The 144,179-nt window shown below is 39.3% G+C and overlaps 1 protein-coding gene across 4 annotated transcripts; it reads left to right on the top strand.

Annotated features, from left to right (window-relative positions):
• Nucleotides 1-23,904: 23,904 nt before the first annotated feature.
• On the top strand, nucleotides 23,905-135,114 carry PTPN13 (protein tyrosine phosphatase non-receptor type 13). 4 transcript variants are annotated; one of them, XM_058838413.1, is made up of 48 exons: nucleotides 23,905-24,040; nucleotides 49,172-49,291; nucleotides 56,880-57,049; nucleotides 60,750-60,815; nucleotides 63,416-63,601; nucleotides 66,497-66,590; nucleotides 78,053-78,616; nucleotides 88,160-88,255; nucleotides 89,905-90,004; nucleotides 96,321-96,540; nucleotides 97,488-97,562; nucleotides 97,677-97,851; nucleotides 98,054-98,207; nucleotides 98,341-98,479; nucleotides 98,910-99,062; nucleotides 100,404-100,586; nucleotides 101,566-101,728; nucleotides 104,904-105,327; nucleotides 105,491-105,588; nucleotides 107,430-107,483; nucleotides 108,781-108,873; nucleotides 110,188-110,295; nucleotides 111,024-111,155; nucleotides 111,396-111,862; nucleotides 112,861-112,989; nucleotides 114,741-114,834; nucleotides 115,612-115,697; nucleotides 116,223-116,385; nucleotides 117,308-117,522; nucleotides 117,604-117,702; nucleotides 119,369-119,730; nucleotides 119,928-120,102; nucleotides 121,415-121,573; nucleotides 121,805-121,976; nucleotides 122,078-122,288; nucleotides 123,355-123,425; nucleotides 123,859-123,920; nucleotides 124,590-124,746; nucleotides 125,073-125,249; nucleotides 126,259-126,341; nucleotides 127,549-127,604; nucleotides 128,689-128,792; nucleotides 129,881-130,029; nucleotides 130,619-130,709; nucleotides 131,405-131,742; nucleotides 132,266-132,481; nucleotides 133,217-133,279; nucleotides 134,268-135,114. In XM_058838413.1, the coding sequence occupies exons 2-48, from the start codon at nucleotides 49,177-49,179 to the stop codon at nucleotides 134,346-134,348; spliced, it is 7,542 nt and encodes a 2,513-aa protein (XP_058694396.1). In that variant the 5' UTR covers nucleotides 23,905-24,040; nucleotides 49,172-49,176; the 3' UTR covers nucleotides 134,349-135,114. The 4 variants fall into 4 exon arrangements, with proteins under 4 accessions (XP_058694396.1, XP_058694395.1, XP_058694393.1 ...); XM_058838412.1 differs by having other exon boundaries at nucleotides 112,861-113,004; nucleotides 126,262-126,341; XM_058838410.1 differs by having other exon boundaries at nucleotides 112,861-113,004.
• The last annotated feature ends 9,065 nt before the right edge of the window (nucleotides 135,115-144,179 follow it).

Genomic DNA, 144,179 nt, shown 5'->3' with positions numbered 1-144,179 from the left:
TGAAGTAGCAAAAATCAAGCAGGAATAGCATCCTTTGTTTTGCTTTGTGCCAGGAATTAGGTGCTGTCAGCTGATACCTTACAATAGCACATGTGCTCTTGAATAAAGGATCGTAGTGATGATGTTCTGAGGCTGTTTTAAGGGAAACCACTTTTTTCTGATTCTAGAAGTTTTGATACTGTCCTCTTACAGTCTGTTCCCCTTTATTCCAAGATTTTGTTCACCTTGATAATGATAGGCACTTTCCTTAATTTTGCCACTGATCTTTTAAACCTACTTCTGCTTAACATGTTACTAAAAATAGTTCTTTGGCAACATTTTTGACTTAATTCTCTGAGGTTTGCAGTTGTAAGCATTATTGCCACCACTGCAGAAGTGAAGGAAATTGGGAAGCCAAAGATCTATGACAGATGTTCCAAGGTATTTAGGCACCATAGGAGCAATCAGTGAGCCTGCGCCAGAAGTGGCGTAATTTACATCATCCTGAATGGAAGCTGGACACCTTGGCATTTCTGAAAATATACCTAAGAGCCTCTTGGTATCCTAAGTGCCTCAATACCCAAGGAAATTTTGTCTCAAGTGGCTCACCTAAGTCATGTATATAGGCATCAGCAGGGTGAGGAAAATGGCAGGAGCATTATCTGTCAGTGACTGCTCAGAGCACTAGCTGCATTGAGATGGTAGAAAGTTGCTGCAAAACATCCCTGTGGTTTTTTCCAGATGTAGAACTTTGGGATAGTATGAGGACAAAAAAAAAAAAAAAAAAAAGGAAATCAGAACAGCTCTTAAAAGACTCTCCCTCAATTTTCTTTCTCACTGCTGAGTTTAAACAAGGAGGAGGCATTGATTTATTACAAGTTGATGCAAGGTTATGTATGTTTTCAATCTAAAATATTTTTGAAAACAGTCTTCAGATACTTACTTGGTAGCTGCAATAGTATTTTGTGAGTTTTGACTATATTCCATTACAATATATTTTCAGAGAGTTCAGATATTTGAGTTGTTCACTGTGATTTATGGGAATTGTATTGTGGTTGATGTTCCCCCCTCCAATCTGGAATTCCATGGCACAAGTAGATCCATGACTCATAGCAAGTCTGCATTACATAAAACAGACTTAAACTGGAGTGCAAGTATGGTAGTGTGTCAAAAAAAAACCTCCAAAAAACCCAAACAACAAAACCACAGAAAGCCTGATCAGGTTTTCTAAGCCCCAACGCACTGATGGTTTTCCTCTGGAAATCACCAGTTCCTGCACAGCTTTGGCCTCCAATGAGTGACATGAGACAGATGATCATGTCACTATGTCACTCCTCCAAATTTATAAACAATTTGATTCATATATATTCCTTTTTCTTCATATATATTGCTTTACTTTCTAATTCTGGGATAACAATACAGAAGAAATTAGATCTCTTGTGGTGCCTTTAGGGAATTTCTCAAAGTAGTACTACTTAACTGATTTGGATTGTATTCTAAATTTGCCAGTGAGCACCAGTGATTTCTTTTCCAACAATTTATTTTCTCATGAAAAACATGCTAATAGTAACTTTTAGAACTGCCTGAGAGGGCCACTTTTAGAAAATGTCCCAAATTTTTTTATTAAAAGAGTGCTTTGAATGCTGGAATTATTTTAAAATAGAATTTGAATATTTTAATCCAAAATAATTTCTAGAAACCAATGTTAGCTTATATATATTGCAAGCTTCACAGTAGTTCAAAGGATCAAAAACCATTTCAGTTTCAGATCTATTTATTTCCATTCAGATCTATTTATATTTCTTGCTTCATTCTTATTGATAGTTTAAATTTTTTTGTGAGTTCAAACATGCAAAAACAAACAAACAAACAAGAAAGGCATTTTGCAGCAAACACTGTGCTTCCAGGGAGAGCAATATGAAAGAAAACCTACAGGGACCAATTAGTTTTCTTTTAAAAGTCTGAGCTAGTGGTACAATTTATGTTTAGTCTTTTCTTTTTCTTTGCTTCTATATGTGTGTGTAGGAAAGAGAGGGTGTACAAATGGATTTTTAGAACCTCTGTTCCACTCGTGCTTGATCCAAGTTCCCAGTGTGGATAAAGAGAGGAATTGTAACATAATCACACATCTTCAAGAATCTGATGGCTGTGCTTATTTGAACTTCCACCACTTTACAAAGGACACAGTTAACTAATTGCAAGCTCAAGGTGATCTTTTTCACACAAACACACACACACACACACAAGAAAATCATTGTGCAGTAGGTTTGAACATTATATGAATATGTAATTGTCTTAATTAGTAAGATGCTTGAGGTATGCAGGGGAATGGTGAATGTGTCATCTTCACCAATGAGCTGGAAAACCGACCTGTCCAGTGGAATTTAGTGGAATCTGCTTAGTATATTAGGAACTTGCCAGTGTGGCCTGACTTTTCTTTCATTTTTGTTGTTGGTTTGGGTTTTTTAATCAACTATTGATTGCAAGAAGTGAAATGTTTAACTTAATGCATGTTCAGGCTCGTTGGCCTATGGCAAGCTTGAGTTTTAAAGAGGGTTTGATTCGACAAAAGAATGTTGAAAAACTTCAACTGAGGCTAATGGTGCCTTTTTACCTGAGAGGGAAAAGCTGAAAAGCACATATTGAAGGAAGACACAGTCAGTTTGGGAAATAAATGTATCCTTACCATGCTTATCATTTCAGACAGGTCTCTTTTGCTAATTTTCACTGAACAGGGCCATTCTTGTCTTCTGGAAAGCAAGATATTTATAATGTAAATAGTTGTACGGATTTATTTTTTCCTTCCTCTGTAACTAATATGTAATAATCCAACATGCTATTTCTGTTAAAAGTTTTACAATAAGGCTGCTGTTTGCCTAAATATGGTTGACCTCTGACCTTCTCCTGAGTCGGTCAGGGGCTGATAAAGGAGGGTGCTGGGAGTTTCAGTGTACATATAGAATCATGTATATTTAGTAAATTGGGTAAGTGGGACTTATGGCCAGTATACATTAAACCACAACAGTAACAAAGCTCCAGATCTTAACTAGCAAAAACAACTGTTCACCTTGCCATGTCCATCCTGTAATAAGATCTAAGTTGCACCTGCCTGTAGTTCTGCATGATCAGACTTCAAAGTATAACTAACAAGATCTGTAATGTATCAGTGTTGATAAACGTAGATGTAAACAAGAAAAAAAAAAAAAAGAAAAAGGAAAAAAAAAAAAGGAAAAATAAAAGAAAAATTAAATAACTTGACCAACAAAAGAAAACCAACAACAGCAACAGCTCAGTATCAAGACTGGAAGATGAGACATGTCTGATTTTGTTGCACAGTTATAACTGAAAAGAACAACCGGTGTCAGTCAGCATAAATGGACTACAGTAAGACATTTGTTAAGGAACCAACATTATTTCCATACTGTTTTGTTCTTACCCTGTTTACTTGGAGCATCTGTTGTTCCCTGTGTATGGCACAGGGGAGAACAGGGCCTCAGTGATCAGTGTTTTATGGGTCAATGTCGCATTAATGATTTCCGATTTCTGTTTGTTTAGCAATTACTGAACGAAGATGGGACTCTCATGTTCTCCCATGTGTCAAAAGGAATCCTGTCAGAGCTTCCTCATGAGGATACTCTTCTCGCTGCTGTCTTGACTCCTGTCTGTTGAATGACTTTGCAGTGCTCCCAGGAAAGAGCACAACGCATCAGAGACTGTGACCAAGGGTTCCATTGCAGGCACATTGTGCGTTGTACCTTCACAGGGGCTCAAAGTCACTCAGGGACAGGACTCAATTGAAAAATGGTATCTACTCTATGCATGACGCCTATATTACACCTTTATGACCTTATAGTGGTAAAGCTGATGATCTTTACAGATGTGGATTTGGACCATCTTTTTTTTTTTGGAGGAAAACTGTCCTTATCCCACAAACCACTTGCTCCTATCCAGAGCAGCTAAATGGAAGTTAAAGAGGTGCAAGGGCCTTCTTGGGACCGTGCCCATGGGTGAATTTCATGCTGTTTGAATGTGATCTTGCCAAAAAGCCTGTATGTCTAGCAGGGGAGACTGTGACTGTCCTATAAGGAGTGTTTGTGTTGTTTACTTTAAAACAAGCTTTGCTAATTAAAATAGTGTATTCCGGAGTCTATTTGAATGGCATGAAGGGTATCAATGAAGAAGGTAGAAAGAATGCTCCTGCAGTGCTCCTGGCTTCTTGTTTCTTTTCCTTTAGCCCTTTCTAGGGGATACAGATAAAGCAGTAAACACATGGATGTTGCCAGGATTACTCAATTCAGTGCTGCTTTGGGTGGGCTTTATTTAAGATGCATCTACAGCACTGCAGAAATGTAAACTATCTTAAGACATATGAGACTCAGACATTTTGTCTTTGAGTAGCTTTGGAGTCTATTCCTCTGGCTGACTGCCTAAAAATATTGGAGGGGGTGGGGAAAAAGTCATTCTGACATGAATGTTCAGAATGAAGAAAATCTGCCAAGTAAAACCTAGTCCCTCTCCCAGCTCTTCCCCCATTAAAAAATGTAAAAACCAAAATCAAGCCAAGAACAACAAACCCAGAAGAAAAACAAACAAAACCCCAATCTCCAAACCCCCATACCAATTGCAGAGTTATTATTTGGAAACTGATTTTTCACAGATTTGAACATACTTCACTCTAGATGAAAAAAAGAAGGAATAGGAGAGAGATGCTATCATTTGGAAAACACTGCTGATTTTTCAAATCTTGCACAAGATAGCTATGTCTGTAACATTTCCAAGCAAGTCAAACCATACTACACAGAGGACATTTTTATATTTGGATTTATCATATATAGAGATGAAAATTAAAATCCCAAACAGCTTTTTGCCAAAACAATTTGAAGGCAGGAGCTGCAGAAAAGGATGAATTAGAGCATCTTGTAAGAACAGTAAGGAAAGCTTATAGCTGCTGGTACTTGAATGTTGTTTCAAGCCTACTATGCACAGTAGTACTCTTGTTTTGACTTGCTATTCTTCTCCCACTTCATATGTGCAGAGATTGGCCAAGCTACACCATCTAATAGAAACCTCTGATTTGCAGTGGCTGGGGAATTTTGGCTTTGTGATTCTTGCTGCAAAATGGGAGGGACCCATTTCATATAAGGACCAGCTTTTTTATTTTTACTGGGTACCTTTTGAAACAATTGCAGGGTCATCTTTTTTTGAGAGGTTGGCCCTTTTCAGGAGTCACAGCTTTCATGGCCACATTTCAGGATTTATACATCACGGATATGAAGCTGTAGCTGTGATTTATTCCCCACGAGCCCGTGGGCTGGCCTGATGCCCCGCGTGCCGCACTGAGGCCTGCGGCACATCGATGGAATCGCCTGTGTGGAAGGAGATCAAAGTGTTTCTGTAAATGCCTCTCTCCCTCTCTCTGCTTGAGGCAAACCATGGGGATGAAGGTCAGTGACCAGCCTGATGGATATTTGCCACAGTGCTGTGAGGTGCCTTTGGGTGGGCTGAGACCAGCCCACAGAGCCCTGATGGTAAGTGGAGCCGTGTGATCTGCGCCTGGCACTGCCGTCCCGGTTTGATGGCAGAGGTACAGCTCTGCTTCTCCCGTGGAACCCTCTGCTGAAGGCTGCTCAGTGTGTCATTGCTTCTATGTGCTTAGAAAGCAATGATTCTCCATCCACTGCTCCATGGCTGGGACTCCCTTCAAGTATGTACAGAGACTTCTGCTGCTTTTCAACATGCCCTTCTGTTAACAGCACAGCTCAGAGCCTGAGTAGCAAAACTACTCAGACTCCAAGAAAACATGATTTCCTGTACAATGGAAGAAGCCAGGGAGAAAGGTTAACTGATAAATTAATTCCAATTTCCTAAAGTATTTGTCTTATTTTGAAATTGATTGCTGGGAAGAAATGGTGTTTGTCTCCTGATGCTTCCATATGTTCTGCCCCATGCCAGGAGCACTTATATACAAAATAGGAATTAGGCTCCTGGATAAAATAGCTCTCTTTCTGAATATGTCTATTTAATGGATAGACTGGGGCTTTTGTAAAATAAGTCCCATTATGGGGAATGGTTGATTGTTGCTGTCTGGAAGATTTTAGCCCTATTTGCATCATAAGCCTGGTACTAATAATGGGGGCATTTAACATTCCTCCAGGCTAAATTTAAAATGTGTGAAGTTATTCCTTATTCTATTCCACTCCACATCTACCAGTTGAAAATAAGGGAAGTTGTTTTTGATACTTACAAACCCATGAGGAAGAAATTACGAAGAAGTAGCTGATGCAAAAAAATACTCTATTTTCCAGAACAGTTAATGGCTCAAGGTGTAGACAAGGTAAAAACCTGTACAAAGACCACTTTCTGCTGTTAATGCCAACCAGGTAATGACATGTCTGATGTTACAAGATTAAGCTGATAGTAATTAACAAATTGATGACAGATCCTATCAAAATGTCCTTGAATCTTGATTTGCCATCAACAAATGTTCAGAAAGATTACCTCTGTAATTTTTTGCCTTGGAAGATACACTTATATCTATGCTTTCATGGGTTTGTCCTCAGCATTCTCTAGACTATATCCCTGCTCTTGGAATAATCTTATCTTTTCAGTTCAATTGCACCGTCTTAGAAGGAAAAGGATATGTTTTAAGTGTACCATCAGAATGCTTAATCACAGCTGGTAAAAATGTTCATTTTTTGGTTTTCTTCTTTTTTTTTCTTTTTTTTAATATGAATAATTATCCAAAGTGCCCTAATAGTGAAAATCCTGGAGTTATCTCACCACAGGATGCTGTTAAATGTGCCTACCCCATATCTGTTTTCCAGGGAGCAGTTTGCCTTTCAGGGAAAGATTTGTGGATATGGGTATTCAGGGGGAATGGAGACTCTTTCTTGATGTCAGCCTCAATTCAGACTTAGCAGGGCTTGAGCACAGATGAATTCAGAGTATGGGCAAAAGCTCTCTTCAGTAAAATTGGAAGTACTGTAGGGTCCAGCATGTCACTGAGTGGACTAAAGGATGATGGTCTGGTTTTAAAATCAAAAAGCATTATGAGAAATTGTCCAGGAATCAAACTTAATGTCTGAATACCCCTGATTTCAAGAGTTACAAGCAGTCAGAATACTGTCCAAATTAGTTTTCAAAAGCCTGATGCCATGCAACAGATCAGAAAGTACACCTATGTTCTCAAAGCAGGAATACTCTGAGGATTTTAGTGCATGGCTTTCTGGAATGCCAGTTAGTTGGAGGATTACTATCATTATCTACATAAAGGAAAACACTAATTTTTAGCAAAGTGCAGAGCTCCCATGCTTTTCATCAGAAAGGAGAAAAGTAACACTGCAACAATACCATGCTGCTGACTGCAGGTGGGTCAGTGGGACGATGCTGGCCAGGTTTCAGCACAGCTGTACTCATCAATTTTAGCTTTCTGACATTTTGTCACAAGCATAAGAGAGGGTTAATGGACACAACAAATTACAGTATGCATGGCTAAAATAATTGACCTGCCAACATTGTCATATGATTTCTGAAATACATGAAGGCTGTTTTAATTTCCCTTCATGGCCATAATTATGAGCATGAACAAACTGACAGGACTGCCAAGTTGTCCATCACATCCAGTGCTGGATTTCTAAGCAGTTTTGCACACACACATGTGCTGCAAAAAATTTACTACCACTGTTGTGTGACACGAAATCCAGCAGGACTGTGACTGTACGTCAAGTTTGCACTGTGTTGCAACCAATTCACAGGAGCATCCAGCAACTGGGGAGGGGTAAAAAAATTTAAAAATCAGAATGTGCAGTGTTAATGAAGGAAGACAACCAGCTTGGTTGTCCCAGCATCTGCTCTGTGTTAGATCATATCCCTCATCTCAGGTTAATGTTGCACTCCTCTTGCTCCTTAGAATGTGGTATTGCAGAGCTATAGCAACAGAGCAGCCTTGCAATTTTTCTTCCCTCGGCTGGTGTGACACAGACACAGCTCCCTTCAGCGAGGAGGACGCACGGTACAGGTGAACAGTGACACCTAAAGGCACAAATGTGCTCAAGGCTCCAGCAAGGGCAACTTCACCGAGCTCTTCAGCCTATAAATCATCTGCTTGTTGGATTTCTTCTCCAGCCAGACAGACCCCGGACAGTTCATCATGTATTTAATGGTTCAGATTTACGGGCAACACGTAATTCTACTTTTTCAGTAAGTTTTTGTTATTTTTTCTTCCCTTTCCAATAGTGTTTCTGTAGAGTTGAGTGTAAAGAGTTCCCTCTAGCAGAGGGGATAACAAGAAAGATGGTCAAGTGAGCAGAACTGAGTGGCAGAAGAGAGTGGTGCTAAACCAGTTGGGGGTGTGTGTAGATTTAGCCACCCTCAGTCTCTTCAAAACTGTTTAGAGTCCTGAAAATAAGAGGCCAAAAACAATTCAGACAACTTCCTTTTATGCATTTTTAACTCTCTGGTCTGTGACCAACTAGACAGTACATAGTGAAAATTTCTTCCAACAGAGCATGCAAAGCTACTTCCAAAGAGACAACTTATGGTAGGATATTCCTCTTCCCTTTAGATAGCTCAGCCATCAGACAGCAGGGCAGTGGGACAACACTACCGTTTTGGGAAATTCCTTTGTGTTATTTTCAAATCTATTCTCTTATTTGTTTTCTCTTTTGTTTTTATGTCCTCTTTAGCACAAAGGCATTCTCTGGGCAATTTGTGCCAGTGCCTCATCACCCCCACAGTAAAGAATTTCTTCCCAATATCTAATCTAAACCTGTTCTTTTTCAGTTAAAAGCCATTCCTCCTTATCCTATCACTGTAGTACCTTGTAAAAAGTCCCTCTCCAGCTCTTTTGTAGGCCTCATTAGGTGCTGGAAGGGGCTCTAAATTCTCCCCAGAGCCTTCTCTTCTCCAGGCTGAGCAACCCCAGCTCCCTCAGCCTGTCTCCATAGGAGGGGTGCTCCTGCCCTCTGATCACCTTCACAGCCTCTCCTGGACTCACTCCAACATGTTCTGTGCTGAGGATTCCCAAGCTGGATGCAGCACTCCAGGTGGGGTCCCACCAGTACCACTAAACTATAGAGATTAACCTTATCCTAATACTAATTTATTATTTATTATTCCTTACCTCTGTAACAGCTTCTTTAGCAGTGGAAACAGCCAATGACCACTAGTAATAGGCTAAACTTTCATTTAGATCTGTACAATTACACATTTTTAAAAACCACACATCTTGCCAAGTGATACAGCTTTTAATCTTCTGTTTTATGCTCTAGTGCATTTATTTATTAGTGGGTACTCCCTCAGCTCAGGAAATGAGTTCTCTTAAAGATAATAGCATTCAGTAATTATCACATCTCTCATTTCACCATGTCAGAGAAGCTATTTGAAATGATGACCACATGCAAATTCCTGCTACACTGCCTGTAAGTGTACTACGAGTTAAGGAAAAAAAAGGTTACAGCAACAATATTGCAATTTTGCTGTGAGGAGCTAATGATTTGCACTAACTAGTGAAGTCCATGCAAGAAATTCATATTGTCATTGATTTGATGTTTGAGGTGGTCTAGAATTAATATGCAAGGAGCAGATACTTAACACAGTAAATGCACACAAGAGAACTCTCTTTTTTTCTTCACAGAAGAGCATTAAGAGGAATAACAGTCAGAGTAATTACCACATAGCCATTAACTGAAAAAGTACAATTAATTTGACAAGCTAAATGAAAAATATTTCCTTACCAAATTTTTTGTATAACAGAATCCAGCAAGGCCTGTCTCAGGCAGTGAGTTTCTGTCAGGTGTTTCTTTAAGCAGGAATTACCTCTTATCTGTGCTATGTGTGTGTGAGTTAGTTGTATCACAGTGCTTAGTATGTACAAAGGCAAGCTAGAAAAGAAAATTACATTGTATGTAGGCAGCAGCTCATTACAAGTAGTGTGGTGTTTGGAGGAAATATCCCTGGAAACATTTTGGCACAATAGCTTTTTTTTTTCCTTACAACACAACACTGAAATAAGGGTGTAGATTTGCCCCCAGGTGACTGCAATGCAGAGGGTATTTTATGTTCTCTTTCTTCCACTCTTTTTAACTGCTGAGGAGCACGATTGTCTCAGTAGTACTAACAACCTAATCTACCACAGTGGCACTTTTTTTGCAATAATCAACCCAAATGAACTGATACACTCCAGAACTGATGAGCAGCTGGTTGAAACAGCTCTGACACTACAGGCAATTTGGTTGCTGATGGTTCAGCATTTTGAACTGATGAATAAATACCTGACAGCCACGCTGGTTTCGGTCATTGCTCTTTTAGGAAATACCAACTTTAATGAGCATAATGGAACAAAACAACACCTGCTAATGGGAAACAGTCTCCCTGTAGGCAAATGGTTGTTAATAACACCGAATCAGAACTTCACCTTCAGCCCAGGTCAGAAGTTGGTTAAACACCACACGTGGTTTTGGAGCTTTAGGCTTTTGTAACCATGTGTAAGATTGCCCCCAAAACACCTACACACAGGAATGCACATCAGGGTAGGGAAAAATGGAGAGCTGGGAGTGGCTGACACATTGTCCCACTGTGTCACAAGTGTGATAGTTTTGCACTGCAGAGAGACAGGGGATTCCCCACCATTCCTCTCCATGCCAGGAGGAGTTCTCTGATTCTCTGTGGTGCTCTGAGAACGATTGCTGGTTTGGGGGTTGTGGCCTTTGATGCCAAGTAATTTGACTTGTAGGTTTTGTTTCAGTTGGCACATAATATTTTCTCTGAGGTTCAGTAGTGGGAACTGGAATGTTTATCGTCACACAGGCTAAGAATTAGTCCTTGGTTTGCCTGTGGGAGGCCTCTTCTAATAAACTCACATGGTTCTGACCTACCCATTCAGAGAGTTCCAAAATTAAAAGACTAAGGCAGGCAGCTCTTAAGGCTGGGAAAGAAAATTACTATTCTTCAACTGAGCAGGACTTAAAATAGCAATTAAAAGGGCTAATGTGACAGTGAAAAAGTATGGGAGGTGTATCCTATAAAGTACCTTTAAAGTTTAACTCTTTCCTTCCATGTTCTTGACACACTAAAATAGTGTCTTGCCCTTTCAGGACAAAATGTTGTTGGAGCAGCATTCACTAGTGAGATACATTACAATCTCCTCCTCATCTCAGTCATGGATACCAAAGCAGAATAGGGCTAAAATCTCAGTAAGAAAGGGAAATTCAGGTATTTGCTGCAGTAATTTCTGCACCTCAGACCATATGTGTACATTCTCCTTCACTAACACCACTCACACAGGACCCCTTCTTCAACATAAAAAACTCCTCCTTTACTGTCTAAAAGGAGATTTGGCTGAACAAGGTCAGAATCAAGGTCAAGCCTTATATAGAGATGAAGGCTGAGAAAGAAACTCCTTATCTGGTGAGACTTCAGTGTAATTATTTTCTGTAACTAAATAAATAGCAGTCCAAATGTTTTTGGCTCATTTTTCTTTTTTACTGATAGATTTTTTTCTGCTGTGAGGAGTTAAATGCAGTTTATCCAGAGCAGTATGGTGCAAGAGCCTGACAGCTCCATCTTTTTCCTCTGCTCTCTGCAATCCAACCACCACCAGATTTTCAGAAAAGTATAATAATTTCAGGAAATTACTTACATGTGTCTTCCATCCTGAACCAATTTTATTTTTTTTAGAAGGAAGAACAGAAAAGAGGCTCGAGATGTTAAAATTTCTCTGTATGAATAACTCTGTATGTGACTTAAAATAAAAGCAAGTCTTTGAAATCATAGTGTGGACCTTCATGCACTTGCATCTCTCAAGACCTGATTATTAAGAGTATCTTTACAACCAAATGAAGTGCAGCCAGATTTGACCATTGCCCTCTGGAAAACAGTGAAGCAAATAAAAAATACTTTCTCTTCCAATGTAGATATACTGGATATAGTCAATTTCTGCGCTAAAGGAATACTCTAGCTTCTGGTAGTAAACATTTGACATGATACCATATTTTCAGCCGCTTCCTTTACAAAATAATTGAAGATTGAATAATATACTGAAGAAGAAGTCAATTTACTGCCAGGGTTAACTCTGGTTTATTTTCAAATACTTTGATATTGAGGAATTGTATAAAAATGTTGCCTATACTTACTCCAATGCTTTGATTATAACTGGGGTTTTTTAAGTACTGAAATCCATCTGCAACCACAACTCATTTTGTCTTTCATCCAGACATTCTTCATAAATAGTTTTTATACAAAGCTGTGACTTTATTCAATGAGAGATTTAAATAGAATGGGAATAGAAAAGTACTCTAAGTTAAAAAAAAAATGTTATTTTTATATTTTATCTTGCTCATTTGTTTTCTTGTAATTTTGGTTAGGATACTAGATAAAAATGCCTATCATTTCCAACAGTTGGCTGAAGTTTCAACACCCCTAGGATATTAAACCAGGTTTTATTGAGGGTAATCTGTAACTCATTCTGTATTGGCATTTGATTATTACAAAATTATTGGTGCAAACAGCACAACTTTGAGGTTTACATTACATACAGGTTTACATTACATTACATTACATTTGCATAATGGCTCTGTTATCCACAGCATGCTGTTTTTCCCCTCTTCTCTTAGTTAGAAGTGCTGCAAATCAGAACAGACCATCTGTGAGTATTATCTTAAACAAGTTGCAAATTCAGTCTCCGACTGAATTTGGAGCTAACTTCCCAAGATGGCTACAGCTCCACTTAAATCATGTGCAGGAAATCAATCACCTCCCTCTTCCCTACCTGTTTTTATCAGAAATAAGAGATTGTTGAAGGGGTTGCAAATAACAACATTAAGATGTAGTTTTGCTATGCTGATAATGCAAATAAATTTTTTATTATCCTGTACATAGTCTGAAATAAATTTGCCTGGACCTCCCCACATTTAAGAATCTGTAAAGTCAGATATCAACTCATTAGAAATTATAAAAAGCTAGCTTGCATGCCTACAGAATGGAGAAACAGAGGTAAGGGATTTGTTATTAACTCATTTATGGATGCTAAAGCACGTAGGACCTAGCAAGAGACTGCAGGTAAATTTAACTACAATGAAAGCAAAAGAAAGTATAGAGGAAATACATCCATGAAAATATTTTTTATGAATAGTACTGGAATTTCAGTCACACCCATCTGTTTATTTAAACATCATTACAGGACCATGGGATTATTGCAGAAAGCTGCCTGTTCTGGAGTTGGAAGGAGACCAAGGTTTTGGTCACAGAATTCATGTTAACGGTGTGCTACCTATGCCAAGAAAGTGCAGCTTCACTGCAAGTACTTGAAGCAGATTATATAGAATATAAAACAGGCCTGACACCCAGTCATGCAGACAGCAAGATATTAGCCTGAAAGATTAAGTAGCATGCTAATTTTAAATGCATTTGTGGGACTACCTGCTTTTGTTCATTATTTGCTTTATAAATGAAAAAGATGGACAGGGTGAAAAGGGAGCTGCTTTGTTACCTTCAGACCAGAACAGATGCACATCAGATGCTGCAGTCCTTTGTGTAAAGAAATATATTACAGTCTGCAGCATTACCAAGACAAAATGAACAAAATCAGCAGAGTTTCAGATTTCTTTTTTTGAATATTTATCTACTTAATGCATCTGTGGAACAGACAGGTTTGCAGTAAAGCATGTTTCTGAGGCAGAAAAGGGTATCTGCAGTGTTAAGCCAGTTACAACTGGGCAAGTACCTTAAGACACCTGGTTTTGGATTACTGTTTTGCTAGCATTCCATAATAGAAAGCTTTCCAGCAGTGTCATAAAAAATATCCTCTGAGCCCTTTCTTGGGTAATAATTACACAACTACACAGCCACTGATAACAAGGACCTCAGTCTGAGTTTTAGCAGACATAGTTAATCAGTGCAGCTCCATTGCCTTCAGTGTATTTGTGGCAGTATCAGTAAATTAACTTACTTGGAATATCTCCTTTCAGAGAAAATCCACATTGAATTCCACTTTCTAAAACAGAACAATTCTTATTATGTTTCCTATGCTTCATACCATATTTGAACATCAGAAGTATTAGATATAAAGACAAATGACACTGGCATTGGAGTAGATTAATGCACTTCAAACAAAAAAAAAACAAAACAAATAAACAAACCTGCTTTAAAATTATATTTTCTCTGTATAAAGTAAAGTGGATGCTGCACCATTCATGAAAGCAACTCCCAGCCCAGGAAGGATAGAAAAGAGATGGAAAATGATGAGCCAGTGGATGGAAATATACAGAATGTTTCAAGTTAAAAGATGAAACAAGTCTGTGAGAATTACAAACCTGTGAGCAGCAAGCATTACTCGGGCAAAGAAATGGCAAAAAAGGCAACCAAGAGTGAAGTCATCTCATCTGCACTCCTGGAGAAAAGGTGTGGACAAGCCACAGAACTCTAAGCTCCCTGGATCTGGGAATGTTTAGGTTCCAGGAGCAGATCACATGGGTAATGCATGTGGGGCACAACTAGGAGTCCTTTATCTCCAGTGAAGTCTCCTGCACCATATCGATTTACACCAGGGAAGGAGGCTGAGGTTCAGGGATGTAACAGGAAACCCCTGCTGCAGGTTGGAGTGAGTTGAGAGGAAGTTAATGTGTACAACTCAAATGACTGCTGATTTGCTGTGGCTCGTGTATTTAGTGTTTAACATCCCCATACAGGTTGCTTTGTTTTTTAATTTTTGCTTGAGAAAGAGAAAGGATAACTCTTAACCAGAAAGGATTTGAGAATTTAAAAATACTTGCCCATGGAGTGATATTTTGAAAGTGATTCGTTTTATGCCTTTTCCAAACTATCAGAGAGCATCATAGACTACTCTGGTCCTCCTTGGTTTTCTTCTGGTAAGTACCTCTCTTCTCAGGAACATTTTATGCATAGTGACACTCAAAGGGTGTCACTATGGCCCAACAAGCAAGAAAATCTTGTTTTTTCTTCCTTGCCATCTACATGTACTTTTACCTCCCAAATTTGGGTTGCCTGTTCATGGAAGAGCAACCACTGCATTTGGCTTGGGTTTGCAGTCACTCGGTCTGCTGGAATAATGTCAAGGACTGAATAATCAAAGTACATGGACTCATGTTTATTTACACAGCTGATCAGACCACTTTAAAAATAATTTCACAGTTTACATGCAGAGAAGTCTTAAATCAGAGGGCAGACTTGTCTGGCTAAACACTTCAGAAACTTTTGAGCTAATGTAGCTCCAGTTCACAGCCTTGTTCCACTACCCAGGTAAATTTGTTGAATATTGTGACACTGACCAGCCTACTGTCAAAAAGAAGACCTTTGATTCATATTAAAATTCAGTAACGTCATGTCAGCTTCTCTTTAGAATAAAGAAAAATGACAATACTGGAATCTGTCAGGCTTTCACAGAGAAAGTACATTGCTCATATTGGAATAAGACAGTCATACCAGTAAGGAGTGTAAATCTTAAAGACTATTTTCAAAAATACTAATACTTTTCTCCAGGAACAGACAAATTTTGCAGATTTTCAGCAATCTTCAGAGAAAATAATTTTTAATAAGTTACGCTTTCACTCCCACTATTATACAGCTTAAAAAATATTTTTTTTTTCCTCTGGTGATTTCATACTTAACATATTCCCACAGTTATCTAGCAATGATAATTTCACTAAGATTAAAATAAGAAATGAAAAATATATTTATTCATATTTTGTTTCCTGAATGTGCAGAACATATGGCTAAGTTTGCTTGTTTAAATCTCTGCCTGAGACAATGGGTCTATTTAAAAGTTGTAGAGGAAACAATTGATGGCAGAGAGCTTCCTGTAATAGAAGAGAGATCTCTCCCCAGTCACATTCAGCTTAGGGTTTGATTCAGTAGTACAGGTTAACCCTCCTATATTAAGGTTCCTTTTAAACAGACTCATACAAACCAAGTAAATTAGAGATAGATTTGGCCACACTGAATTTGGATGCACTCCCCTGAATTTTTTTGTTTTGTTTTGTTTTTGTTTTTGTTTTTGTTTTTGTTTTTTTTTTCTCTTAGTCTGCTGTTCTTGAAGTTGTCTGGGTACATTTCTATTTTTATGGACTTTTGGTATGTGAGGGTCAGAAAAAGTGCTGTGGACAAGCATATGCCTGTATTTTTCTCTGTAAATAATGGCAGTTTCCCAATTCTGACCTCAGGTAGACTGACTATGGTATGTATCACAGGGGACTAAGTGTTATTTGTAGTTGTTCAATAGTACAGTCCAAGTAATAAAAGCACTCTGTTAATGACAACTCCCTTTTTTTTCCCTCAATCTTGAATTGGTAATGTGGTTATGATTTGCTGTCATGGCATGCTGCTTGATATCCCTTCAACCTATTTTGCATTCATGGTAAGTGTGCCTTCCCTAGAGCACTATTATTTTCTCTTTCCATGCAGTGGGATAAATTACATTGGGATGTGGACAATGCAGTCAAATCCTAGCTCAAGAAACAGAAAAAAAAAAAAAAATCCATGTTTCTCGCTTAAATGGAAATTAAACACTTTTAAAATCTTCTTTTATTTTAGAGTTAGATGATTCTTCAGTGGTGATAAAAGACAGAGAATGTCTCACGGGTGGCTGTGTTTTCTCATCACTCAAATACCATGTCACAGATTGTCCTGTCCAGATACAGAGCAAGCACTGGAATTCACAGACTTTCCTCTTGCCAGCTGTACTCTTTCTGTCCCTGTTCACTGATGGCATGGAGTCCTGGGGCTAACTTTGAAAAAAAAGGTGTTGGAAGTGCTTGTGGATTTAATGATGCTACAAAGAGACAGGTACCACACGCTGTTGCTTCGGTTCACCCTGCATTTCTTCTGTTAATGGATTCAGCCAAAATTGTGTGGATCTGATCATGCCTGATTGTAATTGACATAATAAGATGCATTCCCTGAGTGTAAAGTAGCTGGACTGTAATTAGCCATGTGATAGGTAAGGATATGGGGTACATTTTGTGCTTGGGTTCTTAAGCTGCCAAGCAGAAACAATGAGATACAGTTTCTTTGATTTTTAGGTGGCTCGTGTACATTAGGTAGTGTCGAGCCAAGGAGTGGCAATCTCGGAACAGCGGAAGTTAATCAAAAGATCACAACATTCTTATGCTCTGACTGCATTTGTACACACTAAATTTGCTTGCAAATGTAGCCTGAAATGCTCCTTGTGTGCAATGCCCTGTAATTTCTAAACTTGCTGAGTAAAGATTTTATTTAAAAGCATAAACTAGTGGTTCCACCATAGGGAAGTATTTTACAAAGAAGCCCTTTGAAATTTAAATAAGACAGTCTTCCACCAAACAATCTCCACAGTTGCAGGGAGGAAAGGGCATATTTTAAATTACAAAAACCAAAACACAAGGACTCGCTATGGAAGGTAGTAAAGTGAAAATAGATTATTAACTACTGCTATATGTAGCCAGAGGAAAACCTTTCAGAAGAGCAAGAGACTGATTCCTTCTGACTATTAGCTCTTCAGGAGGATAAGTGTGGGACTGGGAGTAACAACTTTACACTAAATCAGTACTTTGCACCAAGTTTCCTGCATAACCCTGGATATATCAAGCCATGCCTCAGCTTTTCCTTCTTTGAAATGTGGATAATTTTACCCTTCCATGTGTTGTGAGATTTAGCAAATCCCATATAGCCACTTGCTTTGAAAGCCACAAGAGGCAGGAGTTACAGATGCCAAAATATTATCAGGCACACATAAAAATATATAATTAGGATTGTAAAGGTAGATTTGAAAATTAAGCTATTCATTAACACTTCACCCCAATTGTCAAGTGTTTCCTTCACAGGGATTAAACGATGACCTGTCTCTGAGAAGTAAGAAACTTTTCCAAGGGTGTGTTTCTGTTACAAATTGTTTCCTGTCTCTGCTTGTTCTAAAAGTAATTTATGGCCAGGGGATACTAAAGAAATTTCTCTTTGGGGTTAATAACACTTACAAAATCTGTTTATGTTTCAAGTTGTGGAAATACATAGTACAAAAGCATCAGGAGGAAGACTGTCCATCACAGTGATCCACCTGCTTTACATTTCAAAAATACTTTCCAGTTAACAAAGCAGTAAAACATTACTAAGAGAAGCAGTGTGACACAACTAAATGGAAGTTGAAAAGAATTGTCCAAGAAGTATTATATATAAATATGTTAATTTTAAATCACCAAATTGTGAAATTTTCACAAGATATTCACATGCCATTCTCACAGAAGTCAGCTAGAGTGGCTGGCCTATGTAATACTGGAGATAAAATTTACCAGGATAAAGGGTTTCCCTCACTCTGTGGGAGGAGTTCTTCAAAAGTAAGCATCTCTTTCTTTTTAAATGACATTTGATTTAAAATCCATGAGAGCAAAACTAATTGATAATGAATTGCAACAAATTGTAAAATTACCATGAAAGCCTGGTGTTAATAAGCAATTAAGAAAGCAAGGTAAAATCCTGAACAAATGCAAAAGCACATACTTACTATTGCTTATTATTCCAATAAAATTAAAGCAATCCACTTCAGTGGGTGCAACTGTTTGGAAAGGTCATCTTCTAGGGCAGAACTCAGTCCCTTCAGTATGACAAAATAGCTTTTTACCTAGTCAAACTAAACTTAACATCAGATATCCCAGCACACAGCTTTTAAAAGCACAGTTTTGTACAATAACATTAAACAAGTATATTAAAATAATCCTTATTACTACATAGGACTCAAGACAGCTTTTTGGTCAAATTAGTTCACAGATTTTTATGACAAATGTGAATAGAAATGTAAATTACAAGGGTTTATAGAATAAGTATGTGTCACAGTGATTGTCACCTACAGTCAGATTATGGTCACTGTAACTTCAATGGAAAACTGGACTAATTCCACAAATTTCAATATAATTACTCTGGAATAATTCTGGTGGAACTCTTGTGGAGAATGATACCCTTAAGTGATTTACAGACAGGCAGAAGAGATTTTTATGACTATGAAAATAGATTCAAGCACTGTTGAAGTGAGTACAGTAATTCTATGTAATTAGACATATTTTCTTATTTTTGTTTTCTTCTCATTTTTTGATAGCTCCTTTAGTAGTTTATACAGGGATTCTACTTCTTAAGTTCTATGTTTCTGTTGTTACGTTCTCCTGGAGTCTATCTTCAAACATTTTTTTTGCTGGTTTTCCAAAGCATTTAGTGACTCAACAAACATGTTTGCATCAGTATATCTTATTATTATCTCTCTGTCTATAGATATTTTAACCTTTACTGAAATATTTCACTTGTAATGTCAGACATTTCTTTATGTACCTTTGGCTGCTATTAGGAAATGCAAGGACCCTGGTATTGCTTCTGAAAAGATGGCACTGGGAACATAAAAAAAACACAAAGGAAATATTGAGCACAATTTTCAGGACCCAAGAGTTTGTTCCACTGTTGCTATAACCAGTGCCCCTGAGGGAATGCTATCCACAACAGAAACTGAGAAGAAAGTCTTACAGATGGCAACAATCAGTGCTAAAAAAGTTAGGAAAAAGTAGGTTGGATTATGTTAATTTGAATTGCTAACTTTTACTGGGTTTACTACCTTTTAATGAAAAACACTGCAATTATTACGTTCAGTTCCCATCCCTTCCAGTTAGGTTTAAGATCACCCATCTGAATAGGCACATATTTGCTAGTCAAAAATAGCAAAATCATGCAATCCTTCAAGATGAATACAAACAACTTAGTTTACAGTCACTTCTATCACCTTAGCAAAGTGGGATTTGACCAAGAAGAAATTATCCATGTGAGGAGCCTGAGGAATTCCAACAGCTTGGGAAGGGTAATAAACCAGTGCACACGTTGTAAATGCTGCAACCATGTATTGGGTTATTTGCCTGCCGACATCCACCTACTGAAACTACCATCGTGCAACTTCGTTTGCTTGAAACCAAAACCAAAAATAACAGATGACCCCCAAATCACAGAATCACCACTAGATAAGCAGCATTTCTAGTTGACCTGAAGAAGATCGTGGTCAAATGTAAAGCTGTCATTTGTACAAGTCAGCTCCTTCTCTGTTTGAGGGAGCTGTGAAGCTCTCAGTGTGTTCAGCAGAAGTTGTGCTATCACTTGCACACAGGGTAATGCTAAGTTGCACAGCAGCAAGAGGAATGAATTGACTGAAGACAAACACAATGCTTGTAGATGCTGGAAAGCTACAAGAAAAGAATATTGAAAATCCTCAGTGCCTGGTCTTTACAATTTGGTCAGCAGAGAGTCATCAATTATAGAATTATAGAAATGATAGAAACACTACAATTTTGGAAAAAAAAATAAATCTTTTTTCTCTGTCCCCCTGGCAACTTGTCTAGACTTTGGTCTGTCCCTCCGTACAATCTAGCTACTGTTGATGTGAGAGCCTTTTCTTCCAAGCAGGCTGCAGTCTGGGACAGCCTTTGTGTATTTCTCAGCCTTGGTGACCCTTCATCTCATTTCACATCTCAAATGAGAACAAGTCTTTTTCTCCTATTCTCCCTATACATTTTAATGTCTCTCTTCCGCTGCTCTGATTTAACTCTTTGCTCTAATATTCCTAAACAAAACCTTCATTAAGATAGACTCCAAAGTTAAATGCAGAAAGGACCAGTTTGAACAAGCAGTTTCTGTCTGGGCAAGATTGTTCTCTACTGTATATTTACTACTATTTCAAGCAGTCTGGTTTTAGGTATCTAGAGTTAATTATCTCCTGTAAATTAGATTTTCTTAAAGATTATTCTCAAGAGCTGCAAGTCTTGATGTAAGAACTACTTTCCTTGTAAACTTCCTTTTTTTTACTTTATTTTTCTTTTTTTTTACAAGGTACCAATAGTCCCAAATATATCTCAGACCTCTTTTTTTGCAACTGTACTGATATAGGGTCAACAAGAGCACTACAGACTTCATTGACATTAGCCTACAAATGGATTTCATTGCAGATGGGGACTGAAAATACTTCCTCCCACTGGCACTGAGCCTCATCAAATGTTTGTAGGCAGTGTTTTCCCTATCCCTTGATTGTCATTTAGCCAAAGAACATAGAATGGCCAGTAGTTCTAAAGGGATCTGTGAATCAAGCTGCCAAAGTTCAGATACCACTTGTTCTTCACTTTTTGAAAATAAGGTCCCCACTTGTGCACCAAAACTGGGAAACACCCAAAATTAATTGTCGCTTTTGAAAATCCCAGACAGTCACCATCCTGTCTTAATATTTCCCAGAGATTTAATCTTTGTGGTAGCTGTTTTCCTTTGCTGGTTCTTTCTGAGCCATTCATGTAATTTTCATAGGATCTTTTATATAATATAAGGACAACACCTAACACAGACAAACAGAAAGTGCTTTGTGGGCCAAGTGTGTGAATTACTGTAAAATGCACCTATGTTGGGTTTTTTTCTTTTTTTTTTATGATTTTCCTTAGTCACAAAGTGTGAGTTATCAGACTTAGTCTTCCTCTAAACTGCAGGACACACAATTTTTGGTTTTCAGTTGCTCATACTCTTGAGCTTAAGGGATAGTTCTGTCCAGTTTATGTACAGGTTTTGTCCTAATACACAGTCAAGGTGTGGCCAGACATGCATCCCAAACTAGGAACTTGGATCTTGAATCTTCCATTTTAGGCATAGATAGAGACTGAACCTTTTATTAAGGAAGTTTCAACATGAACAGTAGAACAGTAGATAATATAAATTGGCTTCTTTTTTTTTTTTCCTTAGAAAAAAACGTTGCCGTACATTAAACATAAGCTATAAGTAAATGATGCAAGATTTTGATGGTGGAGTAATTAGAGAACCTTTATTTGCCAGACAATCTCTTTAAAGGAAAATTTAATGTTTGCAGCTCTGGTTAGCATGGAAACTTTCTCTGAACAGCTTTTTTCCTTAAAAAGTCACACTCAGGAATCTTTTTACTGCTGGAATGTCAATCTTTGCAGTAAATGTGTTGTGTTCACAACAAATCCAGAAGCACTACACTGACAAAAGCCATTTCATTTTTCCACGGTGGAGGCACTCCAAGGCATCAGTCTTTGTGCACAACATTCTATGTCTTTCTTTTAGTCAGTGATGTAAGAAGTTTCTAAAGTTATGGCAATGTTTTCCATGTATTTGCATCCCTGTAAAATGCACAGTAGGTGAAGATGGCAATTATATTTTTCATTGATCCTAAGCTCCAAGTTTCCTTGTTGAAGATGTTTAATTAAAAATATAATCAAATAGTCTAATGAGATAATTGTTAAGGCATTCACATACATTTATGAGGCCAAGGAAAATGCTGTCCCAAACAGAGGCTCATTAGGAGAATGAAAAACAAGGAACTAAATCTTCTTTTGAGGAAAGTAAATTACAATCAAATTTACAGTCCTTTAAGAGTGGTGGCTCTCTGGGGAGACTTCTATACTCAGAGCCATATTCAGGTACAAGTACACAATATTGCCTGGTTATGTAGGATGAGTTTTAACACATCCCCAAGTCCCGCTTCACTCATTCTGTTTCCTTGAATTAATAATGTACCTTTGCAAAAAAATCATAGTCTTACAAAGAATTCTTTCTGTGGCCTATCTTCAAATAGAGTGAAGAAAAAATATATAGTGTCATGGGTTAGGTCCACTATGAATTGATCTGAAGCGTGGAAGCAGAGTTTTAGGATTAAATCTATTACATATCATTAGCACCTATAAAAAGTTCTCTTTCAGTGAGACAGTAACCTGTAGAAAAAGGAGGTGCCATAGAATGTATAAAACGTGCAGGGACAAAATTAACTCCTTTTGAAAATGTGGATAGCAATATAGTCAGTTCACCTTAAAATGTAAGTAGATAGTTATCAACTCAAAGAACTTGTATTACAAGAAAATTATATTTAAATTACATAACTAACAACCTCTCAGATTACTGTAACCTCTTACTATGTAAATCAGTTTTACTACTCATCTTTATTTTTGTTATGACTTACACAAAGTCCCTGACACTATTAGTTACGGCAGACTGACTTTTTTTCTGAGTCCTTAATACTTTAGTTTATACAAAGCAATTGGTATTTCACTAGGAAACAGTTACAGTCAAACATTTTTATTTACTCTAAAGCAACTGTATTCACAATTTTCTAATTTATTTATTTTTCAAACAGAAATTACCCTTCTAGACCATAATTCTGAAATTTCATTTTTGCACAGCATGAATTTGGGACCACACTTCTGGTGGCATTATTCTCTGCCTCTAAAAGTGCTGTTTTGTGACTATATTCTTCCACAGTCTGTCTCCGCAAAGGAGGGATCTACTACCAAAACTCCAGAGGAACCCACCGGGGGAGCTTCAACACCACTGTACAAGTGGGGAGTGGATTCCCACCGTGGATTTCACATTGGAAGTGTAAAAAGAAGTCTTAATTAAAAAAAAAAAAAAAAAAAAAAGGGCAAAAAAGGGCAACTTTTCACCTCATCAACCGGACATTTCCCTCACCGAGTTTGTCTAACAGCTATGAGCAAACAGCTATGAACAATCGGCCGTGTTCGAAAGCTTTGCCATTAAGGCTTTTGTTCAAGTTTTCGGACCAAGACTTCCAGCTGAAGAGCCAAGGTCTGTGAGCAGCCAGATCATCCCGAGAAAAAGAAAATGGGAAAAAAAAAAAAAAGAAACTAAAACCAAACAAAACCGAAGAAACGCCTTTGGGGCCAAGAACAAGGCTGAAGTTCGCCCCCAGGAGAGCCAATTCCCGAGCCAATCCCCAAGCTGTGGCGCTCCGGCCGGACCCTGAGGGCGGGAAGGGGCCGGGGCCGGGCGGGCGCGGAGGGAGCGGGCGGGGCCGGGCGTGTGTCAGCATCTTCCCCGCCGCCCCGGGGCCGGGAGGGAGAGACAGCGAGAGAGAGAGAGAAGGGAGAGGAGAGAGAGCGGGTGGGAGGGTAGGAAGGCGCGGCGGTCGGGGGCGGTGGGCGGTGCGCGGCCGCCTCCCCGCGCTGCTGGCGGCCCTGAGGGGCAGCGACCGGAGCGGAGCGGAGCGGGCAGCGGGAGCGCCGGGCCGGCGGGGCCGGGCGGCCGCGGTGCGTACCCGCAGGTATGGGGGAACAGTGGCGGCTGCGGGCGGCCGTGCACGGCGGGAGGGAGGGAATGCGGAGGGAGGGAGGGAGCTGCGGGGCGGGGAGCACCACCGCTCCCGCCCTCTCCGTGCCGGGTCTGGCGGCTGGCGAGGAGGCGATGCTGCTCCGCGCTCCCAGCGCAGCCCTGCGCGGCCGCTCCGGGCGGAGCTCGGCGCTGCTCAGCTCCATCGCCGCCCTGCCAGCGCGGACAGCGGCTCCAGAGCGGCGGTAGGTGCGCGGCTCCCGCTCCGAGCGGGGCAGCGATCCCGGCGGCGGCCTCCGCCGAGCGGGGCTTTCCGGGGGGATGGGGCTGTCCCGGAGGGATGGCCGCCGGTGGGCGTGTGAGCGCCTGGCTTCGCTTCTCGGATCGCGGCGGGGCCGGCGGCGGGCTGGGGGAGAGATGAGGAAAGGCCGCCCGCAGCGGCGGGGGATTTTGGTTCTCCCACCGGGACTTGCAGCCCGCTCCCGTGGGGTCGGGCCGGGCGCTCGGCAGCAGCGGGACACGCTCTGCCGGCCGAGAAGGGCTTGGGTTTGCCTGCGCCAGCCAAACAAAGCAGCCCCCGCAGCCCTCGGACTTGTTAACAGAGAGGAAACTTTTTCCTCATTAACGTTTTTGGAGGAGCAGAAATGAAGGATAAATCTGTTGGCCGGTGATGAGAAATAGCGTAGGTTTCATTGGCTTTTTATCTCCTAGCAATCGACACCTCCGCAGACCGCAGGATAATCTCTCTCATATTCTAGATTGTGTCATTCTCTTTAAATTGCATGTTTAAAACAACAAAGGCAGTGACTTCATAGGGAACCGCCAGGAGCTGTTCTGTACCCCTCCTGTTTACTGGGGAAACATTTGGGAACCGGTTTGGTTTTGTAGGTAGGATCAGAAGTAAATGTAGGACATGGAAACTGTAAGGTTGGTTGCAGGTAATCTGTGTCTAGCCATCTTATTAAGGTGTGAGTTTTGGAGAAGGGAATATGAAAGTCTTTGCATGTGGAACTAGCTGGGGCAGTAACCGTGATCAGTTCCTGAAACCTTTTCAGGGAAGAGGACGTGTTTTGTGAAACTGTGCAGCGAAACTGGGTCAGAATACACAGACATTTTCCTGAGGGTTGAACCTCATGTGAGAAAGCTGTCATTGAATATATATATTCCGAGGTGTCATGACTCCCAGGTCATTCGTTGGGGCTCAGGTTGGTGAAATGATGACATTCAGCACCCATTCCAGAGCGGCACTGCTGTCGACGTTCACATTAAGCATCAGACATCTGTCTGGACGTTGCCCATTCAAGTCTGTCTTTGGATGGCCAGAAATAGGTTCTAAAGACATTTCTGCAAGAGTTAGCATCAGCCACGGTAGAGGTACAAATGAGAAAACAAACAATTTTTGTCTTGTGCAAGAAATACTGATGAGGAAAGATCTAGTCAAAGGATCTTCTGGTAGTGCAGTTACAACAGAAATTGCTACCACTCCTAGTGCTATCCATCGAACATATCTGTTCAGTTTTCACATGCAGCAGATGTGTTTCACTTGGAGAGTCTTTTTTTTTTTTTATGCCAACAAGTATGTCTTTCCATGAACAGTTCTAGAATTTAAGCAGTAATTTAAGGAAAGAAGGGAATGACAGGGAGAGAAAAATACACAGTTTAACTTTTAAAGATACTTTATTACTCATTTTTAAGCTAACAACCTTGTTCGGTGAATGGAAAGGCACATAATGTATTGTATTGTATTGATTTTTTTTCCTAATCAGAGTATGGGCTTGTTTGTTTTTTTTAAGTTTGGGTGCAGTAAAATGAAACACTTTTGAATATATTGGATATGAAATGAGACAGGCTGTATCACAGGATGTTGTTCTAACAGTTCAACTAAAAAAAAAAAAACAACAAAACAACTCTTGATTCCAAGACTGTTGTTGAGTGGAATTGAAGGCTGTGAGAACCACAGGCTCCAGGACATTTGAGTGGATGGAAGAGCAAGGAGGTATCTATGTGAAAATGTTGGACAGAATGTTAAAGCATAAGTGAGTACACTGAGTGTATTTTCACCAGGTTAACAGAGCCTGGTGAAAGGATGTGACCCAATACTCTATTTACAGCTTCACAGGCATTTGAAAGTAAAAATGGACAGTGTGGATGAGTGGTAAATAACCACTGTGACTGGTCATCCTGAGCCTGTGATAACTTGTGCATAGCAATGTAAATTGTGCGTACCATTGTCATTTTCAATGCCTTGAAGGGAAGTAGTGAAGAAGCCTAGGAAAGGGAGGAGATTGCATTCCTGGGAAGCTACCAGGGCACAAATGTTACCTGTTCTGGTGGCAGGAAATTGTAGTGTCTTTTTTTTTTTTTTTTCCCCTTTATGGTGGGATTTTTTCAGCCACATGACTCATACAGACTATCACAGAGAGGGTCTGAAAGTAAAAATGCAATCTTTTTGCTGTTCACTTTCTAAAGAGCACAGCAGGGCAAATATCTTTATTTTTATGTGTGGAACAGAAATTATTTGGCACCTAGCTATTTTTCTCCCAACCAAATGCAGGTATGAACAATAATAATTAGTGGTTGTATGGTACAATAAATCTTCAAAGTACCTTCAAATCTTAATCAGCAAACCTTAATAGCATGCTATTCCTGTAAGGGAGGTAAGTAATTAGATAAAATGAGACTGGGCAGACTCTTAAATGGAGTTTATTGTTGAAGTGCCTGTCAGTTTCACAGAGTTCTTTATCACTGAGGTCTCTGAATGCTGCTGTTCTTAAATAGCTTCAAATATTTGTATGTTGAAATACACGACATTATGGCCCAGAGGGCCTTGTTAATATTGACATTCTCTTGTTCAAAGTTCTTCACAGTGAAGGAGACCTTGCACTCAAAAGCCTCTGTAGTGGTTGCTCCAGAGCACCTGTGAAGACTTATTAACCTGAACAAGAGTAAGGTCAGCTTTTTAAGGGGAACGATTTTCTTCAGAAGAGCTTTTTACTTGCGTCACAAACCTAGAACCTTTAGTCCACTGATGATAAAACTCAAAGTGATTTTGCCAGATCAGTAGATTGTTAAGCTTAAGAACATTAAGTATTGCTGCATTTTTGGAAGAAGTGTTGGTTATCAGCTCAACAGTCTGTCACTTTTTTTCCTCTGCTTACAGAAAAAATTGGCTGGAATTTTACTGTTTCAAAGTGAGCTAGTCAGTGAGATGAAAAGATTGAAAAGCAAGTCTTGATGTAGGGTGTCATGGTGCAAAAAATATTTGTAAGCAGTTGCCCCAAGCTGTCGCTTACCATGGGACACGCGTGGATGGAAAGCTGTGAATACCAGGGTAAGTTAATGTTGTGTGTCGCCAGTTAACTATTAATGAAATCTGTGCATCTGTAAAGAAGGGTGGAACTTCTGAAAGAAATGTTTCCCAGCCCCACCTCCTCCTGAAGTACAGAGAAGGAAGCTGGCATTTACAGATGGGAAGGGCACAAGACGACTCTTTGGTGCCGTTTTTATTTCATCTGGGCTTCTCTTTCTCCTCTGCCACTTAAATACCTGGTGAGGAACCAGGCATATTCTTTGTGCATCATTATCTGTTAAAATGCTTTCATAAAAGGCAATTTGTGGAGTAGGTTTTCTTGGGACAATGATATGCCCTGTGAATTTGAAATCCAATTGGTTGGGATAGAGATCTGCTCCAGTTGTGACACTCTGTAGAAAGAATAACAGACGTGGGAAGGCTTTGTTCTCAGGGTTTCATCTGTCCTTTATCTTTAATGTGTAAATTCAATATGCCACAGAAATGTCTGCAAGTAATATGTCAAAAATTAAAGGAGGCCTTTATTTTTGATTGCTGGTATTTATAGGGAATACTGTAGTTTTGCAGGATGTTGAGTATTATTAAGGTCTTACAGGTGGTAGGGTAATTAATGTCAGGTTTAGGACTAGGTGCTGTGTTAGCTCCTGGTTCCTGCTTCAAACAATTGGTCATTAAATTAGGTGAAATGAGGCACTTGGTAAAGAGAGGAAAGCTTCATCTCCTGTTTTGAAATTGAAGCTCAGGGAGAGGAACTGACTGACCTAAAAATGATGAAAATTTAAGTGCTCAAGTTGGGAACTGAACACAAACCTCTTCATGAACTAATCTGAGGCTGTCAAAAACATCATATTTTTTTAGTAGACTTTGAGACTGTTAATTTCTGTATGCTTCTGCCTTGTCAGAGGAAGGACATGGTTTTCTGGGGTTTCATGGTTTCTTTGTTCAGCTCTGGCTAAATTTTTTTGTGTGTGTGTTTCTTGGAGGTTGTCTTCCTAAAGAGCATTCATCTGCATCTGTGGGAGGAAATACGGGCGGGAACATTCTATAGAGCTGGCTGAAATTTTTGAAAGTGAATCTGAAAATGGCTTTCATGTGGTGTTGACATCTTCTCTGAGTATTTGTATGATGTGTAAGTACTTGGCTTTAGGCATGTGCATAGAGTTACATTGGAAATGGTGGATCTGAAGTCTGGCTTATTTATAAAAGTAGAAAAGAGCTGGAAGTTTTTATGGGGGACTTTTCTTGAGCAGCCCTGTTGCAGGTGACATATATTTGTGCTGTAAGCTTGAAACTGATGCTGAGCTTCTTAGGAAACACTCTTTTCTCAAGCAAAAGAACTTAAAAGAGGCCTTTTCCTTGAAAGCCAGTTTAGTTTGTTGAGGGGAGAAGGCAGTTAGAGCGTACAAATTTGTAATTTTTTGGTGTGCTTTTCATCATAATGAAAGCTGGATAAATCAGTGGAAATACACAGGTTCTTGTGTGTTTCATATCCAGTTTCACAACCGCTGTTAAAGCTTTTTTTGGCTACATCTGTATGTGTATATAGATGCAACTGATGTTCTCTAGCAGGCAGATGACATCTTAATGTAATCTTACAGGCACACTCCAGGATATCATCGTGTGTTGGAATCTTAGCACCATACTGTGTGCTGTATGAAACTGACAATAAATACTAGCTCATTGCAGTAGCGCAGTTTTGCCAATGTTGTTGAAATTGTTACAAATTTTGTTCACTTAAGTGCTGTTTCAGAATTGGCATTGAAAAGCATAAATATTTGCTAAAGTAAATAATTTTTTTGTGGTAGAATTGCATGCTTGGAGATGGAAGCTTCTTGGAGTCTCGTGTCCATTCTATAGTCTGTCTTTATTTTAATTCACATAACAGCCAGTGTTCTGCTTATGTAGTGGGTAGGCCCTCAAAACCTGTTAGAGAAAAAACCCAAGGAACTGAGTGCAAAGGTTTTCTAAGTTATTGCTGAGTACAGACAGAACACGGTTTGTGTCATAATCTCTAGGGCTGTAGACACTCTCATTAGCAGCTCCTTGTTTGCACAGGGGAATTGGTTCCCAGAGATTAATTCTATGTTTCAGATGAGGATTTTTCCCTTTTTTAATATTAATTTCTTCAGCATCTCAATAGCATGTGCATATTGCATTGTGGTTTTTTCCAGTTTTCAGGTAACCATGAATGGCTACATGGAGAGCATAAAAACCCACCCTAATAAACCTGTGATGCACATGGTTCCAGGGCTTTCTTAGGGTCACCAGGGAAAGGTAATGGGACTCATAAAACCATGTCTGTTTTACCCTGTAGAACATTGCTGTTGAAATATTAACTACAAAATTTGAAACTTGTAAGCAACCTTATTTGGTTTTGAATGTGTTCCATCTTTCTTGGTGGGACTGTTGACTTTTTTCTGCTAACCACTTCTATATATTGTTATTTTAAAAGATGAAATGGACTGAAGAGAAAGCTAAATTAAAGTCTGAGACTTCAGCTGTTAGAAATAGTTGTGCTTCCTGGCAAAGTCATGGCCAGTTTAAATGATGATAGATTTGGACTTAGATATTGCCTTAAGCAATAGAGGGGTGAAAAAATGAAGCATATGGATGTTTAACCATGTCATACATAAATAGCCTAACTTTTCTACCTAGTTTCCTCATCAGGGTATCAGTGCTCTAAAATATCTTGCTGATTTTCCTTCTCTTACCACAAGTCATCAAGGGGCCAGCATTATGTTATTACTGATTTTACCCATTTCTCTTGTCACAGAATTTAGTGTTTCAACAGAAAAGTTAGAGAAGGGAAGTGGAGCAGAAGTTTTGCCTTTTAGTACATTTACTGTAAAATCAGTAGGTGGAAAATCCCCTCCTAGTGCTTAGGATTATGACCAGTGGAATAATAGTTCTCTTTTCACAAGTCAGTGCAAAAGCTGTATTTGCCTTCAATGAATTAACTTGAGAGTTTAAATCCCATGCAAGCAAATGGCTGGTAGGATGGTCCAAGTGCTGCTTTTATGCTTTGATTTTTAATGTCAGTGAGGAACAACACACGTATTGCTTCGAGAGACAGCTCCTGTAGTATGTGTCACTGACTGGACAATTGTGTGGTTAGGTTTATGTGGAGCTATCCTTCCAGCAGCCTAATTAAAGACTGTGTGTAACTTCCTTAAATGGGATGCTTCAACAGGTGATAAGTATTGGTTTCTCCTTCAGAAGATTTGTTAGGTATTTCTTTCAAGTGCCTTAGTAAGTTTCAACTATTTTTCAGTGATTGAGGAGGTGCATTTTCTGTTTGTTCTTCTGCAGCCAGTTTGCTTTCAACTTCTGTAAGTCTCGAACATTTAGGAAATGAGTACTGCCTGTATGCATGTATTATGCAGAGATTTATTTGTTAATAAGCTCCCTGTGCACTTTTGGGTAAAGGATTTATCTTGGGTAGGTTTCTTGGAGGAAGAAGGAGATTCTGTCCAGCCTTCACAGACTCTGTTTTAGAGTTTTCATGTATCTTCAATCATCTTTTCTGTTCTTAGACCAGTGCCTTGCACCTAAAGGGCTTTCCCCTTAACTATTAGAGACAGAGCTTCAGAAACACTTGCACAAACCTTCAGCTTATTAATTAGTGTTAGAAAACTCTACTGAATGTGGCAGCAAACAATAATTGCACATCTAATAAATACGCTGAAATATTAAAAAAAAATAAATGCTCTGGTCCAGGGAAAACTTAAATTTTGATTATATTTTTCCATAAAATTAACTTTGACATTTATGGTTGGCATCTGAATTGATACACCCTGAAGAATGATGAGGCTTTCCCTACTAACTTCACTGGAAATTTGAGTGGGATGAAAGTGGAATGCAAATGCTATTGACATCCTTATTGATACATAACATTGCAGTAGACAATGCAGTATATGTCTGTATGTCCATAAATTAACAGTGCTCTGTACAAGAATAGCATTTGTGGCCTGTCAAATGGCTTGTATCTGAAAAAGGAAGATATTATTTTAGAAGATAGCAAGAATACCTGTACAGCACCTGGAAAATTTTGACCTGGAAGGTCTAGCTTGTGAAAACTCTTAGAAAACAATTATTGTTTTGAGGAGCACACAGTCAAAAGGAACAAAAGGAAGGTGGGGTAAAGAAGGGGGGGGAGAAAGAAAGGGTTGGGCTTATTCAAGATGTGCTGGGACACCTTCAGATCCCTCTAGTTCAGGTTTATGGGCTTTGCAAGACTGTCCTTATCTCATGTGCTGGTGGTGGAGACTTCTGTGAGCTGAGGTTTCTTCCTCGTAAAGATTGGGATGAGTTTTCAGACTTTCATAGCTGCAAGTCCTTTTAGGTTCCCAGCTTAGTGGTTATGTTTAAGGTCTTCAAGGGTTAATAATTATCTGATTTCTATCTTGTGGGTTTTTATTTGTTTGTTTTCTTGGTTTTTTGTAGGTTTTTTAGAGCTTTTTATCCTCTTACCCCTTCTTATTTGTAAGGTTGTTCAGAATCTGAAAACCAGAAGTTTGTCTAGGAAGTCTTATTATAGTGATCTATCTAATAATATTTGCAAGAAATACATACTCTAGGTTTTTAAGGAACCCCAAAACTTTAGACTTAGATTTCCTGAAAGGGGTTTCTTCTGATGCTATAATCTGACAATGCTTAGCAAAACAAGCTAATAGTAAAGAACCTTAAATTTTGAACAGCTCCTTTTTCCAGTGCGTCCTGTCATTGAATCCCTTGAATGACCTTAATAAAGAATTTAAAGATTATCTGATTATAAAAGATTTGCTAGCTGGCAGTGCTGAAAGTTTGTTTCATCAGAAACATTTATCGAGTGGCTTTGCAGTTTGGATATCACATGTGTGGAACAGCCGAAGGAACAGCCAAATCAGCCTGGAGCTTTAAGCACATGGGCTAAAATGTAGAACTGAATTACTGAAATAGCTGTGTAAAGCTCCTTTATGTTAATTTAAAGTGTGGGTGCTCACCATGATTGGCACAAGACTTGGTTGTTTCAGAAGTGTGATGCATTATAAAAATTGTCTTTTTTTAATTACTCTTGTTTTTAGAGGTTTTCTGATACCATCGTATCATGTTAGTTTGTTTCAATCTATTGGAAAACAGTTTTGGTAAGAATAATTCTTCTGTTTTTCCTTGATCTCTGATCCAGTTCTATCTTCTGTGTATTTGAGGAATATGGTGTGTAAAGGAAGAAAACTTAAGGCCTGTTTTTTGTTGTTTTGTCACAATAATACACAAAATACTACACAATAATACACAAAATAATACACAAAAAAATGATACACAAAAAATACTAAGGAAAATCCTAAAAGTGGTTTTATAATAATTTTGAAATTTTATATCCATGCAGTTCCTTAGGGAGAGAAAATATTTAGTATGCTGGAAAATTGATTGCTTTTGTTGGAAGAAACCATATTCTGTTATTTTTGGTAGCTGCAAACATTTACTGGTATTTAGTAAAAGTCAGGCAACTTTGAGGCATAGCTGGGTCCTTCAAGACCTTTAGCATGTTCTTTTCTAGTGAAATTTGAGAAGTTGCTGTCTTACAGCAAACAACAGAAAATACTCTTTGTGAACTGCTTAATTGCAGCTGTGTTACTGGAACAAAATGTCATGTGGAGTGAAAGTGTAAATGTGCTCAGAAGGGGATTAGAGAAGTTAGCAGAACAGAGACCATCAGTGACTATTAGATTTGACTGTGCAGCTTGAGCTCAGGAACTCAGTAAACTGGTGATTGCCAGGAAAGGGGGTTGGAGAGCTGGCCTGATCCAGTTAGTACTTCTTGTATTAAACATTGCTTAAGTTTCTGAACCCACAGAAATGGGAAGCTCTTCCAAATTGAGAACTTCTTTAAACCCTTTAAAAAAAAAAAAAAAAAAAAAAAAAAAAAAAAAAAAAGAAAAATGCCCAAAAGCTTAATAAGCTTAATAAGAAATCTTTTGTGATCTGCCTCTGAAGCTCATGTGTGTCCACACTGGCTTGCCTTGATGTTCAGAGAAGAACAGCTGTCTGGTTCCAGCTGCAATTCCTTCCTGGCTTTTTCATCCTTTGTGTCATGGAATCTGTATTGCCTTTGTTCAGATTGTTAAGGAGGGATTAAATGGCGGATGGTCAAGTTATCAGGGGAATTAATTTTCATGCATATCTCTAGAGTAAAAAGGAAGAGAGGAGAAAAAGACAGGAACACTTTGGTGATATCACAGTTAAGGTTGTAGTTTTAGTTGTTAAATAGGAAAGTGAAAATATACTACTAGGTAAAATGGTAAAACACATATGTAAACTGTCATTTTAAATGGCATCACATGAAAAGTACAACAAAAAACAATTTGTGTAGATATAAATAATTGGATTCCTTTTACAGATAAGAAACATATTATTTAAGAAGGGAAGGACATTCTGTATAATAAGAGCCGTTCTTTTTGTTCTTGCTTCCCTCAGCATGAGATTCTTGTGCTCTGTTGATCCTAATACGTGTGCTGTGTGTGCTCTTTGGCCTTGCACAGAATAGTTGAAAAGAACATTTTTAAATACAAAGGCCTTATTTTTGTGATATTGTCAGACACTGAAGGAATTTCTGTCTTCAACTACTCAGTATTAGTGAGCAGAATTTAAGTTGAATTTAACGTGGTATGTGGAAAATTCCCTGGTGCTTGCCTAGTGCAGAATACAGTTTGCAATGTTATAGAAAATATTTTTGTGCTTCACATTAACTGAACCCTTTGATATACACATTAATTATTGCTAATTCTGTCCCACCCATTGATTTTGCTTTGAGAATACTAAAGAGCTGAAGATCACAGAATTTAACTTTTCACCGTAACATGAACTGCTGGTTGGGAAGTCTGCTGCTGATGCAAAGTCTGTTTGTTCTGCTTCCCTCTTCAGTGGTTTTGGAGAAATGGAAGAGAAACTATTACCTGTCTAGACTTTAATAAGTTTTTTATATATATATATATATATATATTTACTTTTTGTGTAGTGAACATTAATTTCAAGGCTTATGATGTATTTTCAGTGATAGGCTATAATAGTTAGTTAAAAAGAACCTAGCAACAAACAACACAATGTTTGTGCCAAAAAGTAATATGCATCTAAAGAGAGCAACTTTTTACAATAGCTTTTTACAATAGTTTTGGAAGAACCTTGAGGTATGAAGTCTTCCAGCTCCTTTCAAAGATTTCAGATTTTGCTGTGTGAAAAAAGCTCTACTGACACCAGCAGGTGCCTGGCTATATAGAGCAACTGTAAATTGTGTGTGATTTCTGAGTCCAGAAACTTTGGGTTTCCTTCACCTTCCTTTTTTCCCCATTCCCATCTGCCAATAGGAGAAACTGGGGTTTTTTATTACCTGTTTGTAGACTGATGGTGTAAAATCAAGGATGAAGTTTTACAACAGCTTCTATACAAGTAATTACTGTAAAAGATCCCTAGAAAATAGGAGAAGTCACTCATCAGTATGGTAGAGAGCAAAAGCTAGGTTAATACCAGCTGTCTTCAGTTAAATTTTTTGCCAAAGCTCAAAATTTTAATCTGTACCTTTTAAAATGCAGGCTATGAATGGTTCTATAGATTTATTTTCCCCTGAATAACTGTGTTAATATTCAGTGTCTAGGTACATGGATGAAAAAGGGTCAGTAGTGTAAAACCAAGCAATAAAGCAATTTTTTGGTGAAAAAGTACTTTTCTTCTGGAGTTGATCAATGATGATCCACTGAATCCCTTAATTTTGCCAGCAAGGCTTGGTATCTATAATGATTTTTTAATTTATTTTTCCTTGTGTGAAAGTTTCTAATGTTCCTCACTGCTTCTTTGCAAGCTGGGTATTTCTTCCTCGGCTAAAACAGCCCATGTGTGCTTTAGTGCAGGCACACACTGTTCCTCTCTCTCAGCTCTCTGAAGTCTTGGTTCCAGCTTTTGTGCACAGTGAGGAATCTATGGATAACTTCCCACTGTGGACAAAGACAATACATTTTCCTGTCTCTAAGGTTTCTATCCGTAAAATTTTGTTCCTCCCCTTATTTTTTTTTTCCTCCTTGCCTCTTTACATTAATACGAAATTGGGTATTTCTGTAAGTGGTGAACACTTGGTGCTTCTCACTGATTGCTGCTACTACTTTTTCTCAGGTTAAGAGCGTATGCAACTTGAGGTAAACCAGTACAACTGGTCCAGTTTGATAAACTCATTCAAATTCAGTATTTTGCAAGCAAAGTTTATGGGAGGATGTTTTGAAACTATTGGTAAAACATTTGAAAGTTTTGAAATCTGTTTCAGACTACTCTCCAAGTGGTGTTTTTTAAGTGCTACATTTATGAATTTTCTATTATCAATGAATAACCTCCAAAGTCTTTAGTTAGCAATGAAAGATAGAAATGGGACTTGAAGAGGTTCAGCCCATGTTTTCATTCACACATTTGTGAATTTTTTTTCCTGAAGGCTGAATTATTGAATTAACGTTAATGCTGTTTGTATACTGAAAATGTAAATAATACTTTTCAAATTACATACCCATTTTCTTAAGTTTGCAAGAAAAAAATTGAAATACTAAATTCAGGACTGGAAGAAAATTTGGATTGTTGTCAAAGTTCTAGACGTACATGGAAAGGATGAAAGTTATGTTGTATGCAGCCTAGATTATATAAGACTTGAGCTCTAATGTTTTGAAGGGAAGTTTGTTTTTGTTTGTTTTTGTTTAGTATCAGGTGTTTCTGTTTATTTTAGGTGATGGTAGTTAGTGTTTTCTTGGGTCTTCATGCAGTAACAGTTACAGAGTTAAGCTGTCATACACAGTATCATCAAATTGATTGTGAAGGCAGCAAAATTTGGTGCATTCTGTAACTGGCCTAGCTCCCTTTGGTCCAGTTGTGTGAATAAAAGATTCAAGTGCTGTTATATTATGCTTCTATTTTCCTTTCACATAATCCCTCACTGGTCAGTGGCTTCAGAGATTAATGTGACCTTCTGCTTGGTTCTGTTCCAATACAGCAAATATAATTTGTACATGGGCAGTACCTGTGTATGTCCTCAGACTGACAAGATTTCCATTACTGTTGGTAGGAATGTTCTTCAAATAAAAGGAAAGAAGGATGATGCTGTAAATCACTTCCCTCTCAGTTTCTAGTCTTCTAGAGAAAAAGTTTCTGCTAGTTTGTCTTTGTTATGCAGCCCAAGGGTGTAATATGGCTTTTTGTCCATCTAATATGAATGCTTATCATCCAGACAAAGCAAAACTTCCCAGAACTCTGGAGTTTCTTTGGTGATAGCAGGCTTGGTATTATGTCATGGGAGGAGGTGCTGCTGTCTTGTTTTTCCTGATTTTTTTTGGCAATGCCATCTTCTGTAGCTTGTTCTGTCCTGTAATCTCTCCAAGTACCAAAACCTTGCGGGGTGCAGATAGTGATCAGATGGAGTTCTTTGTCCATTCCAGTGTGTGAAGATAAATCAAATCTGTTACATCACTGACTATCTATTTCTCTTTGCTGTAGATCAGGCAGTCTGTTTTGTGTGGAAGGTCTGCTGAGGAGTTGTAGAAATCACTCAGGTTTTTCATGCTGCTGTCAAATGATACTGAAGCTAATGTTCTTTCTGGTGAGGGTCTTTCTTTACACTCCAAATCACATTCACTTTCTTGGCTCAGAAACCATAAGCTTGGTAAGCATTTGGAGCTGGCAGAGATAACAAGTAGACGAATCTCTTGTGAAAGAGAAATGCCAAGTTTTCCCACCTAACAGGAAAAGGACTAATAATCACGCCACCTTTGAGGGCAGTTAAGCCATGGAGAATATCGTGGCTGTAGGACTGAATAAATCATGCGTAACCGCTGAATTTAAGATGAATCATAAATTGGGTGTGTGTTAGAAATTTGTTCAAGGGGCAGTATAGTCAATTTAACAATTGTTCAGTTGTAAACACATACTGAATCATGCAGTATATAATTATATATTTTTCAGAAGCAGAGTGGCAGGCCGAGGGACTCAAGTTAACTGGTCAGGTTCTGATTAATTCGTATGATTTTGGCACAAAGCCATATGTGCTGTGTCAACTCATGTTTTGAAGGAAGATCATGATTTCCTAACCATAGGCATTCCAAGTCTTCAAGTGGCTTTGTCTACTAATTAATCTGGAGCTAAAACCTCCTAATTGCAGGATTTAAACTAGACGGTATAAGCTGCTCGGAAAGGTTTTGGCCTCCATAAAGAGCTCATTTTAAAAGCAAGCTTCCATGACCAAAAATCTTCATGTTTTACATGGAATCTTTGAACTGATGGCTGTCTCCAGACATGCTGCTAAATAGCTGTCATACAGACCATACTGTTCTCAATACTTGGTGTATACCACATATATAGAGTTGAATGGGTGAAAAATAGGTAAATTTTGATGTACACTATCAGTTGCAGGAAATGGATCAGCTATGGATAGTTGGATAAAGAAAATCTGCCTTTAAAATCCAATTTTTCTTCAGTATTTGGCAGATGGTGGTGGGCAATATTTAAAGACCCTTCTAATAATAGATTTAACAGAGAAGTCCAGGGAAAAGTCTTGGAAAATACTGAAATATGAAAGCACCTGCAGCAGATAATTCAGAATTTAGGGAAATCCTATAATGAACCCATAGGGAAGAATATCTTTCATGTAAAGCTTGTCTTCCATTTTCTGGGTGGTGGGTCTGTTTCCCAGCATGGTAGAATGCACAGCGTATTTTCTGCTTGTTCTCAGATTTCTAAGTGTTCTGCAAATTGGTTACTGGTTGGGAGTTTATATACAGAGAGTAAGCACAGATTTAGTCTTAAATTCACTTCTGCATGCCTGAGTATGGAAGGAAGTGGAGGGAGAAGGGATCTGCAATCTGAGAGGACAAATGATCAGAAACAGTTTCTGTGGGACGAGCAGGTGTTAGGGAGAAGAGATCTCCATATTTGCACTGTGTGCATTTAACTCAGAGCTCTGGTATCTTCTATGTTGTGGTTTAGCCGAATACTGTATCATATAGGGCATGTTGGACCCTATTGGTAGATCACCTAAATGATGTTACATAGACAGATTCTCAGTTACTAGGGGAAAAATGGAGATGTAGTCTGTTCAAGGACAATATCCTGCTCAGCATCACTTCATGAAAGGGAAATATCTTTCCTATCACTTGAAGAGAAATTAAGTCCTTTCAAGAAATAGCAGTTGAATAGGTTATTTTTTTCTCTGGAAAATTAGTTGCTTATGGAAGAAAGGAAGTGCTGTGAAGTCTCTTATGAGGACAGGGGATTTTAAAGATGATGACTGCTTTTGAAGTTTTTTGCAGGAATTGGTTCTACCCTGTAAGACTTGCTGGTGCTACACTTACACCCTCTGTGTGTAGAGTGAAGAGCTGGTTTCTGGACAGATGGAGGTCTCTTATTAGAGTTGCAGCCCATCTGCCAGTATCAAATCTGTTTTTCCAAATGCTTACAGAATCTTATTTAAATCTGTCTTGGCCAAAACCTTTAATAGGCTTTAGGGACCCTCTAACAAGGCTTTCAGGTAGTTCATATTGACTTCTCAAAATAGATCAGTGCTCCTGCCCATTTGTAACTCTCTTTGTCCTTCAGGGCTTTTCTTTTGTCCTTCAAGAGAAACTTAAAAGTGAAATTTTTGGTCTGTATGGAGTATATGCATACACCCATGCATTTTATAAAGGCAGTGGGTAACACATGCATATGTGGGGACATGCATGCTCTTCCTCAGCATGAGTGGGCACTGTAAGAAGCACAGCATTCCTGAAGGCTGACAGGCATAAAGTGCAGAGAGCCAGGTATGTAATGGCACCCACCAGTGCTTCTCATTTCCTTAGGATCAGCTTGCCTTCATTTGAGGCAGTGTGGACAAGTCAAATCCAGCCATGTTCCCACCCCTGCCATTCCCCCAGAGTGTTCATGTTTCCTGATGAGGCATCAGGGTATTGTCAGTTGTGCTTCTCAATTGCAAGTGTATGAAGTTGCTTTATAAGATTAGTCACTGATTCCCCCTGCTTAAATCTTTGTAAAGGTTTTCACACCAATAGGAGGATAATATATCACAGACATTTTAAATTGTATTTTCATGCATGTAAAAAGTATAAATCTTGCACATTTACCATGTCTGAGTAGAGAGGCTATCTACCTGAGAGCAAAATTACCTTTTTCTTCTGTCACAGAAGAGTGAAGAAAATTCATTATTCATTGAATAAGACTTGATATTTGCTGTTGTGCTTGAATTAGCATTAATTTCAATTTACAGGAAAGTAGAGCAAGAATCTCTCAGCTTATGCTGTGGTCCTAGAGACATAGATTTTTTTGTGTGTTCTTGACAGCTGAAATGTAGACCTCTGTTCCGTCTTGTCTGTTTTTCAGACTAGAAATTCAGACTTTCACAATAATAATTAGTCATCACTTGTGTGAATAATAGCTTTACTCCCAGACAGGTGAGTTCACAGATAAGAGATCCATGGTGTCATCTATCTACAGACCTTGTAATGTTCTGTTTTTTATGCTATATCTCCTTCTTTTTTCTTCTCAGAAATGAACATAAGAAATCATAACTGTCTGAGAAGACAACACACTCTGCTGCAACTCCTGGGTGTCTGTGGTGTTGCCTGTGTTGTAGAGCATATGTAATTGCTTAAGGAAATCTAAATTTTCCAGGAGTTGGGGATACTACTTTTTTGAACATCAAAGACTGAAGACTTGGTGCATAATAGACCCTCCAGATGATCTTTCTCTATCAGTAATTATTTGGACTCATCAACTATTTTCACTCAAGTCACAGAAAAAAACATGTGTGAGGATGTACTTCAGCTTAGGGCATTGGGTAAGAAAGCCATTGGAGTATTTGTAAGAACCAGGTAGCTTCAGAGGATGGTGGCTGGGTAGTAATTTTTAAATTGGTTGGATTTATTTTTTTATTTTTTTATTTTGTTATTTAATTTTCATAGCAAAACCCACACAAACATGCAAGTGCAGTTTAGTAGAAATATGGTAAGTGGGGTGATCCATGTGGGAATTTGTTAGCTCTCAAATTAAATGTGTGCTTAAACAAAAGAATCCTGGTGTTGTAGCAGTGCAGCTTCTTTACCTGTACACATACATATATGTATGTATGTACTTGAGGTAAAGCACTGCTGGAGGAATCAGATGCAGGTAGACGTCATTCACGCTTGATTCTGTTATTCAGCCAGTTTTATCTCCATTATCAAATATTATTTCCTTTCCAGGCAGGACATGAGGTAGTGTGAGCTGTACTCTGAATACCAAGAATTTTTCTGGTTGAGTACACAAGTCAGCAGCTATCTTTCCTCTCATGAGTGTGTAAGGATGCTGCTTTCAAATGAAGAACTCAAACCTTATTTCTGAATCCAGTGCATTTTTCACAAGTACCATACGTGAAGTTATTTTTAACTGTGGAAAAACTGCTTTATAGTTTAGTTTATAGTTTAGTATAGTAGTATATATAGTATATAGTATAGTATATAGTATAGTATATAGTATAGTATATTATATAGTATATTAATATAGTATAGATACACCATAGTGGTATATCATTTATGCTAATTTCTTTTTCCAAAATGTCTGATAGTCAAATATATTTAGGCTGATGAAGATTGTTTTGCTCAGAGCCACCTTTCTCCCATGATAGGAAGGAATCTCAAAACCCAAGTGAACCGTGCAGTTTACTCACCTTAACAGCCTAAAAAGCCATTTGTGGAAGGACTGGACGTGAATATATAGGATTAAAGTCAGGCTTTGAAATAACATATGGTAAGGTCAGTCTTTCTACTTTTTAAGAGTGTGTTGACTTCTATGTAATTTACAAATATATTGTAAACCTAGCACTTTTCTTTATGACTAAGGTTGGTGGGTACTAATGATTCCCTTCTACCCCCCAGTATCGTAGCACATTAACTTACTGTTTTTGTACCTATCTGAAGGACTTTCAAGTGCCACGTGTAAGAAAATAGAGAACTCTTAGACACTTGGCTTAGTTTTTTGATGATCCTGTTGTGCTGCCTTCGTGACACTGATTATTACATTACTGCAAGGGGAATGCCTTACCATTCTCTGTTACTGAGACTGAAAGGATTCTGACAGAATCAGAGCCCTTTGGTAATAGAGAATTTGTCTGATGTAGTAAAAGTTATCAGTTCATTACCATGGGGAGGCCTTAAGCTAAGCTTTTAAAAATCTACTCTTAAGTAAGTTGATCCATTAGTGAAACCTATTGGTAGATTCGCCGAATTTCTAGTCTGTGGCAATTTATATCTTGGTGTTAAATATTTGAGCATTACTCTTCTCAAACATTGGGAACTGATTATGAATAATATTATAAAATAATTATAATGTACTGAATGAAAAAGCAGTTACTGTACTAAGTACTTATCACTGCTTCCTTTACTTGCTCACCAGAGCCCCAGTGTTTTATTTGTAGATAGCTTTAGAATGTCACAGATGGTGAGAAGCAGTACTTACTGACTTAGAATAATGCTTTCTAGTGGCTCCATGACATTTAAATCAGGTGCCTGCTACTATTTCTGCTCCCCTGACAAAAGCTTTCATTCCCTCTTCAGCTGTGCTGAGAGCTGTGAGTGAGTAAGGACAGACTTCAGTCATGACCTTTTCACAGTATGTGAGGAATGCTTGGCTCTCGAATGCAACAATGGAATAACTGCTGGACTAAAGCTGAAGGTGCCATTCTTAGTGCCTTTTGTCTGATAGACAGCACTGCATCCTGCAGTAAGATGCATTTTTGCTTCTGGTTATTTCAGGTCATTAGAAGGATTTAATTTGTTATGTGTGTATGAGGGTGTTACTGTTTAAAAAGTGTCACTATTGCCAAGCTGCTTTGTAGTCCTGAAATTTCTTTTTCTTTTTCTTTTTTTTTCTTTTTTTTTTAAAGCTTGCCTTAGTCACAGGTCTTCTGCTCCTACTTAGCAATTAAAATGAAAGTTGCAAGTATGAGAAATGCATCAGGAGACGTGCCCTCTCCGAGGTGGAGCAGATCAACAGCAAAATAAGGGAGTTGCCCAAGAATCTTACACTGACAATTAAACAAAGAGAGGGATACAAGAGTCATGCTACGATTTATGTGGATTAAGCTTACTTTGTAGTGATAATTATATACTCTTCTGAATAAAATTTTAATATCAAATGTGAAACCCTCATGTATAAAAAAGCATTCTGCAGTTGCCTAGAAAACATGACTTTCATGATCATTATATACAATTTGGACTGGCTTTACTAGTTTGCCTAACACAAAGCTTCAGATAAACAAGTTTATCTGGTTCTGGTGATGGAGACAGAACAGCAAAGGAGGGAGTCAACACTAACCCTTGCTTGTCTTCCATTGTGTGTTCAGGCCAATACCAGAAGCTGATTTCTTTCCACCTTCCAGGAAAGCAAGCAAGCACTTTTTGAACAAAATAAACATTGCTTGTCCTGGAGGTGCGAGCCAAGATTCTCAGTGTGTCACATTCTTCTGTCTTCCAGATATGGGAATATAATACTGATCTAAGGCTTTGGGAGGAGAAATGCTAACATCTCATCTGTTCATCTGTGTATGCTCAAATAAAAGGCCAAGATTTATACTTCTGGGAGTGTTTTCATATTGTGTTTTCTTACAAATTTGAGCTAGTTTCTGTTCCTTACTTAGGAGGTCTGAGCTCAAGCAGCAAGCTATCAGTTTGAAGAAGAAATGCAGTTTCAAAGAAATTTTCTTGGTATAGGATTTGCCCAGGAGCATGAAATTTTTGTTTTGCTGACATTTCATCTTGTGTGCCTATGGGGGAGAAAGAGGAGAACATGGAAGGAAAACATGTGAGTGGAAGAAGCTAATCCATTCCATAACAGGAGGAGGGGAGAAACACTTGGATGGTAACACTAATCTCTGCTGACCTCTCTAAAATGAAAGAGAAAGAATAGTGCTAAGGTTATATTGGGTAATAAGGTTGAATGAAAAACATCGTGAAATTGTGGGGTTTTTTTCCCAAATATTTTGGTTCACCTGATTTCTGGCAGCTTTTTAAATATTTTTAAAAAGGGGGGGAAAGTGGTGGTTGTATCCTGTGGGGCTGTGTTCCCCCCTCTTTGTATCTATAGGAGACATGAAAAAAGTGGATGTGACACAAGGGTTTGTTTCCTTATCCTTCAAGACAATAATTGAGAATAATGTGCAGTAATTAACTCGAGAGCAGGGACTCTAAAAGAAAAAAAAATTCTTTAAGCACAGTGACTTGATTAGCTTGTGTATTTGACTTGATTGCATGCTTGACTATTTGCAAATAATGCCTTATTTTCTGGATAGTCTATGCAAATTGGACCTGCGGCTATAGGAAAACCACATTTTATGTGTGGATTTTGAAAATAAGGTTTCAAAGACTACTGAAGTGCCAAGCTTTCTAAATTGGCTCCAGGGTTCTGCACTTCAACCCAGTTTCAGCAACAGTATTTATTATTGGGGATAAACTAATTGGTATACACAGTCAGATCTTGTTTGGGGGTGTAAGATGTGGGCCAATGTAAATAAATAGGATGGATGCCAGGATTCTGAAATTACAGGGCCTGGTAATGGCTTATGGTGCTCAAGTTCTGAAATGGGAGAGAGCAGACTTTCCAAACTGTCCAGGTCTAGCCCCAGTTCAGTGTCACTGAGACTTGTGCTTGTCGAGTGCTTTTAGAAAGCACTTCATGCTCAGTGAGTGCTGAATGAAAGTGTCAGTGTTTTATTTTCAGGCAGCCAGTCATGGCATAAGAAAGGTGAATTTTAAGAGGTTCTCTTGCATAGAATTGCCTTGTTAAATGTACTTCTGATTCCAGGCATTTATATCTCCAGAGGAGGGGCCAAGAAGGGGCTATTGGCTCATCTGCTAAGAGAAAAGTCTCCTCAGAGACTCTCCTCCTGCCACCTTTTGCTTAAGTGTCCTTGTGGAGCAAGGGGGAAATATTGCTCATATTCAGGACAGTTAAGGTCAGCTAACTGTTTTACATGGGACAAATAAGTTGGGTTCTTTCTCCACAGAAAGTATTTTGTACTTATATACAGCCTTCTAGTTCTCTCTTCGTTTTAAATTTTGTCAAAGCATAAAAATTAATATCAGAGTATTTTATGTGATATCGAGAAATTCTAACAGTGTATTCTAGATGTTTTTCACTGTTTCTCACACATCTAAAAACACCTGCAGAGTTTATGCCTAGTGCAGCTGCCTTTCATGTTTCTTGGCACCATATTCCTGTGAAATATCAAGTGTGAGGTAGTGCAGGCATTTCAGTTAGCTGATGTTAAAGCACAGTTTTTGACTAAAAGTTTTTGTTCTGAAGTTACAGCATCGGGGAAAAAATGTTGGTGCACAAGGTAAGGAAAAAAGCAAGGGATGTGTTACTAAAACCAAAACACCAAGTTGTCAGGCATTAGTTAAGTTGAAGCAATTTAGCCTTTTGACTTTTAGTCTGTTTTTAGGAACTTTTTGACAAAAATTACTGTATTACAGTCTTTAATAATCACAGTTACAGCAATAGCATCTTAATATTTTGGCTGGTGACAGTTCAATAAAATTTGGAAAGAATAGGCCTTTAAAATTTTCTGAATTCTTCGTTGCTGTTGTAGACCTTCAATTTAAAATTTAAAATGTGTGAGGAAAAATGGTGGTGGTTGGGGGAAATGAGAATTCTGAGCATTTAACTTCTGCTTACATAAGCAATTAAAAAGTGGGGTGGTGTGAAGACTTTGTAAGTGGTAGGGAGAAAAGTATATACTTACAAACAGCCATTTTGACAGAATTACTCAGTGTGAAGGGCTGCTCCTGTTGTGCTTTCTGTCTTTCTTGGGACAGCAAGTGGAAGGCTGCCTTGTGGCATTGGCAATGTCTGGATCTTCCATAGATGGTATGCTTTTAACGTGGGCTGCTGGGACTTTAAAATGAGGCTTTTTAAAGCCAGGAGGTCACTGAGCTTGTTTTCGGGCAAGAGACAGAGCCCCATCCCACTCACGGGGGAGTGTATGAGCTGTCTGTCTAGAGGGAGGAGCTGGCAGCTGGTCCTCATGAGGTAGACAGGCTCTTTTCAAAACCTGTCTGAGATATGGGAGAGGCCTCTGGCTTAGGCAATATTTTTCCCTGTGATTGTGCTGCCTGCATGGCTTAGGGCTGAATGGTGCCGAGAAATTGCACTCAGAGCTTGTTAATACAAATGATTTACACCTGAATTTACTCTTTTGTCCTGGAGCATAAAAGCTGCCTCCATACAATGCAACTCCCTTCCTGTGGAAATAGTATTCCTGTGTGGTCTGAGAGTAAATTCTGCCTCAGAACAAGAAATCTGTCAGGTTCATGTCTGTGCACCTCCAGTGCTAACTATTTTAATTTGTCCTGCCTTCCTACTCTGTGTTGTGCTCTCTGCTGTGCAAATCTCCCTGTTTGGATGTGCTGTGGCTGTGATCTCGTGTGAGTTTTGGGTGTGTGGGCAGTCCATGCCCTAGGAGTTCGTGTGGAGTATGTACCACCTAACCGTGAGACTTGCCTACCCCTCATACTAAGATGCCATCATACCTCTGTCCCGAGAAAAGGGGAGTGAACTTGTCCTTGGAAGGTCCACCTTTCAATGTTCTTTACTCTGTCCATCCTTATTAGAAAGAGTGAAAGGAACAGGGCACAGGATTCCAGATCTTGCTTTCCTTACATAAAGAGGAGACGGGGAGAAGGTTTGTTGCAGAGAAATGGCTTGACATGAGCTGACTGAGAGTCCATGGAGGACTTTACCAGTGCATCTAGATTTCTTTGTTGGTCAGCCTGGGACACTGAAAAACACAGGTAATCATGCCAGGAGCATGATTTTGATATGATATTCTCCAAAAACTTTAAATATTTTTCTCTTATAAAAATTCCTCAATATAGTCCTTATGTTGCAATTTATCATGATGTTTGGGTATTGCATAGAACCAAAAGCGCTTGTATGTATCGAGCATTTAGGTTTCTGTATTCACAAAGGACTACACACTATTTAGGGTTCCCAGAATCTAAGGAGACAGTGAATTTGGATGAACTGTGTACTACAAATATCTTCTTGTGAAAAAACATCTGAGACAAACAAAACTGGTGGGGGAGAAATATGTATTGAGCCAGGCACTTCCACTGTCAGCTCCAAATCGGTGCCTGGCTGATAAGAGGTGGGCTGTACAGGTGGAGAAACCTGGCCTTGCATTTTCCTGCAAAGAGCTTCATCCCAGCTTCCCGCAGTCAGTTCCTTGGTGCCAGAGGACCATTTTGTGGGAGGTTCTTTAATCCTCATAACCAGCATGTTGGTCTGCTGAGACAGACAAGCACTGCAGCTTAAAGATAATTTTTAGGAAGAAAAGTTACGGAGAAAGTTACCAGAAAGTTTCTGAAACAGATCTGCTTCAATGAGAATCCCACTCAAATCCCAGCCTGTGGCCTTTTGCATGTGGCTGTGGTTGTAATGACTGGTTTTGTGATGGATTTTGCTTGGGCTTTCAGAATCAGTTTGAAATAGTTTGGTTTTGTTGTGTTGTGTGTTTGATTTTTATTTGTGAAGCTCCTGCTATCGGTAAAATTCAAGCAGATCTTGTTGCTTGCCTTGCTACAGCTGAAGTGGCTGGGTGTGTACATTCATACTGCTTCTTACTGTGATCAAGAAACTGTTTGCTGTAGGATTCTTTTACTGTGGATGTAATGTGTTTGGGAGTTTCAGCAGACACGCTTATGGTCTCTGTTGTGTTGTTAAATAGGGAATTGGCTTATAGCTGCCACAGAGCAGTCCACACTATTCAATCACAGCTGAAAGGATGCAGCATTTTGCAGAATGGGGAAAAGGGGAGTGGAGCAGAGAAGGATTTGGGGTGAGGGAGAGGGGATTGTTGTTCTTATGCTTGGCATTCTCCTTTAGAATATTTATCACAGGAAGTTTTCATTTGCAGTTCATGTATTTTCAGTCCCTAGGAGAAGATGAGATCTTTTAATCTGAATTATCCAGATAACTTGATTCTAGATGTACCTACTGAAATTTGAGACAGTGGCATAAAATCACAGAATTTCCTGGATCAGCGAGACCAGACACTCGCTCTGTGCCTGGTTTATGTGAATCTCACGCTGACTGGAAGCACAATTTTCTCTGGTTTTCCATGCATTTATTGCAAGTCTGCATTGGTCCCTAACTTTCCATTTTTCATGGTTTATTTATTTATCTCTTTGGGAATTCAGATTTCATCTTTCTTTTAAATATTACCTGAGTCTGCTTTCCCTTCCATTCTTTTGATGATGACTTTTGAACACTTATTGTTGAAAATATATCTGGCTTAGTAAATATGCACAGTAATTGAATGCTACAAACTAGCAAGTTGTAAAGTAAGGAAAAAAGCTGTGCTTATTTTTTTGTGAAAAGCAGCTAGCAATATGCAATTTTTCAGTAGTAGTATGGAATTCTAGGTGAAAAGGCTAGTATTTTAGCAAGTATCGTCAAACCCCATATTTTCAGTTAGAAACTGCAGGATATTCAGCCTTTTGCGTTGCCATTATATGTGTATAAGCCTGACTATCTGTAATTAAAAACACATGGAAGGCATAAAGCTGCCTAGACATTTGGGAAACTAAATATAGCCTGTAAGCCTGTCCCTCTTTAAATTTGTTAGGTTAGTGCCTACCTGAGCCAGGATAGTGTGGTATGATGGGGAGGCTCTGGGTGGGTGATTTAAAGGAAGGGGGAGGAGCTTCCAGCAGTACCATTGGGTCATTTAAAACTGTTGTTATCAGTTACTGGTTTCCAGACCATAAGCATTCCTTGTGGAACTGTATTTTCCATTTCCAGCAGCAGCTTTGGAGCCTTTGAGACATAACAAATTTACCAGTGATGACTGACAAGACACCTTAGGCTCTTACTACAGCTCACTGCCTCAAGATCTTCTTCTCTGGGCTTTGGAGAGAAGCACAGAGAGAAGCCACTGCAGCTGCATTCTAATCAGAAATATAAATTGGCATGAGTACTCAATCTGAGAACATTCCATAGAAAGATGGAGTAATTAAGCAGACACATCATTTATTTGCTCCTGAGCTTATTGAACAGATGAAGCTTTGCTTTGCCAGAATATCTAGGGATGCATTCTTCAGTTTTCAAATGGTTTTGGACAGCAGAATATTATATTGCAGTGTGGTGAAAGTGGTTTAGCTCTTTCAAAAAATACTGCAGCAAACCTTGTTTATCTGGGGAAAGAAATCTTTCTTTGTTTCCTGAGGATGTAATAGGTAGAGTGCTGCTGAGAGCTCTATTTTGTTTTTTAACTGTAAGGAGAAGCTGTTCCATAGCTATCAGTTCTATAGCTATTTTGCTTCTGTACATATTTTCTGGTAGTGCTTCTCATAATATGCTCATGAGATGCTATCAATAACCCTGTGAAAGGAGGAAAAGCTTCCTTTCCTAACAGCAGCTTCACTGACTTAAACTTACCAAAATCATGTTAATAGCTGATTTATTTTAATAAACCTATAACTACTGTTCAATCTGTCATCTTTATAAACAGAGCATGCTCTTGCCCATAGCATATGGATTAATGCCACCTTGTTGAATTTATGGATGTAGAGCCTACAATATTAATATGGATCTTTTTTTTTTTTTAACCTGAGCTTTTCTGGAATTCAATTCAAAATTCTTTATCGCCATAGGGAATGTTTTGTATTATTTATATTTGATGGGAGAATTTTTGTGACTGAGGGCTGAACATGGGTTATTACTCCTTGAATATGGCATGCACAGAGAAGAAAAGATGTTATTTAGTCTTACATCAGTCTGTTTATTTCCCAGGTAACATGCATGTGTCACTAGCAGAGGCTCTGGAGGTTCGGGGGGGACCATTGCAAGAAGAGGAAATATGGGCTATTTTGAATCAAAGTGCAGAGAGCCTTCAAGAACTATTCAGAAAAGGTAAGCATTTTTTAAGACTGATAAATACAGGACTGGAAACATTTTGGTTATATTAAGGTGCCATATAAGTAAACTTCCTTGTCCTTCCTAGGCTCTAAACCCAAACAATTACTTGCTCCTAATCTGTCTCTGGGTGAATGCCTCTCTGCATCCTAGCCCAAAGGTTGCTTTCAACCATCACTTCATGTTCTTCCAGAATCTGTGACACATCCCATTTCTTGTGGTGATAACTTCAATTACTTTAGACCCATTGAAGCGAGATGGGAACATAGGAAAAAAGTGATAAATAATGGTCTGAGACCATTGGAACATTTTGGTACTGAAGGAGACACAGAAATGGATACAGTACTGTGCAGTCATGATCAGTGTGCTCTGAAGAGATTTCATCTCAAAGGTGAAAAACAGAAAACTTCACCAGAGGGCTAGATATGATTCCCGAAAATGCGAGTGGCAACACCTACATAGCTACTGAGAGGATTGTGGTGTTGTCTTGTACTTCAAAGGAGTAGAAGTATTTCTTCTCCCTCTTCCCTCCCACCTCAGTAGGCTTCAAGCTCAGCATCTGCAATACTGATAATACACATTTTAGCACTAGGTCTGAATATGGAATTTTCCCCTTCCTTATGTTTTCCTTTCTTTCCTTTAAAATCTGCAAATCCTTAGGGGCCCTTCCCTCCCTTTCTTGCTCTAATAGCAGTAAATGCTTAAGCCACATATTGAACTTCAGCAACATCTTTAGCTTGTTCTCAATAAAGTGTATGTTCCCATGCTGCATCCTATTATTTGAAAACCTTTGTAGGGGGTCATCCCCTTATATCAGCATGCTATGTAAGCTTATTCAGTTTTATTATGAAAAATCAAAGGCTCACACTTTGAAAATAGTCATTGTTTTGCCACATTAGTATGCAAGGGACACATCTTGGTTATTTGGGACAAAATATTTTGCATTTCTTGCAAGTATTTGATTCAGAATTTTATCAAGATTCAACATTTAGGTTATTTTGGGCTGGGTTTTTTTTTAAGATTTGGCTTAGCCAATCCATTGAGTCAGACACTGGCTGTGTCTTACACACTGCCCAGGCTCTGAGAGTGGGCTCTGTTGGACACTTCACAGGCTCCAGAGAAGGTAGATGTAGGCAGAAACTGCTGTGTGGTGCCTGATTTCTGATCACGCTTGACTTAGCTTTAAAAATAGGAATTTTATCAACTATTTTTTGCCAGGTGAATTATAGGTAGTTTTGACATCCCATTCAAATTTACCTTCTTCTCCTTACCAATGTTCTCACAGCCCATGAGTGCATTCCCTTTCAGGAATGCTGAGTTTATTGTTGCAGTTTGACCAACTGACCTGTCCTGCTGCTTCTCATATTGCAAGAAAAGGAAAGCTGGCATCTGCTTTCCTCTCTTTCACTCTTTGTTCTCTCTTGGAAACAGTCAGGAGAATTATTTCTTTTAAAAGGAGAGATTGTTAAGACCTTGACTTATGAGGGATCTTGGATGATTAGAGGTTTACTCTTGTAAACTTTACAGGAATTGACACATGGAGCTCCATCTTCTAATCCACCTACAAGATCACAGTTGTATGAGCACATAGTAGTGAAACCACTTAAAACTTTATCCTGGGTCTCAATTTTTTCCAGAAGGGAGTCTCCACTGAAAATAAGAGCTTAGCCTTTCTTATCCTGAGAGTAGTGCAGAAAAATTATCGTAATCTGTATGAGGACTGCATGGAAGCATTGACAACAAGAACACAGTGAGCCCTCCTTCAGACGAACAAATACTGAAAGATGAGAGCACAAAACAGAAATCTGCCCCAGGACTTCTGATATGTGTTTTTAAGGCAGGGGAATGTTTGCCAGCCAAGACTGGCTAAGGTGATCTTACTGATCTTACTTCCTATCCATGAAGACCAAAACACAAATTCAGATAAAATCAGTGCCAGAAGAATCGGTCTCTTCTTTGGAGATGAAGCTGTTTTATTGAGTTGTTTTTCTGCTAGTTCAGCAAACTATTTTCAGTTGCATGCTATTAATTAACCTGGGATATAGCCTTTGGTAAAATGCACTTCAAGAGACACTCAAATGAAAGAGCTTTTCTGTGTAGCTGAGTTTGATAAAGGTAATCTAATTCCTCTCAGCAAGAGTTGGATAACCAGACAGTTTTTAATGAAGTCTTCAGTAACAAAGCAATCTAGAAACTTTTTTTGTCATCTTGAATATCAGTTTCTATGCTGGCTTATGAAGGTGCTGTCAATGTTCAGGAAGAGAAAATGTGGAGGTTCCTGTAGGCTTGTCTCACTCAATTTTGTTCTTTATTTGTGGAGGACTTGTAGCAAACAGGGGATCCTAAAGAAATCTTGTTTTCCTTGGTCAGATTTCAGACCCATTTCTTCCATGCATATGGTGTGGAAGAGCTATTTTATGGCAGAGTTTCCAAAATTTTTCAGAACTGACTGATCACTTCTGGGCAGAGGGCGATAGGGCAAGCTTTTAGCTTCTGCAAGATCACAGCATGTTCAGGTTTGACCAGCTCTCAGAAATGCTATTCCTCCCTGTACAGAGTCCTGGAGTCCCTGAACACACTGTTCTGTAACAAAATACAAGATTTGTTGAATGTTTTGTACATTGTTTGTTCAAAAAAATTAAATGAGGCATATTGTTCAACAGTCTGTGTTCCAGCTGTTTTGAAATGAGGGGGATAAAAAAGGCCATGGAAATAGCAAACTCTTAAATTGCCATCTGTTGTCAGCCTCCCCACACCAGCCCAGGACCCACAGATGCTTTAAGGAATTACCAGCCCAAGTAATCATTTTTGTGTGTGACCGTGGTAGAGTTTTGGTAGTTTGTTTCAAGTTGGGAATCTTGCTATCACTCTGTCAACTGAGAACCTGTTCTTCAATTAATTTCTTACTTTAGCTAGTTTCTGGAAATTAGAAAAGATGTCAAAAAAAGGCTTCTGTTACAGATTTGATGACAACTTCATACAAAAAAGTTTTGCATATCTTTTAGTGAGTCTATCTTCTTATCCATCAAAACACTGAATAAGAGAAACACAGGATGAAAATCCATTGTCTTCATGGCTAATTGCATATCACATCATGCCTAATTCAGCAACAGATACAGAAATGTGCATATTTTTATCCCTCTTTGTATTTATGGTTCTAACAGATGTTGAACTCCTTAAAAAAAACTTTACAAATTTATTTCTATCATCATAAAAAATGAAAGCTTAGATTGAAATGCCTAGTTGCTTATCACCAATTTAGAAGATCAGCTCTGGTAGCTGTCTTGTCAGCACATTATAAGCTGTTAAATGAAGGAGAAAGACAATCTAGGACTCAGTTGCAGATCTGACATCAGTTGCATTGGTGATGTTGAGATTAATCTGGAGATTTGAAAAGGCTGATACCAGACCTGCCCTTCTCTTACATCTGTTTAATTATGTGCAATAACTATTTTGTTGTTGAAAGGGTGTATCAGCTGTTTCAGACATGCTGTATCTTGCACTCAGAACTCCATGAGGTCAAAGGAACAAGTCTTTGAAGTAATCTCAAATGTGAGTGTATAAGCATTAGGAGAGTGCTGTGCTCGCTGCTGCTGAGAATTATAAAACAGGCGTCCCTCTAATTTGCTAGGTTTAACTGGAAAAGATTTATCTAAACTTGAAAGTAGGAAAGCCTTCATATGTCACCCAGGCCACTCCTGTTCTAAAGTGTGCGTTGAGGATTCTGAAAACAATTGGACCTTAAGTTTGGAGACATGTATCTAAAGGAAGGGGGAAGGGAAGAGGGAAAGTGAGTCTGATGTTAAAAAGACAGGTTGAGCAAAGAAAGAGTCTTTGCAAGTTGAACGTCTCGGAAATTTGTATATGGGAAATTATTTATGTAAAGAAAAGTTGTATGATCTGAAAGTTGATGTGAAGAAGGAAGATTATGGTTTTCAGGGATCTGTAAATGCTGTTGACAGTCAAACTACTGTAGCTGCTTTGCCTGAGTAAGCGTAATGAAAAGAAGGAAGGCAAAGTGTGAAATGTGTTGATGGGACTAGTGATGAGTCCAAAGTAGTCATAGACCTAGTTGGGATGGAACAGGAAATGGATTGGTTTGGTTGACAGGAGGAAAAATGCAATAGGAAAGGGTAAAAAGCCAAATCCTCCTTTCCTAGATCGTCCTTGTTGGCAGGTGATAAATGATTTTCCTTTTGCCAATAAATGTTGGGGAATTATTTTTCTTTTTTCATCGTCTGGTGACATTTGATCTTTCAGTTGCTGAGAAGGAGAGAGATTGGACTTCTGTAATTTTACTGGGGTTTTAAAATTTTTTTTAGTTTCTATTCCTCATGCCTTCCTCCACCTCCACCCACCCTACTCACACCAAAGAGGCTCGGTGACTACTTGCACTCTTTGCAGAGCTCTGCTGGATGTAGTCAGCACTACAGTGTAGTGTGGTGTTTGCTTGTGGGGCAGCTCAGCAACAGAAAGTGATCTCAGAAACTAATTGTTCAAGCTGTTTCTTGCTCCAGTATCCTCAGCAAAGAATACATTTCAGTTTTCCAAGGGGCTCAGTATCCCATCAGAGCTCTCCTATCCCTTGGTGCCAAAGGCAGAGGGAGCAGAGACACTGCAGTGCTGCTTGCCCTGTGCACCAGGCGTGCAGGGACACGCTGCACCAGCCCAGGAGGAGAGGATTTACAGCAGAAGTGGTGCCGTGTGCTGGCATAATCCTGGCCAGGCTGCAGTTGAGTCAGTGGTCTGCCTCCAGCCTGGCCTGAGCATACAAATTTTCAGGTTCCTTTGCTCTAGGAGAAATCTTACTTGTCTCAGTGAGGGCTATGGAGGGAAGCAAAAATGTGTGTTGAAAGCCTTGTGTATATTTTTGGGTTGTTCTATGCTGTTTAGAGATGTGTGTGTATGTGTTCTGTGTGGCTTACAAGAAGTGGGGGGTAAAGATCCTGAAGGACTGACTGGAATTGTGACTGTAGCTTGGGAATTCAAAATTACTTGCCAACAGTATTGTAAAATAGATCCATTTCAAAATTTGTCTTCATGTCTCTTAGAATGTTGTGGGCCTTTTTTTATCTTAGGCTACTTTTGTGCTGTTAAAGCACATAAAGGATTTTTTTCCTCTCTCATTTGTTTGGCAGATGCTCTGTAGCTGAGGATTATTTCTGTTTTTATTGTGTTTAAAGCCAGTTCAGTCTCTCACTTTAAGTAAGACCATGCTATTTATCTCTGTCTTGGTACTGCTTGAAATGCTGAGCTCTCACAAGTGTTTTGTTACCAAGTTGCATAGTTCTGGAGTTAACTCAGAAGGTTGGCAGCTCTAGCACAGTTGAAAGCCTATTAGATAGAAAATTGACCTGAGCCATATCCTGAATTCCAGTGCGTTTAGAGAAAAGGGCTTGAAACTTTTTTTTTGGTCATTTTCCTCAGTATTTTCAGGAGTGTATTACCCTTACTGCTCTTACAAATAATTCTGAAAGCCTCAATAGAAGATGATGCAAATATTATCACTGGAAAAAAGTTTCTTTTGTTTTCCTGTGGTTGCTGTCTATTTGATACATTGCATCTTTGCAATTTTTTTTTTTTATCCATGGTGCAAACATGTTAGAGATGTGTTTCTAAAAAGTATTTCCTTAGGTATATCTACCTGGTTGGAGCTTTGAGATAGTTATTTTGGTTTGTGATGCATGCCTTGAGGAAGGAACTGGAGAATTAACTATTTTATCCTCATCCTTCCAAACAATCAATTAGATTCCCTGGAGTTGTGGTGTAGGCTCTATGATCTGCTATGTTAGTTACAGGCTACTGAAAGAGGAAGATGAGAAAATGTCAGTAAAACGCCAAAATCACTCTTTTTTCTAAACTTACTCTTTATCACATTAATTTTACATTGCTTGAAGTCATGAAGATTCTTGAGTGGGAGTGGATCAATAAATTCAGACTCTACATCGACAGGGGACAAATTCTCTAAAGTTTGTTGAAATTAATATTGGGAAGACTTCAGACTAATTGAGGGAGTTTAATTGTTCTTAAAATTAAATCAATTTTTTGTCTTAGTATATGTTAGTATATTAGTATAGTCTTAGTTTAGAATATGAAGAGTTTTTATGTATTTCAAGTATTTATTACACAAAATGTTAAAGTAAGATTAAAACCTCTACATTTCTTGAAGTGCCTGAGTTGGGATTCATAAGGTAGAATTTTAAAATATTATAAGATGTTGCTTGTTTAGGGTTTTTATATCAGTGGTGAATACACACAGAAGTGGTGCAGAATTCAGTAGTTACCCACAGGATAATTTTTCAAAGTCAAAGGTCAACTTGGTAGTCTTAATAAAAATAGTTTTGGAAGCTTTGCTATATAATGTTGTATTTTCTTGTTACATGTAATAGAAATGGCCTGTTCATTCTTGTTTCTTTTTTCTAACATCTGAACTTGCTGCCACAACAGTGAACAGCAATTGTTCTGTTTGTTTCAGAGGAAGTGGGGCTAGAAAATTGAAAGACGTACTTGGGAGATCTTTTTACACCTGATACTTGCAAGCAGTAATGTAATATCCTAGGAGATTAGAAATATTCTAGATTACAAGATAGTTCAGCAGTCTAGGAACCAGCACTGTAGGAATATCCTGAGCTGGAGAGTGGAAAATGTTAGTGGTGGTGCTAATGGAGGAAATTATTATTCTGCTGTTTTTGGTTACTATATCAAGGGAAAAAGGATATACCACTCAAATATGTTTCCTCAGATCTTTGATATATTGATATATTGTGTAGCAGAAGACAGAGCTATTGCCTTTTTGCCTATGAAAAAATCAAACTTTTATTTTTTTCTTAGTAAAACCTCATGCCTCCTTCAGTGAAACTGAGTTGATTCATGTTTGAGGTGTTGAAAAAATTGTTTTGACTTAAGGAAATGGTCTTTTTGTTTTCTTTTTTTTTTTCAAGTTAGTTTTACAACAGTGTTATCAGACTTCAAAAACCTAGCTGGCAAATTGCATATCTTGGTTACTTTTGGTTCTGCAATTTCAGTGCTTGTTTTGAAATTTTCAGATATTTGTAATATTTTTTCACTTTAGACTAAAAATTACTTCTGTGCCCCAAAACTCTTCTCTTTTGTCTCCTTCTATTAGCCACTCTAATGAGTATTTTCCTTCCCCACTAACTTTGTCTACTGTCTTCCAAACATTGCTGCTGCAGTAGTGCTATGTTAGGACAGGAGCAAACTCCATTCCTATTGTATGAATTAGCCTTAATGATATGTGCACTGCAGAAAGGGAATGTTTTATATGTCAACTCTAACACAAATGAAATAACTTCTGGACAGGAGATTGTGAGTATTTTAGCAGGCTCTTCCTGAGCTTGCTGGTATGAATAATAGTGAAGAATACTCATAAAAGATAGGTGTTACTCCCCAGTGTGATTAAAATTGAGGTTGTTGTGGTTATGAAACACCACAAGTGGAAAAGGAAGCATGAATCTATTCCACTAATAGTATGTAGGCTGGTAATAAACTAACATCCAGAAAGGGCATCAAACAACATTGCTTCATTTTCAGGGTGGTTTTTGTTTTTTTCCCTTTTCAATTACAGCTGATCCTGCTGCTCTGGGATTCATCATTTCTCCATGGTCTCTACTGTTGCTTCCATCTGGCAGTGTGTCATTTACTGATGAAAATGTGTGCCAACAAGACCTGCGAGCATTCACAGCACCAGAGGTTCTGCAGAACCACTCGCTGTCTTCCCTGTCAGATGTTGAAAAGGTACCTCTTGAAAGTGGCTCTTCCTTGGCAGACAGCTCTGGTGGTTTGCTGTTGATCCCTTCACAAAATAGCTTTAAACTGTCCTTTCTGTCTCCCTTTGGTTTGTGATTCATGTAATTTCTTTTGTGAGGTGGGGAAGGGATCCTCCTACTTTGTTTTTGCTGGTTAAAGTGGAATAGTGATCATGATTGTATGCAGTTGTGAGGAAGAGTCTCAACAAGCCCTGCCCACGTACATACTTGGGCAAGGGCTGCACAGAATTCCCACTTCTCCTTTTTAAGTCTTTCACAAGGGTAAATATTCAGACAAGTAAGGTTTGTATATGTGATCTCCAGGTCACTGACAAGTACAGTCAAAATTATTATCTTCTCGGCTGTATTCTTGACAAAATTTTTTGTGAATGGTAACTTTCCCCAGAAAACCATTCCCTTGGCTTAGTCAAAGATATTTAGTGGTGGGAGTGAAAAGGAAGCTGAGCTATTTCTATCTCCTTGGCTTTCCTGGATCAATAATCCTTAGAGGAAAGCTAACCACAGCCAGTGTTGTAATCTGGGAACAATTATGACATTTGGCAGTGTTCTTCCAGGAAGAACAGCTCTTACTCCAGAGGAAAGTGGTATTGGCATTGATTGCTGTTGTGTGCACAAGGACTATGAAAACATGTGTTTCTATGTTGAATATTTTGTTTTAGCAGTTTTTTGTATATAGTCAGTTTTCTTCAGGGCTATATCACTGAATATCTACTGAAAATCCACAGTTACTCCCAAGCCCTTTAGACATCCTTCTTGCCCTGCATATTGTCAAAATTAATGGTATAAAAAATATATTTACAGTTTTGTCTATGGCAAAACTATAAACAATTAGAAACCTAGGCTGAAAGTTTTAATAGAGAAGTAAAAATAACACTGACAAATGAAGACTCAGGTTCAGTTACGTAGGATGCAGCTGCCAAATCCTGTAGTAATACTATTGGAATTGTTTCTTTTCTTTCAAGAGGGACAACACTTCAGAAGACAGTAACGTTATCTCTAGTGCCAACTCTGAAGTTAATGTACAAAACTGGCCTTTAAAAATGGCAGAAAAAATAGTTCTGAAGTGACAAGCTTGTGACCTTTGTCAGAGCTGATTGCATTCTTTGTTCTGTGCCAGTATTCAATACGCTATTTTTTTTTTCCTTTTGAAATAAATGGGAGGACTGTTACTATGAAAAGCCATGCTGAGACATTTCTTAATCTCTAGGAAGGAAACATTCAGAGGGACCTCTGTGGCCTGTAAATGCCAACACAGAGCATTTCATTAGGCGATGACCAAATGCTGGCGCTCTGTACATGCACAGCGCTGATTAATCCTCGCTGATTAGGGCTGTGTGAATTTCTTTCGTAGTGGCAGCATAACGCTGCTTGCTGGATGGAAGGTGATCTACTTAGTTGCTTACATGAAAAAAGGAAGCTCCCTGAAACAGCTTTGTACAAAAACTGGTGTCCTTTTATGACTTGTATTAGTTGAAGTTAGTAGAGCTGATACATAGCTTATATGTGCACCCCTCTTTTTCTGACTGCTTCCCTTTCCATTCCTATTAAACTCTATCAGGTCATTCATAGGTTCTTTGTAAGGAATATGTTGACTTTTTGTTTCTTAGGTCACAGAATCAGATTTTGCTTTGCTGACTGTGGTAACTTTTAAGACATTTAAAACTTCTTTTTCTTTTGTCACAACTGGCTGTAGTTCACTGAATTAATTTACTGAAAATCATTGTTTTTTTCCTTTTAGATTGTTCTACTAAAAGCTGCTGAAGGCAGAAAAGCACCTTGTTTTTTAAGGCCTTGTATCAGACAGTGACAGAGTTGCCTTTGTCTTTTCAGTTGCGATTCTGCTTGCTAATACAAATTAATGGTGTATTCAAGGAGAAATACCCCAAAAAAATTACAGTCAATAAAGGAAAACCCCTGTCATTCTAAGACACACAGTCAATTTGAATCCAAAATACATCTGAGGTAACCAGGACAACAAGCTTATGGGAAATAGAGTAACCAAACCATTCAAAATTAGAATGGAGATTGATTTGGGAAATTAATTTCATGTTGATTTATATATTCTGGAAAATACTTTAAGTGTAATAATACAAAAATTAATTAGAATTTTTGAATAAATGCTCATCTTTTGAAAGCTGTTTTCAGATAGATTAGTAGAGTAGCAAGTTTTAGTTTAGAGATCTGATTGCACATCTCATTTTTGGAAACATCTTTGGGTATGTTGAAGCTCAGAATCATAGAATGATGGAATACCCTGGATTGAAAGGGGTCCTCAAGGATCATCAAGTCCAACTCCAGATTCCAAAGAGGGCAACCCAGAAATGTATCTGACCGTTATCCAAATTCTTCTTGAACGCCAGCAGACTTAGGACTATGACAATGTCTCTAATTAAAATTAACTAACTTTATAATAGTCTTTTTAATTGCTGTTCTTGCATTATTGAGGGGGTGAAAAAGTTGGGGCATTTCTGGTTTTGTTTGGTTTGGGCTTTTTCTTGATTGTTTTTGTGTCTTTTTTGTTTTATTGGCTTTTTCTGAAAAGTTTTTTTTTATTCATTATTGCTGTGAAAGCATATTCACCTTTTTCTGTGTAGCTGTGGTATATCTTGATACGTAACAAAGTCTTTGTAGTTTTTCAGTTGAAAGGGTAATGGATAATAAACCAGATAGAGAACAATTTTATCAGTATTTGAAAATGAATGTTTTTGGGTGGATGGGGCAGTGGTATTAACTTAAAAACCTTGATGCATTTTTCTAACTACTGTCCTAATCTGTTCAGATTTTTGTCAATTTATACATCTAGAATTTAAGTAAGAGATTTTGTTTTTAATTGGTGAAGAGGCTGACTTATGTGACCTTTTAATTTATCACTGTCCTTGTAATTGTTGTTCATTGCCTTCAGAATTATTCAAAAAGTTTGTTGCTTTATGTACCGTAAATATTACTAATAACATGGTATAAAGAGCCAACACTAGTGTATATTACTTACACAGTCCAGAAAAATTGTGCCTTCTTTCTACCTTTTCCCTGTTTTTTTTTGACAGTCACCTACAGAGCCAGCATGTGCTTGTGCTTTTAATTCTGCGGTATTTAAAGGTTTTGTTCCCTGTAGTGAGGGGTTTATTATGCTGAAGACATATTAATCATTAATTGTATGTGTAATGGCAAATGTATTTGTACCTTAAAATATCAGTTGCAGATTAAGGTACTGCTTTAAATGTTTACATTCTTTTGTTCATTCCTTCTTCTTCCTTTGATCCCAATCTTTGTGATCTCATTAGGATAGCCCCCTGCTTGAGTTGTGCCAAGGTCTGCCTTGCCTTGAGACACAAGTTTTGAGGATCCTTTGACACAACCGTGCAGTCTTTACCCCACACTAGGCTGATTGTATGGATTACATGTGTTTCTTGCCTCAGTGTGAGATGAAAGCTTAAAATTGAACAGAGAGGATGGGGGACACTGGTTAGATGTCATGTTTTGTAGCACTGGGATTTGCTTCTCTGAACCTCATGTAAAAAAGAGGTAGGATTTGAAAGACAGCTGAGCTTAAATACCAAAAATTTATTTCTAAGCAAAATGATGTTAAGTCACTCCCTCACCTTTAAAAGTCTGCTTTGCATTTCTAGTCTTGTTCAATGAATTGATAGATATCTTGTGTCTTATGGCAGGTCCATATTTATTCTCTTGGTATGGCGCTCTTTTGGGGAGCTGACCACGAAGTTCCTCAAAGTCAGGTAAGTTTGGATTTGTTTTTGGTTAATATTGCAGCTCCAGACTTGATACTGTTTGACTGACTCTGCATTTGAGTTTTCATGGCAGGGTGTCATACTGAGACACTGAGGAGCAAGAGGCCTTTCCCAGAATTTTACAGATGGGTCAGGTTGGAAAGGACCAGAGTGGGTCCAACCTCCCTGCCCGAGCAGGGTCATTCCACAGCACATGGCACCGGATTGCATCAAAGATGGCTCAGTGAGCTTCTCTAGGCAGTCTGTTCCTGTCACTGCACAGTACAGAAGTTTTCTCTCCCATACTCGGAGTTTTTCTTGTGAAGTGTGGTCTGGTTTTGCAGGGAGAAGGTGCTGGTAGCACATTTCTGTTACTTTCCATGAAGATACATCTGGGCTAGTCTATCCTGTAATGCCACAGGCTGAAAGACAGCAGTTCAAGCTGTTGACAAAGGAGAAAATAATTTATTTTGGTTTAGGCTTATATAAAAATAAATATTGAAGTAACATGGTTGTTTTACACATAATAAAACAGCTTGTTCTCCATGCTGCCATAGCTTCTGTGAGTCTGGATTTGACACATATAGATAATATATGTGTATAACTTTTCACGATGGTCAAGAAAGGGTATGAATTGTTTGGAGCAGGTCTTGCTATTGACTTGTCAGTCCATGCAAACACAGTTGCAGACTGCTTAGAGATGAGTGTTATTACTCAATGTGGTTATTTTACACACCCAGCATAAATCTTAGACTGTCCTGCCAAAACTGACTGAAGGTTGATGTGATTCTTTATCTTCCTCAGAGCTCCTTCCCTGTCCCCATTTAAACTTTCAGAAGTAAATACCTAGAAGAGTGAAAATAAGATAAAATGCTTCTGAAAAGGCATTTAATAATGGACCTGCAGCTGTGGGAGAAGCAATTTGTGGTTTAGATTTAGGTTTGTTCCTACTAGTTGATGTTATATATAAGACTAAGGAAGAAAATTTTGAAAGACTTCAGTATTTTAGGCCTTTGGTTCCTAATATTTTCTTTACCAGAGTGGTAGTTGACATCTCAGTTGTACTTATTTGGAAGTAGCTGCCTGAGTGCAGCTAAGTAAAAAACTTTGAAGCTCTGAATGTGTAGGGGAACCTGTTCATAATGGCTACTGCGCCTGTCCCAAAATCCCTAGAGTTTTCTTATATTCCAGGGCTTTCCCATTTCTTTGCTTTCCTGTCTTGTAAGAGATGAAAGGAGTAGTATTCAACAGTAGTAGGAGAGTGATTTAAAGTAGGTAGGTGTTGAGAGGAGTGTAGGCATGAATTTCAGTCCCCATTTTCTGTGTTTCTTCCTTTGGTGTTCAGAGTGTAGCAGCACTTTCTCAATAATGTAGTGGGGAGGCAAGCCCTACCTGCTAATGAAACAGGATTTCCCCAAAGACAATGTGGTGAGGTATGCCTAGAAGGAATCTGCTTTTGGGATGTAGTCATGTGGGTCCTCTGTCCTGCGGAGTTAGTGTTGGCAAAAGGACAGTCTTGTGTGTGGCATTACTTTTGTGCATTAATTTGCATGTGCAGATTTGCCCTTTTTCTGTATTTGCCTCTGTTTGTTAATGAGCTGCTTCTCTGCTGGGAGTGTGGCTGAACATGAGATTTGTATCTTATTCACATACATGATTTTTTATGATTAGTTAGAAGTGATAAACAGATAGATGGGAAAAGCCTATATTAATTAAATCGGGGTGGTCCAGAGTGCCTTTTTTATGGTTCACCTTAAGAGTGCACACACAGGGAAGATTGAAAGATTGCAATTGTTTGAAGCACTCTGTGATGCAAAAAGCTTGACAGTGTTTGTACTTTGTGGGTAACCACCCACTTTGGGAGAGTTGCAGATCAGAACGCTCAGGTCGCAAGTGCCTGCGGCACCTGAGAACAAGTGTTATCACTGGCTGCTGCATACCCTGGGGAGGGATATTCCAGTACAGCGTGCTCCTCTATTCACTCAACAGGAAGGGCAGAAAGACATCGAGATTCACTTTTCTTTTAGACTGTATGGGTGCTGTCCTGCAATTATGAAGCTCTGCTTCGTTAACCAGTGGCTTGGTTGTTTTACTCCTTACTTTTTTTGTTGATACAAAAAAAAAGTGATATCAGTGGAATTTGGGAATGCTAACACATCTGCTGCAAAGTATTGGGGAGGTGAGGAACTGCAGAAACTGAGCACAGAGGGTTGTCCAAAATTATTGTGATGAGGTTTGAATTTTATACTTGGGTGGCAGAATTTTCAAAATTAAGGAATAAAACTTCCTCTGAACCTTTTCCCTTCTACTTTATTTTCACTTACTCATTAAATGTTTGAGAAAGTCATTGGTGTCATGACCTTAGAGGTCAGGCAGTTTGTTTAGGCTGGGTCATTGTAAAGTAGGAGTTGAATCGAGAGGCTGAATGTCTCTCTCCTGTTCTACAGCCACTATTTTGTCGCCTCCTAGATGGTGACTTTCAAACTGGCACTCAGATAATGTAGATAATAAGTCTTTGAGTGTCTTTGGTTTCTGATTGTTCCCCAAGTCACTCAGTAAACCAAGTTAAAACTGATTCTCCTGTCTCCCCTGTTCTTGTTTGTCACTAGCCTATCAAGCTTGGAGACCATCTCAACAGCATTCTCCTGGGCATGTGTGAAGATGTCATTTATGCCCGTGTGTCTGTTCGGACTGTTCTGGATGCCTGCAGCGCCCACATAAGGAACAGCAACTGTGCCCCTTCTTTCTCATATGTGAAGCAGTTGGTCAGACTGGTTCTGGGAAGCCTGTCTGGGGTAAGTCTGTGTCAGCGTTTGAGGAAATAATAGAGGTGAGCAGGAAGAGAGCAAAAGTGCTAATTCAGAGTCACTCTGCAGTCATTCTTCCTCTTGTTTTGGTATGTTGCAATTTTGACAAGGGTGAGTGTTGAAAGGAGAGAACAGCTTCTCTCCCCCTGTAGCAGTTTGTGCACTTGACAGTTCCTCCTGGAACATGCATTCACGAGTTTCTGAGGAGGTCATTTCATGAACTGTCTTCATTGAAAAAAAAAAAGTAGGGAGAAACAGGAGAACAGGGTGATGAACTGTAGGGCAAGCCTTAGACTTGTTGCTACTTGAAATGCTTCAGAAATGATTGCCGTGAGTTTACTTTAACTTGAAGTTATGCTTGACTTTTGGAGAGTTGCTTATTAACAGAAAGGAGGACTGTTTAGGCAGTGTGACAATTCTCTTGCACTTCTGCTCAGCTCTTGAATATGAGAATTGTGGAGGATTTTATTGTCTAATAATGACCAAACTGTTTTTAGAAGTGAAAGAAATTACATGAACTCATCTTGCAAAGTTACTATTCCTGATGGGCAACTTCTCTCTTCACCTAAACCATTACAGCATAAATTCAGACTAGTTAAATAATTTTATGTAAATAAAGGAAGACCATAAATTGGCGTAGAATAGTAGAATGGTTTGGGTTAAAAGAGACCTTAAAGCTATATCCAACCTCCCTCCCATGGTCAGGGATACCTTTTGCAAGACCAGATTGCTCAGACCTTATTCCAACCTGGCCTTGAACACTTCCAGGGAAAGAATGTCCACAATTTCTCTGGCCAACCTTTGCCAGTGCCTCACAACCCTCACAGTAAAGAACTTCTTCCTAATAGCTAATTTAAATCTACTCTCAGTTTGAAGCCATTTTCCTTTGTCCTGTCACTACATGCTCTTGTAAATAGTTCTTTTCCATCTTGTAGGCTCCCTTCAGGTACTGGAAGGTCGCTATTAGGTTACCCTTAAGCCTTTTCTTAGCCTTTCCTCATAGGAGAGGTGCTCCACCCCTCTAATCAACTCAGTGTCCTTTCTCTGGACTCACTCCAGCAGGTCCATGTAAAAACTGGTGTCTAGAGAGACAGCACTGAAATTGCATGAAAAATGTTTATTTGATAGATAGTTTCTTCATGTATCTGGTTTGGAAGTGCTTGCAGAAAGCAAGAGGTCCCTTCATTTGTCTGATATTTGACAGCAGCTGATTATGGCAGGCCTCCAGAAGTAGTGCTGAGCCTGAGCTCCACAAAGCCTTGTCTAGTCCGTGAGGTATGTCTGTCAGTCCAGTGCTCCTCACTGTAGTGTCTGAAGTCTTGTGTAGTTGCCAAGTGGGACTAGTCTGTGGTTCAGTGAAATAAAAGGCTACAGGGCCTTCATCAGTGGTGCTGTTTAAATAAAGATCCAGGTTTTAAGTCAGGCCACAAGCTATAGAAACAACCACTCTGGAAAGTGAGTCATTATTCTCCAAGCTGTTGATGGCCATTTCAGCTTAACAATTTTCTCCCTCCTCTTGTTCTTATCAGCAGGCTTTCAGGGAGTCTGGGTTTTCTGTGGCAGACTGATGTAGACCAGCCTGCCAAAGACAGTAACAGTGCTCCCAAATGCTTGTGCTGAAATCCAGCGCAGAGCTGAATCCAGCAAGTGCGCTCCCAAGCTCCTGTCCATGCTGTTAATGAAGGATTGGGACTAGCAGTTATCCAGTGCTGAAGCTTTGCTCATTTCCTCTGCCAGTCACCTTTTTAATTCTGAACGTGTCACTGCATTGGCTTTGCAAGAAGACAAGGAAAAACCCAGCTGAACAGAGCCAAGAGTTGAGGGAACAATGGCAGCATAGCTGTGCTGCTAGGTATTTGTGCACCTTAGCCAGCCTGCCCTGCTGGTTTCAATGATCAGTGCTCTGTGTGTGTGCTGGAATGTTTTAAATTAACAAGAAAAATGTATAAATTTTGTTTTTTCAGAGGCAGACTACAATTTACTCTTCCAAGAGTGGCATGCCTCTAATCTTGATGGGCCTTATCAAAGGCTCGAGGGGTCTTATCTCTGTAACTGGTCATTTGGTGATGTCTGAAGCACAGCTGAGAGGTCTCATTTGAATGTTTTCATTTGCCATGTTAATTTGCTTTGTAAAGGGCAATATAACCCCAGGCTGATTCAGTCTGTTTAGTGTTAACTGAGTTGTACTGTAACTGTGAAGTCTGCTTGATTTCTCCTTCCCTCCTGCTGTCCAGTTTGCACTCCCACTATGTGAAAAGATCTCACTAAGAATGTTTTGTTGTAGCAAATAAACTCTTCTTTGAATGATTGAGCATGTGAAAGTTTTTCCTAGGGAAGTATTGATTAAAAAAAAAAAACAAAAAAAGTGAAAAGTTACTGGGAGTAGTTAAGCCTGACACATGAAAAGGAGTGTGCCTGAGGGTCTGAAGAGACTCCTGACCAATGGATGCATGTGATTTGACATGTGCAGTCAATCCTGCGAGGGTACAAGACAGTCCTTCATGTTACACAGAGAACTCATCGGTAGAACTAGGCAAGTTCTAGTCACGTTGTAATCATGGAAGATGGTTTTGAGTGTTGCTGTCCCTTCAGTTTGCTGTAGGGGTGGAATGTGTTTAAGTTACATCCTTGTGAACTTATTCTTAGTGGAAAAAAGGTAGACCAAATGTGTAGTTAAATAATGTACAAGCTATTCAAATATGTTTAATTCTAGGGGATATGCTCACTGATGAATCAATTTTTTATTAAAATTTTGAACTCCCATTCTCCACTTAACTCTTTGACACAAACTAATAGTGTGCATTTACATAAAAACAATGCTTGTTTCATACTTATATGAGCTCTTCCAACATTTTGACTTTATGTTACTGCCTTTTTTTGCAGATGGATCAGCTGTCTTGTAATGGAGATAGAAAATTGCAGCCAGACAGGAGCCAGGCAATTCGGGAGAGGCTGAGGGGAAAAGGGCTTCCCACAGGTAAGTGCTTTATTGCAGCCCTGTGGAAGACCAAGTTTGGGTAGATTTTGCAAGCAAAGAAATCAGAGGAGGACTCGCTTACATTGACAAAACTCTGATGGTTCAGTGTCTAGGAAATGTTGATGGTAACAGGCAGTGATGGCTTCAAGAAAATATTTGTCTTTTTCAGTTCTGTCCTTATGGTAGGAACAGGTTTTAAAGGTTCTGGGCCAAATGTTTTGTTTCTGGAGAAAGGAGATTTTCAGCTGAAGGTTGGTCAGCTAGAGGAAGAGGAAGCAGCTTTTCCTTGTTCCCTCTTTCCTGTAGACTCTGCTCTCTCATCATAGCTCTAATAGCACAAAACAGCTCTTCCTGCATCCTGGGGAGCCCTGGACTCTTCCCTGCGCACAAAGCTCTTTTGCTGCCTTTTTTTTGTTGTTGTTGTTTCTGAAGAGAAGTGACATGTGCTCCATCACGGTTCTGCTATGCTTTGACACTGTGAGATAGATAGGGAGGCCAGGTAGGGTTGTACTTTACTTCAGGGAAGTAAGGAAAGAGGAAACTGCGAGACCAGGGAGGAGACAGATGGTTGCTGTTGTCACTGTGGAGGAAAAAGGATAAAGTGATCTAGGTTGAATGCTGATGTTTGCTATGATTTTTTGCTGTTTAATATCATAGATATTGTTTAAGGTCCTTGGCAACATCAGCAGCATCAGCTCTGTGCTAGTCTTTTCAGAGAAGAGGATGTAGTCTTCCAAAAGGCTGGTCTCTAATTTTTCTGGAAGAATTGTGGAGCTGAGCAGGAACATTTTATAAGGCATCAGCTTGGACCAATCAAGATATGTTGCTGATGTGAGCGAGTTGCTCCTCTGTTCTTTGGTTTTGTGTCAAGCAATAATGCAGTGAAAAGCAGGAACTGAAATAACCCATGGTGTTGTCAGTGACAATATAATCTGCAGAAGTTAGACACAAGTCTGGCAAGGGATTGGTGGTCTTCCTTTATTGATTTTTTTTTTATTTTTTTTTTTTAAGACGAGGCTAGATTAGGCTACTGTTCGATATAAAACACTTAGGACAGTGGTTGTCAGCCCTTCCACTACAGCACTATGTGTTTAGGGACAGTTTCTGGTACAAGCTGTTTCTTCATTTTCTGGCACAAATTCACAGTTCTGACTGCTTTCTCAGGGGCTTTGTTTTCTTACTGGTTCTTTTCTTTATTGACAGAATATTTCTGTGGCAACAGGGAGATCTTTTAGAAATACAGGGTTTGGGACTGGATCAATCTAGTTGACTGGATTCATGAACCATGAAATGTCTGCCTTTTCTGAATTTCTTAAGATCTTTCTTAAAATAAATTCTTTCCTTGGATCCCACTAAGTTTAAGGTTTGAACCAGAACCTTATTTTTCTGGGTGCTAATTTGTTTATTCTTTAACCCTATGCTTCCCAGTCTCCAGCATTGTCCAATAAACAGTTTCTTTAAACACCTTTGTTCTTCTGCCAGTACTACCATATTCAGTATTTTTTTCAAGAACTTTATTTAAGCACAAAGCCTTACTACCTAAAGTTTTTAATTTCTATGCCCTCTTTCTGTCACCTATTCTGCTTTTTATTTCATAACCACAACTAACTGTGTTTTGGTAATGATTAAAATATTTTTAAAGTTTTGGAGACATGGCAGGATTGTCTTTAAAGTCTTTGCTCACTGCATTAGCAAACTCTCATTATTCTTTTCTTCACTGTTCCTAGTTTTCCGTTCTCTAATACCACTGACCAGTCTTTTGCTGTTTTGTTATTAATTTTCTTAGAAAATCTTTAACTTTTTTTAAATGTTTGTGGTTTGAGAGGTTTTATTTCTCTGTCCATTTGTTTTCCTACCCACAAATACATTTAAACATTTTAGCAGATTTTTCTTTCTCCTGAAATAATGCTTGTCCTCCGTGTCTTCATTATATCTTAACAAAAACCCTTTTGTTTTAGGTTCTACTAAATTTTGGAGATTGCTGTAGTAGCTCCAGCCAATATCTTCATGGCTTTCTGGGTCGGCACTAGGGTGAATAACATGTAATGTCTGAAACTGTCTCTGGATACTCTGTCTTTAACTCAGAGGGAGTAGACTAGGTGATCCAATTTCTGTTTTTTTACTGTATTCTCTAACTTGAAAAAAATGTCATGGGTAGAATGTTTTTTCCTCTTATTCTTGGAGACTGAGTCCACTTGGCTCCGCTGCTATCAACCAGTCAGTTTAACAGAGAGTTTTAAGCAACCTTGCTCAAAATTACCTTCTGAAAGTTCTCTTTTTAGGGAACTTCATACTTTTTGAAGAGTTCTAATTTAATAGAATCTTTACTCAAATAATATTTGTGAAATGAGAGAACCTGATAACCCCCAGATAACAAAGTTGGCTGAACAGTCTTCATCCCTTGACACCTGTTGCTCACTGAAAGTGCTTGCATTTGTAGAGTGTTACAGATAACATGTGGCAGCCCAGGGAATAAGTGTTTGTGCTTCACTCTTCCAATGTAAACATTATATTGTCTGCATAATTCCAAGCCTGGTCTGAAAGGTACAAGTTATTAATGAGATGCTCTTGAATACTTGATATTTTTTTCTATTCTTTTCAAGATGAAATGTCAATGATCAAAACTGTTTTCCGTTACCTTGTAGGGTTTATGATACTTTGGTGTTATGGTTCTGTCTCCCCCCCTATCCCTAGAAGCAGAAAATATTTTTCATGTTTTCTGATATTTGAGTCTTTATCTTTTCCTTTTTTTTTTAATGAAAAGAAAGATAAATTGAAATCACTCATTCCTTTGCTTTATGTGTTGCCTGACCTGCTTCTACTCAACTATTTCCAACTTCTCTGTATCATGTTATTTACCTGTAATACTCAATTTTCTCCTTTTCCTTAGAAGCTTTGCAACCTTCTTAGCTTCCCCAAACCTTTCCCAATTCTGATTCCAAGTAACTTTTCCTTGTATGCCTTAATAGCACCTTCTTCTCTTTATTTTGATCTTAGGTATATTGCTTGATCTTGGCTTTGCTGAGACCTCAGGGAATTGTAATATACAAAACAGAACCCCTCAAATATCCAAACCAGTTCTAGCTGTTTTCAGTTCTGTTTTTACACTGATGTTAAATACACTGAGTCATGTATTTGGAAGTTAGTGAGGACCCAGTGAAACGGGTGTCTGATATTAATGGGCGACAGCTTGCATTTCATTCAGGGCACTTCAGTGCTTGTTATTTCTTTTTCTGCAATGGTGTGCTGGTTTGCCGGTGCAAATTCAGTCAATTACAACACACATCAGCTGCCCTAGGGGCACAGCTGTAAATTTCAGGGAAAGTGAGCTGTAGAAATGCAATGCTGATTATACTGGTTGATAATCTCATGGATTGAGGAGCCCTAAGTAGAAAGCTAGATGAAGGTTTAAGAAAAATGTTACAGTTGAAAAAATAAAAGCCAACAAAACTAAAACAACTCAGGAAGGCACAAAGTCCTTTTTCCCTGATTTGTCACTCTGCTATTCTGCTGCTGTGTGTAGCTGAAATAAATACCTATTAGTCCAGTTGCAAATTTGCAAGTATTTAGAAGGTCAGTAAGCTACGAAGAGAGGATTATGATTTTGAATGCATCTTTCTAATGAGTTAGAAGTCCTGTGAGTCATCTTTTAACCTTTTCTCAGGTTTAACTGCCTCTAAGAACACATTTTGGGTCAAGTTTACCACAGGGATGATTGGAGGGGGTGAGGTGGGTGCACATACGGATTTGTATAACTTTACTAGTCACTTCTCTAGTGTATTATAAATAAAGTAAATTCAGTGGGCAGAAATTTTTACTGGAAAGAACAGAAGACTTGGGTGGTATTCACCGAGGTGAAATTCTGTTGAGTTGTGAAAACCTTAGAATTCATAGTGAATAGAATAGCTGTCATATGGAGAAAAAGGCAGCATAAGGGGTAAGGCATTTATTGTGAACTTTAGAGTATCGGAAAATTACTTGGAACGTGTAACTTAAGAGAGCTGATAAATCGTGTGAAGTTTATGAACATGAGATGGTTCAGTAAGAGAGATGTGCTTATAACTGGAGAGTAGCCAGCTAATACCTTAGATATTTGCAGTCTTTGAAAAATGCTATGATTTTTCCTTTATTTGAATTCCATTTTTATTAGGATCAGTTTTTCATACCATGTTAATCCACTGTTATAATTGCTGGGGCTTTATTGTTGACTTAGGATAAGTGTTTTGAAATTTTTCCACCTCATATGTTTAAATCAAATATTTTGCTCACCTTATGTAACCAGCTTTGATATTTTCAGGTATTCATTTCTATCTTTGTCTTCAAGATAATTATTATATTAATCAACAGCTTTGTGATAATATTCTCCTCAGTTAAATTTCTTTTTTGTCTCTTTCGTGACTCACTTTCTGTGGCTATCTTGGTGAATGAGTTTTACAGCAAGGCTGGCTGCAGAAGTAATTTATTGTAAATTAATATTACAGAATGTTTGCTTTTAGTCAAGTTGTATTCAGAACACAGTGTTCAGAAAATTACTTAACCAGCAGAAATAAAAGCAGTAAGACCTATCATGAGTCATCTGAACCAATGAATTACTTCATTTTGTACTTAAGAACACTTTAGACCTTAAAAGAGTTCTTACATCAAGAATTATATATGAAAGTTACTTAATTGGCTTGATAAAGTTCTTTTGGTGTGACAAAAGATTAAGCAACTGTCAAACTCATCCAAATATAAAACAAGAATTAATTCACTGTGTTACTCTTTGCCACAAATTGTCCTTGAAAAGGATGTGTAGGCTATTTAATGCTCAGCTGAAATCTCCCTAACTTGTACTTGCCTGGAAACCTGCTTCCCAGCCATCTAATACCTGAAATCCTGCACCTCGTGTGTTTATTTGCAAAGTTCCGATTTAAGTTGATGGTCTGAGAACACCAAGGACAGACCTTTGGCAGAGATGTTTCATCTTCTAAGGAGATGCAGCTAACAGTTGTCTTGGCTTTCCTGTCATGAGGATCCCTGATGTTAACTTGACTTTTACAATGTGATAGATTGTCACAAGTCCAATATTACAGTTGTATTCTGACCTTTTTCTCTGCCTAAAATATGTGCTACATGAATGAAACCTTGAAACTAATTTAAAAGATCATTTAGATTCACCCTAACTGTACACAATGGAAAATATTTAGAAATAGTGATCAAAATGGTTAATGTTGATCAAGTCTTTAATTAGACTGTATGCACTATCAGGTGTAACAAAGATGATAGGTGTTGTAAACTGAATGAAAAATACAAAGGCTAAGTGAAGCTGCTTTTAATTTTAACAATATTCTAGTGTCTAATTACCACTCCATATATCAACAAAAAACCTCTCAAATAAGTGAAAACATACCCTTTTTGCTTTTGATCCAGGAAGTTAACCTTGGATTGTTTTACTTCCTGAAGTGTCTGAAAACACAACTTTTAATCTATAAAGAAATGGCTAATAGTGATGACTTAAACATTAGTGATAGCTTAAACATTATCTTGATAAATCCAAACACACAGGCTTAAATTATCAAAAACTGCAGCATAAACTTATTTCCATTTACTTGAAAATCTGTCATCTGTAAAAATACTAAATATACTTTTCTTTATTATTTTATTTTTTTAATTTCCCCTGTCTCCTCAGTTCCAGAAAAAAAAAGAACTGAGTAGGTGGAGAATAACTTCCAGAGTTCAGCAAAACCAAATGAAATCCAGATGAAGATTTCTTGTTGGAAGAAAAAAAAAAAAGGATTTAATCCTTTTTCACTCCAAAAGCTGTGCCTGTTTTCTTCCAATAAGTCTTTGCATCTAGCAGTTCTGGTGGTTGGCATTGATAGAGATGTTTTAAATTTAGGTATAGTTTCTCCAGGTATAGGGAGCTTCCAGCCTAGCACTATTGGAAGTGCTGAGGACAGACTCAGAACTCTGAAGATGAAACAAGAGCAGACACGAAGATCGGTGAGGAAACCAATCCAGAGATGCCAAATGCTGTTTATGTGCAGAAAAGCAGCTGTATCACTGAGCTTCTCCTGGGATACACAAAAATCCGGGAAGGGAGTAGCTAGGTGGATCTTTTGCCTGCTTGGTTGAAAAATGTACCAAAAATAACCTGACCCATAAAGCTGAGTGGGAAGGAGCAATGGTTGCCTTTTACTTGCAGACGTGCTAAGGAAAGAAAGAGGTAAAATGTTGCACTTATGAAATATGAAGTGCTGCTTGGCAAGGCTCACTACCACTGTTCTGAACAAGATGCCTGGTTTTGGAGCTGTTTGGTGTTTTTGATAGAAGAGCTGTCAGTCCAAAGCAGAATGCAAATTGTTATACAGGATTTATAACTTGGCCATTACATACAGTGCTTCCAACAGTCCTTGTGTCCAGTTCAATTCTTCCTTCACAGTGAATGCATTGTTTAGGAGTACTTCCGTCAGCAACTTGGATTTTTCTCAACAATTTAGAAAGTAAAAGAAAAGAGGGGGTGCTATTCCTAGCAGTCAACCCACAGGCCACATCTGGCTCTGTTGTCTTCTGTTTGGCTTTTAGCCTGTCCCAAAGGGATTGCAAACCCAACTCCTCCATCAGCTACCCACTCATATTTTAGAAACTAACCACAGTGTCTGGGGAGAAAGAGGTTTTTGCTGTTGCTTTGTTTTCAGCACAAAGATGGCGTGGGAGATGTTTTTTAAACTCCTGTATAATAATTTCCTCTCTTGAGACCTTCCAGTCTGGCAGTGAATGGTGTGTGTTCTCATGCACATGTGGGCTGTCTTTCCCTGCTCACCCAGTCTCTCTCTCGTCCTAACCAGCCCCCACTCCCATATGTGTGCATCGACATACATCCACAAGTCAAAATCCATAATGGAGTTGAAAAATGTTTTCTGCTTTGTTCAGACAAAAGGAAGGGGCAGGCAGAAAGGCTATAAAGAAAACTGAGATACAGTATGTGATAGTACCAACTGTGTTTGCACTTACTTAATATTGGATTAATTGCCTGTATGATCAAGCTGTACACAAGTAATTGCAGACAGACTGGATTTAGTTAGACAACAACTCTTTCTCAGAGGAAAATCAACCAGATTACTGTCAGCATGAGTGAAAGATGGTCTGTGAATGAGACTGGTGTAAAAGAGGGTGTAGTTGCATTCACAGCTGAAAACACCAAAGGAAGAAGGAAGCAGATCTATGGTTATTCAGCAAATGTAACATCTGGCAATTGAAGGTGTGTGTGAAAAACTAGAGTTTCATTTTACTACCACAAGGGAATTTAATCATGAATTCCTGGTGATTAATTGCTATTTTTATTTTATATATTCCCTCACTATATATCATACATTGGAATCATACAGTTACTGTAATTGCATTTGAATTATTTACAGTAATTATAAATAATTGCACTAATGTAACATCAAGTAGAGGATAAACGCCCAAGGGCGATATGAGGAATCAAGAACCCATATGCTCTTCAGATGAGCGAGGAGGAGAGTTTAGTGCAACAGAGAAAGAAGCAACTGGGGAAGGGGAAATATTCCTTTTGAAGTTGCTTACATGCTGCAGCATCTTAATTGCTAATGTCTTGTCCTATCACCCTCACTGTCAGACAGGGAGGCACTTCTCTGTCCTGTTACACACCTAGGTAACTGAAGCCTGGATTAGCTCTGTGTGGTCTCAGGTAATATGATTAATGTCTTTAGTCGAGCCAAGATACTTGGGATAGGTCTCCAGCTTTCCATTACAAATACAGACTTTTTTTTTTTTTTTTTTTAGGAAGAGGAAGGTCATAACATGAGTCTTGCATTATAAAAGCATACAATTTCCCTTATGCAGGTTCCTTTTGATCATTAGTTAGATATTTATTCCTTATATATAGGTTTTTGCTGGTGGTTCTTTCCTTCATTTTTCCACACATTTCATTATAAAAGCTGGGGGAGAAAAAGCTGAAGAATAAACCACATACTGACTTAATGAATTTGGACTTGAGCATGCCATTCAACTGAAAATCCATTTAAAAGGGTAATCCATGGTTAAAGAAGGAATATTATTCCAGTCTGCTCTGTTTTGGAGGCGTACTGTTTACTGGAAGCTGGATACATGAGCCTTGTGCTGAAAGAGACTTCCTGCAGTCTTTTAAGACTCTTGATCCAAGTAATGCTGAGGTAGTGGAGGAAGTCCAGGATTAAAAAAGTGAAAATACCTTAACAGTTGATCGTGTGACTTACAAAATCTATAATAGTGCTAAAAAAAGAAGAAGGGACAAGGACAGATTTACGTTATTAAAAACAGAAATATTGGCTTGAACTGATTGCTGGTTGCCTAATCCAATTTTACTACTGGTATCTGCACTTGAGTTACTTCTGTACTGAGAAGCCTTGACCTTGATCCTTGGCCTCTGCGCTCTGGTGCTAAAAGCAGAATGCAGTTTTGGCTGGGATAAAGTACATGTTTGAAAGTTCTCTATTGTTGCCTTGTTTCAGTTTGCCCTCTCAACATACACAGGCTGTGCACTCCTTGCCCCAAAGTCTCTTCTTTACCCTTCTCTGAGGATGATTTTTAAACAACTCATGTTGGCACTGTCAGTCAGTTTGGGCAGAGCTTGTTGAAATAATGTAATGTAGAGAGGGATGGGTTTTTCAGAGGTGGGAAGAATTGGCAAGGCTGATGAAAAGCAGAAGTGTGAATGGGGAGAGTAATAAAGAGAGTAATAAAGGACAGATGAAAGACTTCCAAGAGAATTTTGCAGTCTCAAGCCTGGATTCTGAGGCCAGCTGTAGATTCATTTTGGTACTATGTAAAAATCTCATGCTGACTGCTTAAGTCAATGTAGATCTAAATCTGTAGAGTGGAAGAGCAGCGTGGAACACCTCCTGCACTGCTTCCTGAAAGGACAGCTTATCTCCTGTCTCATCATGCACTTGTCTGCTTGAGCAGCAAAGCTGTAGCCATGAGTACTTCCCTAGTAGCCATGAGATAGTGCTCATGGCCTTCACTTTTTCTCATGAGGGGAGGCCCAGTGGGTGGCTGATGTGGGCAAGAGAGAGCATCTCTTGTGTGCTGAGGCAAAGGGGCTTGTGTCTTCAGTGCCTCTCTACAAACAGGAAATAGCTTCTAGTATATCCAAGTCTGTGGGAACGACAGATTTGGTGAGGAGGATGCTCCTTCCCCCCAGCACTCTTTTTGAATGACAGGTGGGCTCTTTTGCTGCAGTTCTCACCAGCACACAGCAAGACAGGGTTGTGTCTGTGGGGTGCCGTGGTGAGGATACCTCCAGGTGCTAAAAGTGCCTTGTGACTCTTCTCATTGCATATGATCCTGCAACGGGATCATGCTTCAGTGTGCAGGGACCCAAATGATCTTTTGAACCAGGAATGTTCTGAGTCATGACTGGTGCTGTACCAAGTAATCCTGTGTGCATAGCTGTGGCAGTGTATTGGAGTTGCAGCTGTCTGCTTCTCTTGAGTATTTTTCTACTTTGTTTGCCTTTGTTTTGTTCAGTAAGGCCCCTGCATGTAAATACTTTCAGTGTTAAAGAAGTGGGTGTTTGGGGTTTTTTAGCAGTGTGTAGAGGAGGTTGTTTTGGTTTTTTCGGGCCTAAAATTATCTTGGAACTCCCATTACTGGGAGGATGATTCTCAGAGCTCCTTTTGATTTGCATTTCTGTTGGCCATCTTAAAAAGCAAACTGCAGTGTTTGGTTTTTTATCTCACAAGTGACTGAGTTAAAATCCTATTCAGGAATGTTTATCCTCGGTGCATGTACATGAATGTGAAGTTTGTGTTTGCAGAGTGAATATCATCCCGCTGCTTTAGATGGGTAGTAGGACCTTCACAATGAACACTTACTTTTAAAAGGCTTTTTTGTGTGTGAAATATATTATACACATTTCACCACCCTTAGGATGACATACAGTCTGAGAATAAGGTAATAATGTAATATTTACTTGACCACAAAGATAATTATGTTTAGTTTAGTATTAAAGCTATCTTTGTAAAATATGAAATGAGGCATCAGATCCTTTTAGAAGATTAGTTAATTCTCATTGGCAAAAGTGTTTCTTATTTTCTTGGTTAGAGCATGTGGGAATTGTGTGTTTCTTAGGAGACACCTTTTAGACAATCCAAACCCTAACATTTAGGGTTATTTGCATGGTGGTAGGCAGCAAGGGGCTACTTGGTTACATTTGGCTTGAGTCTTGCTGGTTTTGATTGTTAAAGTCGCAGAAATAAAGACTACAAACTAAAAGCACACCCCAGTCTTGAAGAAGAATATCAGAGTTGAAAGGTGTTTACATCTTTAAAAGCCATAAGCTTTTAAAGCATTAGTGACTACATTTCCAAACATCCCTAAAGCATTCTGTGAAATTCTGTTTGGAAGGGTAACACTCTAAAGTGTTAAAGATCATCAGGAGCCTGCTGTGCAAGCGGGGCAGTTAATTTCAATCGATGCAGGCAGGGCAATGTAGCATTCTATAAGAGTAGCAGATACAGCACAGTGATTACTTTGAACTCATGACTGCTTGCTTTTGCAGTGAAATCTTCAAGGCTACTCCTTCTCAAAGAATGTTCACGGGAATATCACCATAAAGAGGGAGCTAGCTCTAAGGAAGGCATCAATCACATGCCATGCTGACTCTATCTGGGTCAAAACTTCTTGGTGACCATGACATGAAATATCTCTCTTCAGAGACCACATATTTTTGTTATGGCTTGGATATGGTTCCAGCTCTGTCTGCTTCTTTTATTCTGGAAGTAATTTAATGAGAAGGGAGAGTGAGAAGAGAGGCTTCCTAAATATCTGCAGATGCATGTATTATTGAAACTCAAAGGGTGCAGACTCATAGAATCATTTTAACATTGGAAGCTTTGTTGATTTTGTTTCTGAGTATTCTTTATCAGGAGAGACTATAGTCACCACAATTAATCATTAGAGGAAGATCCAGGATTTTTATAATTCCTAAGTACACAGTCATTCTTTTCTTACTGCTGACTCTATTGCAGGACATCTGTAAATCTGTAGAACAAACCTGGACTTGTTATTAAAACCTGTAGGCGGTGTATTTGGGTGTGAGAGGAATGGCTGATTTTAGATTGATTACTAAGTAGTATTTTTGGTGATAGTCCAGGCTATTTTGAAAATGAAACTAATGAGAAAACAACTTTCAGCAATTATGTGATAGTTTGGGGGATTTTAATGTTAATACTGAATTATAGTAGGTCTTATTTTTTTTCTTGAGCATTTTAGAAATAAAAGAAATAAAATGGTCATCATGTATGAAGTAGTTGCATTTCTCTCTTTGTTGACCAAGGGAACCCTTGGAGTAGCCTTCTCAATGCTTTGCTTGGTAAAACCAATGCCCAAGCGTGTTCATCATATATTTTAAGTAATTTGTGTTGGACTCCTGTGTATTAGGTAGAAAATTACATGTATAAAATGTCTCCTTATTCCAGGAAAAACATTGGCTGTTGATGCACCTGATGGACACAGAGCTCACTTCTCTCAACAGACCACCCTTAACAAAGGACTTAGCAAGTCTATGGGATTTCTGTCCATTAGAGGAACACGAGACGAGGAAGAGTTTTTCCAGGGCATTTCTGCAGATTACAGTTCGGGTCAGGAAGATGTTTTCTGTCCTCATAGGTGTAAAACCAGTGAGCTTGAGAAAAAAGGTCACCTTCACACAGATATCCCTCCCAAACGGAAAATATGGGCTTCTTCCACAGATTTGCTTTGCTCTACTGACAAGGCAGCTGAGAGGGACCATGCTGGAGGCTCTCACAGGCACAGCCATCAGTGTGAAACATTTACAGTACGGACTTCTACTACTGCCAGAAACAAGGAAGCAAGATACTCCGATGGGAGCATAGCGCTGGATGTCTTCGGACCACAAAAACTGGACCAAACACGCCACATGCCTGAGACATCAACTTCTGCAGCAATATCAAGTGCCTTTGACAGGATAAGAGAGAGACAGAAGAAGTTGCAGCTTCTGAGGGAAGCTATGAATGTTGAAGGTTAGTGAAGCTTTTTGATTTTCTGAATATTCCAGTCGTCATACAAAGATTTCTTGTTATGATAAATTTTAGTTCTCTTGTAGCAGCTCCTGAAACAGCTGAGGTCTTTGCTTCATCTTTTTTTACATAAAATGAAGTCATTAGAGCATCTGCTGCCAATGAAGACAAATGTGGTTGTCCAGATTGCTTACTTAGAATAGTTGACCTCTAACCAGTTTCAGGCTCATCAATTACAATTAGGAAAAAAAAGCTGGTAACAGCCAGTTGTCAAGTAATTTTTCTCAAAGGAAGATTCTCATCTCCAGCTATTAGAGATGGATTTATGCCCCTGAGGAATGGCAGAAAATTTCATCTCTAGATCTCTGTTTTTGTGTGTATAGCTCTGGACTTAAGCCCTTGAATATGAATTTTTTATTTTTGCCTCGTGTTCAGATCTTCAGTGGGAATACTTCACACAAGTTCCATCAGTTCATTAAAAAAATGCATGGGGGAAAAGCAGGTCTTTGAAATTGTTATAAAAGTTATATTATTATAAGAGTTATAAAATGACCTTGATGCAGTACCCTGTAAGTGGAACTGCATGTTTTATTTGCTTTGGTTTTGTGGGATGATTTTCAGGGTCTGTAAGTTTGAGACAACTGCATAGAGCTGGATCCTCCTTGTGCTGGGCCAAAACGCATAACTTGGTCATTCAAGGTGTATGGTACAAGAGCTGTGTACAGAGCAAGCATTTACTCAGGTGCACTCAAAGACTCATGAGTTAGCCTGCCTGCTGTGTGACAGAAGTGAAAACACAGCCTACCTTGGCCTCCTTCTTCTGCCTGACGTGTAAACTCCTCCATATTAAGGAGAGATGATAAAGCCTTTTGTCAAGGTTGAATTTCTGAAAATGCCTACTCATGCCCTTTGTGGCCATCTTGGGAGATGCCTGTACTGCAATTAGCAAGGGAAGCCAGTCCTTTCCTGTGCATGTGAGCCTTTTGTTCCAGAAAGGAGGAGTGTTACCTGGCATAGGCAGGTTAAAAAGCTGCTGTGATTTTGGTACAGCTGGAGTTCTCTCGTGCTATAAAATGAGCATCTTTGGATGAGGGTTACATTATCATGTGAAGAAATGAACATAGATGAAAGCAGCACTGTGGAGATACCATTGTTTATCTCTGTAGCAGTTTACTATCTGTTGTTACCTACCAGGATGTCTGATGAGGTACAGGGAAGCCTGGTTGGCTTTTGGTTTAAGACTCTCAAATCAATGGGGTCTATCTCAAGTGTATGAGTCAACTTGGATCATTGGAGATAGGCAGCTGACAGGGTTTAAGAGGAGGCCACTCCCAGCATTGGGAAAGCTCAATAGCCTTGTTGTTCAGGAGTGCAGCTTTGTGCAGGTTTGTCTTGCACAAGAGCAAAACCAAAAGCGTGGCCAAACCCATTGATGAGCAATGGGCTTACCATTCTCATTCAAGCGGATTGGGAGATGGCAGAAAACAAAACATGCCCATGCCTTGCAAACTGAGATAGGTCAGATGTGTGAAACTACTAGATTCATGAGAGGAATGGGTGAAAGTGCAAAGTAAACTGGGAACTGGGCCTTAATAGTCACAGAGTCTGAGTGACAAACATGTGCAGGGAAGATTGAGGTAATAGCCAGTGACTCACTGCCCATCCTTCTGAATTACTTGCTAGGAAAAAAGTAAAGACACTTTCTCAACAGGTAGCTGGGTTTCAGAGTTTTCTGTTTTCAAGGAAGGTGTATTTCACTCTTGAAGGTGTGAATGTGTGCTTTACTGTTATATTTTATGTTCTCAATTGTTCAATTTCTTTGGTCAGTTAACTACTTAAAGAAAATCTTTTGGACCAGAAACTAGTTGTGAATGGGAATTTTTTAATGAGCCAGTTTAAAAGAGTAAGATGGATGATGAATGCTTTTTCACATAGGAGTTAGCTGCTGTTATGTCTTGTAGGGCTTGAGAGACCTGACTGGAAGTATCTATTCTGCCTTAGTGAGGAGATTCACAAAGTCTTAATACATAAAATCTGCTAGTCTGTTAAGACTTCTTTCCCTTTCCCTTCTTTTGTTACATGTATTTTACTGTTCCTCATCTTACATTTTTTTAACACCAGACATGTCTCTTGAGATCTTTCATCAGAAGTCTTTTGCCAGTTTCATCTGTCAAAGAAATGAAAAATAGTATTGGGCTTTTTATGCATTCCTATTGTATGTAATTTTGAAGTACTTAATGGGTAGACAGATATTTCCATATCCAACACTATCAAGGGTCAAGTGTGTGTGGAATTACTCTTCTGACCAGCGTAGCTGAGAGGTATGAGTGTAAAAGGGAGGAGAATAACTTACTTCGTGTAAAAGTTCATGCAGTTTGGAGTAAGGGTTCAGTTCAGTTTGGAGGGGGAGGAATGGGCAACGAGTCACGAGAAACAGGGTTATGTTTGGGTAGCAGAGGAGATACAATCTGCCTTCTCTTTGGTAGGTCTGGGGATATTTTCAGTTCAGTTGAGCCCAGGTCTAGGTTACAGCTAAGCCTGTGTAAATTGTTTTAAGCCTCTGCTTTTGGCTGTATACATTGTTTTTCTCCATTTTTGAATTGTGAAGTGACATTGGACTCTCTGTGAATTGAATTTGGAGAGATAAAACTTCCCTCCTCAAACTACAAAGGAATTTAAGTGACATATGGCTTATTTTTCTTTAACTTACTTTGGGTTAAGCTGGAAAACTTTTCTGTTATTCATAAAATCTTAAGGAGCTGACTGCCTTGGAAAAAGAAAATGTTCTTATGCACAGGCTCTGGTTTGCCAAGCTTTCACTCAGAACAGATTTTTATAATCTAAATTATAAACTCATGAAAAGCAGAGTTTATAGTGGAAAGAATGACAGAGCTTTAATTACAGCTGTGCTGTAATACTTTGTAGTGAGCTGCAGACCATCTGAAGTGCACTATAATATACTGTTGGAACATCTCTGATTTAGCCTCACAAGGCTTCCAAGGACCGTGTCCTTGCGACTGCCTTGCTCTTGAACTTGCTGGCTTATGTTAATCTGCTGTACAGTTTCAGGGTTGAGGTTGTTTATCTCTTCTGTACTGAAGATGATTGTTTATGATTAGGTGCCATTTAGCCAGATGGGGGCAAGGGCAAGAGTCTGCTATTTGACTTAAAGTATAGCCGATTCTGATCACTAAGAAGAGAATCCAAAAGTATGTGTCAATTTTACCAAGAGAGTAAGTTGTTCATCTTTGCCCTTTTGTTCCTTCTTGGGTTTTTATGGAGGTTTTGTGACCTTAGAATTGATTAGAGTTATAAAGTTATTAGGTGTTAAACCCAAACATCTTACCTGTACCCAGAAAACAGGTTTTGTTTTTGTTGTTCTTTTGAAACTTGGAAATTATTGCCTGGCACCTGCTAATAGTGTCCCATTTCTTTCAGAGAGGAAGTAATACTCCTTCATTGTAGCTCAAGAGTAGGAAGGTGTCGTTTGTTCTCCCATGCTCCAGATTTTTTTGCCTTTTCTCCCACCAAACTGATTGTATCTCCTGACACTTGTGAAGTATACACACACTCAAGTGTTCCTATCCTAGGCCTGCCCTCAAATGGCTCAGTAGCAAGGCACAAGGATGTGAGATGGTAATGGTAGCCTTGTCTGAACCTCTCCTTTTGCTTAGGCAGCTCCTCCTCCACTCTATGTTTTGTGTGTATGCATAATTCAAAGTGAAAGGGCTTATGTGTTACTTGAGTGAATGGGTATCCTTTTTTTAAATTTGTTCAAATGCAGTGTTGTTTATGACAGTGTTCTAAGTGAGATCCATGAGGGAGCATAAGGCTTGCCTATGCCCTTGTGGAATACAGGAGGACAAAACCAGTTAGGAGAGTAGTAATATAGCTGGCTGTGGGTTGAAATAGCAGACAGGGCAAAAAAAGATGGGAGGATACCAAAAAAGTTGATCTTGCTGAAGCTCTGGAATGCTGAATCCAGGGGTGGGGAAATAGGGGTGGTTTGGGAATCTTCTTAAGCCTTTGTTAAATGTTTTTGCAGTTGGGAACCATGTGAATTCCAGACCCACAAGTTGTGTTTATTCCTCTCTCTTTTTACCTTGATTTTTTTTTTCCGACAGAAAACCCAGATTATTAAATCCTCAGATTTTATGGGTTTTGTTCAATTATTGCTCTTGCTTCATAGAGTCAGCAGGAAGAGGCAGCAATAGTCTGTGTTTCTAGACAAGAGTCTTTTCCTCCTAAGTCTTCTTTCATATGTTTATCTCACAAAACTAGTCTCATTGGCTACCTTGAAGACTCATTTGGACCCCATTTATAAAATTTCCATGTTATGACAGCCTGTGTTTAGCTGGAAAGGATGCAGTTAAAGGTTACAGGTGGGGTACTGTAAATGCCTGGATTTGAGATGCTCCCTTAGTTTGAAGGTGCTTTTTTGATTAAGGGAACATTTCTGCAGGTAATCAGGCAGCTGTTGGTAGCAAATTTATCCCAGCAGATTAAGCCCTGGAGATTTGAATTTGGGAGCTTCTTTAGATGTGGGTTAAATGGGAAATTTGATTTAGGAGGGAAAAAAGGAATAGTTGCTTTACAAACCTAGCACCGTGAATTCAGTGAAGTGCACATTCTCCCTTTTTCTCTTGAATTGTATGTTCTGGGTTTCTGAGCTCGCTGTGGGCCATTTGAGTCATGCACAATGGCACATCTGTTTGCATGTGAAAGAAAAGGAAGGGGCAGTTTGCTAGTGGTACTGCAGTGTGATTTAAATTCACTGGTGGCAAAATAGATTCTCATGTGGTTGGTCTGTCCAGTGGAAAAATATGCAGAAATAATTTTAATGAATCTGAGAGGTAGGATGATGTTGGTAGGGCTGATAGTATTTCAGTTAGAGAACTCCAGCTGTTGATTTTACTGAAACAAGAGATACTGGCTTTTCAAGGAAGAAGGTATTTGTGGGATATCTGTAAAATACATGTAGTATGGCATCAGCAGCTATTACTTTGTGCTGTGTTACACAGCTTAACATTAGGCAGTAAACCAGTTCTTAAAATTGCATAATTGCACAGCAGAGTGGCATCTGCTTTATCTCATCTATCGAGCTTTCAGCACCTCACACAATCTGAGATAGTCAATTTTTGGTCAATACATTACATTCTCAGTTGGATAAAACATTTAAATTAAAACAGGCAAACAACTTTGTTAGACAAGCTCTCAGTCTGGGCCTGTGTTAGTTTACATACCTTATCCCAGATGGCATGATCCAGATCCAGAAAACAAGGGTGTCTTTCTAAATACAGGACTCTTGAGTTCTCACCAGGCCCTGGCGTTGTTATTTTTAATGTCTCTGTTTTCCTTTCAAGCCTAGCACTAGAGATGCGTGATATGTGCAGTTTTCCAAGGCTACATTTTTCTCTGTAGATTAGATCCTGCCAGGCCCTGTGCATCAGACTGGGCTCCCTAGGGGGTTGCCTGGATGGCTGGTGACTTGGACTGCATGTGTAATACATCTTTTTCATGTAGAATGTGAGTGGTGGAAATCTTGCAAGTTAAAATGAGCCTGCTCCCCTGGAAGTCTGAATGGGCTAGTTTCCTTTGTCAGTTGTTGGATGTGAATCCTTGCCAGGAATTTGAACTGGATCTCGATGTCCTTCCTGTTAAACCTATACTGGCTTGCATAAGATAGTTCAAGTTTTCTTAGATGAAAAGAGGAAAAGAAAAGAAGAAACACATATGAATCTAATCTATTGATTTAACTCATGGGAAAGAAGTGAGTCCCAGCTTCTCCTGGAGGACAGTTAATGTGTTTTAAGTGGTATTATAGTACCACTCTCCTGTAATAGACACCCACCAGTAAACTTCAAAGGGCAAACAAGAGCTCTCTCCCCATCATGAAACTGTTGGTTTAATTCTGCCGCCTTCTCTGCGCCGCCAGAAATAATTCTGTAATGATGTGTATTTGAAAACCTGTGTATCTGATGTGACTCGTGTTCAGAATAATGAAATTCCAAGCTGAATGTGGTTCTCTGATTTCTGTTGAAGTTGGCTGAGGTGAGGCTCTCTGTAAGTGACTTGTCTGGGCTTGCACGTCTCGCCTTGCGTAAATAGCGCATTTTGTTATTTTATGCTGCGTGAGGTGCCTGGGAGGTTGCGCTCTGCTGGTTTTGATAGGGAACTTGAAAAAGCACCACTGCATCACTAAGCAGCACAAAGACAGACTCTTCAACTTGTAATGCATCATCTACCTTTGCATCATGGAGCTACCACATGCTTATTTCATTTATTAGTACATGTTTTATATATTCATTTTAGTTACAAACTCTTAAAATATGCTTAAACTCATGGATTTTTTTCTATTAAGGTATGAAATAGTTCAGTGTTCTGGTAAAATACTGTAGAACAGTGAAATGTTAGGGAGGGTAACTGATACAGTTATTTTTGCTACAATGTGCTTGGTGTCTATAGAAGTTTAATCAGTTCTGAAGTCCCTCTTCAGTCACCAAAACTTTTTACAAAAAACAAACAAAAAATCCCCAAGAAACTAAGGCAACAAAGCAAGGCCGTTCAGATTTCCCACAGAAAATTGTAAATATGGGACAGAAGTTGTTTTATTGTAGTCTTTAGCTTTTGCTGTCATTTTTCAGCTCCTTCCCAGCCAAGACAGACTAGAAGTTTGTACTTACTTTTGAAACTTCTGTATGAAAAGCTAAACTTTAATTTCATCCCAGAACTGGGACTTTGTGACCTTTGGAAGCCAATTCTTAATTAGAAGCTTAGCTTGGGCATGATCCAAGTGCCTTCTTTGAAGTTAAATCCTAATATGATACGTTATACTTGAGGAGAACTTGCTGGAGGAGATGAGAGAGCATAAATTATTTGGATGACTGTGCAAGCATTATAGATAGAATATTCTCAATATTTACATTTTAATTGAGTATTTGCAGGTCTGCAGTGCACATTCTGTCTGTGCCCCAGGAAGGAAGGCACTTGGTTAAGAGGGGGTGCAGTGCTGGGGGGGTGTGTAGTGGGTGCACACAGACACTTTGTGTAGGCCAGCAGAGAACTGGAAGGATCAACAGAAGGAAGATGCTCCAGCAGCAAACAGTTCTACATCTGTATGTACTTTCTCTAAACTGACCAAAATGGATATCATTCTAGAGGATTTACATGGAATTTCAGAATGTAGCTTCTTAATTGCCTTTAAACTTTGCCTGATAGTCATAAACTTTGCCTGATAGCCCAGCACCGGAAAGTTGTTGAATGCTTACAGCAGATGAGAAAAGTACCTTTGCTTGTGTTCTTGGGTTAATTTGGCGTGGTCTTGATTAGGGAGAAGGATGTGGCAAGACAGGAGTGTGGTCCTGTCTCCAGCTCTACTTGTGAATAGGTTTGAGCTTTGTTGGGCCTTATGTGTGGGTCTGTGACAAAATTGAGATAACCAGTGTGTGGAAATCTTGCCTTTTGTTTCTTGGCTCATGGACTTCTTGGCCTATGGCATGGCACCAGCTCCCACTAACAGGGAGAAGTCAAACACCCTGCAGAGTCCCATATCATGCCAGCACCTACAAACACTTGTCTCGTGGTTTAACTGCATATTTCTGTTTTACCACAGGTTTGGTATTTTCAAAATTTAATGTCTCAAAGAGCTAGAATGGAGCCATAATTTGTGTGCAATTTGAGAAGCCTCGGCTGCTGACTAAGTGGAAAAAAATAAGTCTGTTTAAAAATCTCATGTCACATTTTATTGTTCCCTCTCCATCATCTTGCTTCAAAGTCAGTTCAGCAGACTTGAAAAACCTACAGCTAATAAAACTACTGGGAAACAAGAGGTCTGGTTTTAGTTAAACATTTCAGTAGTGTAGCTCCAGTGTCATGTTTGGATTGATGCCTCACTTAAGGGCTGGGAGCATTTTAAAAACACGTCTCCAAAAGCTACCCACTGAATTTGGTTTTTATTTCCCATGGTAGGCAAATAATTGCTAGACTGGGGGCAGATTTGTTTGTTGTAAAATCCACAACGTTGAAAGTAGTCATTGTGAAAGATTGAAGCAACCTCACTGCTCCCACACAGCCCCAGTGGATTCTTTTCATCTTGCTTTAGGTCCACATTGCTCCTTTCTGAGAGTAGTATAAAATGTTCTTTGGATTAATTGGGTTTTATCCTGCTAAACTGTGCAACTGGGATGGGCTGGTGAGACCTGCTGATTTCATAACTTGATTTGCAGCTTTGCTTACCTTTCCCAGTTTTCTTGAAGATTCCCTATACAGCCCAGGTGAGATGGTTGGAAGTGGGGGAAATATTGGTTTTTAAGGATGAAGGTTTTGGAAACAGTCCAGAGTGAGCAGGAGCTAGTCTTTAGTTCTTGGAGTACTGCATTATCTTACTTCTTTCCATGCTTTTTTCCTGTTTGGAATTTTTCTCACTTCTGTAGGAAGTCTATATGAGTAGTATGGTTGACTAACCTGCCATCTGACCTAATAGAAGTTATGCAGCAGGTTTACTGTTCCCTCAGAATTTTTCACCAGATGTTTTGTTGTCTGGGTGTAGAAAGTTGGAACTTTGTATTTCTTTGTTGCAGCCTCCAAAAATATCTGCTTACGTGTTCCCCATTTTGTATTCTTGCATTGCCTATTCCTTGCTGTGATGACTGGCACTTGTTTTCACAGCAGCTACATCTGGTTTTTCTATATCACTGCTTTTGTTTTCGAAAACATTAACTATAGTCAAACAAGAGACAGCCTTCTGCAAATAAGGACACCTGAGGTTTTTTTGTCTCTCTTTGACAGTGAAGCATTGGTATTCCCAAGATGTAGAGACTCTTTTTTTGTGTGTGTGTTCTGCTTTTATGCACATTCTGTGGGTGGTTGTTGGCTTGTGCTTAGGAAGGTTCTGGGAGATGGTTGGAAATGTCAAGTACATCCCCGCTTCTGTGGAGCCCTTTGCTCCAGTATGTTATTTACATAATCCCCTGAGAGTAGGAACTGAGACTGCTGTATTGATTTCTCATCACATCAATTTAGCTGTACTGGTTAATTAAATATCCTCTAGGGGCTTACTAATTGATTGTTAATCATATTTTGTGGATGTCAAAGATGAGCTGAATTATAATTTGCCAGTGCTTGCTTTATCTCTGTGGATATTTTTCTTTTTACGTGGTAAAAGAACCAGGGATGGAGTTCTGGTGATTTCTTTTTACATGCAAGAGGTGCACACCAAAGTTTGCAGGAGGGAACTGATTTTGTTTTAGGTCTCAATGGGAGGTTTTTAATATCAGTTTTAACTTGGAAGTGATGTTGAAGGAAGTTCAGAGGAGGTGGCTGTACTGGGATAGTCAAGAGGAGCCAGGCTGACCACAGACCCCTCAGGCCATGGGAACAGAATGGGACTGCGCAGCATCCCCTGGGTGTTTGCTTAGAGGCTCCATAGCCACAGAAAGGCATTTTAAAATGGTTTGATAATATTTTTTAAAACTTCAAATGTTTGTGTTTGATTTTTACATAATGACTGTTGCTTCCTACTTCTGATACCTTGATTTAAACTTTCAGAGCCTTTGAGAAGGTACAAATCTTACCACAGCGATGTTTATAGTACTTCGAGTGAAAGTCCATCTGTTATTTCTTCAGAACCAGATTTCAGGCAAGGTAAGACCTATGTATAAAAACCAACAAACCAACCAACCAAAAGCCCAAAGAAACAAAAAATCTAAAGGAAAAAGCTCAAGATGAAAAACAGACCCCAAAAGCCTTTAGTAGGAGTCTTGGTACTTTTCCTGATACAGAGTTTTAAGATGATGAAGTTACAACGTCATGTATGGATCAGCATAATGTGCAGTCTGTTCAGAAATGAGTTTGACATTTAGCACTCTGGGAGGGAACTTGATAGGAAAAGCTGGAAATAGTTAACCTTTTAGTAGAAGTGTTTTTATTTAAATACCATGCTGCAAAAAAAGAAAATTATGGAATTGGTAGTGCACAGTAGCAGGGAATTACAAAAGCTTTATATGGGACATCCATGATATAAGTACATTGGGGGTTTTGCTATGAGGGTTAAGTGGTTTATAATTTATATGCCAAGGATTTCAGTGTAATGCAAAAGCACTATGTAGTGCAGGCTGTTTGTAAGATAAATTTAAGTAGTTTCTATTAAATTAATTGCTTGAAAAATCAGGAGATGATACAAAGGATTGTTTGCTGATGTATGGTGGGAAGAATCATCTTTGCAGGATTGTTATAAAAATGGAGACAAATAATTTGGTGAAAATTAGGAAAGAAAACAATAGGAAGATGGAGCATACCTGCATTATATGTATTCATTATGCACAGAATTCCAGCCCATCCTCCATGTACTCACTGCTCTCTCAACCTTCTTTATCATTGTCTGTCCTTTCCTGAGCCAGAAGCCTGAGGAGCAGTAACAAATATTGAGGCTCCTATAATTTCCCTTTGCTTGCTTGCAATTCGGAACAGACTGTTTATGTGTTCCAGTCCAAAGTCAACAACTCCTAATTTTGTACAGGCAAGATAGAGCTGACTTCTAGTAGTAGTGTATCTGGGCTCAGTGAAGTGATTGTCAAAAAGAACTATTTTTAAAGAATGTGGCTTTAGTGTGTTCTGTGAGAGCTCTCCTGCCAGCTCTGTTTGCTGAGGGTACAGTAAGAGGGGGAAATGAGGTACTATGCAAAATCAAGCTTGAAGTGTAGCATTTCAGGTGCAGCTACAGGCAGATCTTCCAGCAAAAGCTGTAATTTTACAAAGAGAATCACAGGTTAATATATTGCCAAAAGGAAAAAAGCCCTATAAATTATAATGAGGAGTCAGATTCCAGGGATAATGATTACAAGTTCAGATACTTCTTTCTTAACTCCTTTTTTCATGTACTGGATGCATAGTTAACTAGCTGCTCTCTTTCTGGTCTGGAGTAGTTTTGTATGATGTCTCTGCCATGTGTTTGTCTCAGCTCAAGGCTGACAAAAAAGATGTGTTACCTTGGGAAGGTGTCTATGCAATTGTGTGGGGTTTTTCTGTGATTTCTTTTAGGCCTTCCTTAGGGTTCCTCTTCAAAGGACTATCAACTATTTTTATTGGAGTAAAACTGTAAAATAGCTCTGAAAACTGAAATCAGCTTCCTGATGTTAATTTGTTTGGAAATGTAGTGCCATTGTGCAGAACAAATAAATACAACTTATTCCGAGTAATGTCATATGATTGATAAATCCTTGAGTTTTAGATGGGATTGCTCTGTGTGCTTTGCTGCCCAGTCAGGTATTAATTTTTGTCTCTTGATTTGCTAGTGAGAAGAAATGAAGGTTTCAAGAGAGATGATGCCAGTGGTGTGTTATCAGGTGCTGATGATATCTCCACATCAAGTCAAGCTAATTCTCAGAGAACAAGGTAAACCTTTGGAAACAGTATGTCTTGGAGTGCTTTTTCTTTATCAAAGAATGTATTCTAAATCTGCAGGTGAAGTTTTTCCACTCCCATCCCTGCTTCTGGTTAAGATTTAAAAAATAGCTGTGTAATACTTGAATGAAAATAGCATTTCAGAATTATATATTGCATTCTGAAGTAAAAGTCTCATGATGCGCTGCAATGTAGAGGTAAGTTGGGCGTCCACATTCAGCTCCCATGTTTAATGGAGGCTGGGTTGAACTCTATCAGGTTGTTTATAATTGTCAGAAGGTCAGGGGCTATGTTCTGCTTGGAAAGATTTAATTATTTTTTAATTGCACTTTTCCAAAATAAAGTTTCTGAAATTACTGCTATGAATACAGATTTATTTGCGTGAGGGTTTTTTCATTTAATAAGGAAATGGCAACATGCTTATTTCTTTGAAATAAGTCAAAAGCCATACATCTGCTTTGGTTATTTTGGCAAAATCATAATTCATGCTTTTGTATTTGGAATAACTTTTTTTGGTACCTCAGCAGTTACTAAGCAGCTAATTCAGTAACAGTTTATGCTTTTCAAAAATTACTTTGCTGTGCAGTGTATTCAAATATCAAGTATTCACCCGTGTGAGTTTCATTTTTTCAAATGCCATTCATCAATACAGCTTTAAAAAGGAGATTCTGCTTTGAACATCACCTTAGTACAGCATCTATTTAATACAGCAGAAGCACATCTTGCCTTACCTGTTACGTTTTGAGAATGGTTCTACTCTTAAGGTTTGAAAATTTTTATTGACATTGACCTTTTGGATTTAAGAGTTTCTTCTGTTCTCTGCCAGATACCTAATCGCCTTGGAATATTTTATCAAAATGATGCAGATAATTTTTGTAGCAAGAGGTAAAAAATAAAGGCACGTCTTTCTTCCCCTCTTCCCTCATCACATCACAGCAACAAAGCCTTCTCTTGGCAGCTTTTTACTTTGTATGCTCTAGATCAGGAGAAATATTGCTGCTGTGCTCAATATTCTAGGATATTCATAGATTTTTGGCATATGTTGGAAGGGAATCCTGCTGTATCCTATTAAAGAAACTTGGAAGTGTGTGGAGATTGGGCCTGTGTTGGGTGATGTGCCACTGCTGGTGAATCTGTCCTACATGTTCACTTAAAGCAAAGGGTGATGTCGGTAAGTAGGGCTTAGAGCCATGCTTTGAACATGGAGATGAAAATAAGTGTGTGCTCCTTGCACTATATTGTGTGCCAAAAACGATCTGGGTAAGGCAGGGTATCAAATGAGCTGCATCTCAGTGCAGGTGAGCAGGAGAAAAGTTCCTTGGAGGTTGTGCAGCTTTTGGTTACCTGCTTTGAGGAGTTGGTTTCCTTACTACCTGCACTTTGCCTGCGAAATGCAGAGTCATCTAAAAACCTATCTATTGGCATTTCTGGCAGGGAAGAAGCATTAGTTAAGCATTCAGCTTAACTGAATCCACACAGTTGTGTTGTCAGGAATATGGTATCTGTGTAATGCTGCATGTGTTAGTGGTGTACAAGCAGTGGGAATTCAGCCTGTCCTCACAGAGTATATGTGCTTTGACTTCTGGAAGTTACTGGTTTATATTCCATATAACCCTGTTCAAGAACTGTACCTTTTAACTTTGTGTTTCATTCTGTTCTTAGCACCACACTAAAATGGCAAATCAGATTATTGCCACTGTATGTACAGAAACAAGATACAGCTGTCTTAACTTACTCACCTCTTTGTTTTTTTTTATTATTTGGTGAAAACTGCAAAGCCAATCTTCATTCTGCTTTGCCTTGAACCCAGGAAATTGCCCATTCAGCACCATAGTTGTGCTTCCAAATAAACCGGCAGTAGTTTGCGGTTGCTGATAGAGAACTTTTGTTTCTATTTACAAAGTATTTCAGAAACAGAAAGTAGTATGTGGTATGTAAATGAGTCACATTATAAATGAGTCATTGTTGTAAATGAATCGGGCCTATTATGCAAGTGAAAATGCTGAGGTAAAGCAGTACATTTCTCATGGTTTGTTTCACACTGTTATATATTACTGTTAAGGCTGGTACCTTTAATGGATGTCATTTCTGTATGTGTGAAATCTAAAAGGAAAATATGTTTTGCAAGCACAGCATAGACTTACCTGTTGTACTTAGCAATGGAATGAATTTTACCTGTGTGTAACTAATTTTTGTTATTTTAAAGTATTTTTTAGTATTTTCTTTTAATCTCCTGTATCCTTGGCCTCCACTCTGATACCACTACACTTGTGCAAAAATGTCGTGGTAGGGTATCACAGGTAGTTATTTACTGATTTTCATAATTGTTCACCCATTTTTATAGGTGAACAAGTTTGGGTTTTTTTATTAATGTAACTACCAGACAGTTCATATATCTAAGATGAAAAAATAAGGCTGCCAGCTGCTTTAACTAGCTTTTTTTTTCAGACCTACTGAGAAACAGGACAGCAGCCACAAGCATAATTCAGTCCTGTAGTAATGTTTAGGTTATAGCTCCGTTAATAATACAAGCTGAATAGAAAACAGTGTGCTCTCTCTGTCTTTCTGCAGCAGCTTCTGAAAGATTCAAATGCTAACAAGTGTAAAAGGAATTCCATCCAAGATGGTAGTTAGTTAAATGGGAGATTTCTAAGAAAGTAACTTTATCTTTTTATCCAGGATATTGCATGTTGCTGCTTTAAAATGTCCTGTGTTGCAAAACACCATGGCTTTTGTAACTTCAGAAACCTCAGGTCTCAAGTAAAACTGGTGATAACAAGTGGATCCAAGGGCCTGGATCTCAGAGTTTACATGCTTTGGCTGGTCATTTGATTCCAGGGTTTGGGGAAGTATATGCAACTTAATCCATTACTTAAATTCCATCAGCACTTGGGAGTATGTTTCAGTGTCTCTCTTGCATTCAAGAGATACCATCTGTACTTCAGTACATATTAGTTTTACTGTTTCTGTGACATATTCTTAGAGCCAGTCTGGTTAATTATCCTGATAAAATTGAGTTGTAAATCAAATAGGAGGATTTGGATTTGAGGGAGGTTTCTTTTAAAAGAAGCAGCAGAGCTGTTCAGAGTTATCAGAAGATGCCGCTTGTGCTGTTTGGGTGGGCTGGCTTGATGTTAAATTAGCAGAAGCCATAGACATTCAGTATTATCCTTCTCGTGGTCTGTGACTGTTGTTATCCTTTAAGCTTCTTGGAATGCATTGTGGCAGTGGCTTGTGTCTTGTTCCCTTGCTGCTTTTTGTATTCCTTAGTTTTTCTACTTTTTTTTTCTTTTGTTTTCTTTTTCTTCCTTTACTATTTCTTCCTTTTTCTCTCTAGGAGCAGCAGCTGACATGGATCTCTTCCTTCTGTTGCCTTTTCCTTCCAGTAGATTTCATTTTCATATCCTTCCTACCTTACCAAAAGGCATCCATCTTTCTCAGTCTATTCCTGACCTTCCCACTGCACTAATCATTAGGGAATGCCTACCTGCTTCCCTTCTTCCAACTTCCTTCTCTGATCCAATACCTGCTAATTTCTTGGTAAGTACACCAGGTGAAGAGAGAATTCACTTCCCTTTTTTTTTCCCCCGCCAAGTGTCAGCCTTCCAGGTTTGTGCTCCCCTACCATCTGCACTTAATAAGCAGCTGTGAGATTCTGGTTTGCAGTCAGACACTGATGAAAACACAGAGTAGCAGCCAAGTACTTGTCTGATGAAGCACCACACAAAACACACTTCTGTGATGCTATCTGTTAGGAATGTAATTTAGACTTTTTTTTTTTTTTTTTTTCCCCCCCCCAGTAATGACACTTGCATATTCAGAACTTCACAAATGAACTCTCCTGTACATTTCAAAAGTATTTCATTTTCTGTAGAAGTGTATTCCTTGTCTTGGAACCTAAAGACTGAATCAAGTTGCTCCCCATAAAAACTGGCAGTCAGACCAAGCCAGAGTTAATTGTACTGACCCAGGATGCTGAAACATGCAGATTTATGTTTGGTGTTTATGCTCATGTACTAAGACAGGAAAATTTTTAAGCCCTTAGGTTTTTGAGCTTCCTCCATTGACACCCCACAACCACCCCAATTTTCAGAGAAATTAATAGATGTCAACAGAAGTAATAAAACCAACCTAATGATAAAAACTTCTCATTGCTTCTGTTGCACAGGGCTATATGTTTTAAAAAAGGCAAGGTTTTCTGCAGTAAGTGTTTTCACAGTAACAAGTTTCTAGATGGAGCCAGTTGCAACATGTCTTTTTCAAATGTCTTTGATAATTCATAGATATTTATGTTCAGAAAGTATTTGTTTTTGTTTTATTTCAGAGCCCATCCTTAGACCTTGATCTGAAGGGTGCTTGTGGGTGTATTTAGCTTAGGGTTTTGTCAATATTCCCATATATGTTGATCCTAACAAGTTTCCTCATGGTGGAAAGCTAAGCATGAGCATGTGTTGGCAGGTCTGAAGCCTTTTCTCGTTTCTTTGTCCTTTTAGGTCCACATTATTCAGTCTTTTGTAGAAAAAAAACAGAGGAGGGAGAAGGGGGGAAAATGCTGTGAAAGTCCTGCACAGGGGAAAGGATTACATTATTACACACAGGGGAAAGGCTTACATTAATACATTTTTTCCATAACTACTCTGTATCTTCCCTGAAATGGCCTTTGAGGAACTTTAGCATTGTTCTCTTCTTATATTTAACTCTTCTTATTTTAAGGCTGGTTTTGTATGCTAGCCAATGACATTTTAGTATTGAAAGTATTGGTATTTGTTAGTAATGTTGTAAAAAGATGAAAATAAAATTTGAAATCACATCTAACGGTTTAGCATAGATCAATGTACTGTCTTGGACAGGTGCATTTTTCTCTTAGTTTATTAACATAATTCTCACTCATCAAATATATCTTTAGGTTCTCCTAAGAAGTAGGTGTATAAATTTAACGTATTTTTTTAAAGTCTGTATATTACCTTACCGCAAAGGGCCCTGGGTCACTCAGTGCAGAATTACTCTGTATTTATGTTTATTTCTAAACCTGACTGCAGTGATACACAGGCTTCTAAATATTTTCTTTGCTTTTTCATGTTTTTCATTACTCAGTTTGGGTGGTATGCTTAACACGCAGTTTAGAATTGCCAAAAAAATGAGCTTTTTTCATGAAAGACACCTTAGTTTCCTCTGTCCATTTTTGTTTAAGAATTGCCTCTGTGTATTATGTTAACAGGGAGAGAACATTGTTTTTCCTTGATTTAGGATTTCTACAGAAGGCTCAATTGGTTTTTGTTTAGTTCAGGGTTTGAAGGTGTTTTTCTGTGAGCATGGGACAGAGAGAGGGGGAGTGGAAGTCGGTTTTATTTTTCTTGGATTTCTCAGTTGTTCACATTTCTTATTCTATTTTATTTTTCAACTAAAAAGTGGCTTTTGTTTGTCCAAACTGGATGTGAATTTCCTTCTTTATGTAAAGAATAAATTTGATAGGATGTTTGGTATAAATACTTGCAGAAAAGAAGTTGCAGATGTGTTGCTGTGGGTTTTTTAAATACTGGTGCATTTTTTAATTTGTTTTTTTCATTTTTTCCTTCAGATTATAAATTTAGACTCTAATTTAGTCATTGGGGTGACTGTATATCAGCCAGGCCATTCTTGGGAATTTAAAAAAACAACAACAATAAAACAATTTTCAGCAAAATAAGATTATGGAAACATTAGTGTATGATATTTAGAATGCTTTAGTATTGTTACTACAATACTACATAGTTATGTTACTACATAACATTTTTATGTAAATATTTCAAGTTGTACTAATTCTCAGGAGAAATCAGGGAATAAATATCAGGCTCATGCAAACAGGAGGTGTTGAAGCAATATTTATGTAGAGAAAGTACACTATTATTTCAGTTTTTTCTTTAATGACATGTTTTTGAGCATGCCTTTTTCACAGTCCCCACATGAACACAGAAATTAAGATATTTGCAAAGCATTAATACTTTCCTTCTTGTGCATCTACTGATTTTGCACTGATTCGCTGGGTTTGTCGTGTTGAGTATTTTTTCAGACTGCAGCTGAGCCTTTGTTTTCATAGGAATAAATGTGACAGCTCTGCAGGCAGCTGCAGAAACCTGGTGTGTTTGCTTATTTTCTACAGTGATGGATTGCTGCACAGAGACAACCTCCTGGCTGCTGAATAAATGTCTTTAATGCAGTACTTGATGACTGGTGGTGTGCTCTGGGTTTCCACTTGGGGATGTGTTTAAAGCAGCAGAATGTCTTAGGCATACCTGCTAATCTGTCAACCCCTCTGACTGTCCTACAGGCAGCATGAAGCACCATTTGAAGGCAAACTAATAAGTCAAGAAGTGATGTTGAAGCGCCAGGAAGAAGAAATGATGCAACTACAAGCTAGGATGGCTCTGAGGCAGTCCCGGCCCAACCTCTACCCAGGGGATGCAATCAGATCCTCAATGCTTGATATCACCAGAGACCCACTGAGGGAAATAGCCCTGGAAACAGCCATGACACAAAGAAAACTGAGGGTAATGCCCTGAGCTCAGGTGAACTCTTGTTTTCATTGAAACAGAGCAGTGTCTTGACTGAAACTTTCGTATGTGGGATTCATAAACCTGTAATAAGCAGTCATCAGCAGATGAAATACCAGGTGTGTGGTGTTGACCCGCTTTCACAGGGTAACACTTCTGAGATTTTGTGGCATTAGTGGCTACAGAGCCTAAAGTGGCATCAAGAGATGCTAAAACAGACAGCAAGGGTTGACAATTGCATCAATTAAACAGTATAGCACCATAACCAAGGTAAGGCATAGGTTTTCTCCTCTATTCTGTGGTGTTTTCAGCCACTTCATTTGCATTTCACTTCATGGAATGTGGATATGCCCCACCAGCATCAGCAGTTATTAAATGAAAAAGTTGGGAAGGTAAAGAGAGAGAGGATTCATTTGGCTCATAAGTTCACCCAAATCCCTATGCAAATCCCTTTTGATCTCCCAGCTGTCTTGGTATGTGGATGAAATACAGAATTACACACAAAGAGGGAGACAGAGGTGTATAGGTAAACAGAGTGTCTGATGTGTAGAATAGATGATAGCTTGATGCCCTCTGCTGCTACTTCCGATGAACTGGATTTTGTTGGGTTTTTTTTTAAGTAAAGATGGGAAAACTTGAAACAAGACTCAGGAACTTGCTGCCCTAATACAGGGTACTAATTCCTGTATCTGTCTCCAGTCCATCACATTAAGATGAGTTAGTACATGGAGGCTTTAACTAACCAGGTTGGTTCCTCTCTCTCTCTCCCAACCCTTAAGAGTTTTTTGTGAAGATAAGTTGCATATAGTACAGAGCAGGTAGCAGAGAGTTGCCAAATTTAAGCCTTTGGTCCCTCTTTTGCATTTGCAGGGCAAGAGTTGACTGTGCCTCAGCCTGTTGTTCCAACAACACAGTGTTCATTGATACTCTCTTGTGATTTGCAGAATTTCTTTGGCCCAGAGTTTGTGAAAATGACGATTGAGCCATTCATCTCCTTGGATCTACCGAAGTCTATCTTGGTAAGAAAGGGGCTGTTCAGCCATCTGTGGCAGGGGAAGTATGTTGGTTTAAACCAACAAATGTGTTTTTATCACAAGTGTCAATGTTGAGAGATTTCATTTCACAAATTGCAGACTAAGAAAGGCAAGAGTGATGACACCAGGCGAAAAGTAAGCGTGATGCTTCTGAGTGGGCAGAAGCTGGAGCTGACCTGTGACACCAAAACAATATGTAAAGATGTCTTTGATATGGTAGTTGCCCATATTGGCTTGGTGGAGCATCACTTCTTTGGATTGGCTACTTTAAGAGGTAAGAATAGCTGCTAAATTATTTCTTCTGCCCTTATCTCTTTAAGAGATATTGCACTTGTTAAGTCACTGTTTGTCAAGGGAAAACTTTGCTGTTCAATGTCCGGTTTCAGAGTTATAGATCCAGTCTTTATCCTCCAGCTGGTGCAAATACTTGGTTTTCATGCTTTTACCCTTGTGCTTCTTTTTAATGTTTGTGGCAGACAATGAGTTTTTCTTTGTGGATCCTGACATAAAGCTAAGTAAAGTAGCTCCAGAAGGATGGAAAGAAGAACCGAAGAAGAAGAACAAGCCTCCTGTCAACTTCACTCTGTTTTTTCGCATAAAGTTTTTTGTGGATGATGTCAGTCTTATACAGTGAGTGTATTAAATTTTTTATTGCCCCTTAAGCCCTGAATTTATGGATGGAAATTGAGTATTAATCAGTACTGGGGTGCCAGAGGTGGTGTGTGGGTGTTTTTCATTGTTTTGTTTTATATTCCTGTTGTAGGCACGCGCTGACCTGTCACCAGTACTATCTGCAGTTGCGGAAGGACATCCTAGAAGACAGGATGCACTGTGATGACGAGACAGCCTTATTATTAGCATCTCTAGCTCTCCAGGCTGAGTATGGAGATTATCAGGCAGAGGTACATCATCAATTTCACCTTTGATCTTGTTGAGCTGTGATCTTGCTGCTTCATTAAAGACTGGACTGTGATGTGCCACATGTTCTCTGCAGCTCTGCCCCAGACTGGAAGCTCAGCTGATATGCTCTTGGCAGGTTTTACTGTGAGCAGGTGTTCCTGAAGTCTAACACAGTTAGTTGTGGAATTCAGTGCAAGATCTGGGTGTTAAAGCCTTTTTTTGTCAGTGGAAGTAGAGTCAGGCTTGAAAATGGAGAAACTGATATGAAATCAATGGGTCAAGATGACGATTGTGATTCCCTCCCCTTATTCAGAATCTTATGATCCTCTGAATTGTAATGTACAGTTGTTTGTAAAAATGAATGTTTGTGCTTCAGTTGGGCTCATAGGGCAGTGTATGGCGGTGCCATCACAAAAATGTTTTGTGTTGCAGGTGCACGGCTTGTCCTACTTCAGACTAGAACATTATGTCCCAGCAAGAGTGATGGAGAAACTGGATCTATCCTACGTCAAGGAAGAGCTGCCAAAACTGCACAGCACTTACGTGGGTGCTTCTGAAAAAGAGACAGAGTTAGAATTTCTGAAGGTCAGTGGGCAGCAGTTGGCTTCCTTCATCTGTGGCTTAAGAATTCCCTTGTCGGAATATGGGTGCATGGACTTCAGGTGACAGCACCGTAAAACAACTCAGGCTCTGAGTAATACTGAAAGGAACAAAACTGAAAAGATTTTGTCCAAAAGACACATCATAACAAGCCAAAAGAAATCGTAACAGATGGGAAGTTCTCTCATTTTTTCCAATCAGTAGTCTTAGCTCAAGCCAGCTAAAAGCATCTACTGATCCTGTGTTTGCTCTAAAGGAAGCTGTGTTTATGAGGCAGCACACCCTGTATTCCCCATGTCTTTTGTGCTTTCTATAGAGAGCAAAAGTCCATAAATTACCAAAAAAAATCATTACAGCTAATACTGTGTGTAATGCTTGGTATGAAGCAAGACAGAATCATTACCAAGGAGAATTTTTTGTGCAGGTTCCATGTAAGATGATAGGAAAGCCAGTATCCACAGATATATTTGGAGGACCCATTGAGAAATCTAATTATGGTGTTTGCTCGTGGGATAATAATCAGATTCTCCCTTGATCAAAATCAGTTCAGGGAGCGAAGGATTGCTGTTGAAACACCAAATAACCATTACACTGTAATTCCACAGCCACACTACAGTTCCACCATCTCTGAGTATGTGATGGAAGACACACTCAGTTGAGTTTGTCCATTCCAAGTCTGTTGCTTGTTTTATAGAAGTGTTCTTGTAACTTGTCCACACAGAAGTAGGGGACATGATCCTAGCTAAAACCTAGAATGGCTGGGGGTGTGGTGGGGGAAGCAGTTAGATTCCCTTGTTTGATTCATTCCATCAGTCCCTTACACCAGTACTGAAGAGACAACAGGGGCGAATAACTGGGATTGCAAAGCGAATGAAACTGCATATGGTACCTTCATATGATCACATAATTGCAGTGTTAATTTAATTCTGCTTTTAGAAAATGTCTGAAGAACAAGTGCATCTGTCTAGTTGCAATTCCCTGCTAACAACTGCTTTGTGCTAGTTTGATTTACTCAGATCTGTTCTCTGTTTGTGCTTTCCCTGTTTGATTTTAATAAACATTGAGTTCATTTGCTGCAGCCTGGCAGGTCAAGAGGTACTACCAAGTCTTAAAACCCTCAGCTGATGTGTATCTCTCACAATAGCTGTAAACTATAAGTAAGTGGAATCACCAGGCAGAGAGGATTATTTTTGGTAAAATCCATACAATTATATACACAAGTGAAAACATTTATAGAGTGCTATATAGCATTCATATAGTGGTATGAAAACTTGTAATGGCCTTAAATTCATACTCATAGAAGTTTCATTGCATTGATTTATGCAGTTGTGTCAGAGGCTCACAGAATATGGGGTTCACCTTCATCACGTGCTGCCTGAGAAGAGATCCCAAACAGGAATCCTTCTGGGGGTGTGCTGCAAAGGAGTTGTCATTTTTGAAGTTCACAATGGTGCCCGCACACCTGTACTGCGCTTCCCATGGAGAGAGACAAAGAAAATATCCTTTAGTGTAAGTTGGTCTCTTTTCCTCTGTGTGTTGTCTCCAGTTACTGTGAGTCTTTTGTTGGTTATTTTTGCAAATTAAGCTGCAATTTACAATTTTACAGCATAGTCTGACTGTGTTGTGTGGCAGTCATATTATGGGATTGAAATATGAGTTTCTGTGTTTCAAAGGTTTTATTTTTTTCCTCAGCTTGCATGGACAAGCATAGTGAAGGAGCACCAGACTGAGAATCCTGTGTTAGAGGACTGGGTAGAGGCAAATGCCAGTACTCAGTATAATTAGGAGATGCACCTATGTTGCTTTCCAAGTTATATTTCCAAGAGTAGTTAAGTTAAATGATAAAAGATAACAGGCTGACACTTGATCTGGACAACACCAGCCAACTTGAGTGGATACACCATAAGATGGTGATCATGTGTCAGTTTTTAATGAGGCATTGAGCTTCAATTGAGCTTACCTTTATATATAGGTTTTGGAAACAGCGCTTCTGTCTGATACTTCATTGAAAAGTTACAGCCTATTTCATCTGAGAGGTGGTTTTAACTAGAATGGATAAATTCAGGTTAAAAAGTTTCTAAAAAGATAAGTTCAAGACCTGGAACATTAACTGAGAGATTTTGTAATTAGATCAGCATTTAGTTATTTTTATTTTAAATGGCAGCATCCTTTGTGACTTCCTCAGAGGCCTTTGAAAACCCCATCCTGCAAAATGTAATAGTTCTGGTTGTCATTACTCAGCACTAACAGTAACAGAGACAGATTAAATAATAAAGCACCTTCTCATCTAGCCCAGGAGTAGCTTTAAAGAGCTACTTTATAAATCTCACATTACCTTTGACTCCTATTTTAATAGAAATCTCTCCCATCAGTGCATTTTGCTTCAGGCAAGTTTGAACGTTGTAACTGTGCACAAGCAAATACAGAATTCTTTGTAGGCTAAAAGAAATACTTTGACTTTTTTTTTTTTTCTTTCTCCATTGTGTAGAAGAAGAAAATAACTTTGCAGAACACATCAGATGGCATCAAGCATGCCTTTCAGACTGACAATAGCAAGACTTGCCAGTACCTTTTGCATCTCTGCTCTTCCCAGCATAAGTTCCAGTTGCAGATGAGAACCAGGCAGAGCAACCAAGACACTCAGGACATTGGTAAGGACTGTGATGCTGTGTTAGTCTTTATTAGCAATCTATTTGTATTTTTCTAAGGAGAAAAACTGAAGTGGAGTTTCAGTAATTCTGCTGCATGCTGCATATGTGTAGAGCTACATTTGGAGGGTTTATACAACTAAGAGACTCTGCTAGCTAAGTTTGTTTAGATTTTGTTTAGGTTTTGTTCTTGGTGGGAAAGGAGGTGGGAGAACACAGAAAAGCTGTCACACAGCAGCTCCTCTAAACTAAAAGGAATGTAAAACCAGGTCACTAATAGTACTTCCCTCTTTAATTAAAAAGGCTTTGCCTTTTCTTTCAGAAGTATCTTGAAGGTATTTCAATAACAGGACTTTTACCTTTTGCTTAATATGAAAGGGATTGGTTTGATAATGTGGAATTAATGGTGTGATCATGGGAGTGTGAGTAAAATAGGGAGCATTCCATGATGCTCCATCTCTAAATTGTGGGTATAGTTGTCTTTATTTCACTTAATGTCTGGTGGACCTGGTAAGGAACAACATACTAATCTATTTCCTTCAGAATTCCCATTTCCTTCGTAATTCCCATTTCTTCCATAATTTGTGTGCATAATAGAAAATGTAAAGGCATTCTTTTTAGATAGAAAATATTAATTGGATAATGTAATCATTGAAAAAAACCCTCTGAATTTCTTCACTGTTTGGAGCAGAGCTCACTTGGCTGGTTGGCCTTCAGCATGGTCTGGAGGTGCTGTTTTGGTCAGTCTGCCTCCTTATGCTTCCTTTGTTCCTGTTACCTGTCTGCATTCCAGTTGCTGTTAATCCAGACTTCCACTAGTGTAGCTGGGATGAAGTTTGACCCCATTACTGTGGATATTGTCATCTCTTATTAAAAAAAAAAAGGAAAAGAGGAAGGGTGGGAGTGGGAAAAGGCATGTGGCAACTATCCACCTTTCTTTTCCTGTTCTGTTGGGCTCAGCCAACTTCAGGCAAAGAAGTAAGACCAAGTGACTTAAAGCCTTTGTACCATTCTCTGATTTACAGTTTGCTTATCCAGAATTGCAGAGAAAAGCCATGCAGGGAGGGCTTTCTTGGCTAGGCAAACTTGGTTGCTCTTAACAGATGGAGTATCTGTTGTGCTGTGGGAGTCTGGAAAACAATAGTTTGCTTCTATGCAGTGCAGATCACTTGGAAATCAGAGGTCCCAGATTCCAGCAATCACTTGTAATCAGATGCAAACAAATCAGCATTATGGTTAACTCCAGCACACTGACTATTAAAAACAAATAAAACAAAAATTTTGCTGTTGTCGTAACTTTACTAAATCTAAATCAAACCCTTAATATGCTGGTAAAAGCTGGTAGTTGGAGGCATTCAGCAAAGTAGTGAAGAACATACATACATAACAGTAAAGAAAAGGGCATTCCAGAAAGGACATATGGAAAAACAAAAAAAATGAAATGAGGGTTAAGTCAACCTTACACATGATGAGTTTTGAGCGCATGAGAATTTTCAGTTGTGGGATTGGAAGAAGGTTTGAAAAGCCCAAATCCTATATAATATAGTTAATGATCTGAACATATTCATCTGAAATCCATAGAAATTCTGTTGGAGGTTCTCAGAGGGTAAATACAGTGTCAAGAGAAAGATCTCAGCATATTTAGGGTACTCTTCCTCATCATGGGAACATGGGAAGTGCAGGTGTCATGGATGCCTTCTGTCAGAGTCAGGAAATTGGGATTTGTGGATTTCTGGTTTGATTGGGCAAAACCATTCTTCTGTAGCTTATGTTGTCTGGTGGCTGTGGCTAGAAGAGGTGCTTGGTGTGGATAAGGAAGTGATAGTTTTATACTAATTCACGTGATGAAAGGACAGAAAAACACCTTCACCATCTCTATGACTGAGGAAGCTGGAGTTACTGTGTCACTTAATTCCTGCCTGAGGTATTGGAGGCAGTAAAGTCTTTTGGAATGGCAGGACTGAGGCTGCATTTGTCAAATACATTCTTTTCTAGATGCCACAGTATTTACCATTAAACCTAGTGGGTAATGTGTACCAAAGAGTAGAATTTTTCCAGTGCAGCTTCCTCTAAAGCATCTTGTTTCCTACATGTATGTAGGGTTGAAAAAACCCACTGCTTAACCCTAAATCAGAAATATATATGCAGTTGAGGGTTGCTTTTCCTGAGACTTTCCTGTGACCTGACTCCAAGACATCAGTGAAGTTTATGAAGGGTTCAGGTGGCCTGATTTCCTTTAAAGTCTCTAAACAGCCAACAAGTTGCCACAGCTTATCAAGTTCCTGTGTGAGCGCCAAGCCACAAGAACTTAGCTGCTAGCCTAAGGAGGCAGTTAGGGTAATAGAAAGGAGCCCTGCTCAGCTTTGTTCTGAATTAAGAAGGGTTTAGGCTAAGATGAATTATCATGAATTTGCTTTCAGCTAAGAACATCCTCCCAGACAGTTCCCACGACTCAGATGACATTAATTTAATTACAGTCCAGGACCTGTTTCTCGCTGCTGCTTAAGGGGATCCTTGCTAATGAGTCAAAAAGTCTGGCAAACCCCAGTCAACACCTTCTGTTTCGTGCTAGGATGTTTGTGGCAGGGGAAGTCCTTAAGTGCACCTGAGTGGACTGGTGCTCTGTAACTGGGCAAAGATGCTTCCAAGCCCTCATGGCCTTGCAGCTGTACTGTAAATGTGGAGGGACTCGTGCAGAGAAAACAAAGCAATGATGGATGGAGGTTTGGTAGCATGTGATAGTGTGGTGATGGAGGAGCCCTATTTGTTCAAATCCTGGAAAAGGCTTTTATAAGCAGATTAAAGGAAGTGTAGTCTTCCAGGTCACTTGGCTTGAGGATATTACTTTTTTTGCAGAAGGAGATGATGTGCCTGTGTATAAGGCACAGCAGCCTGACAGGGAATATGAGTCTTCATGCTAATAAGAGGATAGATGGACTTTGGACTTTGGGTTGGTGTAGTGTCATGAACTCCAAACTTTGCTTCCTGAGCAAACTCCATGGTGGGTGTTTATATATCTCTGATGATGGTATATACTGCTAAGCATCTCAAGAAAATACATTTTATGTGAGTTGGTTGTTTAAAAAGCATTCTTTACACAAGGTGGTCGCACTAGCTCTACTGAATAACTTCAATTGTTTGTGCTTTGTTGGTTTGTTTTTTTTTTAAATTTCCACAGAAAGGGCTTCATTTAGGAGCCTGAACCTTCACGCAGACTCTGTCAAAGGCTTCAACATGGGCCGAGCCATCAGCACTGGCAGCCTGGCCAGCAGCACTCTGAACAGACTTGCGGTTCGACCCCTGTCTGTCCAAGCAGAGATCCTTAAGAGACTGTCCTGCTCTGAGCTCTCACTCTTCCAGCCAATTCCTGGCTCTGCAAGGGACAAGAATGAGAAGAGTCTGTGGGAGGAAAGACCCAGAGTTATGAGCAAGTCTTTTCACGATCTGAGTCAGAGTCATATCTCTGTTTACCCCTCGAAGAAAAATGTTATTACTTCTTTGGACTCTTCCCCCAAAAAAATAGAAGATATAATGGGAAGGGTCTTTCAGCAAATGCCAAAATTTGATACTGGATCAGCAACGGGAGCATTAAAACCAAGCAAGTAAGAGTCTCTCTGACCACCCTGCAGTATCTTTGTGTACAGTCAATGTACATTTTGCATCAGTTTTGATTTATTATTCATGCCATTATTTTATTACATTGATCCCTCTCCCAACTTCCTCTTCCCTCTGTCTGGTTCCCCTTCTCTCCTTCTCCCCTTTAAGTTCAAAATCTCATGCAGGTTTAAGTAGAAGCCCTGAAAGAAAGAAAAATGAATCAGACTCATCATCCATTGAAGATACCGGTCAAGCCTATGTTGTAGGTCAGCATGCAAAAAATAATATTACTGTATTTACTAACTAACCTTTAAAATTGCTTTGGGTATAATGCTTTGATATATTTATTAAGTGATGGTAATATTCTGATTTGAAAGTGGAGGCAGAGTATCACATGTTAAAGCAATCCAGGCCATTACTGCAGTGATACTGAAAAAATCCTCCTTTGGCCAGCACTAGTCTGTGCATAGGGGTGTAAAGTACAAGCTGTAGCAGAAAAACAGCTTCCAGGCTGTCACTTCAGGGGTGTCATTTGATTGTATGGATCTTTTAACAATTTGCTAGTCCTCACAGTCTGTTTGTGAAGGCTGAACTTTTTTAGTGTTTTCTGTGGAAAGGATGTGGGAAATGTTTTTTTGGAAGTGACTGTTCGGTATCAGCTGGCCTGTACCTCTAAATAGTAACTCCATGCTTCGGGGGTTTTTCTTTCATTTTGAGGTTTGTTTTTTTTTGTTCAGATATAATAAATTAGTTAAAATTTTTTTCAGTACACTGAGTGTTTCACAAAAACACTTTTGTAGTGAGGTAAGCCAGATGCACTTACTCCATTTTCTTGGCAAGGATTGGAGTGCATGCAAGTAGCCTTACTATTAACTGAAGGAGAGAGTTGACATTAAAAAAAACAAAACCAAAAAACGTTCAGAGCAGCTGAATAGACTTAAACTAACACTGAATTATTAAGCATTAATTTTTAATATCTGTGTGTTACCAGTTTCTGGTTCTAGAAGATTCCCTAATGTTACAACAATGGAAACTACAATGGCTGAAATACTTGCAGCCTTAGCTGCTGGTTGGCTTTACTGTAGTTACAGGACATCAGAAAAAGTGGAAGATCGTTTAGTTTCTGGGGATGGGGGTTATTATAAACAAACTAGAAAAAAGCAAACACAGCAGAGTGTGACATCCCATGTCTGCCCCCCAGTGCACTTGAAACCAGGACTGACTTGGGAATTATGCATTTTCAGTAGCGAGAGCATAAATGCTAAAGAGTGAGATGAGGCATGCAGGTTCTGTAGTGACTGGTTGCACCCATTTACCCTGTGCCTTTAGTTTTATGATTAATATGGTCATGTGCTTACCCCAGATCTTCTGGGAAGCAGTTCTGGTGAGGATTTTAGCTACATGTAAGAAAGTCCTGCTGAGTCACACTGCCTGTGCTGAGGGACATAGGTTCTTTGCATGGTGAAACATATCAGATGAAACACTGGGGTTCATATGCTTGGAGAAGGCCAGGGATGCTTTCCTAAGAAGCTTGAATTATCTTTCCCCCCCTTTACTTTAATATATTGCTACATTTATTATTTTATCCTCTTTAAAGTAGGGCCATATTTGCTTGGCTGTGATCATTTCAAAGAAAATATGATTCTATACGCAAACGATTTTAAATAGAAGTAGTTCAAATTGCTTGTTACTACAGCAGCTTATTTGTTCCTTTACAAAACCTTAAAAGAGTCCTGTTGTGTTGGTTTATTAGGTTCAACATGTTCAATATCCAATATCGTTAGAAAATGTAGTCTTTGACTTAATTGCTTAAGATCCATTACTTTTAAATTAAGTTAACCCTAACCATAAGGGCCAAACCACTGTCCTCCCTTTAATTCATTGCCTTTGCATGAGCTACCATCTATCTGAACCTTAAACCAGAACTAAAGTACATGAGTAATTTGGATTTGCTAATACAAACCTAGTTTTATGTTTATTCATTTTTAAAATAAGTAGTTTTATATTGTGAATGAGCTCATGTGAACTGTGAAATAATTCTTGGTAGCTTTTGTATTTTAAAATAAAAAATCTATAATAATGTCTAATACTTCCATGCATATCACAGGTGTTAGCATGAATACTTCAGAAAATCTTCTGTCAGCAGCATTAAAAGAGAGTGGTAAGTTGAAAAGTAATTAATTCAGTCAGTTTGTCACTGGCAAATGCTTCACTGTTCCACCTGTCCTGTGTCTTTGGTATTCTTAAGTGCCTCTGCCAGTTAGCTAGATGCCTTTCTTAAATGCAACTCCTAGTATTTACTTTGGATTGCTTCTTGGGGGAGGTTTAGACATCTTTGTGTAGTATTTTTCAAATATGAGTAGTGTCTGTTTAGTTTGGGACTTGAAGGGTGCTCTTACCTACCAGATCATGATCTTGAAAGCTCATTTCCTTCACTTAGGAGGTTATTGGTTCTGTGTTTTCCTTTTAGTTCTTTCACTCTTTAGGCTTGATGTGGTTTTGTGGGAGAAAAAATTCCTTTTCTGGGTGATGTGCAGTCTGCTGCACTCTCCTGCATCACTTGTTCTCTCCTTGTGCCGATGTGTGGAGCTCATTAGGTTCCTGCAGCTGTGGATTGCCCCTTCCCCTTAGGGCAAAAGTACCCAGGCATTCCTGGACCAAATGAATGTCTTCTCTAGGAAGCAAGTCCATGAGTTCAGACTTCCAGTATGTTGGTGTTTCCTGAAGTTTCAGGAGATTGGGCTTGTTTATTTCTTTGTGTTTTGTTTGCTTATAGGCGGGTTTTTTTGGTTGTTGTTTGTATGTGGGTTTTTTTTCTTCACCAAAATATTCTCTTAAATGCCTATGTCTACTTCAGCCTGATGGGAAGCCTCAGGAGTCAGAGTTCTACTTTGAGGATGCTAAAATTTTAGAAGAGGTGGAATCAGCAGCCTGTGGAGTTGCAAAATGAGGAAGTAAATTTAAGCAAGAGAAGTTTTAGTAGATGTTTCTAATTTTGGTTGGTTTTTAATGAAGAGACATCATTAAGAGAACTCATTCAGGAACTTTCAGTAATTTCATATAATGACCCTCTGTTTCTGCTCTACCAATGTGTTTCCATCCTCCCTACCTATGAGCAAAGCACATAAACACAGATCTAAATATTTTCCGGAACCGAGACTAATGAAGTTGAAGATTCTAGGGCTCATTTATGTTGTCCCTCCACAAGATTGTGCCAGCTGCTTTTCTTAGGAGGAGTAAAAGATTTTAAACTGCTGAAGATGGAAGTGAGTTAGAAAGGTTGAGGAGTTGTTTTGCTGTCTTTGGCCGTGGCTTAGAAGATAAAAATTGGACCCACTAGATCAAAATGGCTTTTCAAGTTATCAGAGAAGTAATATTTTTTAATGGAAAAGAACTTCAAAGTAAACCTGAAGGGAAGTGATGAGATGGTGTCTGATGATGAAATGTTGGCTTTACAGTTGACTCTCTTCAAACAACACAGAACAGAGTTGCCACACCAGAGAGAGAGATCACTTTGGTGAACTTGAAAAAGGATGAAAAGTTTGGCTTAGGTAAGTGGCTTTAAAATTGCTGTTGACATGTATTTCTAGAACTCATAAACAAAACAAAGCTTTCTGGTCTGTAGTTAAGCATTTATTGTAGAGCTGAGGAAAGCAGTGCAGGCGGTAGCTGTATTTTAAAGACATTTAAAATGCACTCTCTATGATGTTAAGCAACTCTGTTTTTCACTTTTTCCATATTGTAAATGTAGGATAGTATTTATATTATGAACTACTTATCCTAGAAGTTGGCCTTTAAAGTTTATCTCTGTACTCAGTATAGAATTTTGTCTCTGTGGAATCTCACATCTTTGAGCTGTGACAAATGCTTTAAATGAATGCTTTTATAAAAAAGATATGATAAAAGCATTATGTGCTAATTGTGGAGTATTTTCCTTACTTCTGTACTCTCAGATGGAACACTGATTTGATGTTTAAGGAGACTGGGAGATGAGATATTTGCATTACAGTCCTTCTTCTACCATTGAGTTTTTTTCATAAATCCACATAATTTTTCCCTATATGAGTAATGAAATATTTGGTGTCAGTGTTATGCTTTAGGAAGACTCCATAAAGTGTCCTTAAGGACATTGTTCTGCCATTCAAAATCAGACCATAGTGTAAATTTGAGAGGGGAAAAAAAGCCTACAAGACAACAGTGCTTAGTGTTTACACTGCACAGTAATGTACAAGTTGAGCAAAAGGAAAAACAAATTTAAAGAAATGCACTATTTCTCCTCTTTTTTCCCTATGAAATTTATGGTACTTTGCTGTTTTAACTAGAACAGAGAAGACCTGAAATGATCTACTTTTTTTTTTTTTTTTTTTTTTCATCTGGAACATTCATCCCAGGTTTTCATGGTAGAATGAGCAGAAATCCATTAGAAGCCTCAAAATAAAACAGGGAGATTGAAAACTCAGATCTTAAGACCTGGGTCAAACTTCTATCTGAAACATCGAACAATGGAGAAAACCAGAAATTTTTATGTGATAGAAAACAAATTTTATCTGCTCAGCAAATATACATTTCATGTCACCTCTTTGTGTGTTTCTCTTGCCAGAGTTGTCTTCTGTAGCTTTTGCTGGAGTGTCCTGAACAGACAGACCGAGTCTAAATCAATTGCTTAAAACAAGCATATACAGTAAAGCTTAATCAAAAGGCTTTGCTGTTTATTTCCACGTAGATTTAAATTTGAGGTGTCTGGGTTTTTTTTACTTTACATTTATTAGGATAACTAAGCTTTTGTCTGTTCTAAAATATGGACTTGTGTTAAGTTACACAGTGATCACTGACATTTTTGCCTGTTTTGGGCCTTTTTTCCATAGGCTTTCAAATAGTCGGTGGAGAGAAGACAGGGAAACTTGATCTGGGAATTTTTATTCATTCAGTTATTCCTGGAGGGCCAGCTGATTTGGAAGGAACTCTCAAACCAGGTGAATAGTGTAAAATTACATCTATGTCTCTGGGTATCATAGTTCCTTACAATGGTGACCTTCAGTTACCTTCCAGATAATTTCTGAATACTAGTGATACTTCTCTGTTAAACTATACAAAAACAACAGTCATACAAATCAATGTAAAAATGATAATGCTTGAAGTAGCAGAAAAATTGAAATTGCATATTGAGATCAGGGCTTTATTTTCCATTGTCTGCCTTACAGATACATTTAAATTTAAATGCATTTAATTTAAAATTTTTAAAACTATGTATCCATACTTTGATTTTTGAAAAAAGTGAAATGGAGCCATGTACTATAACCATAACTATAGTGGGAGAGGAGGAGAAAAATGTATTTTTTTTTTCCCTTCTCATTTTAGTCTGTATCTCAAACTGAACTGCATATTGTTCATCTGACTTCTGATTTTGCTTTTTTTCCTGTTTGGTTTTTGTTTTTTGGGGGGTTTTTTTTCAGCAAAAAAGAAGGAAGAAATCATAATATGTAAAGATGTGGCAGAGAGGAGATATAACCAGTTTTTGTGGTCTGGGTTGGGGTTTGGCACTTTTTTTTAATGTTTAGAGTTCCCTATTGCAGCTTCACTTGAAGTTTAGTAATTTTTAATCCACTCATTGTGTACAGGTTGTCAGACCTGTACTCCACGTTGTCACTGATGGGTAAAAATGTAGGTGTTAGACTGTATCTGAACAAGCCCTTTTGTGCAGGACACCGCCTCATATCCATAAACAGCACGAGTTTGGAAGGCGTCAGCCACCACGCAGCATTGGAAATCCTGGAGAATGCTCCTGAGGATGTGACTCTTGTCATCTCCCAGCCCAAGGACAAGCTGTCCAAAGGTAGGGATCTGCAGTCTCTCCTGTAGGCAACCCTGCTAGCTTGGGCTTGGAATTGTGTTCAGAGACAGAATGAAGAGGTGTTTTAGAGTAACCTTTGGTGAGGGTACAGTGTGAACGGAGAGGTTTCTGCGGAATATCCAGGCGGGTAAAACCTCACTGGGTGGTAAGCTGAGAAAGGGCATTGTGCTGCAGATAAGGTGTTGCCAGCTGCTGATGGCTGTCTTGTCTCCTGGTTTTCAGCATCATCTAACACTGCTCATATCAGCAATGGAGCCAGGGGTTACTTGAGGAGGCCCTCTTCAGTGCAGGACAACGAGGCAGAGTCCTCTTCAGAAGAGCACAACCGGTGCCGCGGTCACCAGAGGCCTGTTTCAGGGAGCCTCTCTGGATTGTCGGGAGGCAAGCGGGATGGAAGCATGAGCTCCCAGGACTCCAGGACCGAGAGTGCCAGCCTGTCCCAGAGCCAGCCAGCCGGCTTCTGTGGCAAACGTACGAGTGGGCGAGCCCCGCAGGATGCTCAGCATTACAGCGAGTCCCAGGCTGGGGGCCCCAAGGCCATCGAGAAGAGAAGATCCTCATCGGACAGTACACGAGCGAAAAATAAAAGGCCCGGGGTAGCAGAGCCTGTGGAATATTCCGACCGAGGGGATTCTGACATGGATGAGGCCACTTACTCTGGCAGTCAGGAGCAGCAGCCATCTAAAAAGGCACAGTGGATTTCATATGAATATTTCCCGTCAGTGTGATAGTGGTATCGAAATAGCTGTCTCTGGGTGTCAGGATGTGAGGGGAGAGCAGCCTGGCCTAGCCTGCAGCTAATGCTAGAAGCTGGTTTCTCATAGCATGGTGATTTTGTTCAAAATAAGTGGAGAAAATCACTTCTGTAACTTGAAACAACTTTTCAGCTTTCCAGTGTCACAGGATGGGTCTTACTAGAGGCAGATTGTGCTTTGGGATAAACCTATAGTGCACTTGCTGAGGCTGTAGGAAACCCGCTTTCAATTCTTTGTGTTTGTCCAGTATGTTCATAAGCTAGTCACCACCCCTAGAGGTAAGTTTGTTCACTTGGCAGATAAATGAAGTTTTTCCTAGAGGAGAGTAGGAGTGATACAGCTGGAGTGGGTAGCAGCAGAACTCATTGTCTTCTGGGATTGATCTAATCCTTGGAAAAACTGCTTTTGTGCATTAAAATTCACCAGTGAGTCATGCTCTTGAGCAGACACAGCTTGCTGCTTCACCTTTCCAAAAGGGCACAATCACAGGTACTACAAATTTATTTCCAGCTTTCAGTGATTCCTCTGTTCAGCTGATCAGGTTATTTAATTAAATTGTGGCAGCTCCTGCTAATTAATCCAACAGACTGTAGGCTGCTGTAATGCTGAAGTACTGCAGTTTGTGTTCTGTAACCAGCTCACTTGGACAGTAAAGACTTGGCTGCTAAAGGCCAAGCATGTTTCTGTGCTAAACCTGTTCAATGGCAGGAATGGAAGAGTTGAAGCAGTGAGCCGTGAGTCTTACTGATTGGTACTTTGCCAGGTGGACTCCTGGCTGTGTCTGACTCAAAACCCCACCCTTTAGGGTCTTAGCTGTAAACATCTGTTCTAAAGGCAAATCATTGTCTCTTTTTGTTTGTTTTGTTTGTTTCTTTTTCTTTCTCTTTCTTTTTTCTTCTTTTTTTTTTTTTTATTTTTTGTTGTAAATAAAGGATTCTTCCTCATCGAATACAGCAAACAAAGTGAATTCTAAAAAGGCTTCTGCAACGCTTCTTAAACCTGGAGATATCTTTGAGGTTGAACTAGCAAAAAAAGATAACGGCTTGGGAATAAGTGTCACGGTACTGTTTGACAAGGTTTTTAGATGTTTTCTCTTTTTCTCTACTCCCAGCAACCCATTAAATTGCTAAATTACAAGGAAGCAAAATATTTTCTGGAATCACTTTAATTATATAGATTTATTGATATTAGTCTTACCAAAGCTGAAAAGTAATACTATTAATTTATATTAATTTTGTTGTCATCTGCCCTTTAAGTAATTCTTGTTTTTTGTTTTACGGTGGAGCCCCAAAGTCCTAATAGACTCTTATCACAGATGCTGCTTTGTGAGTACAAAAGGCAAGATGGTCTTTGTCCCTTGCTACCTAATCTTGTGGCAAATTTGCAAGGAGAGACCCTCCCAGACTGGCACAGCAGGCAGTGGAAGCAGTAGTGCTATTTAAGAGTATCTGTGCACGCTCAATCACGTTCACCATGTTCAGTGTTCTCCCTCTGCTGGAGAAAAGGCAGAAAGCAAAATACTACTTAAACCCAAATGAGACCTGGCTGACACTGCTTTCTTGCAATATGAAGCAAAAAATATATTTTTTAAGACTGATTTCTCTTTAGGCAATAGGATTTTGAAGGTAGATTTATGTTTAGGGCCTGTCATACTGCAAAGCGGCACTTTGGGGAAGAAGAGAATGATTTACAACTGAGATGAACATTTTTTCCACTGCATCTGTTCTTATAATAAAAAGTAGATCTTAATGGATTTTAGTATTCAGCTATTTTCAGTGGAGGAACAATTTGCAAGGCTAGCACTGTTTCCATATATATGGCTAGGACTGTAAGAGGAGCAGAAGGAGATTCTGTTAATTTGGCATCCCAGTCTATTCAAAGTCATGTTCCATTGCTTGAGACAGCTGGAGGAACAAAGGCTGAGCAGGATTTGGTTACTGAGTAGCACCAGACCTGCTGTATGCATGCACTGGCTTTGTTGAGATGTTAGAAGATGCCAGCCAATTCAGAGATTTCCCTTAAGGGGTGACCAGGTGGTATCTTCACTGTCCTTTGCTTTTCCAGCCTCCATTCTGCCTCTGCACTGTTTTGTTGTGCAGTGGTGATGAGGAGAGGTGTGCAGTTACCTGTGGGTTAAGTTGTCACTTGTAATACCAGGTGCTTTGGGAGCGGACATTAACACACTGTTGGTCTCCCTCTTCTCTCCAAGTCTGTGGAGCAAACTGAGCCAGAATCACACAATGGTTTAGGATGGAAGGGACATTTAAAGATCATCTAGTCCTACCCCCACTGCAATCAGCAGAAAGGCCGAGGCCCTCCGAAAACAATGTCAATTCAGCTTGAGCAGCTTAGACCTTCAAACTTGTCTGAGCCAAGAGAAAGCAGCACTCTTTAATTTCCTGTTATATCAGAGAAGTTGTGTTGGAGTAGGACACTGCATGGTTGTGCATCTCCTGCTTTGGCATGCTGTGATCTTGCACATCTCTGAGCTTTGGTGTGCATGCAAGCATGCAAAGTCCAACAAAATGCAGGCATGTTTCTGCTGAAGACATTAATTTGTGTTTTGTGCATTTGCATTGTGATGCACTGTGTTTGTACAGTCTTCCCACCCCAACTTCATTCGTAGCAAGTTGCATGACTGCACAGAACATGCTTGATGTAACATTTTGGTTTTGATAGTTTTTCTGGTTTTTCTACATGTCAGTAGCCCAAATGCTTCCTAAGAACAGTTTTCCTTGTGTGACACTGTATTTAATTACTAAGTATTCTAGCTGCAAAAAGACTAAAAATCCTATTTTTGTTTTCTGTTTAGGGTGGTGTAAATACTAGCATAAGGCATGGTGGTATTTATGTGAAAGCAATTATTCCCAAGGGAGCAGCTGAAGCAGATGGCAGAATAGAAAAAGGTAGGATTTCCATTCTTTCAGTGGGGACTCTTAATGTGAAAAAAGGGCAGAGGACTATCTCTGGGGGACCTGACAATATCCTCTGGCCTGGACGCTAGCACTCTGTTTGCCTCCTGTCCTTGTACTTTTTTCACTGGGAAGAAGAGCTGTTTTTCCAAGCTGTTGCAGTTGTCATTTTAAATATTGCCTTGATAGCTAATTCTGCTGGTGAGAATTAAAAAACTAATGTAGAGCAACCACAGAACCAGCAATGCTGAGGCTGTGGACAGGAAAAATAGGAGATAGCCTGTGGGATTTTTGTTCTCTAAAGCAGCCTATGTTGATGGAGAATGCTTCTCTGTTCCAGGCACAGAGAGAGAGGGCTTTGTGTTATTTGTGGCCTCCTTGCTTGGCACGCCTGGCAACTCAGTACAGAAAATGCTGTAATTGTTATGGCTCTTCTTGTTAGTAAGCCAGGCCACATTCTTCACTAAAGTGAGCATTCCTAGTGTGGACCAAGATCTGTTTTAAATAAAGAGACTGAGCATTCTGGCAGGCTGTCACTCTGATGGTTAACCCTAGTTTTGACATGGGATTATCCCACAGAATCATTAGATTAGAAAAGACTTTTGAAGCATACAGTTTATTTGCAAAGTTCTCTGCTTGACTCAGAACACAGAAGGGAGGGAGAATTTCCTTAAATAACTGTTCTTGTTAGTTCAGACTTGAAGGTTTCTGTGAATCATAGATGTTTTATAGGTGATGCTCTGCCTAATTTTTCTTAAATTATTAACGTAGGTGACCGCGTGCTCTCTGTCAATGGAATTAGTTTGGAAGGAGCTACCCATAAGCAAGCTGTTGAAACACTGAGAAACACAGGCCAGGTGAGTGGCTGCTGGTTCTACTCCTGTCTGTGGTAAGCCAGTTCTCTATGAGTGAAAAGAGGTAAAAGAACCCCGAGACTGGAATTCTCCCCAGTGTTGTCATGGTTACTTTAGGTTTGCTTTCTTAGACTCCTTGGTTTCCTCGCACACCTGAAAATAGCCAGTGAGTGTACACATTCAGAGCTGCTGAGGACTACTATTTGTGCTCACTTTATTAAATGTTTTTAATTTAATTCCCTGTAAAAATATGCAAGTGACACTATCTTTGACACCTCTTAACACCCTCATAATTTTATAGGAAGAAAACCCTTTCTTACTCTATCATGCAAGTCCATTAGTGTATTTTGGAGGTTGTCATTTAACAACCCTTAAAAAATAAGGAGTAATTGGAGGATATATAGGGGGAGTAGCTATAACACTTGCTGATGTGAAAGTCTGGACCCTGAGAAGTTAGAAGGAAACACATACTCTAGAATCTGCTATCTCTGTGACTGTTGCCAGTTAACTGGAGTTTCATCTCTTTAGGTGGTGCACCTGCTGTTGGAAAAAGGTCAGCTGTCAGGGGCCAAGGCTCATGCTCCAGTGACACCACAGTGCACGCTCCCAAATCAGATGGGGCAGTGTGAGCCACAGGAGAAGCCAGCAACAGAATCTTCAAATGCCAAAGATTACAGCTTTGTCACTGCAGGTCAGGTCACACAGAGCAATTGTCTTAACTTGTAATTTACATCTTGTAGTTTCATAATATTTTCTTCACTTCTTAGGATGGGAATGGAGCGGGTAAGAATCGATACCAAGCCCTTGCACATAATGCAGTCTCTTTCTTTTTGTGCTGTTCTTTTTGTGCTGTTGTGCTTTTTTTTAAGACTTCCGTTCACATCTTGGTTACTTTGTTTAATTACCATTAACTGTTTGCCCTCTCACTGTTTCATGTTGTTTCCCAGTTTCAGCAGCCTTAGATGCCAAGGCTGTAGCAAGGTTGGAGTAAAGGGGGTGCTGCTCTATCTGGTGCTGCTAAGGGGTGCCATGGGAATTTAGATACATATATATAAATGGGTGCTTCTGTGGGTTCTGAAGTTCCTGCCTTAGAAGAGAGAAGACATAAGAGCTAGATGAAGGAGAAGGATTTGTGTACCTGACTTGAGGTTGACATAATTCAGCCTCTCTTGCTGGTGACTTGTGCAAGTGAAGGGAAGCCTACCCAGATGGCAGAACCCCTGCAAATACCTTGGGTCTTCTTTCATGGGACCCATCCTGTCTGCCAGGAACTCAAGTTGCTGCTGCCACTAATGCCTGATCAGTGGCTGGAAAGGTTGTGTCACTCTGTGCTTTAAAAGGTTCCTTAACAGACTTCCTAGGGAATAGTCCTTTGGAAACACTTTGCCTTTCTGCATATTCATGTCGTCAGGCCAAGCAAGCAGACTGAGAAGTTGTGATCAGCTTTTTGTCCTCTTTAACCTGGAGGGATCTTTTGGGTAACACTTCTGTTCAACTCAGTGAAAGAACCGTGTGAGGGAGAGATTGCACAATGTCGTGTCTGGAATAAGAGCACCAGACACTCTTTCCATGGCCATGTGCTAGGAAATAATAAGTTAATATTTCTTTTACAGAGAACACATTCGAGGTAAAACTCTTGAAGAACAGCTCAGGCCTTGGGTTCAGTTTCTGCCGTGAAGATAACGTGACCCCAGAGCAGCTGGGATCAACTATTGTGAGGGTGAAGAAGCTTTTCCCTGGGCAGCCAGCTGCAGAGAGTGGGCAAATAGAGATTGGGGACGTCATCCTGAAAGTGAACGGGGCATCACTGAAGGGTTTGTCCCAGCAGGTTTGTACCTATAGTAGTGAAACTCATACTGTGGTAGTCCTGCAAGTCTGCATCTGACAGTGAATCCCTCTGTGGCCCTAGGAAGTCATCTCTGCTCTGAGGGGAACGTCTCCAGAGGTCTCTCTTCTCCTTTGCCGGCCGCCACCTGGAATACTGCCAGACATCGATCCTTCACTGCTGGTAAGGTGTCCAGCATGTGATTTTTTAAACATTATTTGCTATTTAAGGTTCACTTATTCAATCTGGTGGGTGGGTGGGTTAGTTAAATGCAAGATGCAGATGGAATAAAGGTGGGGGGGTGGAGAGTGCTCACAGAAGTGTGGTTCTTGGAATGAATCCCTTAGGACTGCAGTTTTGTGTGAATGTTAAAGGAATGTATGTCTTTAAAAGCTTTTTGCCTCCATTTTGTGACCTAAGACATGAGAAACAGATTAAATACAGTGTTTCTAGGGCAGAGATTTCTTTGCAGGCCAATGTTTTGAAGTTGATATCAGATAGAAATTGGATTATTTCTGTGAAGGATATTCTACAAAACACCAGCTTGGTGTTGATGTATGTAAAAACAGGGAAGAGGTTGTCATATTTACCTCCCAGAAGTTAGAGGTATCCCAAAGAATATTTTCAAAATATAAATTATTCCAGTAAATAAATTGAAAGAACAGAAGGCCATTTTAAGGTACTTGAAGAAGTGGAAATGAAATGTGTTTCAGCAAAAGAGAGTGTAGAGGACAAATTGCCTGAAAATTAGGCTTCCCATAATGCAGGAAAGTATAAAACTAATGAGACAGGTCTTCATTTTAAGTTTGTCAGGGAATTCATCACAGCACTGAGCCTGCCAGAGTTCAACAAGCATTTGGACAAGGCATTCAGGCACAAGGTGTGATTCCTGAGGCTGTCCAGTGCAGGGCCAGGAACTGGACTTGGATGATCCTTGTGAATCTCTTCCATCTCAGGATACTCTGATTCTGCATTACTTAAACATTATTTTCAAACAATAAAATCATTCAAGTCTGATGAGATAAGTTTAAATGCATAAACAAGAATTTAAGTGCAATTAGGATTAGAATGAGAGATAAGCAACTGAGCAAACTAATAACTCAAATAACTACTCCTGTAACAGACCTGTTTGTGATGTGGAATAACAGGAACTTTAACAGGAACTTTATAGAACTTTAACAGGAACTTTAATAAAACAATGCATATCTTAAAAGAAGACGAGAATCAAAGTTTCTCTTTACATTATCACAGATTGATGTGTTCATGTATGCAAGAATGTGGCCATGAAAGCATAAGTGAAGCTTTTAAACCTTTTCTGTCTGCTGGCTGACATAATTCTTGGGAATATACGACAATTGGCAAAATTGTTTTTCATTCTCATGGGAGTTAATAACTTGGTTAACAGTCACCATTTGGGATAAATTATCCTAGTTTTTGTAGTTTGTTATTGTTGCTTTTTGCTTGGCAGCTTCTCTGTTTCCCTCCTCTGTGAGACTGGTTTTATTTCAATATCTCTGAGCTTCAGCTTCTGGTTGGAAGGTATTTCATGGTAGATGCATAGAAGACTGCCGGGTATAGATTAAAAGCATCTATCAGTAGGCTTTCTGAAGCTAAAGTATTTTTGTTTTCCTCAGATGAATTTAAAGGTTTTTAGCAGCGTAAGTTTCAAAGTTTTGTACACTTTGTCTTGGCCACGTTGCATGGAACTTTTTGAAACTGCTGTGATATGTTTCCACAGTTCAGTCAGTAGCCACTGACTCCTTGGTTTTGGTAATTTTGTGTAGTCTTTGAAACTTTCTTTTGTCATCAGAACGGGATTATGATGAATTAAATGCTTTTGATCTTGTAGACCCCCATCCATTCGCCCCAACAAGTTTTTCCAGAGGTGAGCAGGGAAGTTTCAGGTCCATCAAATGGAGAACGAGGTGACAGCTCAGATGAAAATGAAACTACTGATCTGAGCAAGAAACGGCTAAAATCTCCCTCCAGAAGAGACAGCTACAGCGACAGCAGCAGAAGTGGTGATGAGGAGGTGATGGAGTCAGCAGCACGGGTGGGCCTTGGCTGGAGTTCAGCGCTGTACCACAGCTCAGGTGAAGCCGAGGCACGGGTACAGAGTCAGTATGAGGCACACCCTCCTCAGAGGGACGCTGTTCGCACCATCCTGTATCCTGATCAAGAGGCTCCTGGCAAGGCAGAGCTTGAGGACAGGTATGCTGCTGATAATACTGATAATGACCCTGCAGAAATGTTTATAAGAGTATTTTATTGGACCTATTCATAGAAATACTTCTTTTTGCTTGCTTTTTAGAGCTGCATAAAGTCAACCTTGGTTCATATATTAATTTATGAATGACAGCTATATTGTACTTATTCCCGTTTTTCTTTTTTTTCTGCTTTATCTGTAGTGATCTGCCTTTGGATTTGCCAGCGATCCCAACCTGTAGAACTGTGCCTGATGTTACCACATCCATGTTAATAAATGACTGTTACGCCACTCCTGTCTCTGAGCTGACTTCACACCTGGGAGAAATAGATTCATTACTCACACAGCTGGAAAAAAATGCTGAAGAATATGAGCCAGTAATACACTATTTCTGTCTTTCAGGAGCATAAATGTCCTGCTGTGGTTGTTTAAGCCGTAATTTTCAGAGCGGGTAGAAATTAGGCACATTAATTAACAAATGGTGTAGTTGTAATTTATACTTGCACTAATCTGGGTGTGTGCCTTATAAAGGGTAAATGCATTGCCATTTGTAATCAGTTAATGGCAGCTGCTCATACCAATGTCTGCAACCATTTTTTTTCTGTGTGGGCTCTTGAAGAGCAGATGCATTTCCCTCTGTGTAAGTGGAGACATCCATGTGTACATAGGTGGATGTGTATATGTCCATTTCATGGGTTATTTCATCCTGGAAACCTTGGCATTAAATATTTGCCTGCCTCTCAACCATGTACTCAGAGGAAGCTTAAATGGCAGATATCTTGTTTCTGCTCTTTTAGTTTCAGGTGGTTGTTCAGAGGTCAGAGAATAAATTGAGGTATTGAGGGCATCAGGAGACCCTGTTCTTTGCTGCATTTATAACTGTGAATCCCAAAGACTTCCTGCTCTTCTGCAAGATGGAGCCTATTTTTGAGGCTTTTCTGAGAAAGCTTCTTGACACCACAGAAATATCTTGTGTATCAGAAGGGACTTCCATATCCTCACATAATCTGTTCAAAGATTGAAAAAAATTGAAGTTTAATCTTGATATGTCCCAGTTGTGAGGGTCTTCCAGGTTATAAAGCTCTTCTAGCCAATAGTCCGTTTTGACAAGAAACTGCATTTTTCTTATCCCTTCTTCAGAAGCTTTTCTCCATCTTTCTTGGTACTCCATGATTAATTTTTTTTAAGTGCAAATGAGGCAGATCTATATCTTTCAAATCAAAATTAATGCAAATTTAAATGGGCAAAACACAAGCATGTGTTCAGTTTCAAGATAAGCTCTATGGTGTTGTGCCTAACTGTAGGAAAATACATTCACTTATTTTGTTCTGAATAATTATGGATGTGTTGAGATATTTAAAAATACAGATCCTTTCTGGCAGCTAGATAAGGGTGTCAAATAAGGTGTGAGTTTTGATATGTGCCGTCAAAATTTTGTTTAATTCATAGACCTTTGGCCCTGTGTTATTTCCATGCAAAACATTATTTGGCTCTGTCTGAACTCATTAGAGATGCTTATTTGAAGCAGCTAAGCTAAGCCTGATAAGAAATATGTCTTTGTTCCAGGCTTGTGTCCCACTTAAATCAGGAGGTGAATCAGTTGTCTGCTTCCACCTGTCTTAAATTCAGTAAAATGTTGGTATTTCTTCTGATTGCCTGTTTGTAAAGTTTGCTGTTTTGTCCCCCTAGGAAGTGGAGCTCCGAGTGACTCTGACCAAGTCAGAAAAGGGCAGTCTGGGTTTTACAGTGACCAAGGGTAATGACAGTGTTGGCTGCTACATTCATGACATTGTCCAGGATCCTGCCAAAAGCGATGGGAGACTAAGGCCTGGAGACCGACTCATAAAAGTGAGAGAATTAATGTTTTCATATACAGGGGTTGCATGAAAAGGACAACTGAGTCCAAAAATAAAAGTGAACTGTGTTGTAGGGCAGGTCAAATGTGGTTAAAGGACAAAGGCACACACCTTCTGAGAGGCATGGTTCAGTAGCACTGGGGAACAGCAATAAATGCTTCCTCAGTGATGCTGTCTTACTTGGGACCTAACAAGGACACCTGTGTTGCTTTCGTTGTTGCAGGTTAATGACATCGATGTCACTAACATGAGCCATACTGATGCAGTCAACTTTCTCCGAGCTGCCCCAAGGACTGTCAGATTAGTGCTAGGGCGTGTTCTGGAGTTACCAAAGATGCCAGTGTTGCCTCATTTGCTGCCTGACATTACACTAATGTGCCATAAGGAGGAGCTAGGTAACATGGAATTAATCTGCTTTTTGCCCTAAAGAAAATCTCCCCTCTCAGCTACAAAGAAACCTTGATTTTTATTGTTTTCCCCTTCTTTCCCTATGAAGGTTTGTCGTTATCAGGAGGCCATGACAGCCTTTATCAAGTTGTGTATATTAGTGACATTCTCCCCAAATCAGTTGCTGCCAGAGAGGAGAGTCTGCACGTACTAGATATTATCCATTACATTAATGGAGTAAGCACACAAGGAATGACTCTGAAAGAAGCCAAAAGAATGCTGGAAACTTACCTTCCAACAGTGGTGCTCAAAGCAACCAGGTGTGTTCTGGAAGCAAATGCTTCCCAGTGCTTTTTGGTTTTCTTGCATGATTGTATGAGTGTATGTATGAGTATATGAGTAAAACCTGTTCCTGGTATGACAGGAAATTCACCACGTGTTACTGAGGACTGACTCCACAGAAAGGGTCTGTAAATTCACAGCTATTTTGGTGCTGCAGCGGAGCACAAGGGTATGTGGTACTTGCTGTGCTTTGTGCTTCTTGGGAACACAAGGCTGTGTCCAGCTGTGAACTACAAGCGTTCAAATAGACCCAATGAAATCCAAGAGGAATTAGTCAGAGACCTGCTGTGGCATTTGGACACTCACAGGTCCGTGAGGATGGATGGGATTCATCCAAGGATATGGAAGGAGCTGGCAGGAGAGCTCACCAAGCTGCTCTCCATTATTTGTCATCAGTCCTGGCTCACTGGGGAGGTCCCAGGTGACTGCAGGTTGACCAGTGACACCCATCTGCAAGAAGGGCTGGAAGGAGAATCCAGGGAACTACAGGCCTGCCAGCCTGTCCTCAGTGCTAGGGAAGGTCACGGAACAGATCACCTCAAATGTGACCACACAGCATGTACAGGACAAGGGGATCAGGCCCAGCCAGCTGGGGTTCAGGAAAGGCAGGTCCTGCCTGGCCCTCATGACCTGGCTTTCATGACTGGGTTTCCCATCTGCTGGATAAGGGAAAGACTGTGGGTGTGTCTACTGGATTTAGTCAAGTCTTTGATACTGTCTCCCACAGCGTTCTCCTGGAGAAGCTGGCAGCCTTGGAGAGATGCTCTTCACTGGGTTAAAAACTGTCTGGAGTGGGAGAGCAATGGTGAATGGTGCTAGTGGGGATTCCCCAAGGATCAGTATTGGGGCCAGTCCAGTTTAATTTCTTTATTGATTATTTGGAGGAGGTTGTTGGATGTGTCCTCACTCAGTTTGCAAATGACACCAAGTTGTTTGGGAATGATTAGCAGTTTTACCAGTAGTACGTTTTTCTTCAATATCTGATGATTACAGTGATTTACTTATTTTTTTAATAAATATTCTTGTAAATATTTTTTTTCACAGAGATGGTCATGCAGTGTTCCCAAAACACAAAAGCTCTGAGAACTCAAGTCTGTGGCCAGTGAAAGCTAATGGTAAGATTTGTGTGCTTACTCACAGCAAGTGAAGATTATAAAGTTATATGAAGTTTATAAAAATAAAGGAACTGATACGGGTTGTAAGATACTATCCTTGTCCAGCTTATTGTGACCAGCTCCAACAGGAGTTTGCTTGATCTTTCCTCTACAAGCTCCATGAAAAGAAATTCAGCAATAGTGTCTTTATGATGTCATTTACATTTCTCTTTGCTTTGAGTTAATTACTTGTATTAGCATTCATGCTTTCTGATCCCATTAAATAGAATGTTCAAAAAGCCGTCATATGTAGTATAGTCATTCAGATAGAAGTTTGGCAATGCACAGAAACCAGGGAGAAATACTACTCATGTGCTTATTTTATAAAAATAATTTATGGGGGATAATTTCATTTCAGAGAAAAAGTTGTTGTTATTTCCCTATTTTTGTTTAGGTTGCTCCTGTGGTGATCCCTGTGATAAAACAGAAAAGTCAACTGATGCCTATGGGCCCAAGGTAAATGCTTCTCTCTTGTGCTTGTTACCATTTACCAGAGAAAAGAATATTCTTCAAACACTTTTAAAACTAAATAAATGAATGAAACAATCTCTTGATCAAAGTATATAAACCCACTATTATCAATTGACATGAATAAGCAGTGATCATAGTAAATATGTTTTTTTAATTGGTCTGCTCTTTCTTTGGCACTGCCTTGTTGAAAGACAAATTGTCTTATGAGAAGGACGCAAGGCTATCATCCAGAATACTCCATTCAGCCCACAGTTTCTGCAGTTATTATATTATTTCATATTATATTCACTAGGTGGTTTTCTTTCCTTTTTCCCTTTAGTTTTTCCTTAGAAATGCTGTGTTGTGGCAACAAAAGTTCTGAAGCTTGCATACATTTTGTAGGGGTTATAATAACGTTAACTGCTACTATATGTTCTCTTATAGAAGCTGCTGCTTCATCAGCATGTGGGGTTTTTTTTCTTAGTTGCTTTAATTTTTATTTTATTTGCTCTTGCATGTGTAACTTCCCACCCATTACCCAGATATCTCAGATGATATGCATAGAGGTTTTATTTATTGCTGAGGAGAGATGAGAACTTTTTAGTCATTTTTTTCTGCTTCAACAAACTGCCAGGCTCTTTAAGAGTTAATTTGTACTGTTCTTTATTTTCTCAGGTCAATGGCAATGGCATCCTAGGACCTTCTCAAGGAAATACCGAAAATGATATCCATCACACGAAGGCATTAATGAACCTCTCAGGAGCAGAAGATGCACCTTCCCTTGGTTTTACCAATCAGATGTCAGATTTTCCTAAACACATTGACAAATCAGGTAAGAGGAAGTGAGATGGGGACTGCATTATTCTGTCTTTATTGTACCAGCGCAAGAGAATCATGGCATGGTTGAATATGCGGAAATAAGTAAATGTGAGGCTGGCAGTTGCTTTTAGAAGGTCATTTCCAAGTCTTGTGCTTTGCTTTATAGGAGTTAGTTGATGTTGAAAGTAGATTTACAGAAATTGGATTTTCTGTTACAGAGAAATAAAGGAAGGCCATGGTAACAGCTAGAACTAATGTCTTGTGTCTACCCCTTTAAATTAGTTATCCCAAACTATTCTATATTGTGAAAACTTGTCATTTTGCACTATTTGTCTTCAGGAACAGAGGTTCCAGATGATGAGTATTATGATGAGGATGACCACAATGAAGTTGTCCAGTATCTATTGGATGTTGTAGATGAGGAAGCCCAGAACCTCTTAAATCAGAATAATGTAACTTCAGAGGCTCAGAGTCTTCTACATCTCAAGAAGGCTGCATCAGAAAATCACCAGCCAGGTAACATGAGCCATTAAAAAAGAACATCACTGACAATAAACACTTTGAAACAAGGTGCCAAGTAAGCAGTTGATTTGTTAGCCGGGAGAGTTGATTGACATTGATTTGATCTGTGAACTGGAAGTTTCCCAAGTTGAATGCTGATTACCATGAATTTGAGATGCAATGTAATAAGTGCAGTTCTAGTTTGAAAAATCTGAATTTTGCTATAAGTAATCTGGGAAAATTATTCCTATTCTAGAGTTGTCTCTTGAGTGAAATTCCTACTGTTTAGGTACCAGTCCTGCAGCTGCAGTCATGTTAGCGTGCTGAAACATTTCAGCATTTCATTTATTTCAGATTGCGCAACTTGGAAATGTGTTGAGATCTCTAAAAACCAAACAATTTACCAACCTGCTTTGTCTCTTTTAGAAAGACTGGCTCTTTTTCAGTTCCTTCTTCTGTTTGTACACTTTTCCTTCTTTCCATCTCCTCAGTTTTACTTGTTATTAACTCAAATGTAATGAGGAGTAGGATTTGTAGTTCCTTCATGGTGTTGCAGCATGTATACATGCTCCAAAAATTCAAGCAAGATACTTGATACTTCTGTAGAGATTCCTTCTAAAACTCAAGATACACCCTCCAAAATCATAATTATTACAGGTCATGACTTCACAATCTTTGGATTATTGTCGTTGGTCATTGCAATTAGAAGTTAGGGATCACTGAGGCTCTGGCTGGGCAAGGACCTCAGCTGAGAAATATAATTGGAGATCCAGTACTTCCAAATTCCTGTATTACAAAATAAAGAAACCTAAAGTCTGATTATTCTGTACAGTAAGAACTCTTTTCCAACACACTAGTATCAAAGGGACGTAAAAAGTGTTTCTTGGTTTTTCTGGCATCTGTATTCCCTGTCTAGTGCCAGACAGGTGGAACAGGATTCACATCTGAGCAAGGGTGGCTCCTGGGCATTTTCTGGTATGTTTATCTTATGTTATGTTTATGTTACCCTGATTTTCCTGTTCAGTAGAGATGAATGGAAGGGTGACAGAAGATAAGTCTGAGGACACAGACTGTGATGGGTCATCTTTACCTGAAGATTTTTCAGAGGTAGGATGGCAAGAAGCTGGCAGATGCTCTTTCAATTCTTTTCCTTGTTGGCATAGAACTGGTGGAAGTAACATGACATGTTCTTTAAATGAGAACATTACTGTAGGTAGTAGCTTTAAATGGCATATAAACACTTACCTCTAAATAGCACTTGATTATCATAAATGACCTATATAAGAGAACAAAGCATATAGTTATTTTACACTATCATATGAAGTCCATCAGCTTCTTTTTCAAAAAGGGTGGTAATAAACTACCTTGTTACTTCAGCTTTTTAATCTAAAAGATTTCAATGACTTCTGCTCAAAGAAGGGAAGCAGTCAGAGTGAAAATTTAATGCTGTCTATACTTCACCGTGTCCAAAATGTGGATCTGAAGTTTCTTTTCCTGCTGCTGGAATATCTTGCTGGGATAAGTTCATTAGCTTGAATAACTTCTATATGTGGTTTACTCTCTGTTATTGTGTGTCCTTTTTTACATCAGTCAGTGGATGCCTGGGTTTTGTCTCTTTTTTCAAATCAGCAGAACTCTGTCTCTCCAATGCATCCTGGTTCTTGCAGCTTTCTGTCCAGTTAGTGGGGCTGAAAATCAAATCAGGAATCTGGCTCTGTGTCAATGTGCTCTAGGGAGAGCCACAAGTAAAATTGTCCTGGGATGGCAGTGGAAAAGCAGAAAGAAAGCATAAATGATTTTGTAGAATTTTTCTTGAAAGAGGGATGGAAATACCTTCCTCTGTGCTGAGTCTTCATTGTCTGTTCAGGAAGGTGTAAATGAATGGAAGTGTGTGTCATTTAGAAGTAGTGCCTTGTTATGTTACATATCCACAGTATAGGAACTGTGGCTTGGAAGTTCTGAGGCAGAAGTTTTCACTATCAAGCTTACTTCATAAAGGGTTTCTAAGTATTAGAAACAAAAAAAAGCCAACTGGGGAAAACTTAGGTGACTCTACTGCTGCTGTGAGTCAGGAATGATTTTAATATAGCTTTTTGGCCTTGTTACAATAGAGTATCTTTCCAAGTGCTCAGTGTTCTTGTCCTCTGTTATTTTGGGTTAATGAGATGTCTAAAAGAGGAAAGTCTTCCATTATGTGCTGCTTTGAACTTAGTACCCTTCAGAAATAGTCCCTGTAATTGTTAATTGTTTAAAATTTGCAGTATGTGAATGTTGCAACTATGTCTTTTAATGTGTTTTGAAATACTTCTTCTAGCCAACACCTGTAAATGGTTGTGAGGACTATTGTGAAGTAAAAGCTGTGCCAGAAAGGTAAGATTTATTTTCTGGTGTTGCTTGAAAGCAAACTTGTGAAGTCTGGAAGTCTGAAGTGTAGTATGTTAGAATGAGAGAGAAAAACAACAACAAAAACCCAAGAAACCACCCCCAAAACAAACCAAATAAAATATCTGTGCAATGTCTTTGTTGAATTGTTCTCTTGGTCTATTCCTTACTTAAAAGGTTGTAATTTGCCTGAATACTAATAAGCTTTCTGTGATTTACTATGCCCTACTCTTATTTGTTCCTTTGATACATGATTATAGCAAGTAACTGGACTGTGTTCAGACGGCTCCATATAACATAATTTGCTTTGTGCTAACAACTTGGTACTTGGATGTGAAGAAAACATCCAAACAGTGCTGTCTTCAAATCTATACAAGCTTCATTAGTGTTACATCTTCTTGGTTTTAGACCACTGCAAGTCAAATGTAGATTTCCTCTGCTCCATCAGCTCCCATTTGGATGCCTGGGCCTTACTATTTTTCCATGGAGCACGAAGCATATGCCTGACCAAGTTACTAGCTAGCTGTCCCTTTGAGCCACTTTGAACTTCAGATATTCCCAAGATTGTTTGTCTTAGTGAAATAATTTTACTCTAAGTGAAATTTCAGTGAAAATTTTTATGTTGTTAAACTTGTGGGAAGTTTGAGGTTGAGACTTGGCACAAGCAGTGACATTATCACCTAAAGTACTTAATACATTCATCAATATCTTCAACAAAGCTAGAAAACTTGGAATTGAAAAAAGATACTCAAGTGTTGTGAATTGTATGAGTTGTCCAAATCTGCTATTGGATGCTATTCAGTTGCTTAGCCTTTGAAAAATAATTGCAGTGGTAGTTGTTACTGGTGGGGATGTAAAAAAAAAAAAGGGGGGGGGGGGGGGGGCAAAAAAGTTAGGTTTTTGATATCGTTGGTATCATTTCAGTTCAGAAATAATTGTTAGCTATAAATTACTTTCTGGTGGGGTTTGTTGTTTTTTGTTGTTTGTTTTTGGTTTGTTTTTTTTTGACTAGGTTGCAAATGTGTTGTTTCTAGGTGTTCTTTTCTTACTTTCATACCTTGCCCTCTTATAGATCCCCTCCACAGCCTTCCTTGAGCCAGGCAGATGAGGAGGAAATCACATGGGGAAGTGATGAGCTGCCGATTGAATCAGTCAGCCAGGAACGTGTAAATAAAGGCAAGGACATTTAACATAATCAGTGGAAAAGCTTCAGGGTCACCTTAAATAGAAGTGAATTTTGAGGCATCCTGGGTATGTTTTGAAGGTGTCATGGCAGGTATAAGGGGGATTCTAACAGCTCAGCAATGCACTGGGAAGGATCTATACATCTTTGTGTGGTAAGTGTGTGAGAGTTAACAGGAGCAAGTATTGGCAACGTAGTGTCCGTAGTTGTAAAAGAGCTGAGAGCAGCTGAGATACTTCCTTCCTTCCTGTCTCACAAAAGTTGTGATAATAAATATATGTTTGACTGTGATTAGATTGATATATCATGTGCTTCACTTACCACCTACCCCATGCTCAAATTAGGCACTACTTTTGTCCTGACTGTCATTCTTCTGGTGCTGCTCAGTGTGGCAGTGGAAATCCGTGCAGTTTGATGTGTTTGGCAGATTTTGGTCTTCCCCTTTTTTGAGCTAGCATTAGAAATGTCATTTCTTCAATTTTATATACAGCAGTCCTTTGCATTCATTGAAAGAAAAAAAGATAATCCATGTGATTCTTCGGACTAAGTAGATTTAGGACACTTCTAATTGCAATACCAATTGATTCTTGGTTTATGAATTTTGTTGTGCTTCAGAGAAGCACTGAAGGACTGATGTGAGGCAAGATGTATTGGAAAAAAAATGTCCTTCCAAGTGATAATTGTAAGATATGCTATATACATGTTGAGTATTAGTGCTAAAAACAAGTCACAGGCTGTAATGTGGAGAGTTCTGAATTCATACCTGTGTGTGTTCATCCATTTGTATAGGTTATTGTGTGAACTTACATTTAAAATGTACTTGAAGTTTGTTTCAATGTATTTATTGGAAGTTCAGGAAAATACCCCCTTTAGTTACTGAAGTCATCAGAGCTGATTTTGTCTTGCTGGTTTTGCTAGTCAATTTGGTTTTGCCTGTCAAACTGAGAGAGCTGTGTTCTCTCTGGTGTATGGGGGCATTCAAGAGAAAACAGGTAGTGCAGCAGCATGCAAATCCAACTGTGAGCTACAGCTTATGTTTCCCTGGTTTTACCTATTTATTTATATTTATATCTTCTGCTAGATTTCCCCCTAGTGACAAATGAAGAGATCTCTGCACTCCCTACTGTGAATGTGCTCCCTGGAGGCAAATATTCAGGAGCCAAATTGAAGTCAGTGATCAGGATGTTGCGTGGATTGCTGGAACAGGGAGTCCCTTCTAAAGAGATTGAAGTGAGTAACTCTTTGTCCTTTAAAGTCCTTTTTCCCAGTATGAAACAAAAATAGAATGGCTGGATCATCACTGCCTTGAATACCAGAGCTCTTTAATTGGAAGCTAAAAAGAGATGAAAAGACTTAACACCAAAGACTTCTCTCCCTTCTCCCACAAGCTGCTGAAAGATGAAATCAGTTTGAATTCAGTTCATAAGTGTTTTTACATCATTCTTACTTCTGGTAAATTACCAAGTGAATATGATGTAAGCAGGCATAGACAAAGGCTGTGAAGCTCAGCTGCTGAATATGAAACCAGTCTTTCCAAAGGCTTAAGTTAGCCATGTTACATGATCCCTTTTTTGAGATAAAATATTTACTGGATACTCAGTGGAGTTTCATTTTGGGTTGGTTGTTTTTTGGTTTGTTTTTTTTTTGTTAATTTCATTTTCTTGGCTGTGTAAAAGATTCCTTCCTGTGACTACATTATTTTCCATATCCACATTAGGATTTGATTTTTAATTATTCTGTTTGTTAATGACTTGATAACATAACCACTCTTACTACCAATCAGTGCTTTCCTAATGCAAATGTAATTGCTTCTTTACAGAACCTTCAGGAGTTAAAACCTCTGGATCAGTGTTTGATTGGACAAGCAAAGGAGAACAGGAGAAAGAACAGATATAAAAACATACTTCCTTGTAAGTCCTAACTCATTTGAAATTCCCAGTTGATATTCTGTCACCACCTATATGGTCAGATGGATCAGATCAGAGGTGGGATGGTTTGATTCCTAATCCTAGTAATGATGAAATTAAAGCAGGCATCTATAAAGCAGTTTAATAGCAGTGAAAAATAAACTGCTGTGCTGTGGTAGGTAGGGATGGATGTTCACAGACTTTTCAGTTGTTTCAGTAGATCCCATGTCTTAAATGATGTGTACATGTGGAACCAGACAAGGTTTTTTCCTGTTTTACCCATGCAGAATTGGAACAACAGACGTGTACTATTGCCAGTAAATTTCCTGCCATAAAATATTCCTGCCATAAAATTTTTCCTGAAAAAATTCTGCTTGTTCGCTGTTGAGAAGTAAGAACTGACAGAGATTAGTTCTATGTGAGAAAAATACAACCTCTGTTTTTTAGGGTTGCTGCAGTTCAAATCATTTATCCCACCAGTCTGCTGATTTATATTTCCCCTCCTTTTTCCTTATTGGAAATACCGACTAGTGCCCTAAATTAAGTATTTAAGTGATTTATTTCTTTCAAAGCAAGCTGTGGAAGCATCTGTGGAGATAAGGGCTGTGTGAGTGTGTAAGGCCCAGCACCTGTATTGCATGGAGGTCTGATGATGTGCACACCTAACATGAGTTCTTTCTGTTGTGTGGGGGTTGCAGATGACACCACCAGAGTCCCTCTCGGGGTTGAAGGTGGATACATCAATGCCAGCTTCATTCGCATGCCCGTGGGGAATGAGGAGTTCGTTTACATTGCGTGCCAAGGACCTCTTCCTACTACTGTAGCAGATTTCTGGCAAATGGTTTGGGAACAAAACTGTACTGTGATTGCCATGATGACTCAGGAGGTCGAGGGAGAAAAGATAAAGTGTCAGCGTTACTGGCCAGATGTGCTCAATAAAACCACCATGATCAATGACAGACTACGCCTTGCTCTTGTGAGACTTCAGCAGCTGAAGGGCTTCATCATCAGAGTGCTGGAGCTCGAAGAGATTCAGGTGAGTGAATAAAATTCTGCACGCTTAGAGTTTTTTCTGAGTGTTGCCATATTTATCCTTATACTTCTGGCTTGCCTGCTTTCACTTGCATTGCTTACATCAAGAGGCAACCCAGGGCTTCTCCTCTTTGCCCAGTGATCATTACTGGGCAGCTGTTCCTCATTGCAGCTTGTGCTGCTCTGTAACCTTTATAGGAGAAAGCATTTGGGCCAGGCTGTGATTTCATTACACTAATGAGACTAAATTTTGGCTCCCAGTGGCCACAGAAACATATGTAAGGATATGAAATTCACTAATAAATTCAGCCTGGCTTATTGACTCCTCTGTGTGATCAGCTCAGTAAGCAGAGTGAACCTTACACTTTCACTTACTAGTTATTTCTAGTTTAGCTCTTGTTGTATTGTATTACAAAGCACCTTCACTGGGAAAACCTCTCTGTCCTGAGACTTTTCTTTGGGAACTCAAACTTCTTTCTTTTGATTCTTGCCACATGTCAAATGGTGGTGTTGTTTCTGAACCTCAGACAGGGGAAGTGCGGCACATTTCCCACCTGAACTTCATTGCCTGGCCTGACCACGACACCCCCTCCCAGCCAGACGATCTGCTCACCTTCATCTCCTACATGCGGCACGTGCACAGGTCGGGACCCATCATCACCCACTGCAGCGCCGGCATCGGGAGGTCGGGCACCCTCATCTGTATAGACGTGGTGCTGGGGCTGATCAGCAGAGACCTCGATGTGAGTATCCCCAGGGATGGGCTCTGTGGTGCTTCTGACCTGCAGGAAATGTGTTCCCCTGAATCCATGCAATCTTTTAAAGAGCATGCCGTGCTGTTGGCACACTGTGTTTCCTTGCTGGTGATCTCAGCTGGGGAGAGCTCTAATATCCAGCGGCTCTTGGGTTAGCTCAGGGTGCCACTTGAAGTATGTTGCAAGGACATGTTCTGCCATACTGGACTTCTGGCATGTGGTGTGAGTAAAATGATGTTGCCACAATGGCTTGGGCAATCGGTGGGAAGGGCGTGTAAATTAACTTTTCCAGCACAACCAGGGATTGCTTTCTAGGGTGATCCACAGGAGGGTGCTAGCTTCCTTATGTTTGTCCTTCAGCAGCCAGGGGTAGCAAAACTGAATTTCTAAGGAAGATGAGCTATGTCTTGCTTAGCTCAGTGGAGTTTCTAAGCACCCTGTGAATGTCTAAAACCCTTTTCTGCACACTTAGCTTAGAGTAAGCAAGAGGGATGGTGTACAGAAAGAACACAAGAGAAGGTGGGGGTGTCTCATGTCAAGCCACATCTGGATTGCCCAGAGACAGCACGTGCTGGTTACCTGCCACACAAACATAGGCTCTAGTGAATTATTTGTTTCACTACTAATGTACCTAATTCTATTCCCTGGTTTGATGCTGGGGATGTTTCCTTGTTCTGGATGTCTGTCTTTATTGAACGTTTAACTTGCTGTTCATTTTGGTAGTTTGACATCTCGGACCTGGTGCGCACGATGCGTCTGCAGAGACACGGAATGGTTCAGACAGAGGTGAGTCTGGATTCCCCAGGCACTGAACCATCTGAAGTGCCAGAACTTTGTAATGCACACAGCAGTTGTCTTTGTGCACTGTAATGTGCCGTTTGTGTCACAAGAATTAAATCAGATGAGTAGCAGGATGTATTTAACATTTATAAACTCAAGCCGTTTTTAACATACTATATTGTTTTGAACTGTGTTTTAAAAAATTGTGAGTTTTCATCTTTAAAATTGTGTGTTTATAGAGGAAGTCAGCTAAGCTTTTTTGGCTTAAAGTTGCATCATAAACTGAAGAGAAGGCCTAACTGTAGCTGCTGTGAATCACTGATACTATCAGAGATGTCTTGAGATCTCCTTTGGGGAGATATTGGGAACCAGAAGTTCAGTCTTTTAGGAATAATCTGGATCTATATCTAATTAACTTTAAAGATGGTCATCACAAGGTCTTGATAAAATATGCACTTTTTCTTTGAGTGGGAAGGAATTGTGAAGTCCTAGTTAAAAACCCTGAAATCAAACCACTAAACTATCAGCTCCATGCCCATCTCACACCCCAAAACATGTATCACCCCCACACACCTCTGTCACTGAGATTAAAGTGAAAAGTTGCACTGTCCTCTGAGTTCTGTATTAGTTGGCATTGACGCAAGACCTTGAAATTGACTTGCTGTCTTCATTTCTGCTTGCATAAAGTGCCTAATCTCCTTTAGGTGGTTTTGGTGTGAAATGAGGATAAGTGTCCCATATGAAATATATCTTTAGTTGGCCGAGTCATATCTGTATTTGCTTTAAGATGAGGTTGTGTATTTTTCCACTGTGGCCTTTTTGTTTGGGCTTTTTGTTGTTCGGGGTATTTTGTTTTCTTTGGGATTTGGTGGTGGCTTTATTATTTAATAGTATAATTAGTATTGAAAGCGTTGTGCAACTGTGAAGTGCAAGTGAGAGCACTTAGGTGGTGGAGGCATTTTTCACATGTTCTGTAATTTCCTTTTCCTTGCAGGATCAGTACATTTTCTGCTATCAAGTTGTCCTTTATGTCCTGAACTATCTCCAGCACGAAGAGCAACAGAGAGACAAATAAAATACTAAAGGAGAAGCACATTTAAAATAAGGAAGCAAAGAGGTTGAGAGGCTCTGGAGCATTTTATTTGTCCTGCCAATAGTTTTCTAATCCCTTTCTTCAGTTGCTGTCCAATGTCTTTTCTGTAAAGTCTCTCCATCATTCCAAATAAAGTATGTAGTTCTAAGGGAAAGGGATAGCTCACACAATACCACTTTTGTCTTCAGTCCCATGGATGCACATGTGAGATTTTTGTATAACAATATTTAATAAAGCTGCATTTTTTTTTGCAGCTTCCTTAATATGTCATAAAATACTGAAATAAAAATATTTTAATTTAAAAAGAAAAGTAAAGAAGAAAAAAAGTAATCCTATACTACTTCCTGCAGTTCTGCAATTATTTTTGGGGTATTTGTTTCTTACAGGGTGGGGAAGTGGGAGGGATGAAGCAGTATTTTTATCCTGGCAAACTTTATTACAGACATTTTACTAGTCTCTTCTGAAAGCTTGTTCATGGCACAGAATTTTTTGCCCTTCTGGTACAATTACAGCTATTTTATAGAAGGTATCTTGAAATCAGCATTTAAGCTTTAAGAGATGCCTGTTAGCATAAGGATAGTAGTGAATGTTAACTGTATCACAGTTAATAATGTTTACTTCATAGAATTTCATGTATATATTTATATACTTTTACACAAAAAAAAAGCTGAATTATTGAGTGTCTAACCTTATAATTGATTAGACATCTCTACTCTGTAAATAAAAATATACCTAATGTACACTGATCACAGTGGGTCTGGGTATTTTTGTGTCCTTGTGATTTATTTTTCTTGGCCTTACATGGCATCATTTCTTGTGGTTGCTGCCCTTAAGACTTAAAGGCTGTGCACATTTTAAATTTTCAGTGTCCTTCTCTTCTTCAGTATCTGTTGGAAAAATCTGGCAGAGCTGCGGGCTCCTTTCTGGAGAGTTTCCACACTACAGTGAATGGAAGAGTTTATTTTCCCTCCCTCCTTGTTTTTCAGCACACCTGGGCATTGAGACCATGTCACTTTTTGGGGGGGATGTGTTTGTGCTGCCACTGCACTGATCTGCCAACAATGTAACCTACTCTGCTTAGGGCAACCAGGCTTGAGGTCGGAGGCACTGTACCAGATTCTAAGTAGCTCAGTGCTTTAGTGATACTGTAAACAGTCAAAACTGTTCTGATATAAAATTTTCATTTTAAGCTCTCTAGGAGCCCTGGATGGTGAATAAATGTTGCCATCCAACAGATCAGCCTCCAAATGGTCATTTGAGGGCTTGGGCAAAATTCCTGTCCCAACAATCCTTGCCAGAACTGAAGCTTTTGACTTGTGCTGTCAGGAAGGGTGTAAGAGTGCTGATTTAACAGCATTCTGCATTAAAGTGGTGGAACTAAGTTCAGAGGCTAGTTATTATTCAAGGTTTTGACTCTTCGAAATAGTAGCCCACAGTGATCCTGTGTCCCAAAACTGAGGCAATTACAATCATGCCTTGCAATAGCATGACTTAAACAAGGAAAAGAGACTTTTTCACTTGTTAGTAATACTGTGTATTTTATTCCATCCAGCATAACAGCAAAATTGTGAATTTTTCAGAGCAGCATAGTTTGAGGAAGGAAAATTAATTCTGTGTAGATAGCAGAGGCAAATTGATTAGTCATATTGGCAGTACACCTATATGAAGGAGCTATAAATTGAAGACAGAAGATTTTTCAGGACTACAGTTGCATACAGGCAAAGTAATTAAACACAGCTAGTTAATACACTGCTGCTGCTTTAACATAGTGAGTTCAGAGGGTTTGGGCACGTCTGGGTTTTAGAAACAAAAGAAAGTGTTATGGTAACTAGACAGTACGGTTAAGGCAGTTAAATTCTTCTTTTAAATGTTTTCAGGTACATGCCAAACAATGTAGAAGCAGGAACAGATTTTGTATAGCATGCTGCATGGAGCCAAGTACAGCACAAACAGTTTGCATCAGATTACAGCTTATAGGAAACACAAATCAGTAAAAGATTCCAGATTTTGCTGCTTGTCCTCACAGATACGATGATGATCTGTGGTATGGTGTGTTATACCAAATTTCCTTTTAATGGTTGGCACACAAAAAAGCAGAGAATAACTAACTTGGCCTAACCTCCCTCAGAAAAAGGACAAACACACACATGTACACAAACAAAAAAGTTAGAGATATGTGAAAAAAAAAAGAAACACATGCACACACACAAAGCATTCAGGTGTTCCTGAGAAATGGTGAAAGGTGGCATTGGCCTCTTTTGAGAAGTGCTCTGAATTTCTTTGGGTTTTTGTCTCAACACTAAGGAATAGAATATCAAACAAAGATTGAATACTCTCTAGTCTAACACTTGCTGAGGACACTGGAAGGTTGTCTGTGTTCTGGTAGGTGGGTGGAGCTTCCCCTCTGTGACACCTGATGTGGTCAGTTTGGTTGAAAAAGACTCCACAGCTCAAAACCCATTACAAAAATTGGATGTGCTTATGCAGTGGGATGGCTTCAACTTGGTTTCTGTGGAAAATCTGGTTGGAAATATGCACCAATGCTCATCTTCTGCAAAAGATTAGATTACTTAAGATACTTATGTCCCCATTTGAAGAAATGAGAAGTAAAACGATTAAGAAGCCTAGTTCCTTGAAAGGAAGATTGCTTTCTTACTATGCTGACTATATGATTTGCAGAGGCAAAAAGTCTTGAGAGGTTTTTTTTTTTAGAACTGGGATGCCTTGCTGACTAAGCATCCAGGACATGCTGCAGCTGAAAGGGATTTTCCTTTACATAGGTATCTGATTTTTAGCAGGAAGTTTACCAGACTAGGGAAAAAACTGATATATAATCCATTATAATTCTAATTAAAGAACTGACCCAGCGTGTTAACCCAAGAGAGAAAGGATCCTTTTGTTTTTCCAGCCAGAATTAGCTGACAGGAGCACAAACGCTTTGCCACATAAGCAGCCCTGTGCCATTAGTAGTTTATCATATCTTTGTTTTCATTGCTGGTCTTTGCCTGCAGGAGAAGGGCAACAAAGGAGGGATTCCAGTTGCTCCTTGGAAACTGTTTTGAGGGTTCATTACTGTTGTTACTTGAATGCAGCTGAGCAGCCTCCTTCCTTAAAACTGAACTCCTAAAACTACCTGTGTGGGAAAAAATAAAGAACCATCATCTGGGTGGAAATTTGAATTTGTGACACCCACTGATAGACAAGTCAGGACATTACCTGGGGCAAACATCAAGTGGCTTGTGGATTTTGGCACAGCTGAAGTGGAGAGAATCTGTCTGGTGCTGCTGATCGCAAGGGTAAACCCAGGAAAGCGTTACTCAGCGTTTAAGCAGCTTCAAGAGGGCAGTTTAGCAAGGGCTCTGAATATTAAGGGTGTTCATTCACCAAATATTAATTCAGAGAATGACATTCTCCTGGCTGGGCAAAGTGGCCAATAAATGAATGAATGAGCCAGCTGAGAAGAAAAGTCCAACTCATCACTGGGAAAGAAAATGCTGACCAAAGGTGGCTGTTACAAATTAATGCCTTATTGGATATACTGAACAGACAATGAAGAGCAGCCTTACACATACATGATGAGATAACAAGCTCCCATGGCACGTGGTTCTGAGTAGTGTTTACTGCAAACTGGAGCACAGCCACTGGGTTGGAATTGGAGGTAAGGTAAACTTCTGGATTCCATCTTTTGGAAAATTCCTTCTGGAGTTCCCATTCAATTTCAAGTCACCTGTCCAGTGGAGTGTTGACTGATGAAGGTGTTATATTTGACAATGGTGAATCTGTCACATCTTCTGGGCATTGAAGAATTTGTGGAGTGGGATGTTTCACACCAGCCTCTCCCTTGAGAGAGCAATGATGAAAATGACCATTTGTGTCTGAAATTTTGGCCTCTGTAGCTCTCTTGCAGAGACACATCTTGGTCCAGTTCCTGTCAGCTTCTGATAAAATTGATAATAGCCATCATGAAAAGTCTTGTATTGCTGTGGACATGAGGACTGAATTTCCACTGTTGCTTTAGGTAAACAAACACACAAAAAGGCAGAACACCATGTCCTGTGGCTGACATTCAGACCTCAATTTGCACATCACTTCTTGGGCTTAATTACTAGTGTTTTGTGTTGGCCAGCCCAGTGGGCTTTGCAGGGAACTTTGCCTTATGAGACGTTAGGAAAAGGGCGGTTGGTTCTGTTTTAATGAAATGCTGAAAAGATCTTGCTGGCCATGAGAATGTGACTTCAAGGATAAATCATTGGACTGGGAGCTGATTTAATTGCTAATTTCCTCAAGTGGGTTCTAGGAAATAAATTTCATCTTCCTTGTTGTACTGTGATGACCTCCATAGTCAAAAATTTTCTCTGGTAGGGCTCTGACTGTAACTTCAGTACAATAGCCAGATTACCAAACAAATTATCTCTAAACAAGTTAACTTGGTCACAGATGTAGTCTTGTATTCAGTAACAAGAAATTTTGTATGGTCTGTTTTGTCTTCTCAGCTCTCTTTAAAGCCAGATTGGATATTTCTGCACTGTCCTCAAGAACAGATACACTCGGATATCTCATTAAAATCTGCTCAAGTTACTGTTCTTTCCTTGAAGTCTTGACAGAGGTGGAACTCAAAGCTTCAGTAAAAGAACTTGATTTTGGTTCCACCTCTAACACTGTTGAGCTTTCAGGACAAGCCTGCTGAAATTGGAGTGTGCTGAGCTTTTGGTGTGTGACACCTCTCTGTCTCCTTGAGGTGAGTGAGGCAAATTTGATGTGCTGAGCAAGCCTGCAGTAGCCTTTTGGAAACTGGACAGGGTTAGAGGATAAAGCAAGAGAGTTCTTGGCTATGCACTGTAGAATGGGGTCACTTTCTCCACAGCTCCTTTGGCACTTGTCAAGTAAATAAATTTTCTCTTGTCAAACATTTCTGCGTTTAAAAATACCCTGGCCTTGAGTAGTAACGTTCTGGGGAGTGCAGCAGAACTTTCCTTGCATTTCATTGTATCTCCTGTGTGTAGCTTGCTGCTGGATTGGGAATAAAGACATCCCATAGGCATGGTCTCTACAGTGTGTGTTTCCTCTGTTCAAATCTGTCTTTAGATTCTGTTGTGTTCAGTACAATCCTAGTATGTGACAAGGACTTTTTTAAAGTCAGTTCTTCTAACAAGAAACAATAATGTCTCAAAAAACAGTGACCTCTGACCTGGTAATTAAAAAAACTGGTCTGGGTCATTTGCACCTAGGAGAAAAATGTTCATTTATGCTAAATGAAATGATAAAGTAAGGTCAAGTCCATTTATCCCCTCAATGTCTTTAACAGGTGCAGAATGCTCTGAAGCAGTGGTTACACTGTCTGGTTCCTCCTAAAGCTGGCTTTTGGTATAATGACACAAAGGCAGCATTCCCAGCTCTTCTATGAAAAGATTATCATGCTGATGCTACAGATAACAGGAGAGTGAGTGGTTATCAGGAGGCATTTCCTCAATGGTAGTGTTCCTAGAGCACTGCCAGTCTTCCCAGCAGCACAATCTATCATGTTACCCAGTCCCATAATGGAAATAATTCCCTGAAGCACAGCTACCTGCTTTGCTTTTCTCAGGGAATCATAAAGCACTAGCAAACAAGGTTAGATTTAGGCAGGAGTTATGTGAGCCCTGCAAGGTTGTCCATTCATATGATAATTATTCAGTATTCATTCCCTTTCTGTAACCTGCTTTTTCATGCACAGCTGCATTTTTTTCCCAGCAGAGCTTAAATTTTGTTTTGTTTGTTTCAAATCCCTGTATCACTGTAAGCATTCAGCAATGCTGTCTGCTGTGATAAGTCTTTACCCTGACTGCTTTGTGCTCCCACCAGCTCAGGCTACTTGTCTCAGGCCTTTTGGTCCCAGGACTTTGGATATAAACTCCTTGTCTAGCAATGTGTAGCCCTGGCATGTTGATGGTTGCTTTAGAAATCAGCATTTTCTCAGCACAGGATTCAACAGAAGCATTTGCCTAAGTGGGATTTGTGTGTCCAGCTAGATGGGTGTACTGCTAGGGAGGGTAGCCTTATTTACCTCCAGAACACTTACCTTCTTCACCCCCAAATCACTTTATCTTTTTCCTTTCTCTTTTTATTACTCTCTTGTGAGAGAGACATTTACATGTCTTTTGGGTGACCAGTGACTCAATGGTTTATAGCACATAGGGATAATGCAGCTCTCAGAACTTGTTTTGTGAATTTGGGCATGGTATCAGAGGCTCCTAGAGATACAGTAACCTTCTTTTACACTCCAAGGTTATGGAACTGGGTAGAAAACAAGTGCAACCAAGGAAAACACGTGGATACCTTATCATTCAAGACCTTCTGGCTTCCCTTGCACAATTTATTGTGCAGTCTGACTGTGTCATGTTGTCCAGTTGTCTCATTCACTTTAATTTGTTGAGATTTGCCAGTATTCTTGGCCCTAGGTAAGAACACAAATCAGCACCTGACATGAGAAATTTTTCATATTATGTATATGGAGATGTAGATGATGTTACATTATAGTTAGTTTTTGTGAAAATTCACCTTTGAGCCCAAAGGAGCTCAGCACAGCTGAAAGAAGTGAAGGAAAGAGGTGAGTTCCACAAAGGGCATTTTAAAATGCTCCCCTTCCTCCGGAACATAAAGCTGCCTCACTCACTGTGTATTAATCATCTCATCCAGGAAAGGAATCCAAATGGGAATTGTGCTGAGCATCATAATTCTAACAAAGTCCTTATGAAGGGTCTAGTCAAAGTGAAATGTTTATTTAAAAACATCTTCTATCTAGCTCTTACCTTGGTCTTTCAAGCAGCTTTTGTGACCTTACGCTTGTCCTTGTTGAACTTCATAAGGTTCATGTTAGCCCAAGTAACCCATAATGCTCACTCTTCCAGCCTGTCCAGGTCTTCCTGCAGGGCGAGTCTCCTTTCTCAAGTGCCTGTTTCCCCACTTGGCAAACCTCATCAGGGTGCACTTGGTCCCATCACACAGCTCACTTGTGAGGATATTAAACAGCTTTGGGCCCAGTATCGATCTCTGTTGGACCCCACTTGTAACAGGTCACCAGCCTGAAGAGGAGCTGTTTACAAGCACCTCCCGGATGTTTCCTGCCAGCCAGTTCCCCACCCACTGCAAGGACCACTTGCCTAGACCATAATGTGTCCTTTTCCTGAGGAGGAGACTGTGGGAACCCATATCAAAATCCCTGGAGAATCCAAGTAAACAATGTCTGTCATCCACCCTACTTGGAATGAGCAGTTCCTTTACTATAGAAAGTGATCAGCTCTGTCAAGCACAATTCACGCTTGGTGAATCCATCCTGGCTTTTCCCAATCACCTGCTTAATTTTTCTTGTGATAACCCCCAGGAGGATTTCTTCAGTAACTCTCCCAGGAAATGAAACATAACCTGGTTGCAAAGGCATCTGTAACTTGAGGAAATACATCAGGTTAATAATGCCCACACAACCGCAAATCCGTGGGGCATCAGTGAGGTTGAAAACCTGACTCTGTCAAAGGCATTTGCCAAACTTGTAGATTGTTTAATGAAATCTAGATTTTACTGCTGGCTGCTCACATGCTTTCTTGCTGTGTTAAGATGAGTTGGCAGCAGAGCAGGCTTCCCCCACACCCTGTTCAGTCACATGTGTGTGTGTGCATCTCCATCTGCTTGTGTTGTTACACTGTGAGGTCCGTGCTTTGGCTGAGGAAACCCCTCCTTCTGTGGCTCACAGAATGGTTGTCTGATGGTCCCTCACCTGATGATAAAGCCATGACCTAGAGGTCAGCTGCTTCATCTAATCATCAAAGCACCTGTGCTCCTGTTTCATATCAGTTGCCCTAAGTGGGTTGGTTCACGAGGCTTCACATAAAGCTCCTGTAGTCTGGATCCATGCCAGAAGTCATTTTGCTCCCTTAGGAGAGTGACATGCTACAAATGAATGCCACAAATTGAAACGTAAACATTTTCTGTCCTATTTCTTCTTGTTGGAGGCTTTGCTTCTGCTGAGGCAATCTTGCACTTAATTAATCAAGGCTTCTTTAACATGTTTCCAGGCAGGATTCACTTCTTCCAGTCTTTGTAGAACATGGCTGCACAGCACAGGCTGGGCCAGACCTCATGACAATGATGTTGATGCCATCAGTTCTGCTCTTCTGTGAACCAAAGACAAGTTTGGGTCAGACAGGATGGTGAGAAATAGGTGGTGAACCCTGTGAGTGAACAGCATTATAGGAGTGAGTTCACCCCCTTTACATGGACCAAAGCAAGGGGAGGGTTTTTTTTTTTTTATATATATTTACTGTGATGAGGCAGAATGGTGCCAGTTCTGTAGTGGCTGAAACTTAGCTGTGTCACCTGCTAGGCAGAACTGCTCTTACAGTGATATAAGGAGCTTAACTGCTATAAGATCCTCCCTTCTCTTTCTTCCTTGCTTCCTGAGCATTGTTGCTTTGAGTTTTTATCCAGTGCTACCTTTTAGTCTACAGCTGTTTTTTCAGTGTTTGTTTTTCCTTTTCTCCTATTTTCTTGAATGTTGACATTCATCATCCTATTTGGTTGTCTAAAGGGAGGATCCTAACAGCACATTTATTCTTAAAGTTGAACAAAATATCCTGGAGCCAGTAGCAGTAGTCTCATTTGTCACGCTCTTGGCCAAGCCTGAAGTTCTCTTTAGGAGCTGACCTGAAATACAGCATCACTGCTGGGAGGAGGGAAAAATGGATCTCTTGGTTCTCCCTTCCTTAGCTATATACGATCCACATGTTTGGCTTGTATGTTTGGGAATACTGTCAGTGACTGCCAGCTGGACATTCCAGGCTCTCTGCATAGCACATCCCTGAAGATCTCGAGCCAGTGTCCCTCATCCAGTCACAGTTGAGTTCCCTGTGAGGAATGCTGAAGAGCTCAGCAGAAATGCTGGCTTTGGCAGCTGCTGGTCCTTTGAAAAACCTTCCATGAGAGCCAACGCCACATGGCAGCTTCCACTGCCTTGCAGCTCCAGACAGGCGATTACCAAATCTATTTTGTTGTTTCTTGACAGTTAAGGCAAAATTCTGCAAAAATTAATTATGATTTACTAATTAGCGTGTGTGGCTCTAAGAGGTCTCTCTGAAACCAAAAGGCGTATTTACAGGAGAATTCCCAGTATTTACAAGCTTTTCCTGAACTCAGCTTCTTGAACTGTGTGTTTGATGCAGAGATTCTGCCTCAGCCTATCAGTATTGGGAATTGTGTGTAGAAAAAGCTGTCAACCTAGTACACATCAAAAATTCAAATGATTTGCTGCCTCGGGTAAGCAATCTGTTCTTTAGTTTCCATTTAACCTTCCTGTTGTGTAGTATTTCACTGAACATAATCATAACTGAATGATGATTTAGGCTGCTAGGGAGAACCTAAGGATTCACACAACTCTGAAAATCTCTGTGGGAGGGGTGGGGGTGAGTATTCTGTATTTTAATTTTGCAGTACAAAATTGTTTTGAAGAGTTAACTTAAAATGGAGATTTCGGATGTAACACACACAAAACCTAAATGCAGGGTGTGCACCCACAGACACACATCGAAGGAGGAAATAAATGTTTAGATTTCATTTTTTGTTCACTGTAGCAATTACTGGAATAACTTGCTGCTTTGGAAACTGAAGATTTTTCATGTTTGCTTGCTTGACTTTCCCTTTTTCCCACTGTTGACTCCAAGAAAGTATGTTTTGGGTTGGCCTTTTTGACTGTTGAAGCAAAGCTTGGGTGGCATCTATCATGAACAATATGCTGTTCTTTTGGAAAAGAGACATTGAATATCTGCTTTTTCTCTTCTAGAGAAG

The sequence above is a fragment of the Poecile atricapillus genome, chromosome 4 (assembly GCF_030490865.1).
Source record: "Poecile atricapillus isolate bPoeAtr1 chromosome 4, bPoeAtr1.hap1, whole genome shotgun sequence".
Classification (NCBI taxonomy): domain Eukaryota; kingdom Metazoa; phylum Chordata; class Aves; order Passeriformes; family Paridae; genus Poecile; species Poecile atricapillus.
Note: the sequence above shows the minus strand (reverse complement) of the source record. Positions and strands in the feature narration are given on the sequence as shown.

Coding starts and splice junctions, on each gene's coding strand:
- PTPN13 (XM_058838410.1), top strand. CDS start 49,177: ATGCATGTGTCACTAGCAGAGGCTCTGGAGGTTCGGGGGGGACCATTG. Junction 115,698..116,222: donor CACTGAGAAACACAGGCCAG/GTGAGTGGCTGC, acceptor TCATCTCTTTAG/GTGGTGCACCTGCTGTTGGA. Junction 120,103..121,414: donor ATGCTGAAGAATATGAGCCA/GTAATACACTAT, acceptor TTGTCCCCCTAG/GAAGTGGAGCTCCGAGTGAC.